The sequence below is a fragment of the Takifugu rubripes genome, chromosome 4 (genome assembly GCF_901000725.2).
Source record: "Takifugu rubripes chromosome 4, fTakRub1.2, whole genome shotgun sequence".
Classification (NCBI taxonomy): Eukaryota; Metazoa; Chordata; class Actinopteri; order Tetraodontiformes; family Tetraodontidae; genus Takifugu; species Takifugu rubripes.
In genome coordinates, this window is record NC_042288.1 from 13,041,656 (window position 1) to 13,176,515 (window position 134,860).

Sequence of the window (134,860 nt, forward strand, 5' to 3'; positions counted from 1 at the left end):
AGGAAGTAAATCTGGCCACTGGCATCATCTTTATATGCGCACGAACATGCGGTGTGTGTGAGGGGTGTCTGTGGCCGTCGCGGAGACCCCATCGGGAGCGACTTATTTACCCTGCAGTAAAACAAGAGAGGGAGTATACCCTACAGTAAAAGGGGAGAAGGGCTCCGCTGCTTTTGATTTAAGGCCACCTCGGAGAACCTTCCGCTCCGACTTTGTTGTTCGGCTTGAGTTACGTTCAGAGTCGAGGGGGGAGAACGCGCGCCATGTAAACAAGCTTCAGAATGGGATTTAATGAGAGCGAGAGGTATTACATTGTTCTCAGATATTGGTTACATACTGGTTTGTACAGTAATATCGATTCAGCATATAAGTGCAGGAGTCCAATTACTACATTAGACAAAGCTAGTGCATTACTGGAGGAGCTCGAACAGAACACAAACATGCACGTATGAGTTGTCTCTGGCTGGAAACCAAGCAACAGAGGCTCTGCAGCCATCCTCAGGACAACAGAGCAGCACTGCGTGGACCTAACTGGAGGGTGTGGTTTCAGTCCAGATTTTGATCAAAAGCTCAAACCTACACATGCATTAAGAGCACTGGTGTGTGTGTGTGTGTGTCTGATATAGCAGCTCATTAGGTACAGGTTACAAGCGCATAAATCCAAAAGTTGAAGTTCAACAGGTATATGCAGAGCATCATCCGGCTGGAGGTGCAGCGCTGCTTACATATTATGTACAGGTCATGTGGAAAAATGGAAAGTTTGTAAACCTCACAATATTTTTTTCTTTTCTTTTGTTTTTTCTTTTTTTGCATTTTCTGTAATAAAATAGGTGAAATACCGATAAAGGACGATGTCATGTATCAAAGTGTACTTACACAACTCGTTCGGTAAATGACATTTCATTTAGTTTTGTGCCCAGTTTACAAAAGATCTGTCTAATGACATTCAAATGACATTCAAATGTTAAATAGGGGGTTGAAGCTAGATGGTTTTATCCAAAAACAACTGATGGTTGAGGATTCTTTTCCTGTATGACTTCTGATCATGTGCGATCACTCACTTTGCTATAAAATGGAGCCACAAAACTAAAAGTGCAACCTTGCCGTCCTCAGCTACATTATTCTAACTACATGGGTTGAGCTGCTCTCCAGTGTGGACAGAATAAACATCTGGTCTAACCACTGTTGGGTGCTCTCAGATCACCGCCCTGCTCTTAAATCCTAACCACTTGTGAGAGCAAGTGGTGTGAGTTAATCCAAGGCACTTAATTCTTTTCATTTCCTTAATTAATGAGCAGAACGAAATAAATAAATCAATCAGGTTTCTTTTGCTAATGCCCCACTGTCCCACCGGGTACAAATGCACTTGATTAAACTTTACTCAAGATTCCAGCTACTCCCTTTGGTGGGATACTGTACACCTCTGCACTTGGATGATAATCAATAGAAAGTAGCCAAAATGAATGCAACGTCAAGTAAGATACAATTTAAACAGTGACGCAATTTTAAAAAACAACTAGAGCGAAAAGGCAGATCACACAAAACCCTCAGCGATCTGAATTAAAAGTCATAAAATCACAGCACCGGGAAACACAAACGAGAACAGAAACTGAAGTGACTGTAGCCAAAGTATCAAAATGAAAAAAAGCAGGAGATTTGTAGCGTGATTCCAGGACGAAAACAAAATTTATCAGCAGTCGGATCTGCGACGGCCAGGTTGGAGACGTTACGGCTACTTTGGGGTTTTGGGACTTTCCAGTTGCCATTGGTTGCCGTGAAGCTGTAAAATGCCCTGTAAAACCTCCAACCAGACTTTGTAGCAGAAGAGATACTGTTCCTGAAACCAGAGAGACAAAGGCCACATCAAGCTGTTGAGACCCGTGGTTGCTTTGACAGTGTGAACTTTGAACTCCGCCCCCCCTCCCCAGCTGGCACTGACCTTGGTCTGAATCATTCCATGACGTTGAAGCCTCATCTCTTTTACGATGTCGCTCACATTAATCTGCAGACAGAGAGTGCTATATTATCGCCGCCGCCCTAGTGGACAACCCCGGAACTGCAGCTTCTACTCACAGGCAGATCGCTGTCGATGAGGCCCAGGATGAGGTCGGTGCAGATGAGAACGCCCGCACGGCCGATTCCGGCGCTGCAGTGCACCGTGACGGGCCCTTTGCTGTGCACCACCCTCATGTAGCGGATGAAGCGGACCAGCTGGTCGGAGCTGTGAGGCACGCCGTGATCGGGCCAGTGTGTGAACTTCAGGTGATGGACCAAATGAGTCTCGCCTGACTGCGGTGAAGACGAGAGCTGAGGCTTCACGCAGACCAAAAAACACCCCGCAGACGCCGATCCTCCCGACCCCTCACCTGTTTCTCCACCATGCGGATGACTTTAATGTGGAAGTACTCCAGGAACTGTTGGTTCTCCAGGTGGAGCTGGTACCCGCCGGCGTCCTGAGACGTCCCCAGCCGCTCCGGCCAGTACTTGTGGCATTTGATCCTTCCTCGCTCCACTTCCTGAGTCATCATGGCCACAACGTCTGACTTGTTTTCCCAGATCATCTGCCAAAAGGCCGTTACGGTGGAGGGCAGAGGGCCCTGGCAGGAGATGTAGAAATACTCCTCGTCTCCCACTTGCATGCGGATGTAGCTGGCGTTGATGTAGTCCTGCTGGTCTCCAATGGCAACACGGGTTTTGTCGTCTTGAAAAATTAACAAACCGAGGAAGCAAAGCAGGCTAGTGAACGAAACTCAGATTTAAAAAAAACCAAAAAACAACACTGAACATGTCCACAAGCATCTTTCCATAAACGGAATGAAACCTGTATTTTTACGTTTGGCGAATCAATTCATCACGCGCCGCTGACTTTGTTGATTTACGCAAATCGGGGAACCGAAGTGCACCGTAAATACGGCCGAGTAAATAGCTCTGCGGTTTGGAACCGGGCTCAACAAATCAGCGCTGTGAAGACATCTATTGATGATGGGATGGGTGATAGACCAGAAGGTAATTAGGAAAGTTTTCACAGTCGGGCCTCCACCGCCACCGCCTCGTTCTCGCCAGAATCCAGACTGGTACTTTAAATAAAACCGTCCCAGGCCTCAGATCTGTTCATAACATGGCTGACATTTCTGGACCTTCAACACAGACAGCAACAGGCTGCGGGGCCATAAAATAAAATGGCTGGAGCAACAGCGGTGTCCCACCGGGACTGGGGGGGGGGGGGGGCGTAACTGTTTCATCACATTCATTTATCTCAACTCTGACGCTTAAGTGTGTTTTTGTCTGCATGTGTTTTCCCGCCTGGGTTAATCTTTGGATTATCCTGCCTGGATTAAACCAAGAACATTTCTGCAAAGAAATGTTTGAGGGATTTAACCTTCCCAACATACAGATGTCTTGCACATTCTTTTTTGTCATCAGTGTTGTTAACCAAAACTGAATCAAAGAGGAATGTGGTTTTCTTGGTTACAGGAAAGTGAATCACTCAAACTAAAAATGAGACGTTGCGCAATAGGTGTGATCTCCTCTACCTTAAATAAAGACCTTTTAGTTAAACTAAAGCAAGCACCAAAGTAAAAGGCCAACAGACATTCCTATAAATTCCAACTCTATGACTTTACAAGATGAGGTCGCCAATAAAATATTCGGACAGGTGAACATAAAATGAATTATTGGGGTTTGAACAAAAAAGGCTGCAAATTCAAAAAGGGGCAACGACAAAAGACTTCAGACTTACAAGGAAGGATGTCTCTGTAGCGGTTCTTATCTCTGTTCTCGGGGGCTTTTCCCACCAGACAGTTGTCAGATGGCTTCAAATGCTCCAGAGCCTCAAATGATCAACAAAACCACAGTGTTGCGGCTGATTTATTCAGGGCGTCCCCGACCTACATACACCTTCTTTTGTAGTTGCTTTAAATGATTGCGTTTATACATACCATGAACTCTTTGAGCAGATCCTGCTGGTCCAGTTGGTGCTGCAGAATCTGAATGAGAGCTTTGACCCTGGAGCCTGAATACTGGCTGCTCTTAGTGGGACTAACGAGAGCTAAGCTGGCTAGCTGTTCCTCTGTCACAATAGGCGGGCCTGGAGAGAGAAAATAGGATGATAGGGATGCAAATTGTATTGATAGAATTTGTACGTTACGGGAACACATTCAAGGGGATAAAGGTCACCTGTTTGGGCGGAGGCTGTTTCCTCTCCCCTGCTCTCAAACACATCATCATCATCACCATCATCATCATCATCATCACCATCATCATCATCTTCTTCTTCTTCTTCTTCTTCTTCTTCACTGCTCCAGAGGTCTGAAGGGTTCTTCTGGACGTTTTTGCAGGACTGGTCCAAGAGTATGGTCACAATTTCTTTCCTGGGGGAGTCAGGGAGGAGGGGTGAGACCACACCATACTCTTCGGTAGGATGGGATGAAATCATGCAAGGCTGAACTTCCTTTCCCTGCGACTTTTCCACCTAAAATACAGTATAAACAAGAAACTAAAATATCTCCATGCTATTCCTACACTCCGAGAGGCTAAAAGCACTAAAATTTCTCCGTTCTCTGCAGCAATGCTGTGATCTTTTATTGGCCACAGTTCGCCAGCCTGTGTTATGTATTGCTCTTTGCTACCCTCTTGCGGCTAATACGGGAACTACAGTTAAATTGAGCCAAAGAAAAGGCAGAGTGAAGGAAAGGGCACATTAGTACACAACTGTTAAACTTCCAGTTTTCCTCAAATTACAATTATAATTGTAATGTGTTTGTCTTAAATATCCTATATTAATTGTCTTTTCTGGTAAGTAAGCATTGCTATCTATTGGCAAACCCAAGGAAAAATAGTTTATAAAGCTTTTTAGGACTTAGAACAAATTGAAAACAGGCAGCACTGCTATGTTCATGATAATATTTAAGGTGTGGTTTTTAGATTTAGAATCAAACAGTGTTAATGTACATGAGGCAAGCAACTGGTTTAAATAAGGAACTAATCAATTTCACTAGAGTGGACAGGCAGGTCATCACAATGTAAAGAGGGACATTTGGGATGTTGCTACCTGTCAGAAGCTCCATGCAATATGTCAGTGACATTAAGGGATGGGCAGCAAGCTTGGTGAGAAGGGGTGCTCGTACAACTATCCTGTTTCACAAACAAGCAGGCAGGAGAAGCAGGATATTAGTCGTAGTTAGTTTAGCCCCGTAATCAGGGCTGAGGCGATGTGTAATTATCTCTGTATTTCACATTCTTCTGTCAAGTATGATAATCTGAATAATACCTGAATTACTTCAGCATCGTCCGTTGTTACAACCGTCAGTCGGCGGTGTGGTGGGGGTGGCGGTGCGGCAACACACACCTCAGTGTCAGTGACCAAAGGATACGATGTTTCCTCTGAAATAAAAACAAGAGAAATGACAATTCATAGTTTACTGCCTGGAAAGGCCAGATGAGCAGTAATATCTTAGCAAGTCATTTAGATGCTTCAGTAAAAGACAGTTGTACCAGGCGGATGTTCGGCTGGCTTATCCAGAAGGGTGTCGGGTGAGGGGCAGGTGTCTGGGCTGGACGCAGGAGCAGGCTGCTCTGCTAAAACCCTCTCAGTCTGGGCGGACATGTTGGGTGGGGCGGGCGACTCTGAGTAGGTGAGGGGCAGGATATCTCTGCAGATGGTGAGCTGCACGGTGCCCTCGGCTCTACGCAGGATGTCCACCACCTTACTGTGGCTCAGTCCAGACACAATCACACCGTTCACCTAAAATACACCCCCCAGTGAGGATCAACGTCAACACTAACGATGCAACCGCACAGAGTCGATCAGTCTGATCCAACCTCTAACAGAATATCCCCGACTCTGAGGCGACCGTCCTGTTCCGCGACCCCACCAGAGCAGATTTCCTTCACCCGGAGCATGCTGCCGTTGGTTCCCCCAACTAAAGCAAAGCCGAGACCCCCGCCCTCTGGTTTGGTGAACTCCACCTGCATGATGCAGCTCTGAACCAATCACAGGAGAAAAATATTGAATGGTGAAAAAGATGAAGAGATGCAGTTTCAGTTCGAGAACACTGACGCGTGCGCGGCACAGGGAACGCAGACTCACATTACAACTTGAGAATGAACCAGCACTTTAAAAGGTGTTGAGCTAAGATATCAGGGGGAACCCAGACAGACTGAGAATGATATGGTTGATATTCAGAAGCTTACATTGTGTTCCTGCGCATCGGAGAGATGTCTGACACTTTCAGCTGGCCTACACACAGTTTTGGCTGGGAAAAAAAAGAAAATAAAAGACAGCGGCTTCAGTTATTTGGGCTCAAAACGTAGGGCAGTAAAAGTGGAACAAAGAAGGAAAATACGAATTCGAAAAAAAGAGGACATTTTAAATTACATTTCAGCCATTTCCAATTTCGGTAACAAGCAGAGAGTGAAAGAGAGAGCAAGGAAAAAAAAAACACCGTGCGCACAAACCTCCCGCCACCGTGGTCATTTTGAGAGAGACGTGTTGACGGTTGCGTCTGGCCTATGACAGGTGAACAAGGTCGGTCCTTTCAGAGTGACCCTCTACACTGTCCCCTACTATTGCATGCACAGTCACCCGGCAACTGAGCTACCTGCTTGATAGACCACCGCGTAGCATTGTCTGTGCATGAGCATGTGCGCGCATGTGTACGGGTGTGTGTGCATGTGATAGCTATAGTGCTGCAGTCCAATACACCAGTGGAGGTCCAGAGGCTTGCTAATTATTAATCTTGCTGTGTGAGGCCAGCATCTGTCTGTCATCATTTAGATCACACACACATGCACACATGCACACACACACACACACACACACACACATGGAGCTACAATGAAAAGAGAACTAATGCAAATGTTTGCAGAAGAGAGGGGAACTTGCCATCATCCGTAGGCAAGTCTCTTTCTGGAGACATGGTCTCTTCAAAACGAGCAAAGAACTTCTTGTCTTTTTTCCAGTCAAACAGACCTAAAACAAATAAATCAGTAAATCAAAGGAGACCCACAAAAACATGTAAAATCCCCCCCCCCTCTGTTGTCACAGAGGTGAAAGAGGTGAAAACACCTCTGCTAATAATTGACCCAAACATATCTGGTTTCCAGGCATCACACCCACGCCTGTGGACCAGAAGGGTCCAGTTTATGTCCAGTTTATGAAAACCCTCACTTAAATCCTCACCGTTCCACTTGGCCTTAGGGGTCACTGGCTGGTCTTCTCTGTGACAGACAGCAACAGCAGGATTATTCGAAGCTCCGAAAAGCAAAACCACATCATCTCCTCATCATTTCAGGGCACGCACCTGAGGACCTTTAGTTTAACCTTACGAGGAGCAGCTTCGCAGGCTTTGACCGCATCTTCCAGGGTCATTCCCAGGGTGCACCTGCCACAGATGTAAAGAATTTTGTCGTTGGGCTGGACACTTCCCTCCTCACTGGCCGGGGAGCCTGGCACCACCTCCAGACAGTAGATGCCCTGCCATTTACTGCCAATGCCGCCTGTCAACTTTATACCTACAGGTGAAACGCACAGACGGTCAAATGTCACGGTGGAAAGGTGTGAAAATACACGCGTGCTTGTGTCTCACCCAGCTGTCCTGACGGGGTCTTGTGGAGAACTATGTCAGACAGGCTGTCACAGGAAGCCGGGGCCACGAGATTCGTGACCGCCCTCCCCAGTGTCATACTCAGCCGCCTCGGAGATGACCTGAGGATCGTCATGGCGACATCATCCGCCACGCTGGTAACATCGTGTCCATTTACCTGGGACAAGGGGACAGAAATGGTGGGTCTAACCAGCACATTTTCTAACCAGTCTTTTAAAAAAGGCGTCTGGTTCTGCGTACGGTGATGAGCCGGTCTCCCGCCCTCAGTCGTCCATCTGACTTGGCTGGGTTGTCAAGGATTTCCTGTATGTAGTAGCAGTTGTCCAGCTTGCTTCTGGTGATCGTGAACCCAAAACTTCCGCTCCTGGACTTGGTCAGAAGCACCGTGAGCTCAAATTCTTTCACCAAACCCTACCGGGTGACAAGCATCTGTTTTTAAGCGATGGCGAGCTGAGCTGAAATTTCTAACCAGCACAAACTTGCCTTCCTTCTGCTCTCTTCCTCCTCTTCGTCAAGATCATCTTCATCGTCGCGATCCCCGCAGTCCCTGTCTCTCTTTTCCACACCGTCCCTGGCACGTAAATGGCGGTGTGAAGGGGCGGCCAGTGCCGTGGGGGGCAGCGCCAGGGCACAGGGGGGCCTAGACGGGAAGACCTGGGTTGTGATAGGCATCAGTGGAGGAGGAGGCTTAGGTGGCGGCACCATAGGTTTGACTTCGTAGTGACCCGAGTGGAGACCCTGATGGACCAGGTGGTTCGTGGTTTTCGGCGGCTGGGTTGTGAGCGGCTGCGCCAGGGAGCAAGGGGTCGGCGTGTCAGGCGGGAGGCTGAGGGGGGAGACGGTAGCAGCGGGCAGGTAGGGACCCAGACCCGGATTGTGAGCGGTGAAACGAGGCACGCTGCCAGAGGGTTGAGAGTTAGGGGCCGTGAGGGCAGTCGTTGGATTGTGAGGAGGGTCCAGGGTGGAGCTAATGGTCAGATACTCTTCGTTCGCCACAATAGACAGTCCGTTTCCCACCAGGCAGTAAGTCACTCTGCCCTCGGCGTCTTCTCTGACTCCACTGTGGAGAAACACACCAAGTTGGATATTGTGGATGTTTTTAAGTACCGTACAGTCCTATAAGTTAAATAAGTATAAGTAAAATCCCATATTACCTGGCATATGCATAATTTGAGGTAGTCTTGGGACACACATCTGTCAGCATTACTGCTGAGCTGGCTGCTGCTACAACCTCCTCCTCCTCTTCTTCATTCTTCTTATTCTCCTGTGTGTCCATCTGCTGTCGCTCCTCCGGTGGAGCCTCTATCGGACCCGCTGGACACTCTGCACCAGCTAAGGTATCAGATGTGGGTGATGCCGGGGAGGCGGGCGAAACGGGGGACGGGGGTGACGTCGGTGAGGTGGGTGACGGTGGCGAGCGGGGAGGAGATGGGAAAGGCGGATTGACCTGCTCTTCGCTGTCCAGACCTTCTTTGGCCTCCACGAGCGCTACAGCCGCAGGAGGTTCTGAGCTCTTCTCCTCTGTGGCAGTCGGGTTTTCCTGGGGCAGGGACGCCACCTGAGCGGCTTTTTTGATATCAAAGTCAAATTTAAGGAGCTGGCTATAATCCTCCCCAAGTTTGATGTCCAGAGAGCGTGAGCGGACTTCACGGAAGTGTGCAGGACTCTACAGAATCCAACAGAAGGCACCTTATTCAACTGGATATATGAGATGTTATACTACAGTAAGGCGTGTATGCTTGTGTGCGCGAGCTCACAAGTGTGTTATCATCCACTTCATACACTATTCCAGGACCGGGTCGGCAGATGAGCAGGCAAACTTCAGGTGGAGCTCCACGTAACATGAATAAAACTCTCTGAAAGACAAAACCAAGCAGCAGAAAGTGATTTGACCCTCGCTTGTGCCCGTGGATTTCCAACCGTAAACATCAAACACTAATTCACTTTGCTAATTCTAAGTCGTTTGAGATTAAAGGCTTAGTCAAGCAGTGACGTGGTGCTGATCTTAGGGAGGAGCTGGGTCACACACACTCACTGGAGCAGCTCATTCACAAACAACCTTTGAACAGACTTCATCAATAAACAATAGAAGAGTCCAATCAGTGTGCGAAAAGGAGACATTTCTCAAAGAGACGCGTGATAACATCCATATCAAGAAAATAAATCATGAAGTAAGGAACATTTTACAATATAAACATAGAAAAGCGCTTGATATGACCTTCGAGCTTGTCGTAATTACCGAATTAACACCGTGAGGTCAAATGAACATAAATCCAAGAGGAAGGACTGAAAACGATTGTGGACACCCAGACCTGATAGGAGAGATCTTTCAGAGGCTCGCTGTTGACTGACAGGATGACGTCCCCCTCTCGCAGGAGGCCGCTCTCCATCGCTGGCTGTCCTGGGAAAAGACGTTTAATGCGAACAACGCTGCCATTATCCAACCCCGAGCGAAGATGGGAAATGTTGAAACTAAAGCCGAGCCCAGACAAACTCTTCCTCAGGACCACTTCGTGAGTATTTTCTAGGAAAGGAGAGACAAAGAAGACGGCGGTAATGTGATGTGTTCGTTGCCATCTGTCATCAGGTGTGTGATATCCATATGAATCTCCCCGCTTGTTTTTAATGAAGAGCAGGAAGCTTCACAAAGATGCGGGGGCCTGTTTGGTTAACTAAGCTCAAATGGCGGCTTCAAGGTTTCAAGCAGACGCAGTCTCGGGGGGACAGGGGGGAGCAGATCAGCGCTGGATGGCTCTGACAGGGACCACAATGTAGCTGTCAGATGACTCACAGTCACCTCTGGGCTCTGTGTGCAGCAATGTGTGTGTGTCGTGTTCAGCAATGTGGCACTTTGTGTCTGCCTTCTCACCATCAGTCACAAAGCTGTAGTCCTTGGCGCGACCACTCAAGGTCGTTTCTATGGAGATCTCAGTCCTAGGGGGCTGTGCATGTGACGAACTGTGGGCCAGAGGGGGGCAGGGTGAGTCGGGCCTGGGTTCCAGTGTTATTGTGGGCTCCCTTTCCAACAGCAGGGTCACCACCTACGGAAGAGCAGATGCAGATACACACTTTTTACAAGCAGCTGGGGGTAACGCAAATGCGTACACTGAACAAAGAGGACAGACGTGCATGTGCGCCGGCATGTGTGTGTGCTTTGCATACCTCTCCAGTCTTCTTGAGGCACTCAACAGCTTGTTGGTGAGTCACGCCCTTCAGGTTAATTCCATCAACCTCCAGCAGTCTGTCACCTGTCATATGGACAATCACAACTCTCATCATCATTAGCAACATCAATACATCATACACAGTATAAGAATGTGCGTGTGTGTGTGTGTGTGCGCGTGCGCGGGCGCGTGTGCAAGCGTGTGTGAAACATGCCAGCACGTGTTTCTGCTTAGTGGAGCAGAAACAGGGTAGAAACTGACACAACACTGTGGATTCAGAAGCACTAACGTATTGAAAAAACCAAACCAGTTGTGACAAAATGCCTGACGGCACAAATCCATTGAACATTTAGTTGTTTAATACCATTTGTTGACATTGTTTTTATGCCATGTGGAAGGAAGAATAATTAAATTTACCAATCTGAATACGTCCGTCCTGTTCCGCAGCACCTCCAGGTACCAGACTCTTGATGTAAATGCCCCCATATCGCACAGTTGTGTTTATTCCTCCCTTTGGACCAAAAAAAAAAAAAGTTTTTCATTATATATTCTTTCAGTTTATTGCTTTCATATACACTGAAAGCTTGGGAGAACTAAATGATTTACGTGGTTAAATATTTATTTTTAAAACTGCTTTATAGAACATTTGTATATTTTCATATATTTGTAGAAATGTGTGAGTTTCCTCTCACAGCAACACTGATGCCGAGGCTACCGCTGCTCTTCTTCAGCTCCAGAACAAACCGCTCTGCTGTTTTCAAACTTATGATGGATGGTGACCTTGAACACGCATCCTGAAAAGCAAAGTTGAAATGAGGAAAAATGACAGATAAGGCTTTTTTTCAAAGAGAACGACATTTATGATGTCCCTCAACTGTTTAATAAATAGTGCTGCCACATATGAACTATACCTGAGGCTTTAGGTGCTATGAAAAGAAGGCCATCTTCTGCTATTCTCACCTGTGCGTCATGTATCCGCACAACAGGAATGTGAAGTCTCTTGTTCTGTTTTGGAGTTGCCATGCTCGACAGCGTGATGGCCTCCTCCAGCTCCTCCACGACAGGACGGTAGTCGGCTCCGCTCAGCGTGGTCTGGGACCCGAAGCCCCTCTCCAGTGCCAAACCGAGAGTACTTTGACTCAAGGAGCTCCTGCTGTCCTTCAGGGACTCTAAAAGAGGACGATTCTAGGTTGAAGTGTATGAGCGCTGCATTCAGGATGACATGAAAGTTGACTCTTTCTAAAAGATCTCACGTTTGGGCTGGGAGACGATGAGCTCCACCTCGTCCGGGCTGCTTTGCAGGATTGCGGCAGCATCAGTGAACGTCACTCCTTCCAAGCTGATCTTGTTTAGAGAAATGAGACGTCCCCCTGCAAATTAAAATAAAAAACTCAAGCCCGTTTTTACCTTTTGCAATGATAAGCTGCATAAACACGAGCCCTTCTATAACAGATTTTTTGGAGCATTGTACCAGGTTTGATGCGTCCGTCTTTATCTGCAGGTCCATCGGGGACGACAGAGGCGATGAAAATCCCCAAGTCCAGTTTACCCGTATTGTCCTCGCCAACGATCACGAAGCCTGAAATGCGGACAGGAGCCTTTTCTTGAAGAAACCTTACACTCACCTGACTCGGGAAACCTGCCACGTCTCTCTTAATAACCTCACCAAAGCCCAGTTTCTGATCTTTCTTCAGGGTCACGCACACGATCTCTCTCTCTGGCGAACTCCGTGTTGGCGTATCAACTGCACATGTTGTTCAGACACGGAGGAAACTTTTGCTCAGGAAAGTTTCTTCTTCAGGTTCTCATGACTGTGAAGTCAAATCCCGGACATACTCACAGCGTGTGGAAGAGGCGTCGGAGTCCTGCTTCTGCAGCGACACGCTGGACATCATTCTGGGAATTATCCCTGGAGCGCTGCAACAGGAGCACAACTGCATTAGCAGCTGGATGCTGAATGCTCATAGATGGTAGGAATCATCGTCACGGTCATCAATAATTACCTCCAACACTGTCGCTCTTTTTGGTCTCGGAAGTCTCCTGGGTCATGGAGCTCCTTGTGGAGCTCTCTGCTCATCTCCCTCCTCATCTCCCTCTGCTGACGCAAGCGCTCCTCTAACTTGGCAGTCAGGTCATCGCATGACTTGGAGATGGAATCTGGTTGACCAGGCGTCAAGCCGATGTGATTCAGCATTCCCTCTGAGCACGACATCTGCTTCAGGTTCAAACTGGGATCCCGGTACACGGACATGTACTTCTCATCTGATGGAACAGAGGAGATTCCAGTGACCCGATGTGCAAACCGATCTCTCCTGCCAAGGGCCCAGTATTGAATGCGATTCGCGACCTGGTATCACGGTGTGGTTGAGCTGGCGCGACGTCATCTCGCTGTGAAACTTGTGCTGTGCCGAGCAGAGGTTCAGGAGGTACTGCGCTATTTTGGAGCTTTCTGTCACGAAACCGTGCTTTTTCCCGCTGGGTCCGCCGCATTCTATGATCAGCTTACGTCTCTGAAAGACACACAAATGTCTTCCATTAGGGACACGATCACAAATGAGCTGTGAAGCGTTTGATCTCACGTCCAAGTTTACCCCGGTGGAGATGGAGTCGGTCTCCCTCCAGAGGAAGCGTCTGGTCACCATCCGGATGTGGTTCTTCATCTCATACACAATGATTCCTTTAGCACAGACTCCCAAAACCAACTCTCCCACCACGGGCCTTTTCTCCCTCCCCACCCGATGGAACATCACCCCATACTCGGGCAACTGTTGGGCAATCTGAAGAACAGAGTTCAACACATTTGCCTTCCCTTTAAAGTTATTTACAGTACAAGCAATTGATTAAAAGAAAAAGTGTAAACACCTTTAGATACTCTGTTTCTGCCTCCTCGGGACTCATGTGGACATGGCTTGCATGCAATCTTGGCAACTCCTCTTTAATAGTGGGCAGGGCCAGTTTCTCCAGCATCCTCTTGGAAACATAATGTTCTGGCTGGTAATAATTCTTACCGTACAACTACAACCACACAAAGAACCCGATTAGACCAAGCTGGCGTTTCAAAGACACGCTTTAGATTTGAAGCCTTCTTACCTCTGGAATATAGTCCCCAAATTCAACCTGTAGCGCCAGCGCAACCAAATACAAGCCTGTCTCCTCGTTACAGTAAAGTCTGTCCTCCAAGATGTCCTTACGCAGCTGTAAGTAGTACTGATGGCGAGTCAGTTTGTGCCTGGAACATAGGCAGGAAAAGCACAAAAAAGTGAGAAATCTTTCCTCACTACATTCTGGCAAGAAGTAAAGAGCCGTGCGATGCTTACAAAACAAAGGAGATGTCATCGACAAAGTATTTGACTCGGAGGAAGACCAAAAAGGAGGACATCTGCCCTTTCTTCCAACTGTCAGGTGCAACTTTGGAAATTTTTGTTTCATGTTCCAAAAAGAAATACTCATCATCTGCAAAACAAGGAGAAAACTCCTGTGTCACTTTATTTAAAAATGCCTCCTATGGTACAATATGAACACATTGTTTTTGTTCAAATTCCCTCCCACAACTGGCTGTGCAGTCGGTATCAGGACACGCCGGGTCCGGTTTCTCCTTACCGTCAAGGAAGGCAAGACTGAAGTAGAAGTGTTCCACCAGATTTGCGTGAGCCACCACCATGTCAAACACATCTCTGGCCCTGGACTTAATGTCACAGCGAACCACCACATATTGTCCATTAGGAAGCACTACAGTCACTTCTCTCTGAGACGAACAAGAACGTCCTTTTCTGGACTGTGGTGGGTACACACAAACAAGCACACACACACGGACACAAAGAACACATTCACATGCAGGTACACAATACGAACAGTGTACGTGCAACATCACATTACATAAACATGTAGATGAAATAAACTATATCATGTGAAGTTAGTGACTGCATGAGAATGCACCTGCTTAAATATAAGTAATTCCAGGCAACTGGTGGCAATTTAAAGGGGTTAGAGTATAGAGACACATGGAGACAAACCACTTCAAGCAGCTCAGACACAAGGCTGAAAACTAGAGGATATATATTAAAAAGGAAAGATGAACACTGAACATCCTGGTTCAGCTGAATCCACGTATAAAATGGAAGGAATGTGTCACAGCAAGTCTTCATTCCCTAAGATCTTCTTACAGTGAGTAAGAAGGTCTTTACTCTGTTGAGCCATCAGGAAAGGCAGCATATTTGGGGGACACCGACCTCATGCACATCACCACATACACGGCACTGTGTCAGGGTCAGAGGTTAGAAAATGAATGTAACAAAATCTGCAGCTAAGATTTATTTTCCTGAAGCAAATAAAGGAAATGACACAGAAATGGTTGAAAGTCAACAAAGGAGTTAAAGTAAGTGAGCTGAAGGCCAGACTGTGGCTGGTGCCTGTGGAACCTGAGGGGGGAGTCAAATGATCATATCTAGCTGTCTTATTTTGAAAAGGTTTTTCTCCATTTTGAAATAGTAAATCCATATGTCAGAACATTGAATGGGAAACATTCAAGTTCATGGCTGGCTGTCCACCAGTGATTTCACCTCATTTAGAAACCGGAGATTAGAAATTTACCACAATTGATCCTGGAAGCTCCAAAAGTATTTGTGGTTCGTCAGACATTCGGATGAACTCCGGACCCAAAGCCTGACAAAAAAAAACAACAACAAAAAAGGTAACAGCAAGAAAGTAACTCACTTTTTAGACAATTCATCACCCTCATCGGGTCTAATTCCTCTCATTCTCAAGCTGAACGCTGCTTTTGAGAAAACATGCTGAACAATGGTGTTACCTTTGCTTTCCTCTGACTCAGGCTGAGTGAGGAGTCACTGAAGGTGATGGAAGGACTCTGAGACCTGCCTGGTGTCTTGGGGGACATGTCGTGATGGGGGCTCCTACCGAGCCAGCTGCAGTTGCTGTCCCTGTGACGAACCCCACGAGGGATTCTGGAGGGAGCCAGAGGTTTTTGGGGAAGGACAGGGTGTAATAGTTAGTACAGGCAGGAACAGTCAAAGTCAGAGACAATGTCAAGACTCAAAGTTATTACGGACAATAAATAAGCTCCAAATCATGGAGAAATGAGTTCCTGTTCAAGGGGAAACCATAGCTGAAGGATAATTGGGCAATAAATTATGCAGACATAGAGTACAAACCTGTCTAAAGAGGAGTGGTACAACGGTGTTGGAGAACTCCTCGGTCTTTGTTTCCAATGCCTCTGAGATAAACTCCCTACAACAGCAAACACAAACAGTTCATTTCCCCCAGATTTGCTTCATTTGACACACTCTTCTTCTTCTGTTTTGGCTTCATGTGAATACCTGACTTTGAGTCAGAGTCGGTGGAGTCTCTCCTCCCTTCAGGGCTCCCTTCCCCAAAGTCTGCAAATGGCTTCCTTTTACCTGTCAGGGAGGTAAGAGATAAAGAATGACAGCTAGGCCTGATTCCTGCAGTCTGTGCGCCACTGGGATGTGGAGATATTTGTACAGCAGTGAGGCCAGCAGGGTGTTTTACCCTGGAACACAACTCTCTGTATCTGATTATTGGCTCGCGACGGAATCTAATCCTGAGCTTGCTTTAGGATAAGATTTTAATCCTGTTGTACGCTGGCTCTCCTGTCATAAGAACTTCTTTCTGTAAATGAAGTCTTTAGGGGAAAGGATTTGTGATGTTAAAAGACATAGATACGTACCATGAAGCCTCTCTCTTATCATCTGGCTTCTGCCACTCAAAGGAACATTACTGTCTTGGTGAGACTCTTGATCCACCTGGAAGAAGAAAAAAAGTGATGCGCTCACATACGACAACAGAAGCAGTTACGATGGAACTCTATACTCACCGGTTCACGGAAAACGTCCTCCACCAGCCGTTTGATGACCTTGGTGGGCGAGGGCAGAATGGAGGCCTTGTGCTGAGACTCGCAGGCTTCCAGGATGGAGTTGAGATTGACTCTCCGGTGGGCCATGTCCTCACACATGCTGAGGAGGAGGCTGTTGAGGTGGTCACTCAGCTGGACTGGCTGAGAGCAAAAAAGAAAAAGAGAAATACCATCATAACTGTGTGATATAGCTCTGATTTTAGATTTAAATATAAAAACACAGAGTTACCACCTGATTTTGAGGTAGTTGAAAATCAACTGCCCAGTAGAGAGTCATACCCAGTGAATAGACCAGCATCTAGGCAACAAAGTGAGTTGTTTAATATATTTTTTAAAGAACGAAATAGTGCTGTGACACATGGCAAAATGACTAAAATGAGCATTGTATACTCAGAGAGAAAAACGTCTGTATTCTATGGAGGGCTACTCCAAATTTATAATTATGTTGCTGTTACGATCCCAGTTGTTTTGTTTAGTTGGCTTTTACTGTGCGCTAATATAAATATATTTCAGCTAAATTTCTTTTAAAAAATATTTTGAAACAACATAGTCAGGCTCTCCAATAAATACTTTCTTTTGAATGCCAATAACTCAATATTCAAATACTGAATTAAAAGCGTTACGTCTACTCGGCCACTAGGTGGCGTAGTTACACCTTGGAATTTCTTACCAACCAACTTCTGACAATTTTACACGAATGGAAAAGCTGTGATTAAAAATCAAAAGCATGGGTAAAGTGCGTGTGTGCGTGTGACCATTAAGTGGACAGATCAGCTTTGAAGATTGATGCACAGACCCTCTCTGTGGCAGGTCTGCTTGAGCTTGCGCGGCCCTGCAGCATCTCAGGGGCGGTGAAAGTGGATACTTCATCCGATAGGCCACAGTTCTTAAAAGCTAAGGTGCCAGTGGCTGACAGCAGCAAGGAGGCGGGGCTTATGATATTAGACATATTATTCACACCTGGGAAAAAAAGAGGTGATATTTGTACTGTATTCCAGTCAGTGACAGTTGTAATAATCACAGTTACATTGATTAACATAAAGGAAAAAAGAAGTTGCCCACAGCTTATTACCCTTGTAGGAGACATCCACCAAAGCCTCTGCAGAGCCCAGCAGCAGGGACCAGACCTCCTCCTCCTGCAGGGGTCCTCCTCGAGCCTCCAACACTTCAGCCAGAGTCACAAATGTGCTGCTCATCCTGCACTCATTCCAAGCATGCGCCTGAGGATGAGCAGCACAGGCAGCACAATCACATGCACACAGCTGCACCGGCACACTTTTTCTCATGATCATTCCAAGAAATTGTTTTCGCACCGGACCCAGATTAGATTAGGTTCATGAGTCACACTGCTTCTCATCGCCTCTGCTTTCATAACGGGCTTACGTCTGACCTGAAGACAGTTCTGGGTTCACCAAAGAATCTGTGTCAGAGCTCAGCTTTGTTTATTTAATGTACACAGAGGGCAGCAATTAGCGTCACAGTCCACAGAGGTGATGCTATACACAGAAAGACAGTACTCAGAACATTATTCATTTAAATTCCTAATCAAGTTGGCATCTATAACACACAATAATGTGTTCTGTATATTTGACATGTATTTACTTAGTTTCCATTGATTTAAGAAAGGTGCAATAATTAAAATAGTTCAGTATAAACAGGTAAATCCCACAGCATTTGTTGTCTCTACACCTTGAAGTTTCTATCTTCTGAGTTATAAATCATTAAACTTGGACCATGACCAGTTAAACCAGACAAAACTACCACCAAATCACTGCATGATTAGCATTTGAGATTTAAACCTTTTAATTGCATTTCTAAGATGTGTATTGGTGCTATTTGACCCCATGATGTCGAATTCCGGTTTTTAAATGTCACTATCACTTCTGCCCTGAGTAAATCTTCTAATAAAACTGTTTTTTCCGATCGTGTGCCAGCCTAACCAGACAACACACAACATTAAGAGTAAAGTGACAAAAAATAAATAAATAAAACCCAGGCTAAATTCAGGCCCCTGAATCCTTGAATAAGTGCATTCTGCATTATGATTCCTTAGATTGTCCAGCATGTTTGGACTGAAGCAGCGCATGCATGACTCCAAAGATCCGGTCAAAAGCCCCTCTTATTATCCTGACAAACACCCTTCTTGACCCACTAAGCAGATAACCTAATGATGTACAAACAGCTAGAGGAGAGGCTGTTTTCCAGGGAATTAGGCACAAATTGCTGCTTCAGGATCTGCCTCTCTCGCACCTTTCTTACTTCAGTCCAAAATGCCAAAGCATCACTGCAGTCTTGAGGAAGCAATAATGATAGTATGGAAATGAAGCCACCGTCGTGTAGTTTAAAGACACAGCAATAGCATCCTGTCAGTTTCCACACACTGGCTGACACTGAACATGAGGACTGGACAGGACCTTTAAAGGGAATCTCAACAAGGTCCCATTGCGCCTTAAATTAAACGATCAATGAAGAGAATATAAACGTTCGCGCCGGATAAGGGAACGAATTCATCAATCTGTACATAAACCAGTCAGTAAAGGAACGAGCCTGAAAACGGTACCTGGCACCACACGTAACCGATCCTGCGTCTTTTGTCAGCGCTCCCACCACGGATCCGGATCAGTCCTTGTGATCATCGCAATGCTGCGTTTCCCCGTCCTGTCACCAAACGCTGCTCCGCTCCTGCGCCCCATTCATCTGCTCGCTCATCAGCAGCACAGCTCTGAAACTTTTTACTGTAATTGGCACTATTCTTAGCTTCTCGCCTGTAAACGCCTAATTGGATTGGGCTTTAGACCGCGACAGGTCAGAACCACCAATAGCGTGGTGGCGTGAGATCAGATAAGTGAGACCGATTTAACTAATCCGTCTGACGCCCGAAGGTGCAGCGGATCCCAGCAGCATAGGTGCGCTACAAAGAAGCCGGTGAAGGACGAACGAGCGAGGCCGGACGTGCACACCGAGGCTTGCTGTTGTCGAGCTGCTCGCCTGCAATGATCATCACACTGCGGTCTCTCTTCGAACAAGGGGTAAGAAACCGCGTTAGTCGGATCTGCTCACTACGGGCGTCGATGCTGGGTCGCGGATCCATGCTGGGGTGTAGCGCGAAGGTTCTCTGCAGGGGCCGGGTTGTGCGCAGGGACAAGGAGGAATAAGACCCAGGGCAGTCAGGTGGGTGCAGGGAAAATTTGAACTACTCAGCAGCAAGTTAACATCATTTACTTAATGGTATTAGACCGCGACTTCCTGTTACCTTCCTCTAAACGATGAATAAAGTCCAAAAGGAACGATTTTGAGTTATGTGCCTCAAAATGGACACTTTAGCCTGTTTAAGGAACCTGCCTGTAACAAACATCGCCAATTAAATGAAAAATTGGGAAAAAAAAAATCTCTCACAATACAGCATTAATAACATAACAGTCATTTTAATCCGGGTGGTATCCTACTCCCACGGGGACCGAATTCATTCTGCTCACATTTAGAAATATGCAAACTTTGTCCTTAATCTAAAAAATAAAAATAGGCAAAAATAGAATGCTTTTTCCATTTTTGCACCGAGCAAATAGATATAGATATAGATAGATAGATAGATAGATAGATAGATAGATAGATAGATAGATAGATAGATAGATAGATAGATAGATAGATAGATAGATTATGTGGGTGTGTCTCCGTGGGGGAGTGACGCGCAGCTCTTGCGCATGCCCAGTGCGCACTGCGCGCCCCGGCCTGTCAGTAGCAGCCAGATGGAGACGTAGGCAAGTCAGCCCCGTGAGGTCATGTATTTTTAAGCCACAAAGCGGACGAAATTCGGCTTCACCGGCTGCAAAGACTGTTACTTCGCAACTGCGGGACCTCTCAGCACCGATCGGAGGGCGGAGGATCGACTTTTGTGCGTGAACAGCAGCGGTAAGGTGGATATTCGCACCTCTGCTTCTGTGACGTGCTTATTGTTTGGCCGTGGGGGGAGGGTCGTAGGACCCTCCGTGCACGTTGCTGGTTGATAGAGGTGTTACGCTTGAGCTTCACTGTCCACCATAGTTGTCTTTTCGTGCGCATGCCGCGCTATACGTGCCTTTTCTTTCGGAGCCAGGCGGCAGCTGGTGTCTCCGCGCACCGGCGCGCAGCGCTTCGACAACAGGCCCGCTTCTTCCACGAACTGGGTCTCTGTGCCATTTGGTTCGCTGCATTGTGGCGTGCCACACGCATTGATTCACATACTGCGAAGACGGAGGTCGTGTGTCCAAGGTGATCACGCTGACACGGAGCGAAAAACGATAACGGATCGCTGTCGATTGCACCCTGTCCCCCCTCCCGCCCTGCCGGGCGAACGCAGCGAGCTCTGACCGCAATTGTGGTGACTTTCTCGCCTTGCTGACACTTTGCACGTGTGGACTGGTGATCAGCTCCATAGGCGCGCCTGTGAATAAATGAGACTCTTGCTCCGTAAATATGCGCACGGCTGCCAATTTTCCTCTTCCCATTAGAATTTTGGTCCTCTCTGCTAATAATCTTAAACAGCTGACGAGTGCAGTATGTTTTTGTCGATAGCAAACACGTGTCCTTTGCATTCCTGCAACAGTAATGTTTGTTGGTGCCTGTGAAGTCAAAAAACTCAATTTCAGCTTGTCTTTTCAGGAATATTGATCAAATTGGCTCAGCTAATCTAGAGAAAGCATGAGAAGGGGGAATAAGAAGAACTATCTGTGCTGTTTAAATAGTTACACGTCACTCTTCATTAGATTCTAGTTAAATGAACACTTATTCCAACTGATGATTTCAGTATGATTGTTATTAAAACTGTAATGCTTTATTAGATGGATCCCAGAGATGTTTTATACAAACAGATGCTCCCACGAACCAGTACACACACCAGTCATTCATCATCATCATCATTCTGAGTGTGATAGTTCCTTTCAGTCAAAGTTACTTCCTGTGAAGAAAAAAAAAGTGACGGCATGTCTATTTTCATGATGCGAGGGTGGCGGACGCCGGCGTGCGTCTTTGTGACGCTGGAGAAACAGAAGGAGACGTGACTCATTTTATTCTGGCTGTTCCAGCCCTCACATGGACCGCGTCGGGGAGAGTGGGAGAACAGAGAGGGCCGATCACACAGCTTACATAAGAACCGCAGAATCAGAGCGTTCTCTCCGGTTTTACAATATTAGCTGAGTGTTATTTCCTGTCAGAACAAACCCTTCCCCTGGAGAACCAGACTCTCCGTGCTGTGGGTGACCGGTGTTCGCCAGCTAAAGGTGCAACCTGACCTGTTTAACAGCGGCCTGTGGAAGTCCTGCTTGTAGGTCTGGCAGGAATCTTTGGCACGGGCCCAACTCTGCGGGAATTATCGCCAGGCTCGCTTTTGCAGTGTGAGAAAGTCACTCGGGGAGTTGTGTTTCATTGATGGAGCAGACCTCCCAGCGGCCTGCTGTGCTGCTGCGGCTGCTGATCGGATCCGTCCCGCCATGTGTTTGGCCTGTCTCTGAGATAAGGAACAGCAGCGCTCGCCCGCAGTGAAATTCAACATCGCCTTTTTAACTGAATCCTGATAGTTTCTCCGGTCCAGGATTTAGCCTCGGCCTACTCAGCAGTTATCGTGCGGGGTGCAGTTTAGCCCCTCTGGCAGGACTAAACGTTTGTGTCTGTCTTTGTGCGCGCAGAGGACATTTTTGGATGCTCAGAGAGCAGCCTTGGAAGATTGCGCCATGAATAAGAACAAGAGAGAGAGAGAATTCTACAGCCTAGATGTCGGGGATTCGACATTCACAGTACTAAAGCGATACCAGAACCTAAGACCTATTGGCTCGGGAGCTCAAGGAATCGTGTGGTGAGTGTTGGGACCTCAGATAAATTAAGTAAACACCTGCTTGGCGAAATATCACCTTTCTAACATCTAACAAGCCGTTTTAATTTGACACATTAGGAAAGTACAACATGGATCGATTTGTTAATGCTGTAGCGCTCCAGTAGCGTCCGATGCTTTGACCACATTTGGTTTGTTTTCCAGCTCTGCTTATGATCAAATCCTCGAACGAAATGTTGCCATCAAAAAGCTGAGTCGGCCGTTTCAAAATCAAACCCACGCCAAGAGGGCGTACCGAGAGCTAGTGCTCATGAAATGTGTCAATCATAAAAATGTAAGTGTGCAGATATATTGAAGCATTTAGCCTCCCAGCAAGGCACTAACAGCATTTGTGTGTTGAAACCTCATGTGTGTCATTTTATATCCACAGATAATTGGCCTTTTAAGTGTTTTTACCCCTCAAAAATCCTTTGAAGAATTCCAAGACGTGTAAGTAACTAGATTTATGTCTGTAGTTGTCAGGTTCTTTACCTCTTCCTGTTTTTCCAGTGTTTTAAATGCTTCTGTTGGGTCTTTGCCAGATATTTGGTGATGGAGCTGATGGACGCCAACCTGTGTCAGGTCATACAAATGGAGCTGGATCATGAGCGGCTGTCTTATCTCCTGTACCAAATGTTGTGCGGCATTAAACACCTCCACGCCGCTGGAATCATTCACAGGGTGAGCTTCGGCCAGCTATCGTAACTGGGGTCGTGTCATTTAATCGTGTCGCATTTAAAATAATTGTTAAGATTTGCTGTGCCTTCTGCTCCAGGACCTCAAACCGAGCAACATAGTTGTCAAGTCAGACTGCACGCTGAAGATTTTGGACTTTGGCTTGGCTCGGACAGCTGCCACAGGCCTTCTCATGACACCCTATGTGGTTACACGTTATTACAGAGCACCGGAGGTTATCCTGGGCATGCCCTACCGGGCTAATGGTTAGTGATTACCACTCTGCCGTATCCATCAGCTTGTTTATTTTTATAAAAAGTAATGCTGATATGACCACATTAACCCCATGTTGACGATATCTAGTGGAGATTCTTCAAATGGCTAACTAACGAGCTACCTGCTAACAACTAACGCTACTCTTGTGCATTCTCTTGTGTGTTATGCTGGTCCACTTCACTAGTGGACATATGGTCTGTGGGCTGCATACTAGCAGAAATGGTGCGACATAAAATCCTCTTCCCGGGAAGGGACTGTATCCTTGGAGCTGCTGCCGGTTCCTCCGAATGATCCCCGTAAAACGTTTGCGCTTCATGCTGTGCACTCTTGAGTTTCATCTCCAGACCCCACCATTCCGCTGCTGTTTGCACTCTCATCAGTTTGGTTTTTCTTGGTCTCACCCTTTTGTTTGCATGCCCACCTCCCCCGTCATTTCATCTCCCACCTCCAGTGGATGTGTGGTCAGTTGGCTGCATAGTGGCTGAGATGATCAGGGGAAGTGTGCTGTTCCCTGGCACTGATCGTATCCTTCCCCGTCATTGGTCAATCACCGTGTCATCACGCCATTCTTTGTGAAGGTTATCCACATCATTGCTCATGTTCTGGGAAACGTCTCGCGTTGCTCTGCGTGCAGACTACACACTCACCCACACCCGGTGTGTCCGTTGGCTGTTCCTTTAACATTTACACTTCAGACATCGACCAGTGGAACAAGGTTATCGAGCAGTTGGGCACTCCATCTCAGGACTTTCTCATGAAGCTGAACCAGTCGGTCAGGACGTATGTTGAAAACCGGCCACGCTATGCTGGCTACAGCTTTGAGAAGCTCTTCCCTGATGTGCTCTTCCCTGCCGACTCCGATCACAGCAAGCTGAAAGGTAAAGCTCTTCATTCTTTTCATGCAACTTGAACATATTTCTAAGAATGTATAACTGTATCGTGGTTGTCCTCAGCGAGCCAAGCCCGGGACCTCCTGTCCAAGATGCTGGTGATTGACGCCTCAAAGCGCATCTCTGTGGACGAGGCCCTGCAGCACCCCTACATTAATGTTTGGTTCGATCCAGCCGAAGTGGAAGCAGTAAGTGGATTTCATGTTCCTTTAATGAAGAAAATGAGATCTAAAGCGCATCACTTGGGGCAGAAAGTAAGCTTCCCTCTCTCATTACTGCCATCCTGAGCACTTTTCTCTTTTCAGCCACCTCCGAAGATCCTGGACAAACTGCTGGATGAGCGGGAGCACACCGTAGAGGAGTGGAAAGGTCAGATGGAGTAACGAAGCGCTCTCCCGGCTTTTGCTATCTACCACAAACTAGTGCCGATTATCATTAAAGACACCGGAACATTAACCAGCGGGATAAGGGGGGAAACAATTCATCCACATCTAAATAGCTTCAGCTTAGCTGCTCGAATGATGGTGTTTATGTGCAGTTCTAAGCTGAACTGAACACAATTTCTCGTAAAGCTATCTAGAATTCATCCAGCTCGGGCAAATCTAATGATTACGGCCTCGTTAGTGCTCTTTTCTATTCATAGAAAGCACGAGAATAAACCACACTAGCAGAAATCAACCGGGACGGCCAGTGAAAGTGTAAACGCAGTCATTTGGTTGCACACGCAGTCTTTCCCGAGGAGGTCTCTGTCTCCACTGGAGCTGCCAGGGGCTGTGTCGGGTGACCTGAACCCCCCTTTTTAAAACCTCTTGGTGAATGTTTTCCACTGTGGAGAACTTGACTCTGCAGAGCATGTGAGGGCTGGAGAATCAGAGTAAATACCACTTCGAGCAACACGATGAGGTCATTCTAATCTCTGGCCAGGTGATAAAGACCTCCTTACCTTTTTTTGTGACCAACACGAGCAGCGTTGGTCAAAATTAGAAACATGATGCTGCCGGGAGCGCGTGGTATGCACAGCACCGTGGCTGAAAGACGTCCGTCACATTCTTCTCACGCGTGAACCTTAAATAATGCCACCCTAGTTTGAATATTCCTGAATTATGAATAACGTCCGTGCCTATTTTTGACCTCTGGGATTTTGCTGTTCTTTTATTCAAAGTGCTAATTTATAAGGAAGTGAGCGAATGGGAGGAGTGGACAAAAAATGGTGTGATAAGAGGCCAGCCGTCGCCTTTAGGTGAGTCATCGTTGTAACTATTACCTGAGTTATAATAAGAAAAGATGAAATACTGTAGCGATGAAAGCCTAAACCATTCTCTGGGTTTAAAGGTCAAACTTTTAGTCTTTCATCCGGAATTTTTACAGCATTTCTGAGAAAGCACACATGGTTTTGAGTTAAATTATTTAAAGGACACAAACATTTTTTCTTAATAAATCTTAATAAAAGTAGTTTTGCGGGGGAAAAATCAAACATTTGCATTCAAGAAACAAAAGCCAGCCGCAGAACGTTTTTAACGTGCCCACCTGACCTGCTGTTACTGCCACGCGCGTGTGTTTCGCTGAGATCTATCCAGCAACGTGTGTTTCTCGCAGCACAGGTGCCGCAGTGATCGACAGCCCCCCTCAGGCCTCCTCCTCCGCCTCCTCTTCGGCCAACGACGTCTCGTCCATGTCCACGGAGACCACCGACCCGAGCAGCGACCCCACCGTCACGTCTGAGACGGACAGCAGCCTGGACAGCCACACCTCTCTGGGGGCGCTGGCCTGCTGCAGATAACACTTGCAAACCTTTACTCATCACCCGGGGGACGCTTCATTCGACAGAACCCGGCGTGTTAGTTTGTAGAGCTGCGCTTTTAATGTACAGTATGTTTTTAATTCCCCTCTCCTCTGCTGTGAATGATTGTGGTTTGAATGTGCATCATTCTAACTGTATTTTTGCTGCGAAGAAATGTGTTGCTGTGAACCCGCGGCGTATGTTTACAAAGAGAGGGGCTTGAGTGGACTTGACATAGCTGTTTTGTAGCCATGGCTAAAGTTGGATACCTTAATGTAAACACTGCAATATGATTTCAGTATATTTTTGAACGGTTTGGGAATTTTGTATTTTTGGGAGGTTTTGAATGAATTTACACCAGTTCTCTCGATACCGGTACATTTCGGCAGATGTCATGGTTGATCCAGTTGCAAATGATTTTATTTTGATACTGTTCCTCATCTTTCTTGTAGAAAGCGCCGCTGGGTTTATCCAAGTTTTTGGTAGTATTATGTCCAAGGGTCCGTTACCCTACAGTATATCTATTTTATTCCCCCCCGCCTAAAAACCTCACTGTTAAATAGGTGTATTTTAACATTCATTTTGATGTAAATTCTGTGTAACAGTCTGTGAGATGAGGAAGAACAGGGTGAATGTAGGTGAACAGAAATGTGGCGTAAGGAGGAGACTGTTGGTGCTGTAACATGTTAATAATTCCCCTCACTTGCGACAGCAGGGGCTGTATCTGGGAGTCGGCACCAGTCTGAGCAGGATTATTCTCAGCCGTCTGATATTTATATTTATTTTAAGTGGCCTTATTAATTTGAGTGATTTTTCAGCCCTGGGCAGCTGGTGCCCTCCGCTAGTTCCTTTGTGTGTGTTTTTGGGTTCTACCTCACACATGAGAACATGCTGGTGAAGATTTGTCACGGCACCCCATAATCTGAATGAAACACATCGAAATCCCCTTTTTCTATATTGTTTAATTTATATATTTATTTCAAGCTAGGAAGCGTCTATTTTATGATATGTACATTTCAGTCCGAAGTACTGTATGCAGTTGGGTTTTTTTTTCATTCTGTGCAATATATTTCATAGATTAGTAAACTTCAGTGTGGATGTACAGTATATACATTTCTGAGAATCGAGGGGGGGGGTAAAAGCCAATTTCCATGTTAAGTTTGGACGCTATTGATGGCTCAAATTCCCAGGCGTCACTTCCTCCCGTTTGTTGCTGTTTTCTCCAGGCGGTAATCCCTCACATCAGCCCACAAAATACACTTATGGGATTATGCACCACATCGTCACTGACTGTTGCGGCTCGCTCCCGGTTAATGAACGTGGTTTACCTCTCCTCTGTCTGGCTCCTCAAAACCAGGAAGGATAGAATACAGTTGTTATCTCTGGCTTTAGTGCAGGTAGATGTAGAAGAAAAGAGAAAAGCCTTTCGGGCAGTCACTCCCCATGGAGAGGCGTGTAAGGCTAGTAACAGAATAATCCGCAACATCGGAAATGGGAACTGTTTACCTTCAACTCCAGCAAATAAACGAGTTGAATTCTAAAACCTGGCACTGTGGTTTCTTTCACGTTCGGAGCTAAAAATGAACCCTCGTGTTCCGAGGGAAATAAGATGCGTTTGCGCGGGAAGACTGAGCCTAAATAAGTCGCTACATGATTAAATAATTACAGTCGGAAGGTTGTGGGTTGGTTACAACAGAGCTGCTTGGTCTGGAAGAGCACGTTTGGCACCGGCACTGATCAGTAGAGGCACAAGAGGGCTGTACTAAAGAGGGCACAGTGGCTAGTTGTACTGCACTAGAGGTATTTGGTCTTCAAAAAGCTTTGCGGCTGGATTTGTTTCCCAAAAATCCGGTTGCTCCTCCTCTGACAGACCAGATGAAACAGACCGGTTCCGTCTAGTTGGTCTGCGTGGCTCCCGTGGTCAGATCTCCAAGGGTTTTGAAGAACTCCTCCATCTCCTGCTGAAGAAGAACGTTCCTCGTCTCCGCGTCTTTGTGAGCCCTCTCTGAGTTCCTGAGCCGGATCTCTAGCATGTGAAACCTCTTCTTTTCCTGGTCCAGTTCCTCCTCAAGGCGGTTCATTTGTGAACGGTACTGTGAGCAAGATTCGTCTAACCTCAAAGAAGCAAAGCAGAAAGAAATGTGAAATAATTTACAGCCATTTCAGTCGGTTTGATTGGCAGGAAATGACAAGTGGCTCACTCATACTTGCGTATGCAGCTTTCGTAGCTCGACCTCTGCTTCTTCAGCTCCTGTTTGAGCTCTGTCAGCATTGTGGCGAGATCTTCATTCGCTAGTACGTGATTATCCTCGCCGCCGCCGTGATCCAGACCACCTTTGTTCTCCATCAGCTCTGGGGTTTTCTCTTGTTTCACGGCCTTATTGCTTCCTTGCGGCTCCGCCAATGAGATCTCATAGGAGGTCCAGATGGTGGAGGAGTCAGCAGGGAGGCTCAGGGTGGAGGGGCCAACGTTGTCATAGGCAGACAGGCGGTGCTGCAGAGCTTTGTGGGACAGGGACATTTTGGGGGAGTCTTCATCAGAGTCTCTCTGCATGTCCTTCAGACAGGCCTCTTTCAGGGAGAGGGTGGAGTCCTTCAGGGATGCAGTGGAGTCTTTAAGTCTTTCACCCGAGGAGGTGGTGCGCCTGTGAGCTCGGAGGGACGATAGGCCATTCATCAGCCAGTTGCTCCCACCCGCTGCTGACACATCTCCCGCTGACCCCCCAATTTTGGCCCTCGGTCCTCCAGATGCTGCGCCACTCATGAAGGAGGTTTTCCAGGAGGGCTGGGCCTTTGTCTGCTTACTGGGACTAACCTCCACCCCTCCTTCAGTTTTACTTTCTGCTTTACCCTCCAGACTCTCCTCTTTCTTTCGTTTGTCTTTTCCTCCACTTTGTCCTTCCTCACCCTTATCCAACACTGTGGCTGAATCAGTCCGTGTACTTTCAGCAAGGGTAGATGATTCTGGTTTGTCATCTGGGGTTTTGGAGCCAGCAGAGAGGGACAGGGGATGAGGGACTTCTTGCGGGAGCCATTCCACTTTGCACCGTTGGCCATTACTTTGCTGCCGGACAAGCTGAGTATCCGGTTGAGACTCCTCGTCTTGGTAAAGGCCGTTATGTTCACTGATCAGCACAGTCATGAGGTGCTGCACCTGTGAACTTCCTGTTTATGACGACAGACACAGAAATGTACTGTATCATGCCTCTGTAACCTTCAATATAAAATATTGTGACGTTATTACTGACCCTCCATCATGGTTACTGGGTCTTCCACTCTGGGTCGAAGGATATTGGGTCCAAACACAGTGGCTAGGTTCTGAACACTCATTTTATTGTCATCGGAATGAGACTGGACCTCATCCAGAAACCTGAGCCCACAGCAACAAAAGCAAGACAGAACCTACTGTAAAATCATAACAACAAATGTAATATATGGCAAGATAGTGTTTACTCACTTGCAGATGTATTTAAGGAGGTTGTAGTTGACCTGAGGAAGAGATTTCACCTGTTTGCTCAGCTCTATTGTGCCCTTGAATAAATAGGGACATGTTTATTGCTGGGGTCAACTTTTAATGCATCGTACAAGCCATTTGTTAAACAAAATAAAGTTACCATTTCTGTGTCCTTGGGAAGAATCTGAGCACAGGACAGAAACTGAGTGTACTTGGAGAATGGGACGATTGGCTCCGGGAGTTCCCGTATGTACAGCTTCAGCAGTGACGCCACCGTGTGGACATCTGTGGAACTGCAAGAGCGGGAACATGAGTCATTTCAGCACGGACTAGTGTCCAGTCAAGCTGCTATGAAGATCCCCTCCTCATGGTGCATCACCTGTCAAACACTAGCTTCTCACCACGGTCAAATGCACCCTGCAGCTCGCGGACATGGTTGTTCTGGCCAGGGGCCCTGAAGAGACCCTCCTCTTTGAGCCCATGTTCACGTATGAAACAGACACACTTCTCCACAAGCGCAGGGACCAGACGCTGAGAGCCACACTGGGCCTCGTACAACATGGTCTCCTCCAGGTGCTGCCCAAAAATGGCTGCAGCCACACAGCAAAGACATGAAGAGGCGATTAACAATTTTGCATGTGTTTCTTTGTCATTCAAAATGACTATAATAAAAAAAAAGAACAGGAAAAGTATAAGATTTGCCAAATGGTAAATCAGAGTCATAATATCTGTGTGTATAAAGGAGTGACTGTGCGGTGGCTGTGGTGAAGGCTTACCTCCTCCAAGAGGGGCCCAGATGGCTCTGCGAATGGCTCTGATCCACTCCTCCATGTCAGTCTGAGAGTTAGCCATCAGCAGAAAGGATTCATGACTCGTACCTGTTCGATCCTTTTCTAGAAACACACATGTCCCCACATCTGAGGCAAACTGGACCAGTTGAACATAAAAGTTAAACCACTGTTAACTCCTCAGATCTAGCCAGCACAATCGCAGTCTGAGGCAATAGAGCTTATGCAAATGGTTTACGAATACCATAAATTCAGTCAAGGTGTGCTAACTAGAAATGACTCCTTTCCAGATGACCTTCAGCAGGCCCAGCGTGCAGAAACATTCATGAAGCTTTGACTCTCCATCTTCTGACAACACAGCCTGACAGCAGCCAGATTGACATTTCATTTTGACATTTAGCTGTAATTTATCCCCCTTCAATCTAGGACAGATTTAAAAACACTAAACAGGAAGCTGTAACTTTACATTTCAGCAGAGACATTGCCTTAACTTGCAGGGTTATGACCAAGACTAGCACAGCGACGCAGAGTGACCACAAAAGACCAGTGTAAAGTAGTTGTTTTACATTATTTGGGGCCTTTAATATGTGATGCTCAGGGAGCACTATTGATGATGTGGGTTTTGGTACTCTGTCCTAAACAGATTATTCGGCTTTTGTTGAACAAGATGCACTTACACAACAGCTTTGTCGCCAAGCCAACTCACCTGGAACCATTTCAAAAAGGTGACGTCCAGGCTCGTCCTGATTGGCAGACAGCTCATTGACCCGACTGCCCTGGAGAGGAATACAACCCTGTTTAAGAAAGATAAAGAAAGGGACAGAGTGACAGACCGGCATGAGGAAAACACTCGTACCAGAGGCATCCATAGACCAAACAGCAAATCGATTAGTGGTTCTGGACCTGGATGTGGAGCTCATGCTAACACTGATGCTGTCTGAGCACGCTCAGTTCTGGGCTGCCATCCAGCAGAGGGAGGTATTAATAACGGAGGAAGCAGTGACTCAGGGAAATGTCCTTTATTCCTGAGAAGCTTCCTGCCTACATTCTTAATCCTTCCAGCACAAAAGTCAAAGGTCACACGCTGCTAGTTACCAATTGGGCAGCGACTGCAGTTACCACATCGTCAGCATCACAACAACAGGAAGCTTGTTAACTCGAAAACACACAACAGATGGCGTCATCCAGCACGTATCAGGCATGCTTGTGCGACAGATTGTATTTGATGGTTACCTGTGCCTTGGTTTCATCCTGGTCCTTGTAGAAATAAAGAGCATCCGCTCTCAGGACAAACCAGCGCAGCTGCCAGTTTTTCATGATACTCCGCTGCCTCTTCAACCAGCCCTCCTTCAGAGGCTTCTCCTGATCCAGAGGAGAGCAGGGCCTGGAGAGCCGAGACAGCTCGCCCAGCACCATGCTCTTGGACCGTGCTAACACACAAACACAAACACACAAACTTAGCTTTCAGCATTGTGAATCAAGGATGTTTTGAGATTTATTTTCTCACGTTATTCCCTAGAAACAACCATCACTTTTTTACTTCTCAATTTTTACTTCCTATTACATTAATCCAGCCACCCCTCGATATTGTTTCCTGGGCGGAGGATCGCAAATTTGATTTCAGTCCATTGGTGAAGTCATGACTTCCATTTTGAATCAGCGGGTTTAATATAAAATCTTCTTTTTGTTATTTGGCCAAATTGGTGTTGATTCAAACCAGGTTGCAGCTTAACTGCTACAACTTGCTAGCAGGCATATATTATGCATTAGCCTACATGCACCAATGTGTAGAGTGAGAACAGGGACTATAGATCGCTCCTTGGGGAGAGAAAAAAGGGGAAGAGATGAACAGGAGAGAGAGAGAGAGAGGAGAGGGGAATCAATGGCATCTTCTTTCCCTGTTAATTGCATCTTGCTTTCTGCTGAGGACAGCAGGGAAGGTATCTGCACCGGGCCGAGGCGGAAATCTCTCCCCTATTTCCGCCGCCCAGCTTATCATCTCTGTCTGGACTCTGATTTTATCTCTTCCTCCCTTTTCTTTGCCTGCAGTTCTGATTGAAGCGAATTATTTGAAATGATGGGAGGCAGAAGAGGATCTCAAGATATGGCACACTGTGTCGCGTGTTCTTGAACGATACAGAAATGTTTCAAATAAAATAACTTGGTGCTCTAAACTTCCACTTTAAAAACAGTGGAGGAATAAGGCAACCCAGTGTTCCACATTCCATTGTCCTCTCACGTACGGTTTTCCAGCTCCTTGACTATTTTTCACGGATGAGGATGAGGACACCAGCCATCTCAGCAGGTGTATCATCATTTGCTGCCATTCCTGCCACAGAATTTCCCATTTACATACTTTACTCTGTGTGCCCTGTGTGACTTTACACCTGGACAGACATGTCGTTGAATCACTGCCAGTTCCACAGTATATCCAGCATCTTTTCTGTTTTTCTTATTTTATTAAGACTATTTAACATTTTCACAGGTATAGCGGTGATACATATAGAGGTTAATTTCGCATACAGTATTAAAAATATTCTTATTACCCCAGAAGTCAAATAAATTGATGAAGATGCACTACAGAAATGTGCAATTTGCTGTTCTGGGTTAATAAAATACAGGATTTTAAACTGATCTTAAGCTTTAATGTTAGAGTGCTTATTTTGTTTTTTAAGAATTGAAAAAAAGAAAAAAAAACATAAAACCCACATAGATAGCAGCCATTACTGATTCTTTGTATTGTAGGAGTGTAACATAACCTAGGAATAAACCAGTCACAAATGGTGTGTTCCAAGGATGATGGGTGGGAGACCTAAAAGGACCAGTGGCTGGTTCGGTTGTCTTCTTACAGCTCCCCTCCCATGTTGCATGAAATTGCCCAGAACGATGATACATTAAAGGTTTAGAGAGAGTTGAGCTGGAATCTAATCAAAGGAGAATACCATTACAGCAAATGAGAGATGGCAAAGGCGGGCAAGATGGCAGGAATTCCTCCTTCACTGCATCTGTTATGCTGTGTAGATTCCTGAGACAAATAATATTAAAGCTGCAAGCAAATGTTAGATTTGTTGGGGGGGACCAAAAAGGCAACCTGAAAGAGTGTGTGGACCATCTATCACAAGCACCTGCTCCAGAGAGTCTCTTCAGCGTACTGGGATGAAGCGGACGCCAGGGAGATTCATCACCCACATTTTATCTCGTGCCCGAGGATTCATTCTCCGATCTAGGAAATCTAACTCAAATCAGCACTAAACCGATACAGATGTGCTCAGGTGTGACCAGGCGGGAGATCGTTGTTGGAGGGAGCGTAGTGCCTCCAGCAGCCATAGTAACAGATTTTCTAGGAACAGAAGGGATTACATCATCTCTGGGACCCTCAATGAGCGTCAAGCACATAATATGAACGGCCCGACACTTCAGAGGATGAGAAAACTCAGGCTATTGCTAACAGCATCTACTTACTGAATGGGTGCTGCACAGATTTGATGCTAGCACGCTGCTGTTACACCCCTTTTTATGTCTCAAGGAAAGCATGACAGCAATATTGATGGTGTTATTACAAATTAGAGACACAGGACAGAAGCAGCTCTGCAGCGGAAGAAAGATAATGAAAGAAAGGAGGGGACAGGACTGCAGAACAGACAGACAGACAGACAGACAGACAGACAGACAGACAGACAGACAGACAGACAGCTAGCTAGCTAAATGAAAAGAAGAGAACTGGGATGATGAAAGAGTAGGAGGGACTGTGCTTACCCCGGCGTGCCTGTTTTATCTTGGGGCTCAGCATGGTTACGGTTGCTGTGCGGCTCCCTCTCACAGAGACATGACTGCATCCCTCTGCTCACACACACCGCTCCTCAGACGTACACACACACACGCACAGGCTCGCTGCCTCTCCCTGCTGCCTCGCCCCGTCACTCTGAGCACCTCTCTCCCTCGCCTCCCCCTCCTCCCCACAGCTCTGGCCACACACACACACACACACACACACACACACACACACACACACACACACACACACACACACTCCCTGGCTTCCATCTCTCCCTGCTCATGAGTGCATTGCTCATATATTACAATTCCTGCTCTCTCTCTCTCTCTCTCTCTCTGTCTCTCTCTCTGACTCTCTGTCTCTCTCTGTCTCTGTCTCTCTCTCTGTCTCTGTCTCTGTCTCTCTCTCTGTCTGTCTCTCTGTCTCTCTCTCTCCTAGATCTAGGTCTGTCTGCCTTCTCCAGCACTGTTCCACTACCTATAAGAACCTTCACCCCCTATTTCTCAGGATTGATTTGGTCAAAACAGATAAACAAATGGCCGCTGGACTTTGGCTACAACCCACTGAACGCAGTTCAAACTTTCTAAAATCCACCTCTCAGACATATTTCGTAACCTGACTCATCCAGTCTGTGATTTATAGCCAGTAAGGAATTGCCACACTCAGTCACACAGCACTTTAAATGGTGAAATAAATGCCTTCTTCCTTTTCTGAATGTGATAAAGCACAAAAGTGCTGTGAGCCTGGAGGACAGAGTCTACAGCTAAATATATAAGGCCACATGTATCAGTTGAAGGTGAAACACTCTGCTTTGATCCACATCAACACACACACATTACCAAGCAGCTCGTACGACAGCAAATGGAGACGTCAGCTTAAAGGAGCACCGTTAAAAAATGAAAGGGAGGTTTTTACCTGTTAGTACACTTTCTTTGGTGCTGGTCAGAAGAGTCCTGGATAGCTTCATGGCTCTGAAAATGCCCTGTGTATTCTCCACAACTGTGGCCATTCCTACAGCACACACACACACACACACACACAGGCTTATTGTTCTGGCTGATAAACCCAAATCAAATGACATTCTGATACACCCAAACAGAATGGTAGCTTCTCTATCTACCAACCTCGACACACAGACATGTGGCTTAAGAATGTTGCTGTGAACAGGCTGGAAAGGACGAGACAAAAGCAGCCGCATTATTTTTACTTGCCATATCATGTAGGACCGGCCAGGCAGACGCTGCGCTGGTCCAGAGAGCATCGCAGTGTGGGACACAAACCTGCTCTCCTCTTTCTCTGCCCGTGCCTCACTAACGGAACTGAAAGGCCTTCGTGCAGAAGTGAAAACTGCTGATGTCTTCTGTCTGTATTCCTACTGTATTTCGGAGTTACTGGTGACGAATATGCAAATCAGAAGAGAGACATAAGCTTCCATCTTCACTTTGTGTTCATTGTGAAAAGAGAAGAGAAGCCTGTTTTGGATAAATGGCAGCTTTAATTGTGCGCTTAACATATGTTTCACAACAGAAAAATCAACTAATGTCTTTCATGACGATGGCGATGACAATAACGGCAATAAAATCCAACATTTAAAGTATTGGTAGGAAACAAAAACCTTCCAGTTCAAAACAGTAACATTGATCCAGTGATAGAAACAGTAAAATCACTCACAGTGGTGTACATATACTTTAAGAACAGAAGTGTCCATGACAGGTAATACTGTGGACATGAATGTCACTATCCACGATCAAAAACACACATAAGAAATGAGCATTTTGCAGAAAATTTGGCTTTAAAAAAATGAGGCAGGTCCATTAAGAGATGGAAGAGGCGTAATAAAAGTAAAACAAATGCAGTATTCAATCAAAACATATCCAAGAATTAAAAAGCTGTATGAAATATGCTGGTGGCCACTGAAGCTGCTGATGAGTCCTTTCTATAGTCAGGTGAGTCTCAAAATAGAATATAGTGCATTTAAGAAAAGGGTGGTATGGCGTTATAGCGTTGCTAAATCCGAAGGAGACGTTCTTAAAAAGTTAAGTGCACCTTAAAACTGTAAACTGAGAATGTACATTTGCAAACGGCTGCTTTGTTTCTTTTAAATATCTGTGGGAGTTTTGCCTTCTCCCGTCTGCCCGCCGCTTACTCGTCTTCCACCTTCCAACAGAAACATTATCACCGTGACCCAGCGCTGCCTGAGTGACCTCTGGTGTGCCGAGTTTCCCCCCAGCCTGAAGTAGGTGGTCGTCCCGGTAGCCACAGCATCACACTGCTCCCTCAGCAACCACACCTCCCACAGCAGCGTCAACGCGTTCAAGCTCATCAGGACCGCGACCCAGAACTCCCCACCCAGCAGCGCGAGCCACCGCGACAGGCTGCGGCCACCCGGGGGGATCTTGTCGAGCAGGTAGGCTATTGCCGTGGCAACAAAAAGAAGGTGGGCAATCACCATTGACAGGATGAAGATGAGGAAGAGGCGGTGATTTCCCTGGCCGATGCAGCGGTTGAGGAAGAGGCAGTGGTGGTCGTAGTCCCTGATGCACAGGTCACACAGTTTACAGTGTTTAGTGAAGTCAGGAAGAAACAGCTGGAAGTAAAAGGAAGGAATTTAGAGTGACACCAAAGACGAATCATCACTGTGCATATTTATCCAGAACATGATAGGACACACTGGAAAATACGCAAATAGCAATGGAAGCAATGTCAGTGACGTACTTCACAGTAGGGACAGAACCTTTGAGGGCTCTGGTTCTGCACCACCAGGTCGGCAATGCAGGAGAACCGCGGATCTGCGTCTGCTCTCTCCAGCTTTCCTGGGTTATGAATCAGAACCTTGCAGAACAAGCCAAAGACCAGCAAGAAGTGGACCACGGACACCTGGATCAGAGGACTGGTTGGCCACAAACATTCAAAGGCTAAGGACAAGTGCACTGGAAGTGGTTCTGGTATTTTAAATCACAGATTAATCAGATGATTTAACATAGCCTATTAATTCTAACAACCAAAAAGATGAGCAGTAGATGAATACATGATGTTGTTTCACCATATTAATTCAAATCAAGAAATACATGAGTACACTTGGAGAATGACACATGCATGGCGTAAAAAGTCCCGTATGCAAGTCCACATGGTCTTACCACAAGCAACAGTTGCTAAGGATATTGGGAACTATTTGTTCATAGAAGCAGAGCAGAGAATGAAACAAACCAGCTATGAGGGTTCCCAAATAGATCGGGTTTGGTAACCTGGCAGGAAGGTAAAAGACAGTTCATCAAATCTGGTGACTTTCCATAACAGAAAAATATTGTTTTTGAAAACCTTTGGTATGTGGTGATGCGGTGGTACTGTGAGAAGATGCTTCTGGCCAGCCAGGGGAAAAGCAAACAGCAAACGATTCCTCCATAGCTTCCCAACATGGACGCTATCAACAGGATGGCAGCGCCACCCAGGGTTGGGAAGAACAGTGTCCAGTAATAGAGAACTGAATAAAAAAAACCCAAAATAAAACACCAATAAAAGCACAAGTATCCGTTTTTCATCTAATCGTTAAATTAACATTTGGAGAAATTCTCACTGTTCGAATCTCTGGGTTTGTGGTCTCTTGGTTCATTAATGTATCGATTCAGTAACATGGTGAGTTGCTGATGTCTATAAAGGAAAACATTACATAGCAATGAATCAATCAGCATGATGGTCTCAAGAGAAAAAAGTACACACATACTAGTTTAACTATTTATCTACAAAAAACAAGAGGTATTATCCTGCACACTTCTCTGCTATTCAGTGTTTTAAACAGAATTCTTGGGAGAGGAGATTCACCTAAATGTTTTCCCCTGTCCGCTGAGGTCCAGTGGTGTGAGGCCGCTGTGGTTCCTCTCATGGAGCATCCTGCACCCTGTTCTCTGCAGCAGAATCCAGCAAACCTCAACACTGCCCCTCTCAGCTGCAACATGGAGCGATGTCGCCCCCTGCTGGTCGACTGCCTCCACAGCGCATCTCTGGCATAAGAGGAATTTGATTTAAATTTCCAAGTATTGATATATGCTTTAAATAGAAGAATAGAATGGGGTGCACCTCACTAAATACAACATTCGAGTAGCTTTTTTGACAATAACATAATATTTGCTGGTTTCAGCATACATTGGACCCAGATGGCTGGGATTTAATACAAACTGAATGTCAAATACAATGCAAAAGTTACATTTTGTTACAATCTAAAATGTAAAAACCTGCACAAAATAAAAGGCATGAAAATAAATTTGATTAGACCTTTGGACCATTTGATTTGGAATAATGGTAGAGACTGGATGAAAAATACATTTTGTTTAGCCAGAAAGATGGATCATTACACTTCTTGCTGTTCAATATGACGAAAACCACGCTTAAATAACAAGAAGATTGATTTGCAGTGCATATATTTTTATTTACAATTACTTTTATATAGTTAGATCAGTAAGAGGGAAGACTATACCTGTTCTCTGAGCAAGTACCGAACCATCTCCGTGTTGCCTGTGGATGCTGCGAGGTGAAGTGGCGTCACACGGTACATGTCTGTGTCTGAGAACCGAAACATTCCTGTCTCCCACAAATAATGAACTGCGACACTGGGGGAGATGAACAAATTAGGATGCACGTGCTTAGAATGTTGTAGTCAGAACACCACATGTCAGACATCTGTTCTATTGTATTGTATTGTTCCTTCACTCACATGTTTCCGCCCATCACTGCATGATGCATTGCAGTTTTTCCCTGAAGATCAGTGATGTGTAAATCAGCTCCATGCTGCATCATCTGGTGTATAACGTTGATGTTTCCTTGCCTAAAATGAGTCAGTGGTACAAAACAAAACTTAATGGAGGGGAATCAAGTGTGTAACAAGATAGATGCTGTTGATAATGTTTTTGGTTTAACATGAGAGGCGAAAACTTCAGACACACCTGCAACCAAAGTGAAAGGCGGTCTGGCCCGCATCACACGCTAGGTTTGGGTCTGCTCCATTACTGAGGAAGAGGTTGACTAGCGCACGGTTACCGTGAAGGGCAGCATAGTGAAGTGGGGTAAAACCACCCCACCCTGGATAAAAAACAATAAATCAGGTTTAACATGCAGACCTTGACAGTGCTGTTAAAATATATTTACTGTGAATACTGTAAACCAAAGGCCTGTCTGCCTGGAGATCTTTAATCTCTGAAGCCCAAGTAATAGTTCGTTTTTGGACAAACTTTGTGACTTTGTGAGCATCTGATCAGATCAATCTGATCAGCAGGTTTAGGTTTCCTGTTGACACTGTAACAAAAATGTACATGATGAAAATATTTTTTGTAAAATAAGGTATCTAAAAATAAATTAACATGATTTAGAGCTAATATTCTTCCGTAGGCATTTTAGATAATACAGAGTTGTTCTGTGTCCGTTAATGAACAATCTGGCTTTATATTAAGCGGATGAAAATAATGCATTGACAGAAATAGTTTTTAGTCATATTGTTGGATACTGATGGAATAGTAAGACTGGGATAAATAGAAAATCCTGTGCTACCATACCTTTTAGCTTGAGGATAGATCGATCATTTTGGATGACCTGCAGACACTGCTCAATATTTCCCCTTTGAATGCTGTCAAATATGTCCACGCCGCTGTCTGAGCACACGGGCAACAGATGCATGATGACGAGTGCACGGAGGCGGTCTGCTCGAGCTGACAAGAACAGCGATGATGCTCTACATCTTGATGTAAAATGATAAGATAGATGGAGATTAACTGAGAGAAACCCGAAAGGTTTTTAATTTAAGGCAACAAGCGAAACAGAATGAGGCAGGCCACGCCCTCCAGGCACCTGATTGGGTCCGTTGGTCACGTGATGACAGGCGACGTCATCACGTCATGAGAAACATGACTGGAACTAATCAGCTAAAGTGCTTTTGTAGAGTCCAGCTCAGTCGACGAAGGTTAAAACAACGCCAATTCTGATTTGTTGTACAAAGCAGATGTGTTTCTGTACATAGAGTGGAAACTACAAGGTTTATGAGTTAGAAAAAGAATAAGAAACACAAAAAACAATCTTAAGCTTATTCCAAGATCCTGCACTACGTTAGCCTTGTGTGGAAGCTGATTAGGTGCCACGGATGTTTTATACTGGCCATTTTCTACTGTGGTTTGGAGTTAACGTGCAGATAAAAGTTAACTATTTAAATATCAGTTGAGGGTTAAAAACAGCAGGCGGCGCCATTTTAAAATTAAACTTCTGCATGATGTTTGGGTGTTCACATTAGTCAAAGCAGGAGTTGACATCCACAAGTTGACAGGTAAACCCGCACATTTTAAATCTGTGGTTGGAAATAACTTCATTAACCGTAGAGTTTAGGAGTGTCTCGCCATTTCCCCACTCCTACACCGCAGTAAACAACACGATGGCGCTGTTTAGCTGTTGGATTTTTTTAAGTAGGCCTCTGATTTGTGTTAAGTTTCACAATCTCTGCAGGTATTCTGCACAGACATTCAAACCACACACACACACACACACACACACACACACACACACACACACACACACACACACACACACACACACACACACACACACACACCTACACCTACACCTATTTTTTTTAATTAAACACTCATTCATTCCCAAATGTTGAGAGAAAGCTATCATATTTGCACAAAAAGTCCATTGATTGTCATTAAATGTCATCATGTGTTGCATTTATGTGCTTCTTCAGTGACTAATGGTCTTTGTCAGTGTGATTCATGTCTTGGCCAGCCTTTACACTCTATTAAAAGAAAAGGAATTTTTTTTTGAGAGCAATGGTGGGAGGTTCCCCCTAACCAGCTAAACAACCGTATTGTGTTTTTTTTCACTTCTGCTTCTCTGAGGAAGTAAGAAAGCACATGACACGGCCCGGCTGAGTCGCTGTGCTTGTTTCAAAGTTCAGAGCACAGATTAGCAAGAAGTGGGCGGTTTTACAGGAGGGTCAGTACTGTAGACTCCAGTCATGTCTTAGCAGGTCTCCACTTGTCTTTCCTTCTGACATGGAAGCAGAAAACGACCGCGCAGAATAACACAACACGGATGAAAGCATCTTCATATGGCTCATAAACAAGAACAGGTAAGAATATGGACTAAAATCATATACAGACAAAGTAATGTTTGACTCTGACTTTCTGAAAATTCTGTCTGTCGTCACACTAATTTATGATCTTTAACCAGAAATTAACCAAAGTACTGTATTAATAAACTCTTTTCTTCAGTCAAGCTTCATTAATGTTTGTCTCGTGTCTGCCTGAACTTCCCATCTACACTTGGTGTGTCAAAAATCTAGATAAGGATATTTAAATATTGCTATTATGGGTATTCTAAGAAAGGAGTGTTCTGAATGTGGAAACTGCTGGACAGTCACATTTGTTGGTAAGATGAGATAGAATTTGAAGAAGAACGAGGACATGCATCACTAATTGACATTTTATGCTATCAATTACTGAAATTTGGGCACCAGATATACACCATGTGAATGAAACCAGCACATGACTGCCAGCGGTCAGGCTAGTGGTTTTACAGCATGCTTGTGGGTGTAGAGAGAGGAGTTTGTTTTGGGATGAACAGTGGTAATCACATTGGAAGTTTCCGCTTAACTTTAAGGTTTATTCCTTTTATTTTGCAATCCAGAGCACTAAGGGGGAAAGAATCAACAAGGAAACGGGAGAGCTTACCGCTTCAGGAGAGTTATTGATCTCTGAACCGAAGGCAGGCAAAGAGGAGAGCTCCTGTAAGAGCTGTCAACTCCCACAAGGGCTCAGCGAACAACTTAAGGAGTTGGGAATTCACGCATGCTCAAGTCCTAAACAAACACGTGACCATGTTCCTTTAGAGCAGAGAGAAGAGCTTCTGGACAAAGTTCTGCCTCTCTACATACAGGTAAGGTGAAGGTGCACCTTTTCAATTAGAAACAAATTGTTCTCCAGGTAGAATACAACAAACTCTCCCGATCACCCCCTAATCAGCAATAAAAGAATCGGGAAGGAATGAAGCCTGTCTACTCTTTAAATAAAAACAACCATTAAAATCTCTTTTAGTGCGGATGGATTTGAAATCGGGGTCTCGGCTCTAATTGTTAGCTGAATACCTTCACTCCGCTAGGGCAAAACTATGAAGACGGTTTGAATGGAAATTAAAACGGCATGTGTCAGCAGTCATATGTTTGGCCTCAGCTGATGCATCGCTGTACCTTGAACGAGTGTGCACGCAGTCTTCAACTCAATCAATACAAATCACCCAGCTGTCACATGAATTCCCCAAAAATGTGTGGGATCCAGAACGCCAGGCGTCGCTTTAATGCGTTATACATTACAGTAGTGGCTGTGACCACACACAAATGCCAACACACTTCTCTACTTGTGTTGGACCCAATGATCGGCTTTTGCAGATGTAAATGCTCTTTACTTTCTCTGTGTGTGTGTGTGTGTGTGTGTGTGTGTGTGTGTGTGTGTGTCTTAAATAAGGCTAGAGCCTTTGACTATGGCCTCATTTATGAACTGTGAACTCACTGAAGTGTGATATCCTCTTATGGAAAAGAGCAGAGGGCGTCACTTTCGTTTTCTGTGCTGTATTTTGTCAGAGTAATTGAAATACAAGTAATAGGCTCTCTCTATTTGCACCATTTTGCAGACATTCAGACCTCATTTGGTGCTATTCAGGGCCTGGAGAAATGTTATTTACCGCTAAGTCCTTTTGTTCCTGATCCCAGGTCTGCGAGGATGGTAAAAAACTTGATGTGAACATAAAGGGGCTCGCAGCTCTCAGTGCCGATACCATCATCTCTAAGATCCACAGCAAAGTGGCAGAAAGGCCTGCAGGTATGACCTTACTGGACTGTTATTCCAGGTAGAGGAGGGACTTTCTACAGTTTCTTTCTACTTCTGCTTTTTTCGTGCCGCTGCGTTTAACACAATGAAAGAAATACTTAATCTTACTGAACATGAGATGCTGGTGAACATTTACTGCGTTGATATTCTCCCTATGTTGTTGTCTGGTCTTTACCCCATGTCCCGCATTTACTGCTTTTTATATGTTTTTATTATTTGGAGTTCTGGAAGAGATGAAAAACATTTCAGGTATTTTTTTTGTAACCCTAACTGTGCCAAACTGTACATACCCAGGTAACAGAAAAACAAATTAGCTTCATAAATACAGAAGTGAAATATAAAAAGGCTTCTCCATTAGTCACTGATAGTAAATAGTCTATTTGAATTCCGGTAACTGCATCTTTAGTATGTGTTCACTTCTGCGCACACCTGCCTGCACCCTTGGTGACTTTAGTTTGTTTTGGATTGTTTTTGGAATTCATGTTTTCAGAGGGTGCTCGTGATGGGGTGGTGCACTTCCTCCAGAGGCGAGATGTGAAGCAGGCCAACAGTGAGGGAAGAGACAATCAAGGATGGCTGCTGTTAAAGTCTCTAGTGTTGTTAACAGCAGACAGCTCAGTGAGTCGTGTGCTTTAATTACACCTCAATCCCTTGCTTGGAATTGATTGTTGGACAGGATTATGTCATGTTCTTTCCTAATATTAACTTTAGAGTGGACTTTGTAATAACCTCTTTCATGTTTAGATCCCATCAAATTTTCTCCAAACACGACTTAAGATTGTTAAGTTTACAAATAATGAAAGTGTGGATAAACTAGAAATTGAGACTATTTGAGGTTAAAGTCCTTCTCTTTTGTGTCAATATCACTTTTTGAGTGAAAGTGAAATTCCAAATATTCCTCTTTGTAGGATGTACTGTTGTGTATAAACCCGGGGCTTCCTGCTGCTTTGGTGAAATGCCTTTACCTGCTGGTGTGCCTTCCAGCCAAAAAGGAGAACAATGCCATGGAAGAAACCTTTCAAGAGCCTTTAACTAGGGTAGGCGTTGCCCCATTTTCCTACTGATCACACACATTCTCATTGCACCTCTTACAGGCTGCATCCTCTGCGCCTCTTCTTCTTCCTGTCTTTCAGGTTCTGCTTCAGCTCTGTAGGCAGCCTGCCAATGTGGAGAGACTGGTGGAAACTCAGGAACTGCAGTGTCTCATCATCGGTCTCACATCTCTGTGGGACCAGACCAGTCCGGCGTGGAGACACCAGGCCTCTCGTGTCCTCAAGGCTGTCTCTGCTGTGGCAACAAGCAACACTGTCCCATGTCTCCTAGGTTAGATAATATCATTTCCCTCCTCTGACTGCCAATAAAGTGAATAATTAGATTTCAGCAGGAATGTATTCATGCTGACAATGTTCCTCTCATGAGTAGATTATGGACTCATGACCAAATATTTCAGCAGAGACAAGTCTGCTGCTGGTCTTTTGATAAATGCGTCCGCACAGATATTAATAGAAGTTCAAATGTTAGGATGCATCTAAATCAAATTTACACAACTCATATGTAATATGAATAGTCAGTATAGACCAAACTTGCATCATTATTATTGAAAACACGAGAACACACACTGGTTTTTATATGTCTAACCAATTACCTTTTTTTAGAGAAGAACTGTGTGCGTATCTGCATCCAGAACCTGTTGCACATCAGGACAGATGTGTCAGGAGAGCTGCTAGCTGAAGTGGCTGTTGCGGTTTTCAGCTTCATTCGAGACACCTATGCCCTCAGTCCAGCGCTCTTCACCCAGTTTGATGGCAACGATGGCTACAGAGCCCTCGAGAACATCCTGAAATGGTGACTTGAAGTAATGGCGGTTTGAAATCCATTAAGAGCAACATGTCTAATACCTTTAAACCTTCTTTTCCAACACCACGAGCTGTGAGAAAGGTGTTTCTGTGGATCACTTCCAGCCTGTGGAGGAGTTACTGGCTCTTATCGCATCCTTCACCATGCTGGGAAAAGCTGAGCTAAAAGTAGCTCTTTGTGTCACAAATCCACAACCTCCTGGTTTTAGGTTTGACCCACCTCTCACTAAAGGTATAACAACAATTCACAATAGACAGTAGAATGTAACATACTGATAACATCTAAAATATTCACAGTTCACACTGTCTGATTATTAAACAATTTCTAATATATGTTTAAATGCAAATATGAGCTCAGAAAAAACATTACTGTAATATTTTTTTTATCTTTTGCACATTTGCCCTCCTTTAATAAGACATTCCTCTGTCCGTCCTGATTTCCCACTCATCCCAGCCCCCCCACCGCTACTCCACTGAAACACGCACCCCCTCAGGTTAACAGGAACTTGAAATGATTATGTCTGCGATGATGAAGTGGAGGCGTCCCATCTAACTCTGTTAGGATGCCCCACATCCATTTGCCACTGGCCTACAGCAACCAGCCATCTATCATAGATGCATACACACATGCGCGCCTCCATCCAGCACTCTGAAGCCAAGTGTCCGTAACAAACACACACACCCATCCAGATGTACACACGGATGCGCAGTCCCTGTATCCATCCATCACAACAAGGAGTAGATGTGACTCCAGCGGCGGGGCTAGAAACGCTTTTCTGCTAATGTTATTTGGGCTTTATTCAGTTTCGTCTAAGCGTGAAAATGTATGCTATAACTAACCAGGTGCTGTATACATTTATCCACAATGGACAGAAGTGTTCTTTAATTCAATTAAAGAACTCTGATTTTGGAGAGTGCAGCAAACAATCTCAAGTCTGATTGCGGTGCTCTTATTTTATTTTAGATGAATGTTAGTTATTTGTTGGAATCTATCAGTGTATACCCAATCTGCCTGGTGCACTATATTCAGCATGTGATCTTTGAAGGATCTTGAATTTTTGGCAGTTATTGGATTTCTTTTGCATGTCGTACTGTATATGATATTTTCCCCGCAGGTTCTACGGTAAAGAACCTCTCAGCCTTCCACCTGCTGCAGTCCTCCTTGATGCGATCCCACGATTCGCTGCTGTGCTGCCAACTTCTTCGAACCCTGCAGACAATATGGGAGAAGGATCCGACTAATTTCTTTCTCTTGGAGTGGACCGTCCAGACGATGAGGCAGCTATCTGCTTGTGTGCGACAGAAACCTGCATCAGTACAAAAGCTTTTTTTTTCACTGCTGGAGATGGTATGACTTTTAATGTTACTTTTATGTGTAACACATCATACAAGGCCTGCTCAAACCCTTGCTATCTAAATCCTTCAGATTGTGTTTAAACTGAACTATATCCCACACGAGACCTTGTGTGCACTGCTTGGTGTGCTGAAGCAAAGCTGGACTGGGACACTGGCTAGGGGAGTGACGGGAATAGAGTTTGAAGTGGGGGCTCTGGAGTGTTTTGACAGGTGAACATTGTCAAGTGAATTGAAAGAGCTTAATGTTAAATGTTCGATTGCAACAATTGGCCAGTTTGTTCCATAAAACTAATGTTTGGACTGAAAAAATATCCACCTTTTCCATCTGCAGAATGATAGTGCACAGTGGTTTGCTCGCCGAGGTGCTGAGTGACTTGGGTCTTCTGGAACTGCTACTTGGTGAACTTCGCAAACGAGCCAAGATCATCAGAAAAGCTGGAGTTGTGACTTCTGCCCATTCAGATCTCCAACAACTGCCGTGTGTGGAGGACAGTGAGAGACTCCTCACTGTCAGCATGCTTCAAGTCGTGTCTAATCTGACACTGCGTTCGATCAAAAACACAGGTATGTGATGTTAATAATAGAGATCCTTGCTTCCCTATATGTTGGTATACAATTTTAAACTTAATCTTTGCATCCAAACTGCAGTGTCAGTACGAGACCTTGGCATGGTTCCCTATATAAAGATATTTCTGGATGAGGATCAGTATCGAGGCCCCGCTCTGAGCATACTGGAGCAGATAGCTGAGATTAACCCTGAAGAGTTCATGCGCACTGCTGTCGGAGCCCTCTGCTCCTCTACGCAGCAGGAGGTTGGGCTGAAGCGGGACCTTTTGCTGGTACAAATTACTCTCCAGTTACAGTCACCTTCAGCAGTGCACACATCCAGAAATAGTCGGATATACATTGATTTCTGCTGAACTGTGCATGAAGCCTCCACTCTACATCAAATTGTAATGTGCTTAAAACACTATAAATACTGAATTTATTTCCTGTGCATGTGGGACCCCTGATTACATTATTGACAAATTTAGATTGATTTTGGTAAAGCAGGTTTAGCTTTTAACTCCGGGCTGATATGATTAGGCTAGCAGCCCTGTGCTGTGGCACTGTGAAGATTACCTGCACTATCAGATCAGTGAATAGGACAGAAATCTTATTAGGCCTAACTATGTTACACACCCACAGAATGTGTCCCTCTTTATAGATGGCAGTGTGAACAGCGCTAAAACTGTGTGCACATGTGTGCACACATGTGCACACTTATGCATGTATGCAGGATCTGTGTGTGTGTCAGACTGGTGCTAACATATTTAAAGCATAGTGCAATCAGATTGGGAATGACCTGGGTGTGCAAGTGTTAAGCGCCATTTTGATTACTCCAGTTTGAGTTAATCATATTTCTCTCTCCCTTCAGCCTCACACATTACCTACCTGACAGATTAGCTCTCTAAATCAAATAAAGCTAATATGATTTTATTCCCCTAAAATAGTTGCTAGAAATGATTTATGTTGCAGCTATTATGACAATTTTTAATTGACCATTGACATGGTTCTAATTGGCAAGTCGTTGATCTAGAATTGTGTCTATTCAAAAGCAGATTTTTAAATGTCATGTAAGATTAATTATTGTGATGTATTACAGTCTGTGCTGAAGGTGCTGGAGACTCCAAACAGTTTGGATGCATTCAGGAGAGCTGGAGGCTTCACAGGACTGCTCTCTCTTGTGGTGGATATGGAAGGAGCCCTGTCTGACCCTCCCCAGGGAGAAGTGTGGAAGTTGCTGGGTTATCAACAACTGCTGGACCTCCTCCTGCTCTGTCTCCACATACTGAACTTGGCTGTGCATCTTCACACAGTAAATGCTCATCACTTTGAGACTGGCGGCTTTTATGATAAGCTAGGGGAAGCTCTTCTGCAACTGGGTTGTTTCCACACTGAGAACCCCCACAAAGACACAAACACTGAAGAGTGGGGTGCCTATTTTAAGACTTCTGAGGACAACCATGCTCCCCTTAAGAGTTTCCACCAGTTTGTTGAATTATCAGAGACCCCTGGACCTTCTTCCTCCTCCTCCTCCTCCTGCTGCACATCACAACTAAAACTCCCCCCAAATCTCCAGACATGTGTAAGGCTGCTGTCCTATCTTCTTCAGTTCGCTACAGGAACCTATTCTCCACTGGAGTTACTAGAAGTTGAGAGTGCCTGTAATGAAGGCTTATATTCAAGATCTTCCAGTGTCCATTTGAGATCTGGTCCACAGTCTGTAGAGGATGTAAACAGGAGGTGCAGAGACACATCACCCAGTATATCCACAGAAACTCAAGACAGGTAAATATTTGTGGGAAATAAAAATACAAAATGATTTTCCTTTTTGATTTCATTATTTTCCCAAAATGTAGTACTAAACATGTATTTGCTTTGTGCTTTTTACCATGTAGGTTTACCCTTGATCATGCTATTCTTCATCCAGGGGCTGTCAGGGTGATTATGACTCTTCTTCCATCAGTGTTTTCTCCAGAGGACCCACAGGTACACAGGTGGAAACACCCCTTCAATTCTTTATACGATATATTATCTAATATGTAGCATTTCTTTCTTTTTTCTCAGCTTTCTGTGGAGGTCCAGTTCTCTTTGGCGCACCATATCCAGGCTATGGTAAAAACGGAGCGAAACCGGCAGGTATTGTGCAACGGGGGGCTCATTTCCACACTCCTGAACCACTGTCATAGTATGCTGCTGGAACCAGATCACATGTTGCATCTACCAGTGACACGGATTTTGGAAAAACTCACCTCTCAGGCCATCAGTCATACAGACTTGAGGTAAATTGGCATGTAATTTTATTTATTTATATATTTTTCCGTCTACAGCAACTGAAATGTGTTTAACTTTCATTCTCAGAAAGTTCTTGTGCTTAGGACACCCTCTGATGTGCTTGGGAGAGAAAATATCCAAAAAGTCGAAAAAGGACACTGACCAGCCTGACAAGGATTCTTTTTCAGATGGTGCGTTTTTTAAAATGATACTCATATCTTGTTTTTAGTGTAAAGTTCCTTCTCGTTGTTTCAGATAATCGTTAAAATACAAATATGATCCAGCAACTCATGGAGTTTTGTGTCTTTGAATGAATTAGGTCTGAATTCACAGGCAGATGCCCCAGCATCAGCAACACACACACTAAAGCGCGCCTTCAGTTTGTTAGAGTCTGCAACTCAAGAGGAATCTTCTGTTGGTTCTGCAATCCCAATCCACCAGATTATCAGTTTGGTGTCCATGACATCTCCACGCACCTTCAGACCTCACAAAGTCTCCACCTCTCCTGCTTTTGTAGAGTTCAACACAAGTGAGAGTGGATATGGGTGAGTCCCTCTAGAACAGTGTTCTACTGTGAAAGGTGGAACAAAATGATCTCCTGGTCAAGAGATTTTGAAATGAAATGTTAATAAGAATTGCTGCATCATGTGTTGACATGCTTTAATCTCTCTGTGTCATAAGGTATAGTCTGGTTCATCCTCAATATTAATATGAGCATGATCTAGCTCTCGAGCAGCTAAAATTCTTTCAGACATTCTTGTCATACCACACGAACAAGCCTGAGAGAACAGAATGAACTCAACCTCTGGCACTGAACTCTATAAAATGTCCTCATTTCTTTCTGTCCGCAGCTGTCTTTTACTGCCATCTTTGGCCACAATAAAAGGAGTGTCTGCTGATTCAATCTCAACAGGTGGTATTGGGGCAGGTAAGTGATCAGGCACATTAATGAACGAAGCTGAAAGGAACAGGCTGATCATCTGTTTCCTCTTAGACTGCCGGGGTTTTCCCCCAGCTGCAGGGCTCTCGTTTTCCTGCTGGTTTCAGATCAACAGGTTCACCTCAGCCTGTGATTCCCATCCCATCCGGTTGCTGTCGGTGGTTCGCCACATGTCCCGGACGGAGCTGCAATACATCTGTCTATCGATCTCATTCTCAGCTTGTGATGGCTGTCTGGTTCTCTCCACAGAGGAGGAGGCTTTTACCTACCTGGGTAAGAGTGACATGGCCTCTGCAAATGGAAAAACTACTGTAGTTTAACTTTCGAGCATTCCTCATATCTTTAAAGCAGTTTTTAAATCAAGGTAGTTAAAAGTCAGACTGGTGGATATCGATTCAGGCTGCAGAGCTTTGATTGCATCATATGCTACATGTGGGATAGATATAATGGAGCCAGAGGTTTCCACTCCTACATCACTCCCTACGTCATTGAGATTTCGATGCTCCAACATGCTGGTCCCAGGTCAGTGGCACCATCTGGCTGTAGTCATGTCCAAAGATGTAAAGAAGAGCTGTGTGACCTCAGTCTATTTCAACGGCAAGGCATTTGGATCCAGAAAGGTATGAACTAAGATCATCGGAAGAGCTGTTTACTACACTTCAAATGTCTGGCACTCATCACAGCTCTTTCCATTATGTGTCAGATGAGGTATATCCAGCCGTTCCCTGGCCAGTATGTCTCCATGGACCCCACGGCTGTGATCGATGTGTATGGAATAATAGGAACACCAGCTTTATGGAAGGAATACGCTGCTCTTGTGTGGCGAGTCGGTCCTACTTACTTGTTGGAAGAGGCTTTGAGCCCTGAAGTGGTGGCTGTCCTATACAGACAAGGCACCACCTACATTGGCAATTTCCTTGCAATGTGCAACACATGTGAGTCTAAAAATGTTGTGTAAGGTTTAAACCAGTTCAGCTCTTAACCTCCAGAAAGTATGTAGACCTGTTTTGCAATATTCTTAGGCATATAAGGCATATTTCTTCTTTTAAATTGACATCATTTTTATGATGCATTTTATTTGCTAACATCTTTGGGCTGCCTTTGTTGCATCCCTTTTCACTTTGATCTAGACACAGAGATGTTTCCTCACAGGCTGGTTCCTGAGGAAAGAATCTCTTTTGGCATCAACCCAGCAATTTCCACATTAACCAACGTCATGAAGATCAGGGAGGATTACAACGAGGTGGACTGCAGGCTGATCGCTAAAGAGGTGAGGTGAGTTCATACTGAAATCACGTGTTTTTTGCAAGAGACAGGTTGACGCTTTTTTCATTTTGTAGATGGGGATAACATCTCGAGATCAGACTACGCCTGTGCTCCTGCTTCGAAACATCAGCCAACACCTGAGTGGCACAGCTCGCACAATAGGGGCAGCCCTAGTTGGACGTTATGGTACCTTATGTCTTACTTAGTATACTGTAACTACGCTGTTTCTAGCTGGAATAAATATGAATTGTCTTCTTTTTATTTTAGGTATTCGTACATTTATCCCAAATAATGCATCCACTGGTTTCCTGTATGTGGGCGGGCCTGCAGTCGTTCTCAGTTTAGTTGCAATGGCACCAGATGATGGTTATTTGTACGCAGCACTTAAAGTCCTCCTTTTTGTGCTGGAAACAAATTCTACCATGGAGAAGGAAATGAATCGCATCGGAGGATACCAGGTCTGTTACGTCACTGGAGTGGATCTGTGCCATTCTGTTTGGGTCCTGAGTGTAACGTCCTCTCCATGTAGCTACTAGCCTTCCTGCTGAAGATGAAGAGCAGCCTGATCAGCAACAGACCCTTTCAACTGGTTCTGCAGCTCTCAACTTCTGCGGACCTGATCTCCGGTTCTGGTTACCTGCAGAACACAGCTGCATTCCAGGCCTTGCTTTGTAACCTAGAGGTAAACAGCCACATTTTTATAATTCTCAGCAGATACTGGGAATAGTATTTATAGGTTCTAAACTGGTTTAAATTAATGTGTGTGGGTTTTCTTTGTTGCTTTCTCATACCACATTGTCAGGTCTGGCAGAAAACAGCAGATAATCTGGAGCTTTCAGTTCTGAACCACTTTGCTGATATCCTGAAATCCTCAAGGTAATGTCCACATATTCTCAGTGTGTGACTACACAGAAACCTAATTTACTATTAACCCAGAGGCCTTGATTGCTAAACTGCATTAACTCTACTGTAAATATTGATCTGTTTTTCAGCTGTGTTCGCTGTTCTGTAGCCCACAGCAGGCCACAATTAATTCTGTGAAAGAGAACAGTGGGAATATCTCCATTTATTTTGTTCTGAGTGTTGATTGTGATGGATATTACTCAACTGTCTGCTGCTCTTTTTTGTCTCTTTAACTAGCGACGGCAGGAATGCGGTGGTTTTGCACACTATTGGACTGTTACCAAAACTGATTTTCAGACTGTCTGACCCTGGAATAACTGTCCAAACTGTTAAGATCATTTCTGAGGTCATCACTTTCCTCCTAAAAGCTCTAATCACTCCTCGGGACATCAGCAGGTATGTTCTCAGAATACACCACCAAAGACCACGGTAAACAAATAGCTCTGTACTAAACTTGTCTTTTTTATGTGGTCAGACTTGGGCTCTTCTTGGTGTACACACTCCCTCCTCTTAGTTGTAGAAAGACTGGTGACGGTACATGTGAAAGTGACCTTATACAAGAAACCTCAGGTATATGCACACGTCTCACAAATAAACACAGAAGGTGCTACTAGTTACTGACACATGTTCTTCTTTTCTCCAGCTCAGGGTGTTGATCCAGTCAGCGTTGTTTGGATCCGCAACCAAATGCTACTCCTGCTTCTTGAAATCCTCAACTCGGACGGCCTTAATGTGAACGAGTACGTACTCTGTATTCCTGTCGTAACTGAAATGTCATTCAAACAGTCTTTAGTGGTGTCTGCTATGAACAAACGTCAATTATACTTGAACTTAATCAGTCCCTCGTGTTCTTGTCCTTCACTAGTCAACAAGAGGCCATATTCAGTGTCCTGGGTCGTGACTGGTTCCTGCTCTTCCTGCAGCCCCACCTTCACCCATCCACCGTGAAGCTTGCTCTCATCTTCCTCACACACTTCCTATCAAGCCCCAGCCAGAAGAGCAGCTTCAGGGAGGGGGTGATTCCTGCAACATTCATAGACTGCATGGAGGATCCTCTTGCTGTCATTGGTACACGTTTTCATTTTTTTTAAATGAATTTCTGACTATGATGCTCATAGATGACATAATAAAATAGTATAATCTGTATAATTCAATTCAATTTTTTTAAAATTATTTTATCACAAAAGATACATTTGATAGTATTTGGAAGTAAAAGCATCTCAGAATAATAAACATCATAACATTAGTTAAAAAGAATTTGCTTAAGAAAAATAACATTTATAACTTGTCAATTAAAAATAAAATTGAATTCGAACTCTAAAAAAACAACTGACTTTTCTTGTCAGACAACCTCCGGGCCCATGCCTGGTCTCAAGAGTGCTCCAGCACCAAGTGTCCAGGCTATGATGTTCTGCAGTCGTTGCTGATCAGACATTCTCACCTGCCTGAGGTGTACGAAGCCCTGGCTGCTTTACTGTTGGGGCAGAAGACCAGTCTAAGAGCAAAGGAAAATGTGAGACATTCGTCATCTCGTCAATGGCCTGTTTCATCATTCCTGGCTTGTTACTACCGTGACTACATGGTTTCCATCTTAGGTGCCGTTGGATGATGTCCTGCAGTCACTGATTGACAGCCCTGAAGATGCGCCTGCACAGCAGCTCTGCGTGGAAACGGCAACGATCCTGCTGGAATTAGTCAAAGCCATCATCACTAAGGTGATTAACGAAAATATCCAAATGTAACTGCAGTTCTATTAATCCCAGGGGTCAAAGGTGACATCACTGGTATAAATACTCGAAGTATGCATGCAGGAATGGAAATATTCAGTGCTTAAAGCGTCCCCTCTGGTGGTCAGCAGTGGTAAAATAGAGTGCAAATTCCAGTATTTTTTCTATGTTTTTAACAATTTTTAAAACAAAATTCTTTTTCTTAACAGCCACTTTCTTCAGTGTCAGACACAGATGCACCATGGGAGATTCAGCTCCCTGCAAGTGTGATGCAATTCCTTTGTCTACTCCACAACCTCCAGCCTAGAGATCCCCTGTGGACATCAACAAAGTTCCTTCATGCACTTGCTGGAGTAATTTACCCTTCAGACACTTCAGAGGTTTGTTTGCTACTCTTGATTGAGAAGTCCAGCCAACAGTACTTTATTTTAAACGCAGTAATATTTGATCAGATGAATATCTTGACTCTCCTCAGACGTTTAAAGCAGCTTTCAAAGGCCAGACGAGTCAGAAACCAGTTTGGGATTTTATCCAAATTCTCCTGATGGACTGTCTCCTAAATGTGCCTGCCAATGGCAACACACATCCATTTATCCTGATGATAGAGGTGGAAAATACACACACACACACACGTTTGTATACATCTATACATGCATAGAATTATTAAAGAAATTCTTCTTATAATACTGTAAAACCACAATTTCTCCAGGAGGTGTCATTCTTTGCCTAGTAACTAACTAGGATCGCGTTAGAGAGTGGCTAATACAATCGTTGACCGCTAGGAGGGCGTAAACTCCAATAGACCTGGAATATGGGATAGAAATATAGATTTCCATCAAGATCAATTTAGTGACATGAGTTCAGCCTATACTGACACTTGCCAACAACTGTGCTGAGGACATTTGGTGATCTCACTATCAAGGATATTACAGTACATGAAATACCAGGCAAATGTATGTCTCAAGTGTGCAGGTATTAATATCTTGCTAATATTTTGCAGTTTTCCCCCGACGATGCAACACTGGAACAAAGACAGCATTTCCAGACTGAGCTGCTGGAGTTCATCATGAACATCATTTGCATGTTTAACAATGATCTGGAGAACAGCACCCATCTGAAGCCACATGGTAGAATTATGCTTTCATCACAGCTATAACAGGCCATAACATGTTAATGCATGAAGGGAAACCAAAAACTCATTTTGACGCATCTCGCAGACAGCCAGAGTGAGCAACCTGCCAGCCAGATGGGCATATTTATGAGGAACATTGTGCTCTTTAGTTCGTCCCTGCTGCGAATACTTTACAGCGGAATATTCTTGGGAGATGCTGAAAATTTGCTCAGTTTCCTTGCAGATCAGATTGTGATGGTGAGACAATACTCGCAAAGAAATGTATACATACATTTTTTTCCTCATAATTGATACATAATTACTTTAACTTATATCCAACCTGAGTTATATTTCTATTATCCAGGCTCTGGAGAAAGGCCAAACTTACAAAGAGAAGACAGTGTTGGCCCTCTACTCATGTACCAATAAAATCCTGCTTTATTTGCTGTCTCTACCGCGACCCTCCCAAGAAGAAAAAGAAGAGGTCCTCAGGGTGTTACAGACCTTAATGGTCCGATGGGACATTATAATGGCAACATACAATTCCAACGTGAACTTCATTACTTGCCTTCTTCACTGTTTGTTACTGATGCGATCTGGCAGGTAAAGGCAGATAAATGTGATAGCAAATGGTTAAATGCTCATTTTAAAAATGACACCGGTATTTTTTTTGTAGCCACCCAAAAGGTTTTGGATGTGCAGCTCAAAAAGAGCACGAAAGAAAAGCTTTGTCTTGCGTGTTTGCCACTGAAACCAGAGAGTCTGTACACAGCAACAGGACAGACACTACCTCAGGTATGAGTCCAAGTGGCACAAGCTTATTTATTTATTTATTTACACTCCAGCCTGGAGTCGACAGGCATTCACTCAGAAGTTAAAATATGTGAAAATTGTTTCAGTTGACAGAGACCTGTCGTCCCTCGTGGAGGCCTGCTGGTCAAAGGTCATAACAGAGAGGCAACAGATGCTTGAAGAAGCCTATAAGATGGAAATGTCTGCAAGCCACAGAGCTCAGACAGGACCCGTCAGTATGAGTGACATCAGCCCACTGTGGGAGGAAATGGCACACAAAGCCTGGCTGTTGCACATAGGTTGGATCTGTAGATAATCAAGTGCATGTCATGGTTTAATTCTGTTGATTTGAACATGTTCTGTCTACTCTGCACTCAGAGTCTCAGAAGAAGTTGCTATCCAGCAACTTTCGCCGGAAGTCTGATATAAACAGTTCTAGCGCTGCTCCATCAGACTTGGGCAGACAAGACAAAGAGTCAGTAGAAGCACAGGTAAATACACACTCACCTTTTCTCCACCCAGAGGCTCCAAATGAGACATTTGTGTGACTGCTGTCCTCTTTGAGGTGTCCCTGCATCCCAGAGCACAAATACCGATCCCATAGTGGATGCTGTGTTTGCGCTGTGGGCCGTCCAGCCCTGTGGGGGTGTTTGATTATTTCTTTAAATGCATTTGGACGCTCACAGCTGATTACCCCTGAGTGGGCAGAGTAATTGATATCTGTTAGGCCTATCCATGAGAACCCTCCAGAACACACTGTTAGCTGCTGAAGGTTAAAGATGCGTTTATTGTTGTTTTTCCCCTCCTAAACACGTGGCTCACATCATTAGTTCCCCCACAAGGCTTAAGACGTTGAGCCATCTGGAGCAGGGAGTGGAGACATATTACTCAGGCACACAGGCATGAAATTACCGAGTCTGTGTGTCTGTCTCGTCCCTACAAAGTGTGCGTTCTTGTTTGTGCACGCGTCACGCCGACAGAAATCGGGTTTGCAATTATAGTGGTACGAATCTGATGAAAACATTATTCATTTGATGTTATGCTTTATCATATCAGTGTTTGACAGGCTATCATAGAGGGTGATGAATCGTTTTTCCATCTGAGAGGCACAGAGGAACTGGGAGGGATGCTCGCCTTCTGTTGCAGCATGTTGCCGGTGCTTCTAAAGCCAATTTTCAAATGATCACTAGTGGTCAGTTGTTGAGCTTATTCAACATTCATCCTCACCAAGAGTCATTAATTAATTTCTGGATCATCAATTTATGACCTTTTAGCTGGTGGGTCACGAGCTTGGGAGGAGTCATTTTTCTGTCATAATAAATCCAGAGCTAAGTTTCCAAGTCCTCAACAGGAAAAGAACCAAGAGTTTTAAAGGTATTGGATGAGAATAGAGAGCCTGATAGACAGGCTGTGTCCTCAGTCAAGCTTTAGTGCAATCCTTCTAGAGATTTATTTCATCAGCAAATGCAGTTCCCATAATCATATCTGTGTCCTCATATTAGAAAGATAATTAACAGCACTAATGATCACGTTAAGTTCATTACACATTCACTGCCAGCCCAGAATGAAGTTGACATAATGTTGCCTTATCATCAAAGGTGGCGTATTGTTGGGAAGTCATTAAAATGGAAATGAGTGTGATGTTATGATGTTAATTGCAGAGGGAAGCGATGAGTTATGTATTTAATGCTGCATTTAAAAAGCCAATGAGGTTCCTATCTGCTAAATAGGGTAATTAATGCTATATATTACTTATGTTTGTCCAAATGAAGGAATGAAATTAGGAAATGATGACGGCTTCGTGCTATCTGTCGCAACACGGCTCTGGTTTGCAAACTTCATTATTACTCTTTTTGTGTCTGTAATATTTGTATAATCTCCCCTCAAATTACTCCTTTATTTCTTTCGCTGCGCAACTTCTCATTTGGAAAGACAGTCAGTCAGTTTCCATCGCCCGGCGCGCTCGTCAAAGTTCGCAGTCAACTTTTTCCATGTTGATTTCCACGCTGTAGTTTTGCATCTTGCCAGAAGTGATGTCGTTCTAGCACCGCTCGGAATCCATTTTAGCATTCATAGCAACCAACCACAGAATTAGCATCGGTAAATAAGACTGTATAGAGAATTACTGCATGTTCATTCACTCAATTAAATGGCTTTCTTGGGTCAGCAGTGAGGATGGACACATGTTGTTTCACTAGTCTCTCAGCGAGCACTGCTGTGATGATGGGCTTAATGAAGCAGTTAACAGTCAGAATATGATCCCAGCATGTCTGATAAACTTGTGCATCCTGCAGTGTTTCTACAGCATGGTTTTTGGTTTTCCTTTTTTTTCTGTTTTCTTTTTTCCTTAATTGACATATACACACATTCATCCCCATAAACACAAACACACACACACACACTTGCCTTGCCCTTCACCGTGGCATTGCTTGGTGATATTAATGTTTATGTTAATTAGATCATGCCGAAGAAATTATTACATTTCCAGTCAGGGTTATTGTAAGATTGTAGCCACTAGCTTAACCTGCACACTGAATGCCATTTATAACAGATTGAATTCTCTAAATGCATTGTAATTGCATGAAGAAGCAGCAATACTGTTATGAATATACAACCTCTGTGTGCTGTGTGTTATTTGTGTACACGATTAGCTGGAGGACTCTGAGTGACTTTGCTCCCTGCTCATTTTTTTTGTTTCTTTTTACACCCATCGGGTTTTGCTTATTTCTTTGTAGAAATTTCTGATCCACATGGAGGCACATCGGCAGAGAGGCCACAGCATATTTGAAAATATGAGGACAAATTACTTGCAGGTTTGACATAAATATTTTCCCAAAGCAGTAATATCAAGGCTATAAAAAGACGCGCTTGTAATTGTAATAATGTGTTTCACATATTCCCACTGTTCCGGGACTGCTTCTGTGCCTCAGTTACAAACCACTGAGTGGGAAATTCTGAGTGCCAAGTGGATGAAGCTGGAAGCTGACCTGTTAAGAGAGAGAGCTATCTTTGGACCTGGCCCCGGTGTGATGCTGACCCAAGACTGGGTACAAGATGCTGCTGAAGGGCCCAACCGGACAAGAGCACGCATCCGCAGAAAGGTTCTGACAAGATCCAAACAGGTACATTCGTGTGGTTTTGAGCAGGAGCTAATTAGCATGATTGTAATTTAGTATTTAATGTCACACCGTTGTCTATTGTACCTTATAACAGCTACAGAGGTTACATTGTTTGAGAACTGGCATGTCTGAGGAAGACAAAAATAAAACAGAAGGTGACACAGGTAGGAAAATGGGTTGCCCAAAGAAATCTTTTTTTAAAAAAAGCCTGCAAATATGTTTTGAATATAAACTCACTTGGCGGTTGTGTTTTATTTACAGAGCCAAAGATCTTGTGTGAAGTTGGAGCAGAAGCTAAAGAGGATGAAGCTGTGGGAGGACAAGACTGTGACCATCTGACTTTCTTCCCCGAACTGAGTGACACTCCCCCTGTTACCGAAGATCAACACAGTCCCCTCACGCCTACATCCTGCTCCAATGCACCAGACTGCCCTGAAATACGCATCATCCTGCAGGAGCTGCACCCCCAAGAGGAGGTACTGTTCAGCAGCGCAGAAGGATGTGTTAGTGTGTCCAGACAAAAATCATCAGGCACGGATGCACAACTGGTAATCTACACCATCATAATTATCTGATGTAGACTAAGGGATTCCACTAACCCAGCTCGGCTATCTGAATTTCATTTTTCCTCATTAGTGTAATGCTTTAATGTCAGTGCCCAGCTCAGCTCTCCCTGTTCTTTCGGTGGATTTCGAAATCTGAAGAACATGTTGACAGGGACTCTCCTCACTCCAGTAGCCAGCCATGGCTTTTAATGTTTCTGACAGAAGTATTAATAAAAACAGTAGGAGGTGATGCAAGCTGCCTTGTACCCGCTTAGCAAGTGTGTGATGTATTCAAGTGTGTCCTGTTGTCTTGCCCTAGTTCAGCATGTGCGTCCTGCTGTGCTTCCTGTCAAATGAACAGTCATTAGTTCTGAAAAAGAGAGAGGGAGGAAGAGAGAGCACGAGAGAGAGAGAACACACAAAGGGGGACCCTCTCATAATTAGCTTGCCTGCACCAATAGTGTGATTATGACAGTAATGTGTATGGGGAGAAATCAATGGGCTGACATTAGCCTCTCAGTCAATAAAAGTCTTCCTTTTCTCTCTCCTCCTTCCCATCATCAGCTAAATCACTCCCAGACAGATAACTCATATCTGTCCACAGCACAGTCAGGAGATAAGGAAACAAGTTTATTGTTTTATTCTTTATCTTTGATAACAATAAATTTAAACTTTTATCCCCCCCCAAAAAAAAAAATTACTAATTGTGAGGAACATTAGACTTGATACTATTTTGAGGAACCCGTTGGCAGTGAAAACAGACTAGCATGGGCCATTAAAAAGAGCTATACGCTGTGTATTAGCCTAAAATAAAACATGGCATAAGTGAGTCTAGGATTTCTCTTCTAAGAGTCTGTCCTCCTACATGTCAAATATTATTCATCAGTGAATATCTGTACGTGTGAATTTAGACGTGAGGCTGTGATCACTTAGCAGGTTTCCTATTGTGTGCGTGGCAGTGATTAATTCTCCTAATAATGGTGAGGCAGGGCCTTCCCTGCACCAAGCATGTGACTCCGTGTCTGGAGGGAAGGGAGGCTGATTTGATTAGTATAAATTGTGAGTGGCCTGCGGGTAAGTTGGGGCCCCATATGGTTTTTTGGTGCCTTATCCCAGAGGACCTACAAAGCGGCCAGTGCGGAGACGGCCAGGTGCACACGATTGCTGTGAAATGAGGGGAGACCACAGAATTAGCCACGCACTATCACAATACAGTTAGCATTAGCTACAGCAGCACTGAAAGGGGACGGCGGAGCTACCTTGGAGCTGAGTGAAACATGCTGGAAAGGAGGTTGGCCCATCCCCTCCCCATCAATCAGGCCTGATAATGAAGTATTCGACTGTGTCGTTTTAATAATGATTAAGATATGTGATTAAAATGATCAATCAACTAAAGCCTGGAGTGTCTGTATTGCTGCCATGTCACGTCCCGAGAGAATCCTGCCAGCATGTCTCCCTCTGAAGCTCTCTCTCGTATTTTTGTAGGTGAAGGCCAGGATGTGCGTCGTGATGGTGAGCGGCCTCAGAGTAACGGAGGGCATTCTGCTGTTTGGGAAGGAGAGCCTGCTGTTGTGCGAGGGCTTCACTCTCAGTCCCACAGGAGACGTGTGTTGCAGAAAACACCACCCCAGCAGGTACACTTGCACTGGAAACCGTCACGGGTGACTTTTCCATGTTTTCAATCATTTGTCGGTGTCTGTTCCCCTCCGCCAGTGTGAGGGATGCCTTTATTTCCACGATGCTGGCTAAAGGGCCAGCAGGCAAATGCAGACGATGGCTCTACGATGATATCAAGGAGGCCCGTTTCATGCGTTTCCTTTTGGAGGTAATCATACAAGTACAAACCACAATCTAGATAAAAAGTGATTCTTTATTGCCGACATGTCATTAATTTACTGCGCCTCTTTGTATCAGGACAATGCCATCGAAGTCTTCATGAAAAACGGCCATTCGGCCTTCCTGGTGTTCCTGAACAGAGATCATGTCTCTGCATATAAAAGGTACAGAAGCATTCACACAGATTGCATGTCAAAACTTCAGCTGGCTTCTGTATTCTGCTGACATCTATCTTCTCTCTGCCTGCAGGCTGTGCGCTGTAGTACCAGCATTAAAAGGCAGATGCGTCACCGAGGTCATCGCAAACGCCAGGCAAGCGACCACAATCAGTTACTGTCTGCTAACAGCTATACAGTTACATGTGATGAATTATTTAAGCAATTACAACAAAAACGTTACTCATAAACAGATGATGCATACTGTAATGTGGGTTTGTAAGGCAGCAGTACAAGTTCTCACACATGAATTTAGTTTAAATTGTTAGTCCTTATTCTCCATTGGTCCTGATTGCGTATGGCCACTGAGTTTGGCACCATCAGTCCCGGGTAGGTCTCGATCTTTCTTCCCTCTAGTGTTTCACCTTCTCCATCTCTCCTTGTTTTGACACACCTTGTAATGCATGTATCACACAGACTGCTCTCGTGGACCAGGTAAACCTCCTCTGCTGGTGCAGACTTCTCTGTTGTCTTCTCACTGTCTTCCTGAGCACAGAGTAGATGATTTCCTTTGAGGTTCACCTTAGTGAGATTGCGCAAGTCTTTCAAAAAATCCGGCAGGATGACGAGTTGGTTATCAAAGAGTCCTAACTCTTCGAGGCCGTCTAGAGCCACTAAAACTGGAGGCAGGCTATCCAGCTGGTTCAGCCCCAGATTGAGACTCTTCAGGTTGGTAAGAAAACCCACGCTGGAGGGAAAGCTTGCTGAAGTTAGGCAGTTGTTGCACAGGTTAAGATGGGTCAATCTCACCAAACTGCCGATGGATTCAGGCAAAGATTCTAGTTTGTTGCTGTGAAGATCCAGCCGTCTTAGCGACAAGAAGCTCCCAATGTTATCGGGGAGTTTCTTCAGCTGATTGCAACTGAGGTCCAGCTCAGTCACACTGGTCAGTTTGAAGAGCCAGCTGGGGAAGTTGGTTATCCCCATATTCCTTAGATCCAGTCTGCATCTCCCATCTGGCATTATCCGTATTGCCTTTTTCGCTGTTTTCAGAGATACATTTTTCCTTCTGGGCATAGCACTGCAAGACAGAGTTGTTGAAGAGTTTAGATTTGAGATCCAGCTTAAACCAACCTTCATGTCACTACCATACTCGATAGCCAATAAATGCCTTGTGTGGAGCTGTGTGTGTGTGTGTGTGTGTATGACGATGATGTAATTTAGTCAGATCTGAGGGCTTATGTATGGCCTCAAGCAGTAGAAGCAGCCCGCTCTCTGAGGTATGAGAACTTGAGCAGTGTGAGTGTCTGTGTCTCAGTCCATGTGGATGTCACAGTGTTCTCTGTCTGCACCATAGCGTGCTTACCCACCGTTGCCCATGGGGATGTTTAAGAGCACAACTCTCTAATTAAGGCTAATGCTGGGGAAAGAGGAGAGGCAACAATGGGTAATACAGCAAAAACAAATAACGCCTGCTGTTCTCTTACCATTCGAATTATCGAGCTATTCTTATGTCAGGACTGTAGGTTTGTAATGTGTTGACAGATGTGGAGTTTTTAACACCACTGTATTCCCGTACAGAGTCAAATCAGGACTTTGATAAATGATAGTTAAAGATTGTTGGGAGGATGATGAGGATCTTGCTCTTCTCCCCTCCCTGTCGAAGAGAACAATGTGTGTGTCTGTTTGGGTCTGTGTTACACCCCAAGGCCCTCTTTCGCCTCATTCATCATCCTCAAGATGAGAGAGGTTATCTACCGGTGCTTGTTCTTATTATAACCTCCTATAGAATCCTATTGCATGAAATTATTGCCTGCAATTAGATAACACATACTGGGACAAATGCAATGATTGATTTAGTGTAGTTTTACAAAATAATTGGTCAAGAGTTATTGAAGAAGGACAGTAGAGACTGGTTTAACTTTAAACAGCCCTTTCCTCTATATAACTGTATTCTGTGCCTGCTCACCTGACTCAGATGTTTTCATGCTGTATTGCTGTTTAAAGTCTGTGTTTACAGATTTATGTTTTGTCATCTTTTTACAAATAAAATCCCCAAAGCACTCACTATAGCTTAAAAAATAGATTCAATTTATCCAACAGAGAACTAACAATGTTTGGCCCTGGATTATCCTGATTATGGCAAAGATAAAATCTCAACAGCTCTGGTTTCACACGTTCGGAGCTCTGATGAGTCAGGCGAGCTAAATGAAAGAGTTTTATTTTTTTCTTTAGTTTGCTGCTGCCCATTTTAGTTCAGCCTTTCTGCTTCCACGTGCAAGCCTAGCTGCAGAGGGTTCGTCTCAGTTACATCTGGTGGACCTACTGCCTGCAACGCTGCAAAGGTGTTCCAGCTCTACGTGGTACAGACAAAGGCGTAAGTGAGCTCTCATCATCCTTCAGACTTCCTCCTGGCGAGGGAAGTTGAACCGGATGGTGGTGGCTCGCAAATGGAACCGGTTTGGTGAAGTGGAACTGATTTCTATTGTCTTCCATAACAAACCAGAGCACAGAGCTTTATGTGGAGGCAGCGGTGCGTCCACGGTTCAATCTGCTCCAACATACATTCCCTCTATTATTGCCAGTCACCCAAGGCTTGATGTGATTCCCGTGTTGAACACTCATTTGTGTATTTGTCGCACAGCTATTATGAGTGAAAGCTGTGTGTTCCCATCAAGAATGTGACGTTGGCTTCTGTGGGGAGGGGAGCTGTGGAAGTGGCTGCTTTCTCACCAGGGGCGGGGCTACAAGAGCGCATTGAAACAGAACCAGTTTTCTTTCATTTTACACGGTGCTGAAAAAGGTCACGTGAAAACATGGTAGCAGTTTGAATTTGTTCTGTTCAACTAGCAAACTGAGATCAAAGGAACACAAACTTAGAGTGAAGACTCCCTTTCATTACTTGTGTTACCTAGCAACTGGTCTGCTGACTTTATGGGGGGGTGACTTTATTTCTGTTACTGGCCACAGAGGAGACAACACTTTAAATCTGTTTTAAAAATAGATGATGAAGACATGAGCAAAAGAAGTTATTAGATGTCCAGCAACATTGTCGTTCATAGAACTTCATTTATCCAAAATTAGTTTTTTTTTTCTTTCACAATCCCAGAGTTAAAGGACAGTTACACTCAACATTACAAACGTTGGTTTGATTTGAAGCAAATGGTATTTTTCGCTCCCTTAAAACACAGGTGCAAGGCGCAGTAAAAGTCTATTCTATTTGAAAATGTTGCAGTGTTCTCACTGTGCTAATGCTGTTTACCAACCAAAGTACTTTATATTCGACGCGTTCTCTGCATCCGTCCTCACTCTCCATCTAATATTTCCTAAAATCGGATTATTTTCCCCCAGATTATGTCCAAGTTCTTTTTTAGAAACACTCACCTGCACCTCCTCCGCTGCTCTTCTGCCCCTTTGTTACTATTCCAGAAGTGGTTACCAGGCAACAGGCACCACAAAAAAGTGTAGGTTGACCCTGCTCCGTGAGCAGCCTCTGACATGTGCTCGTTTTCCTCCTTGTGCTTTAGGAAGACTTCAGTAGTTGAAAAGGCAGTTATTCTTAAATGGCAGGTAAAAAACTTTTATTATTTGTTTGCACGACGACATTTATACTATTATAACATATAATATAGAATCTTATGTATTTTTTCTTTTACGTATAAATATAATTTTCTTTTGTTTTCTTCCAGAAAGGGGAAATAAGTAACTTTGAGTATTTGATGCACCTGAACACAGTCGCTGGGCGAACGTACAATGATCTGATGCAGTATCCAGTCTTCCCCTGGGTCCTTGCTGACTACCAGGCAGAAGTGAGACCACTCACACTTCTGTCTTTCTCTCGGACTTTTAGGTTTTGCTTTGCATTTGATTGATTCATCTCGTTCCATGATAGACCCTCGATCTCTCAAATCCTGCGACCTTTCGTGACCTGTCGAAGCCAATGGGGGCGCAGACGGAGAAAAGGAGACAGATGTTCATGGAGAGATATGCAGAGGTGGAGAAAAGTGAGGGCGAAGGTATTTATCCAATTTCTTTAGCTTTATCCTGCAATTGTGCGGCTGTTTATTTGAAGGAACACATGTTAATCTGCAGGAGACCTGTCAGAACGCTGTCACTACTGCACCCACTACTCGTCGGCCATCATCGTCGCCTCCTTCCTCGTCAGGATGGAGCCCTTTTCACACACCTTCCAGACTCTGCAGGTGAGGCAACCAAGACGCGAATGAGCTGACGACAACAGGAGTGACACTGAAGGCGAACACGGCTTTAAAAACAAGCTGGAGTGAAGGTCTTCTGAAGTTCACAGTCGTTTCTTCAACATGTCTTCAGCTGTGTTTTAAACATGAGATTTGTCACTTGAAGTCATGATCAGGCAGAATTGTCAGCACTTAGTTTGATCTCTGATCTTACAGAAATTTTGCGGTACCATTTCTAATACAAGCAGACACTCAACAAAATTACTAAAACATGTACTTCTTTCTTATTTTTCTGCGCCCAGTTTTACCAAATCAATAACAGAGTTATTTTCAACATCCTATATCCTCTTTCAACACTATTTTGGGTTGTAAAGCAGACTGTGGAGGATTCAATATATATGCAAATAATTACAGAAAGCTTCCAAAAGAAGCTAATGCAAATAGCCAATATAACCAATTTACAATCCAGCATCCAGCTGATTGTAATGAAAAGGCATGCATATTTGATAGTCAGAATAAAACAATAAAGATGTTAGTCTGGTGAATTACAACGCCTTTTTTGTCTTCCGAAGCAGATAATGGGTGTGCAGTAATATCTATAACTGGATTTATGTCTCTAACAGAATTTACCATTGTACATGTATTATTTTCATTCATTGAGGTAATTATTTTAGTTTAAATTACATTGTCTCTCAAGAGATTTCCATTGCAGATTATGGAATTTTATCAAAAGATGAAAAGCTCCCTTCAAATGGCAGCAAATACATTTTCTGGGTACATAAGGCAATAGAATTATATTCAGATGACTACAGTAAGCCGGGTACAATATGTTTATTATTAATAAGTCGGTTGCAAAGTTTGGAACGTCTGTGCACTGAAGGTGTGATGCATTGGCTCTCGTCTCTGCACAGGGAGGCTTCGACATTGCAGAGCGGATGTTTTATAACGTAGGGAAGGAGTGGGAGTCGGCCTCCAGGGACAACATGGGTGATGTCAGAGAGCTGATCCCAGAGTTCTTCTACCTGCCCGACTTCCTCGTCAACTCCAATAACATCCACCTGGGTCAGACTTAAAAATACCCTCTGTATCTTACTGTAGAGACAGAGTCTATGCTAAAACATTGAACACTGAAGATAATTACTGTCCCAGCCATTATTCTCTGCTCACCATCATCATCATCTTCTTTCTATTTGTTGTTGCCCACTGTTGTATTGTCATATACTGATATCTCTGTAGGTTGTATGGAGGATGGCACTGCTCTGGGAGATGTGCAGCTTCCTCCATGGGCAAAAGGTGACCCCCAGGAGTTCATTAGACTCCACCGTGAGGTCAGTGACCCATAAGCTCTGCAGACCAGTCTGCCTTGGCCATTCTGGACCTTTGCATGCAGAGTTTTTTTCCCTTAAGGGTTCGTAATAGTCGCTACGACACACTTGTGTGTTTACAGAAAATGCACTGTGTGTATTTTAAACAGTAGCAACCCTAAAGAATCAGTTACTGTCAGTCTGATTTCTTTAGGAGATGGATCTGATTCAAAACAGACAGAGTCTCATTCATTCTAGACTCTAAAAGCCTTTCGTCACGTTGAATTTTCTCCCGTCTTTTGGTACTGACTGTTTTCACAGTTGTTTTTTCTCATCCGTGTAAAAGGACCAGTATCAGAAGTTTAGATGCCAGATATTGAAAAACAACAAGCCTATTTAAGACTATCCAGGGCACTCTCAAGTCGGTTGATAATGCATTTATTTCTACTGTGTAATGGATGAATATTCTCTATTTTTGTGCTGTTCATTTTCCCTCTATGTGGGGTTATTGTATATTTCTGCTCCCTTCTTCTCTGTTGGGCTCATTTCAGTGTGACCCTCCTGTTTCTTTCTCCTGGGGCAGTTAGGATGGTTATAACTCTATAATCTACTGAACTACTCATATTGCCTACCATTGTCATAAAATTAGTGACTTTGGAAGATTTTTTTCCCCCTTCCAAAGACAAACTAACTCACAATAATACATCACTGTTATTGTGTCCTCTGATATTCCAGGATGGGTTTATTAAGCTTTTTTTAGGGGGGAAACACTCGCACAGTAGCAGGATAACAGAATTGGTTGTGTAACTTGTGAAGTTTTTACATCCTCAACTCTTGTATTAACAGTGTGACTGATGGTGATGTTCCCACTGTATGAACGGCACCATTTTTGGGTTTTAGATTGTCCATGGAGAGTTCTTTATCATGTTACTGTAAGCTTGGTTTATTTTGTCTCCTGCGTCTCTTCCCTCAGGCTTTGGAAAGTGACTATGTGAGTTCCCATCTCCACCTGTGGATCGAGTTGATTTTTGGGCACAAGCAGAAAGGACCCGCTGCAGTAGAGAGCATGAACACCTTCCATCCTTACTTCTATGCTCAGAGAGGCCGGCAGAATCCCACAGACCCCGTCATCAAGAATGTAATTCTAGGATACGTCAGCAACTTTGGCCAGATCCCCAAACAGGTAAAAAGGAAAAAGTGACGCGACAGTTGACACAGGGTTGGGAAACAGAATCTGTCAGTCATGAGGGTCTCGTTCTCAGCTTTTTACCAAACCTCATCCCCCCCGGAGTGGCTCTAAGAAAGAGGCGCCGCCAGTGTCTCATCCCACCCCGTTTTTCTTCAAACTGGACAAACTGAAGACCACTGCACAACCTTTTAAAGGTAAATTATATTAATATGAGCATTTAGCTCACTATGTTTGTCACAATTTACAAATCTAACCATGGCCATCCTTTGAGGAGTGTTGTTAGTCTTCGGATTGTGCACTTAAATGTCCGCATACCGTGTTAATTACTGGTGATGGAAGTTTGATATACTGGGACAAGCTGATCAGCTGCAGAAGGGTTCGTCCATTTAGGCAAAACCTCTGTCACAACATGATACTCTAAGATTATTTTAAAAGGAATTGCATTATGTGCTGGGCAAATTCCATTCATTTCCTCTTTTTTGTCACACCTTTTGTCAATTATTATCATTACAAAATGTGTCCGAGTCTCAAGGGAATCATTGGAGAGGAGTGCGAGCTTCTATACATTAATTTACACTATGGAAGGCTGGAAGCAGCTCTCTGTTAGAGCCACAATATGGAGATGACTCTTTCACTGAGCCCTATTTAATAATCTGAATATCCCACAGGCCCACTGAGGGAGATGAGATGAAACTGCGAAAGCTCAGGGAGAGATTCCTGCAAATTACATTTCATATTAAATCTTACAGCGTCTGATCTGATCAATAAGGAGATAGAGATGAATAGAAGGAAGGGCATTAAGACTAATGCTCAGGCAACTTCTACATAGCAGAAAGGGCTATAGGATGTAACGATTTGTGGCCGTTCTGTGAATAGGTCAATTACAGGCACAATTACAGTCTCCTCTCTCTCACTGCTGCACCTTCATACACAGACACATAACCAGTGTCATCCAGGATACAGGTGCCCCCACAGGACAACTCAGTTGGTTGTAACCTTGGAATAACTGTTTTAATTGCCCAGAAATCTGGCTAGTTTAAAGAAAGTCTTTATAATGAGACTGAACATCCACAAAAGCTGCGTCCTCTTCAAGGTGATGTTTTGAAGAGATGTTTCCCATATCTGACTAGGCAAATTTATTCATCTGGACAAGACAGAGTTTATTTTTAATATATATAAAATAATATATATGATAATGAGATTTATTGTTGATTGTGCCCTCTATGCAACCCGACAGAGCTGCGCCGAGGCCCCATCGGGCAGATAGTGTGTCTGGAAAAAGAGGTGGTGGTTCTGGAGAGAAACTGCCTCCTGCTGTCGCCTCTGTTGAGCTGCTCCTTCAGCTGGGGCTTCCCTGACAACAGCTGTGTGTTTGGAAACCACGCCACAGGAAAGGTATGCTGGTCAGCCACAGTATCCCCACTGTAATATTGAGCTCCATCCATACAGAAAAAAGGATTGCAAATGCTGCCTGGGCCCCCAGTGTCTCTGCATCAAGTATATCTTCGTATGAATCAGGCAGTCTGCTGCGTTTAAGAAGATAAACTTTAAATCTTGTGCGGTTAATCTTTCATATGTAAAGAAACATTGGTGGTCAATTGTATTTATTCAAATTTAGCAGACAAATTAGAACTAGATTTCACAGATGTCCTCAGTCCTGTGCCACTAAACAACGTCCTCATAATGATCTCATGGTCCTCATCCGTCCACAGACCTTTGCTGTGTTTGAGGGCTTGAGCGACTGGGGGGAGACGCTGTGTGCCGCCTCGCCAAATCCGACCACCGTCGTCACGGCAGGAACCAGCACTGTGGTGTGTGTCTGGGACGTAACGGTCGACAAAGACAAGCTTAACGGCATGAAGCTCCGACAGGTCGGTTTATAGGGGAACGATAACCCAGCTTGTGTTTGTGAGCCACAAACATTTGCTGATCCGGGTTTTCTTCGCAGCCGTTATACGGCCACACGGACTCGGTGACGTGCCTGGCCGTGTCCGACGTCCACAACGTGCTTGTGAGCGGATCCCACGACCTCACCTGTATCCTGTGGGATATGGAGGAACTAAGCTACATCACTCAGCTAACAGGACACACAGCTAGCATCTCCTCCCTGGCCATCAATGACCTCACCGTGAGTTTACCACACGCTCTGCCACTGTTGCCATGGTGCCATAGACTGTCACTGTTGACAGCTTGCACATCATCGTACCATAGTTACTCTGCTGTTGCTCTTCTCTCTGTGCATCTCTGTAACCCCTGATGTTTGTGTGAAAGGGGGAGATTGCGTCATGCGCGGGCCCACACCTCTACCTGTGGAACATGAAGGGTCAGCTGCTGTCACACAGCCATTCTTCCTGCGGGCCTCTTCCAGACGTGCTGTCCATTGCCTTCACACAACGCCACGAGTGGGATCCCAGGAACGTGATCATCACCGGCGGTGCAGATGGCATCATACGGGTGAGGTTTCACGGTTACTTCGAGGAGCCTAACTGACTCTCAGGCTGTGTGTTTTTGGGCGCTCTCTTACAGGGAGAGATTTTTATACATTTTCAAATGCAGCTCTCATTACTTTGGCATTAGCGTGGCAGCCGCTGGGATGTCCATCAAGGAAATAATAACCACATGTTCATTGTGTGTGTGTGTGTTTGATTGCACATTCTGCTCCCTTTCTACTATCAAAACTGAACTGTAAATTGGGCTTTACTCAGGAGTGGGCACCTATACCGCATGTACACCTCACACACACCTACAAATGATATTATTGCTGTATTATTACCTCGTGTTATGGGATGTGCGTGTGCGTCGTTGCATATGCGAGTGCGCTTGTTATTATGTTGAATTACATCTGATTTTTCCACTCGTTATGTGTCTCTCACACAGATATGGAAGACAGAGTACACCAGAACACAATTACCTGGCCCTCCAGAAGAGCCCGTATCCCCAGGGCAAGACCGAACAGAGAGAGACGGTAATGGCACAAGCGGTAAGATGGGAATATTCATATAGGTTTTGTGTTTATAACAGCACGGAGGGAGTCGGCGGTCGTGAAACCGGGACGAGAATGTGTGGAAAGGAATGCTTTGTGCTGGAAAAGGGAATCCATTGCCATCTAATTAGATGAATCCTTAAGTGTGAGGTGATTATTTTTAACCGCTCGTCTCCCAGCTAGAACGCGTGGTTTGCAGATGAGAGCGCGTAATGCTTACCCCATCCCTCACTAGCATTAGGGCTAGCAGGAATTATATTGTTATAAAGTTATTAAACATTGAGGCAGTAAACACTGATGAGTAATTCTGCTGACGTGCGTGTGCTTGTATAATTTAGAAAGCAATAATACCCAGATCCAATTTGGCATACGTTGGTTACAGCCTCGTGTCACCTCATGCAGTGGGGGGATTGTGCTCTAAATTATATAGACGTGTGTTTTCATGTGACGCTAAAGTGTTTTAAAAAAAAAAAAAAAAAAAAATCAACCAAAACGAGGGGGCGAACAAAAAAAATTAATAAAAAGCGCGTTAAATTAAATTCATTTGGTTTTTTTTTGGTGGGGAGATGTGGGTCAGGGTTCCAGCGCAGCCTGGACACCTGCTGTGCGAGTCAATAACCGATGGGGCTTGGTGAATTCTCTAAATGCATCCACAGCGAGCGAGCCGAGGCAGCCGGAAGGATGGGAGAGACACCTAGTGTTATGTAAAGAGCTGAACCGGAGGCAGAGCCCGTCGCACCGCCACTACAAGAACAACCCTGGCGTCACGGCTTTGGCCATTTCCAGGTAGGGTCAAGGGGGGGGGGCAGGCCCGTTTGGTCCGTTCACAACAGGAAATCAACTCTTTGGGCTAAGACGAGTATTTTATGTTATTGAACAAATACGGCAGAACTAATGGTCATCGTGTTTGTGACAGGAGTCACGCCACGCTGGTGGCGGGCGATGCCTGGGGCCGAGTTTTCACCTGGACCTGTGAGTGAGCGCTCGGAGCGCCATCGAACCTATGAGCAAACACAGAATATCTGCTTTGTCCTGCCAGAAAGACTCTTAACACACAAACTTGATCGGTGTCTCAGGACTGACGGCAACTATCCACTGAGTTCGGATGGATTTCAGGTTTTTGTAATTCAGGGAAAAACTATGTTAAATGTGTGACACCTTTATATTTGACCTAAGACAATATTTCCCCGTGTAGATATTTAATTCCACATGTTTGTCTAATTTAATTTCTATACAAGGTAATAAAAATGTACGACAGACGGTTGTCTTGTTTTGGTTAAACTGAGATTCGGCACTAAACTTTCGGTCTTTTTGTTTCATTTTCTTTTATTTATACTGTATTTTAATGTGGGCTTTTTTTTGTTGAAACAATTTGGAACCTCTTCATCCATCTTTTGCCAGAGGAACATGATGAAAATGATGCCTGTTTTCACACAAAGTAACAAACTGATTGGTACTAAACACACGAGGACACACAAACACACAAGTGTAATAAACACTTCCAGAAACTGGATGATTAACTTGTGTTTCGGCAGCTCATCAAACATCCATTAAACAGTCTGACGCGCTCATGCCAGGGTTTTACCCAGCCACTGTCACAGTCGATTCCTTTAAACGTTGGTGGGTTGAGCCAGACAGGATGTTTACTTAGTTGGGAATTCTTTCCTGAACTTTGTTGGTTTGTAGAACAGATTTCTAATCTGTTCTGTGGTGGTTCACGAGTCTGGGAGTGATTTTTCCAATTTAGTGGATAAATGATGCAAAAACGCCTTGTTGAGGTTTCCCGTCTGCCTGTTTTTTTACCCTCACTCCTGACTAAATTTCGACGCTGTACTCCTCTGAACCACTGCAATCTCAACACACTGATATTCCGATTAAGGCCGTGGTAAATTATGGGGGCTCTTCTGTCTATTTGCCTTCTCTCTCATGCACATGTGCCACTCCTGGCTGCTATAAAGAGGTCTCTCTCTTTAACCTTTGTGTGTGTGGCTAATTGTGCTAAGTGGAGTAGCTTAATAGAGTGGAAAATAGTCCTCATAATTTTCCCATGGAGCGAGCAATGACCTTCTCTAAAGACAACAGCCATCTCCATTCTCTCTACACGGCTGGTTTTATGATATGAAATGTCAAACCGTTGGGTTCCTCAGAATAATTAAATCAAATAAATTATTGCACCTCGGCAGAACCATCTTGTAGTCTAACCCAATTATAATGCACTGTAAAGCTAATTATTAACCATGATTACAATTAGTCTAATTTAAATAAATGTAGTCATTAGCCGGTTCATCGTAGTCATTGAGTCTGAGCTGTGGGGGGAGGACGGCTGCTCTCTCTCTATTATTCTCTCGCTCTCTCTCTCTCTCTGAGATTTTGTAGATGTCCATTATGTTCTTTCTTAGTCTTTTCTCCCTCACTCACTCACACACACACACACACACACACACACACACATATTCCATTTTGCTCATGATGACCTTCAGAAAATGGCCTTCACCTTCCACCTTTCATTGATTATAATGGCTGCTGCTCTCAAGGTGCATGAGTTGCCAGGCTCACACTTTAAAATGAGACGCAGGAGCCTCGACAGGCTGCAGAAGGAAATCTAAATCTGGGTGCACAATAACGCCACTGTTTTTATTTTCAATCTCTAACTTTAGATTTTGCAGTGGGAAATAAATACGATCTATTCACGTGCCTCCAATTGTTTCCTTATCAGAGACCAGTACGATACTTGGTACTGTACCACTCTTCAGCTCTGGGTTTTTTTTTGGAAGTGACCGAGCTGCTGACAGTACTTTTGCCCCGCTAAAACAACCGTCTGTTGCTGATTTTTGGGGAAATTTCCCGCCAACTAGAGCCAAAAGGAGCACATTCCAAACAGGAGTCAAAATATTTTGGAGCTCATTTACTGAAACAAAATTTGAGAAATAGTTTTGCTTTCTGCTGCTAAATGTGTCTAAAATTTCACAATTTCAAAAGAAACATACAATCATTTTATTTATTTTTTTCAAATATATCCACATGAGTGCTACTTTATTAAAACTGTTAAAAACATTAATGATAAACATCAAGTTTAATTAATTACATTTCCTGACAATAAATATACTTAAAAATTAAAAGCAGAAACAGAAGAATAACATTATTATAAAATGTATTGGAGGCTCATGTTTTCTTTTTTTCCTCTTGAATTGCCATTGCCAATTAAAATAAATTCAATCGATCTGCTGGAACAAAATTATTAATTAAATATAATGTCAAAAGCAGGAAATCTGCCTCCAAATACTGTGAAAAAAGGAAATTCACTCAAGTGAAGGAAAAACACTTAAAATGCAAGTACCTGAACAATGTGCTAAATTACAATACCTGAATAATTGTTCTCCGATCCACACTTACGTCATTTACAACATCATTCATAGCAATCAAGAAAAGGCATCCTTTATTTTCAGACCCAGGCTTATGTGTTTATCCTTGGGGGGTTGGACCTGTAATTCTAAATGCAGTAAGAGTATTAGATTGCCTCGTGGCACTGCGGCAGGAGAGCCTCGACGACCGTTTCTTGGTCTCCTGAGTTTCTACAGGAAAGTTAACAGTGAAAGCATTCTTACAAACATCTGGCCGGCAGGCCGATGATGCCAACAAACAAAACAACAGAATTATAAAAACCAAAACTGCTGCGCTGGAATGGAACTGTGCCGAAGAAGCACAGAAACCTCATTAGACACACGTACGGCCATGCAAGTGCCAAATACAGTCCTCCGGATGGCGCTCTGGCAGCTCTGCCCTCACCGGGAGGTAGCTGCCACATCCACAGGCTTCCACATTTACAGCTGTTTTTCCTGGAAGAGGATCTGAGCGTAGACGGTGTCGGGGCTGCAGGGTGTGGGGTCAGTTCTGGAGGAGGCCGGGGGCTCTGGCCTGGGTCTGACCAGCTCCAGTTCTGCATATGTCAGGCTCTCCTCCTGCGACGCCCGAGGCTGGAGAAGGAAGACGTGGTTATGGCGTTTGAAATAACAGCCAATGACTAATTAGATCAGCAAATGAAACAATGATTCTTCTTAGATTCTTCTAATTTTTCTACGGTCTTCCGAGACATTTTTATTATGGATATAAAAACAATAAAGCGCTCTTAAAAGTAATTTGCTGTCTCCATCTGAGAGCCTGCAAAAAAGTTAATGAATATAGTAAAACAGATGTTTAGCGAATAATTTTACGCAGGAAGTGAATGAAGGTCTTTTGGGGAGACTCACAGGGGCGGAAGTCCTGGGATTCTTTAACCTTCTGGGTTTCTGGGGTCTTTTTGCAGCAACTGGGACTGAAAAAAAATGAAAGGGAAGATGTCCTGATGGACTTAAAGAACACAACAGGCTGAGCTTCCAAAACATTTTGGTGTGCATGTGTGCATGCGTGGGCGCGTTCTTGCTACACAAGTACCAACATCTGCATTTTACTATAGAAAAGTTAGGACTTTTTGGGAAGCGAGGACATTTTGGCTGGTCCTCAAAGCTTCAAAGGACAATTTGAGGGCTAACATGTGGTTTTAAGGTTGAGGCAAGAGTTGGGTTTAGGTCAGGGTCAGGGTCAGGGGCAGGGTCAGGATCAGGGGCAGCGTCAGGGTTGGGGGTTGGTTGGGATGGCTAAGGCATTATGTTTATGAAAGTCCTCACAATGATAGAAGTACAAGGCTATCTGTGTGTGTGTGTGTGTGTCAGGGGAAAGAAATAATTCAATATTTAACAAAAATAAATAGAATCTGAAGTTTGACTGATGTGTTGTACAAATTAAAAGAGCCTTTTTCCTTTTATCCTCTCTCTGACTCCCCCACCTGCCTGCTGAGGCTCTAATGCTTCCAGGGTGTTCTGAAGTGCGACTGATACCTGTTATCAGAGCTGAACCGGATCGCTCCTCTGACCACTTTTGATCCACACTGTTTTTTTTAAACATCTGGTTTCAGAGTTTTAGCATCAGAAATCAATTAAACTTTCCAAATACCCTTGCTTTGTTTTTCCCCCTCTTCTTGTGCTCTAATAAGTCATGTCTACTGATGGGGGCCCTGTGATGAGGAGGGGAAGGGGGACGGGGGGACAGAAATTTTCAAAAGAATTTAACAAGGGTTACAGCCTGCCCTCATAATATCACTTTACCTTTGACTGGTATGTGCGGTGGGGGCTCCTCCGGGGGCTCAGGTGGTTTTACAGCGGGTCTCCTGTCAGTTTTCCTACTTGTGTCTCTCCTTTGGGCTCTTGGGGAGGAGTTGGAGGAGCTGCTGGAGCTGGTTACCGTCTCTCCAGAGCTGCATGCAACAAGAGACGATTGCTCGCTACAGCTGCCGCTAACCCGACTTAAAACCATCATATGTATGAATATATTTTATATTTAAAAAAAAAAAGATTTCTATCACCCATGAAGCTGTCAATTGGACTACTGTACCTGCTTTCTGGACATTTGACCAGAAGGTAACTGGCTGTACATGAAAGAAAAAGAAAAATGGTATGAAAGTGGGTCCAGATCTTCAAATGTGAATCTGAAAGAACTCAACGCTTCTACCTTTGAGCCGGTGTCTTCTGTGTAAATACTGGCAGGCGAGGATGAGCGTGAAGAGGAAGATGGACAACAAGCCCAGAGAGCAAATCAGCACGGCGCACAGATACACATCTGCAACGTAAACACACCGCACGCCATCAGGGAGCAGGGTTTATTCCAAAATAAAGCAGGAGATGGGCCGCGGATTTAAACTGTACCTGCAAACAGGCGCCACACCCCGACGCCGGCCCCGTCCTCAAGAGTTCTGTGGACTGGAGGAGGAATTGATGGAAAAGTCAACACAGACACTATTGATGGGAGCAAACCGCAGGAAGCGGCGCCCAGACAAAGTATTTCTGTAAATTGCTGTTGTCCGAGGGTAGTGACCCAGTACAACAAACAGTCTCAGTGGTTTCCAGAAATATAATAACTGCTGTCATGGAGGGAGACTTGCGCGCACGCTCGCACATGCGGGCGCGCCTGGCTCCGGCGTTTGCACCATTCCCACAGCTCTCCGTCGCTCTCTCCCCCTTTTCCTTCTCTGGGTTGTTTCAGGACTGTTTTGTGATGCAGAGGTTTGTGTTTTTGGATTCGAAGGTCGGCAGCGTTTCCCCGTGAATGATGGGTTGTGTGTAGGTCAGGGGTATTTAGCAAGAGGTGGAGGAGAGTGAACACAGGCTGCGTGTTCATAAATTACTTAGCCTCCGTTGCAGTAATGCGTTTTTAATATCTTTTAAACACAGTTTGATAAACATATTAATAAGAAATGATAAGATATTTACACCTAATTGACTTTTAGCCCGTTCCTAAACTGCTGCACCTGCCTGCAAAATTGTCAAAAGTGCTTATTAATTAATCATGAGGATGAAACTTGGCAGCAGAAATTTCCCAAATGATGAAGAAGATGGATGAATTTTTAAATGTGCTTCTGCCTGAGCATTACCAGGATATTAAATTCAGATAGTTTCCCCCAGAAGTGCATTCTTTTGAACTCTATTAATAACCAATATCACGTTTCTGATCTGATCAAATCATTTCTCTTTACAGATTCCGGGTTATTGGCCTGGATTCCTTGACCTTTGAGCCACAATCTAAAGTCTCCACCAGATTTTGGGGTATTTTTCTCTATAACAGAGATAATCCACGAACCACAGTACGTATTACATAAGATAATGTTCCAACTCAAGGTAATTCAGGACTAAAATCATCCCAGACACAGTGGGGGGGTTGGGGTATCCCTGCATTCATTTTTTATCTTAGTGTTTTCTTTGCTTACTGTTTTAATATCAGCTTTCCTGCTCCTGGTTCTTTGGTCAGTGGGACTGGGAGATGCCTGCGGTTGTGTGGCTTCCTCTCTGGGGCTCCGGCCTGAATATGGGAGGCAGGGCGTTGTCTGACGTCTCTGTTTGACTCCGAGGTATTTACGCCAGGTCAGATGTAGTCGCACCTACAGCTGCGTCTTCAAACATTAACCAGCTAACTCAACAGGACAGCTAATATCTTCTATGGAATTCCACTGATGTTTTATTATATTAATGAGCTCATTGCAATTTGGATGTTTTAATAATAAGAGATAATTGCACGGACTGGACTGGACTTCCCCTGCAAAATCATTCTCCTCTAAATTTTCTCCTGAGCCTTGCAGAAACGTAGACCCAGAGTGCTGATGTCATGCGTTTTGGACTCTTTTTTTAAACGGAGCCGGCTCAGCAACACTCTACCTTTTTATTGCCAGCACTCGCACACACGGAGATATTGTCGAGTGTGGTTTGACCGTGTGAGCTCATTGTTTGGACATGGAAATGCCAGAGGACTGGGGTCACCCTTAAACACGCGACACAAATCTACAGCAAATGGTGAGTTCCAAAAATACAGGCAACACTTTCGAACGTGCCCTTTTGTCCTTTCGACGCTTCTCTCCCCTTTGAACAGCTCTGCTTCCAAATAGCAGCGTATCTCCAAGGAATGTAAGATAAGTCCATGGAGAGAAGTCCCACCTCACATTTTAACTGACAATATAAGTTGATGAATGAGGCTCCTGCTCTGCTTCAAATAAATGAATTTTGCACTTTAAAATAGAAAATAGATAGATATACGGAGCTGCTAACCAATGAGCTGACGTAGTCATCAGTGGGCTTCAGTTAGGCCTACCTGTCAGCTGCATGGTGCTGCTGCCGTTAGACGACGCTCTCCACGTATTCCTGTGCTTGCGAATCTCCTGAACTCTGCAGCTGTAGAAGCCCTGGTCCACCCTGGTCACGTTGAGAATCCACAGCCGATACGCTTCCCCCTCCGTCTCCTCAAACAGACGAAATTTCGGCTGGGGGAACCGCCGGGTGTAGTTCCCATACAGCTTCAGTTTCTTGATGCCCAACTTTGCGATGAGAAACTGGGAGGGCTGCTGCGGAGCGGGCGTGGGGGAGGTGGGGGGTGGGAGAGTGGGACCAGCGTGAGGGGTGAAGAACCAACGGAGGATGAGGACGCTGCCGCTCCTCTTCCTCTGAGATACCAGGCAGGAGAGGGTCAAGTTGTCCTTCTCAGGAACCATCACGCTAGGCCCCGGGGTCACCGTCACGTTTAGGGTGTGACATACCTCTGCTGGCAAAATACACAATCAACATCAACTAAACTATTCGGATAATACTCAGTTTAGCAGGATGAGTCCCACATTCACCCCCCCCCCGTCCCGGTGATATTTATACTTCTTAGTCATGTTTTACGTCTCCCTCGGGACTGGCTTTATATTTTGCTGCCAGATAGGTCACATCTGTGTAGAAGGGACACAAAATCTGGATGCAACATGTACGGAGCAGGAAAACCTACAGGTGGGAAAAGTTCAACCCCAGTATGGAATAAATGCGAACAGGCAAAAAGAAGCATAACAGACACCATCTGGGCTTTTGGTTGTCCTTTTAGTTGCTGTTTACATTCGGGTATCACCCCAAGGGTCCCTCCTACACTGAAGCCACAACAAAAGCAGCGAGACTCTAATATCAGAACCTACAAAGAAATCAAAAACACACAGTTTCCTCTATTCGATGGGATGGCTTGCAGTGTTAAGTGTTCTAACAGAAGTAATTGAAACAACTTGGCCTAAAAGCAACTGCAGAATGCATTTGCTCTGCTGCAGTGTCAGATATTTTGGTGCAGTTAAAACTTGTCGCTGTGAAAACCATGCCAAGAGCTGCCCTGTCTCCGGTATTTTCCACATTATTTTCCACACCAAAGTTCCACAGTACACTCAGAATGCATGGCTTCCGAGCGAGCGCGCGGATGACCGCTCACTTTCTTGTCTAACTGTGCGTTTTGTGCTGGTTTCTATTGCTGTAATCAAGGTAAGCTTACCTGCCACCAGAGCCTTAGTCAGGACAAGGACCACTACAGAGAAGAACATTTTCCCCGGTCAGCGAATCCATAAACCCAGACAACTGCACAGCACTTACACAAGCAACTGCACTGGAAACAGAGCCCGGCTGCACAGCCCACCAGAGCCCTTACACACATTAACTCCTCTCCTCTTTCTCCTCTTTTCCCTGTAATATGAAACAGTAAATGCTCTGTTCCCACTTAGAAACTCCCACTCACTCTCCCTGCACTCTCTCACTCTGTCTTTCTCTCTCCATCCCTCACTCTCTCTCTCTCCTTCTGTCCTAAAAACCTAGGAAATGTCATTTCCTGTGTTTCTGTGAGGCGCCTTGGCTCGTGGCCCGAAAGTCCAGACCTCTAAAGCGATGGTCAGGTCTTGTGGTTCTCTGGCGTGCGTGTGCCTGACACACTGTCATTTTAAGAAGCATATGGGAACCAAGTGCTGAGTGTGCATTTCCAGCACAAAACAGCATCATAAACATCGATGTGAAAAAAATCTCATATCATATCATATTAAAAGTCAAGCAAATATCAATGCTGACAGCTTTGAGCTGCATGTGAGCGTGTTTGCTTGCGTGTTTGCTTGCGTGTTTGCTGGGACCTCTCCCTGTCTGCTGGGCACAGTGGCATGGGCTTGTCTCTGGCTGTGGTTGTCAGACTGCCCCAGAGGTATGAAGCCTGCTGCTTTATTGGGCAGGATAAACTGCTGAGGCAGGCCTTCTGCTGGCGCTACGACTTCTGCCAAAGCCAAATGGAATTACACAACACATTCACCCTTCAGGTCTTATGTAGGTTCCCTTCAAAGGCTCTGGAGCAGCGAATCGTGCACAGTGAAGCTGTTTTCAGTTGTTTTTCAAAGTTAGATTAAAAAAAATGTTGTTTTTTGGGGGAGGGGGTGGTAGAGGGTGCATTTAAATTCTCATCTAAATGTCAAACTTTCCAGAATCTGTTGGGTTTTTGGTCAAGTGTCAGGTTCAAGTCTCACACGCCTCTGCCCTGCAGCGGTGGCACCATGCAAGTGCTTCTCCAGCAAATCCAATCCACACAATTTCCAACGTGCCTCACAAATATTTAAATAAAAAGCACATGAAACACCATCTAAAAACCTCAAATAGGGGCCATTTCAACATGGGTTGTTTGGGGACCACAGCTGCAAAGGTGTGGGCTGGCGTTTGGTCTCGTTTTAGGTATCTCCAGTGTGGAGGTTGACACTTATAGATCATTCAGTCAGAGTTTATGAAGCAAGGCAAATCACAATGCAGGCATTTAACTAGTGCAATCTCTGTAATTTGATGCCAGTAGGAGATATGAATTTATGTCACCCGATCTCTTTATTTTTGTCCCGCAGGAGTTTTCGCTGTGCATTCAGTTGTAATTTGTTTGGAAAGATTGTTTTCATTTCGAGTAATTTACGCCAAGGGTACATTTTATGAATCGAAAAGATGGCGATGAAAAGAAATGTGTAAAATGAAATGAACCTGCAGCCACACTGTTTTGTATTGCCACTGTTGTTTATTTACTTAACATCGGCAAAGGGACTTTGAGTGACACTGAGGTGGGAAACGATCTGCTTGAATGAAGTGTGCGTTCATCGTCCATGTCAAACTGTTCCATTCTCACCGCAACACAGATACATTATCACAAATCTCCAGCTTTAGAGATGGACTAGAATAAACTTTAAAACAGCAATAATCCAGTTGTCGGTTTCACCATTAGTATTAAGCTGCGCGTAAAACTCATGCATCACAAAGAATGAGAAACGTCGGATTTCTCCAGCAAAGCAACGATAATAACATCTAAAGTGCAACTGCCAGTGTTGCCAACTGTTGTTGTTCTATTACATCTGATAGCATCATTTCTGCTGAAGTGACCAAGCAATAGTCAAACACAAAGGAAAAAGCTTCTAACATTCAAAGTCAAATGGAATGGTGAACTTTTCTGTGACAAAAAGTTTTAAGTTACAGCAGCAACTTTACAGCACAACACAGCTTCTACCTTGAAAAGGTCCTTTACAATGTATTTTCAATCTTTTATTGAACTAGATTTACATTAATTGTAACAACCCTCTCACCAGTCAGATAGCTCCATAAAATCCTCCAGTTCACTCATGGTTATTATGTCACGGGACCCACACTGAGAGTGGGCTGAGTTATCGTTTTTGGAAACCAAGCTTCCTGCTCTTTGGCTGTTTGCATCAGACTCTGGGAACCGCTCTAATGTGTTGTAATTCCTGTCTAAGTCATTAACGGTGTCCATGTATGGCGTCTTCTCTGATCTGTAGTAATGCTCTTCGGGGTCCTGTCTCATTTCGCCGGCAGCAGGCGCGCAGCTGGTGTTGTCCCTGATAGGCTGTTGGTCCTGGTAGAGGGTTCCTGGTACTGAGGACCTACTGTGTGGCACGGTGCTGATATCTGCTGGTTGATAGCCTTGTGGGTACCGATGGTACCCTTGATGAAAAACACCGGTCTCCACAGTGGGAGGGTCCTGATGGTGCAGTTTGACAGAGTGAGGTTGGGGTTGAGGCGGGTTATATGGTTGCTGGAGCTGGGATTGGGAAGGCCTCCTGGCAGACTCACGGACCTTGAGCTGAACATACCTTCCCGTCTCTGGGTCGAAAAACGTCTTGGTTCTCACTTGAACGGGCATGTCCACCATGAAATACTGACCTGACCCGACATCTTGTAACACCTTCCGCTGGGTGAGCGGGTAGGAGTTGGGGTAGCTGGACTCAAACTGATACTTGGCCACTGGAGCTTGGTGGCTAGTATGATGGAGAGTGGGAGAAGATGGAACATTAGCAATTGTCTTTGGAGCATTAGCATGAGTCACAGTTCCAATAGCATGAGGCGAAGCAGCAGGGAGGGAAACAGAGGTAGCCACATGGGATGAGGCAGCCGGCACAGAGATGGGACCAGTGGCATAGGCTGTAGCAGGGAGGGAAGACTGGGGCTCTGTGTGGGAGGAAGGCAAGCTAGATCCCTGCTTTGGAGCATAAGCGAGGGAGACAGGTGGGGAAGAGTGAGGGGTAGCTACAGCAGTCCTGCTGGAGGACTGTACCTCAGTGGAGGAAGCAGAGGGCATCACAGAGCCTTCAAGAGGATTTTCCACTACAACTTTGGACAACTCCTTCTTGATCCTCCGAGTAGTCAACCTTTTCGCCCTGCGTAGTGCTTTCTCGCTCTTTGGAGGGACGACTGGAGGCTTCCCCAGAGAACGAGACATATCACTGCTGAAGCTGCAGGAGGATTCCGGTCTCTCATATTCATATAGCGTTCTGACATCAGCCAGGTCTGTAGCGCTGGTGGCAAAACTCTCCACATCCTCTGACATGATGCTGACGACAGAGCGAGAGTCATCTTCGTCCAGGGCAACGCTCCTCCTGCTGTAAGGTCTGTAATGTTGGAGAGCGCCTGAAGAACCCTGTGAAGAATATGCTGATGGGAACGAGTCTTTTATTGCTGCGAGTCTGTTTGACCCGGTGTCAAGATGGAGAGGAGTTACTGTGCGGCTTCTCAATGCATCCTGCTCCTCCTCCAATTTCTCTGAACCAATGGGGGAGACACCTCTGAAATCATCTCCAAAGCTCTTATGGAAACGAGGCTTTACCGACTTGACGAATGAGGACCCTCTAAGAGTGTTATCCTTTACCCTAAACATTGACGGCTTGTTTCCTAGAGCAGGAGAGGAAGTGTTTGACCGAGGTAGCGATGGAGCAGGAGAGGACGGGGCCTGCTGTCTATAAAGCTTAACATGATGGTCCCCAGTTGATTCAAGAGCTGATAAATGGTTTCTGCGTTGGGGAGGTCCAGGGGAACACGAGCGCCTCTCTCTGGCTTTCCTTTCTGATGCTGCTGAGGCGATGGTGTAGTACTGGAGGGCATCTATCAGCTGTGAAGCTCTTTTCTGCTGCTCCATTTGAGCAGCTCTCTCTTTTTCTATATAAGCTGCTAACATTTCTCTCTCCCCGTCAGTCTCTTTCACAGTGATCTCATGATTTCTTTGATCTGACATCTGCTCTTGTTCTACTCTCTTCTCGTCTGTCACTGCTGAGTGCCTCTCTCCAAGCATGTTGCTGCTGTCCACTTTGGCTTCCGCTGCTTCTCTTTCTTTAATTATTGTTTTCTCTTTATGAGCAACCCTCCGTTTGTCCTCTTCCTGTGCTCGCAGCCATACTTCTCTATTTGGTCTATCATCTGTCTTCCCTTCAATTTGGTGCTCCAATTCATTCTGAATCTGTTTTGTTTTCTTCTCTGATGTTTGAGCACCTCTTCCCTCCTCTCTCCCTTTTGTTTGATTTTTCTCACCAACAGATATATTTGGTTCATCCTGCCTTTGTTGCTTGGGAAAAGCAGTTCTTTGCTGTTCCTCTTGTGCAGATCTTTGCAGTTTCTCCATCTCAGCAGCTCTCCGTAGCTGTTCTTCTATCACAGCTTTTCTTTGTTGCTCCCCATCAGCTTTTTTACTGTGCTGCTTCTCAGGTGGAGCACTATCTAGCTGCTCTTCGATTACAGCTCTTCTGTGCAGTTCATCCAGATGTGCTGTTTTCATCGGATGCTCTTCTTTTACAGCTGTCTTTTGCTTCTGCTTCTCCTCTACAGCTCTTCTTTGCTGCTCTTCTAATTCTGCCATTCTCCTCTGATGCTCTTCATTTGCAGCTCTCTTTTGTTGTTCCTCTTCAGCAGATCTCATTCTTTGCTCCAGTTGTGCAGCTCTCCGCTGCCGTTCCTCGGTAACAGCTCTTCTTTGCTGTTCCTTAAACTCAGCAGCTCTCCTTTGCTGTTCTTCTTGAGCAACTCTCCTTTGCCGAGCCTCAGCTTCAGCAGTCCTTTTCTGCTGGTCTTCCACAGCCCTCTCTTGTTTCTCTTTATCTACTGCAGCTTTGTTTCGGTGTTCCTTTTGAACATCTTGTCTTTGCTGCTCCTCTGACTGTTGCTTTTGTGTTGCAGCTCTTCGCTGTTGTTCCTCATAGGCAGCTCTCCTCCTGCGCTCCTCTTGAACTGTTCGTCTCTGAAGCTCTTCCAGATGCGCAGCTCTCCTCTGCTGCTCTTCTTGAACAGCTCTTCTTTGATGCTCCTGTTCTGTAGCCTTTCTTTGTTGCTCCTCTTGAGCTGTTCTCCTTTGATGCTCTTCTAACTGTGATTTTCTTAACTGCTCCTCTTGAGCAGCTCTCCTGTGTTGCTCCTGTTCTTCAGCTCTCCTTTTCTGCTCCTCCTGAGCAGCTCTCCTCTGCTGCTCCTGTTCTTCAGCTCTCCTTTTCTGCTCCTCCTGAGCAGCTCTCCTCTGCTGCTCCTGTTCTTCAGCTCTCCTTTTCTGCTCCTCCTGAACAGCTCTCCTCTGCTGCTCCTGTTCTTCAGCTCTCCTTTTCTGCTCCTCCTGAACAGCTCTCCTCTGCTGCTCCTGTTCTTGAGCTCTCCTTTTCTGCTCCTCCTGAACAGCTCTCCTCTGCTGCTCCTGTTCTTCAGCTCTTCTTTTCTGCTCCTCCTGAGCAGCTCTTCTCTGCTGCTCCTGTTCTTCAGCTCTCCTTTTCTGCTCCTCCTGAGCAGCTCTTCTCTGCTGCTCCTGTTCTTCAGCTCTTCTTTTCTGCTCCTCCTGAGCAGCTCTTCTCTGCTGCTCCTGTTCTTCAGCTCTCCTTTGTTCCTCTACTTCAATAAAACTTTGGTGCTTCTCTAATAGTGTGTCTTGTGCTGCATGAGCAGCTCTACCCTCCTCATGCTTTTTCAGCCTGCTCCACTCCTCGTTCTTAATTTTTTGCTGTTCCTCCTCTTGTAATTTAGCTCTTCTTTTGGCTTCCTCCAGTGACCTAACTGCTTCTTGTTGTCTTATTCTCCTCCTCTCTTCCTCCATCTGCTTTGCTCGTCCCTCTTCTTCAGCTCTTCTCTCTGCTTCCCTCTGTTCCTCCCACCTCTGTTTGATCAGAATAGCTGTGGCCTCCCGCTCTCGTGCTCTTCTCTCCTCTTCTCTCTGAGCAGCTCTTCTTCCTTCTTCCTCTAGAGAAGTTCTGCTTTCCACTATCGTTTGCTTAATTTTTATCTCTTCAGTTTTATCCTCCACATTTTTTCGAGGAGCTTGCACTTCCTTTGGGTGATTTGCTCCTTTCTGCTTGGTAGTAGTTTCTTTCTCTTCACCCCTACATGTTTCCTGGCTTTCTTCTTCACTCTTAGACAGATGACTTCCATTCATCTTGTCATCGTTGTCCATTTGTTTCTCATTTGGTTGTGGGTGAAGATGTTGGTTTAATTTTGGTGGTGGTTCAGTTTTTGACTCACAGTCATCAAGATTCCGAGTTTTATCAATGTGGTTTTCTTTTGTCACAACTGTGTTTTTCTCTTGTTTTTCTTTGTCTCCCAGTTTAAACATGCCGGTCCTTTGGTGTTCTTTTTCCGTGATGGGAAACACCAAAGGTTTCGACTCTTTCTTCACTTTTGTTCTGATCTCTGTCTTACTTGGCAAAGTTCTCTCCTTCGCAGCAGGCATCTGTGGCTCAGCTGTGAACACTGGACGTCTGCTATGGCGAGACTGTATTAGAGGAAAGAATCCTTCTTTTTTGTGGGGTGGGAATTCCTGGATAGTGTTTTCCCGTTCTTCTGAAACAATGACTTTTAACCTGGCGTAATCAGCGATGGCTGATATCTCAGGGATTGTGGAAGTTCTCTCTTTTGTTTTAGGTCTGACTTCTTGCTTTTCTTTAACATTTTCACTTGCGAATTGACTTTGCGAACTCTGTCTTTCCTTTTCTGATGAGCTGGGTCGGTGTTGGGCTGAGATGGGAGCAGACTTGCCCACATCTGCCCTAGTATTTCTGACGCGCTGCATCTCCGAGGGACTGCCACCCTGCTTTAATGGCACGGTGTAACTTGTTTCCCTCATTTTTGTTTCCATGTTTTCATCTTCTACGTTTTCTGAACTAGATTCCACTGTTTTCATTTTAGCGTGTTCCAATGCAAACGCTTCATGTTTTCCTTCAGTGCTGACAGCTGCTTTCTTTAATCCAGGAAGATCCCGTTCACATACCTCTTTGGGATTTTGGCTACTCTGTGGTTTGACATTTGTTTCTGTGACCCTTTCTATTTGAAAATAACCCCCCTCCATCGGTTGGATCTTTGATTCACTCACTATTTTCTCACTTCTTCCAGCGTTTTGATCAGTGAAGCTTTTCAGTAAGTCGGGCATGTTCTTCACACTGGATGATATGTTCCCTGATTCTTGACTGTCCTTGATCTCCTCACTGCTTGTGGGAGTTCCATCGTTTGTTTTGTCTTCAGTTTTTAAACCGTTCCCCTTTTCTGCGTAGCCACGATCAGGATCATCCTTGGCTTCTGCTGGCACCACTCTTATGGCGATGCTGCCTATATGCACCTTCTCTTCTAGCTTATTTTCTTTCATGGACACCTCTGGACATTTGTGTTTGTTCACTGTCCCTAATAACTGATTAGGACCACTTTCCTTGAATGATGTCACTGTTGCTACGTCGTGTCTCTGTTCGGCCAGTAGGGGTGATATCTGGCCCAAGATGTGGAGGCTCTCAGATGGATTTACGACCATTTCTTCCTTCCGAAACAATTGGGAGTCAAATTGTTTTTGAGTTTCAGCACGACAGTTATCATTTTCATGGGCTTTTTGAGGGAGATTTTTCTCATCGTGCTTTAATTCATCTCCCCCCTTGGTTTCTCTTTCTTTGGTGTCCTGCTTGTAAAGGTGGGATTCATTTACATCTATAACTTTAGTTTTAGTCAGTAGAGAGCAGGACGGCCCTTCCTCAGTTAGCAGCTCTTGCAATTCTGTTTCCATTTGGGGTCCTACAGAATTCCTCTGCTGCAGGTTAGTGCATTTCTCCTGGACATTTTCAGACACAGTGCCTGATGTATCTTTCACAGTTTCAGGACGATCATTCGTACCAGATCTGGTTTGGTCTGCTTTCATCCTAGAATGGGCGTCCAGTGTGTCGTCACTTTGTACACTTTCATTCACTTCTCCTCCAATGCTGGGACGGTCGGGACCTGTCTCTGCTGAACCGGGCTCAGTTTCAGTGTTATTCTTCCCCTGCTTGTTGCTCATAGGCGGCGATGTTCTTTCTCTCACCGTCACCATTATTCCCATAATCTGCAAACTGTCGTCAGTCGCTGGTGTCTCATCCTGTCCCTGGACAAATTTAAGCGAAGGTCTTGAGTCCTCCTCAGCTGTTTCTCTTGGCTCAGATTTGGAGTTTTCAGCTTCATTTGTCTTTAATTGATCCACATTCTGTTGATTGGCTGCTGAAGGAGAATTTTGCACAAGGGCCTTTTTCTCTTCTCCAGGTATAGCTCCATGAGTTCCTTCCTTGATTTCATCCTTGTTTTGCTGCATGTGCGCTTCACATTTTACTGGTGAATCGATATTAGGCTTGTTCTTTTGGAGTTGATTTCCATCAAAGCCTTCTTTGGTGTGAATGAAGTCACTGTGCTTTGTCAGGATTGGTGTTTCAGACAATTTTATGTTGCTGGTTTTGGCTTCTTTGGGGACCTCTGAAGGACTGATGAACTCACTGATGGGTGCTGCAGACTGAACTGGAACTGGAGCAGAGCTGGTCGATGAAAGAGACCTGAGCGGTTTCTTCTGTGCTCCTGAAGCCTCCATCTGTTGCATCCTAACTGTATTACTGTCATGTTTGTTAGACATTTCTTGTGATGGGGACCTCTTTGCCTCCGGGTTTTGACTAACTCCCGTTGACTTGGAAAAGGCTATGGATAGAAACCCATCTGGCTTGGCTAAGCTTTCTTTAATGGCTGAAATCTCTTTTTCAGCATAAGCTTTTATCCTGGAAGTCAGAATCTCCTGCTTGGTTTGGGCTCTCTCTTTATGGGACAGAGATCTGGAGGGGGTAAGATGTGGGTCATTAGCTGGACCTGAACTGTGTTCAGCAGATTTATTTTTTCTATCTAGAGGCACTTTAGCCAAATCAGAACCTCCCTGCTTTGAAATGTGTTTTGGAGAGTTGCATTTTTCCAGTATTTGAACACTGCCATCATTCACTTTGTCGACTAATAAATCATAATCATTAGACAATTTGAATTCTTTGGATGACTCACTGTAAACATAGGGAGTTTCTGTCCCATCACTGGGTTTTAAGCTGTCTGCTTGCCTTTTATTCTCTGTTTTAACTGATGCAAATCTGGTTTTAGGACTGTCTTTATCTTTTGAGTCATCATCTTTCCTCCTCTCAAATTCATTAGGAGATAAAGATCGGGTTTCGCTGTTATCAGTGGGCAATACATTTTCTGCAGCAGACATTTTATTTTTGTTCATTGAAGCTGTATTTGTAAAGCCGTATTTCTGTCTAAGTCGCTCATAATCATCAGGCCCAGAATCAGCTTGATTTTCCCTGCTGACAACAGCCAAGTCTTGGCTCCGTTGATGATTTTGTGCTGCCCCTTCCTGATGTTTCTGCTCTTCCTTTTTATCAAGATTCGCCTTCGACGGATTTTCCCCATCATCCTTTGTAGGAGCTGTGTTTCTGGCTTTCTCCTTTTTCTCTTCTCTCATTTTCTCCTTTATTTTAGCCAGCTCTGCTTTAGCTTTAGCCAGCTCCGTCTTAACTTGCTCAACTTTATCCGGCTCACTTTTCAACTGGGGTGTTATTTTCAGTTTTACTGCAGGTTTAGTGCACATTTCCAACATGTTCTCTCTGTTTACTAGCAATGCTTTAGCCAGCTCCAATTTTTTATGCTCCAACCTTGGACTCTCAGCCTTTTTCGCCACTCGGTAGCCTTTCTGTGTCCTAGGTTGTTTTACTCGACCCTCAGGAATGAACTCGCCCTCATCTGCTTTGGTCTTCTCATGTTCTCTAGTCCCTGAAGTGTGTTCTATTTTTCTGCTCTCTGCTGCAGCTTGTCCTGCTTGAACATTTTCCAGTCGAATTAGTTCCACCTCTCCTTGCTCTCTTTCCTGTTTCTCAATGACTTGCTCTGCTTTTAGAGTTTCTCTGCAGGAGTGCTCAGTTTGAACTTGTTTAGCTCTTGTCCCTTCAGTCATCAGACGCTCCTCTTTCAGCCTCTCTGCTGCAGGATGTTCTGGGTTGACCGTTTCACCCTGCAGCTCTCTTCTGTGTTTGGCTCCTGTTTCCCCAGTAACATGTTTTGGCTCCTCTCTTGTCTGTTCTGCCTTAGTCTGTTGCTCTCTGGAACTTTCTGACTGGTTCTCTTTCATTTTCTCGTCTAGAGCGTGTTCTGTGATATCTCGTTGTACTCTCTTGTGTTCCTTCAGTTCCCCCTTTGTCTGTCCTGCTTTGACTTTGTCTGAACTGGCCTGCTCTGCTAAAATTATCTGATCCTTCTCTGCTCCGCGCTGCACCTCTTGAGCCGTGTTCTGAGCCTCTGCCAGCTCTGCTTGGGCGTGTTGTGCTTTTCTGTGTTCTGCTGTGGCCTGTCCGGCCTGACTGTGCTCTGGCTGGTTTGCAGTTGCGGGGGCAGATGCATTGTCCGGGTTAGATAGAGGCTTTTTCAGCGTTTCCTGTTTAAACTGTGGTCTACTTACTGTAGCCTGGAGACTCTGCATTTCATTGCCCCGTCTCTCATCTCCCCCGTGCACGAACATGCACTCGTATTTGCTTAAGTCAAAGTTTTGTTGGTCTCCACGGTCTTGATAATTCTTCATCCAATCTTTACTCTCATTTTCATGTGGGGTGTATTGAAGTGCCTGCTTGTCCTCAAAGATTTCATATTGCTGCTGCCTGTATGGACGTATGATATTTAGAGTATTTTTCGCTCCATTCTCCCGCAGCTCTTTTTTCTCCATTTCGTGATTTCTGCTTTGCTGATTTTCCCCACTCCCTCTGTCTTTCTGTACTTTTAATTCTTCCTTCATCACGGCTGCTCTTTGAGACTCTTGTGCGTGTTTGTCTTTTTCCATTAAAGAAGTTATCTCTTGTTTCCATGGAGAGATGGCTGTTTTCAGGCTGATATTTTCTGCATCCTGGTTGTTTGCCTGCCTCCACCTATTCTGCGAGGACGCATTACTGTAATTATGCTTCACCTTGGTGGATTCTCTTCCCACTGTTTCATTAAAATGTTGCTCAGGATTTGCTTTACTTATTAAGTATTCTCCAGTTTGATTGTTGTGAGAATTTGCCCTTGGTGTTTCTGCGGACGTATAAGAAGCTCTGAGTCTGTATCGGTCTCCTCCCTGAGCTTCTGCATTGTTCCTCATTGCTTGTTTACAGGGAGTAAAAGATGAGAAGTCTTCATAGAGATTCTGTCCATTAGGCAGCTGGCTGCTGGTGCAATTTTCCACCGTGAAGCCAGTAAACCCAGGGTGATGAAGCAACTCGCCTTGTGTCTGATAATCACCTGTATTTTGCAAAAATTGACCTCTGGGTTCTTTGGCAGCCTGGGAATTGAATGGTGTACCAGAAAACCCAGTGTTTTGACCCTGCTTTACATACTGCTGTAATACAATATTTGCCCCGCTGAAGTGTTCTGCTGAAGACTGCAGGACGTGTGGTGGATCATCTGGGATGTCGATCACAGCGTCTCTGGGCTCGTAGATCACCTGCTGTCTGTTTTTCTCCAGTGTCTCCGAGGCCTTAAATTTGTTTGGGCTGTAAGTGCTTTTCACTCTCTTCCTGTTGTCTTTGAGGTTGAAGAGAAGACTCGTGGCTCTGGATTTGTAGCTGGACATTCTGACATCAGGAGTGGCTCCCCTGCTTTCCGCTCGCACTGGGGGGTGTTCCACGGGCTGCGGAGAAGCTGGGTGCTGCGTTACCGCGGATGTCACCACTTCTTGGTGTCCGGAAATAAAAGGTGTGTCCAGCTGATTAATCCTGAAGGGAGTCGTGCTGGTGTGGCCGCTGACAACTGTCGGCACCTCTGTTTGTACGTCGTTGCCATAAATTAAACTATTATGGCTGATGAATCCATCGAGATGGTTTGTCTGCATCCCGGCTGCGATGCTTTGCTCTGTCATCATTTTGAGTTTTTGCTGGAAAGCTTTGACGGAGCTGATGGTGTCCTGGACGCGCCGGGACATCTCCGTGGCAGGTGAGGCCGTTGATGGACGTTGTGGCGGGAGCCTGTTCCAATGAGGAGGGTGACCTGCCAGCTCAGATTCACAACGTTTCTCCACAGACACAGATTTCGGCGGCATGGCGGTGTGGAAAGCAGTGGGAGGAACCATTGGTGGGAAGTTATTCCTCAGATATCCGATATCTCTCTCCTGAAAGTGATAGCGCCCTTGAGGTCGGGATTCCATCGAAAGATTTCTGTACATGGGCGTCTCGTACCACTGAGAGAACTCTGAACAGTTCAAAAACCCAGAGACGTCTCCGTGTTGGAGGGGAAAGTGGTTACGATCCTTCCAGACTCTGAACGGACTGAACTCACTGTGAATAAAGACATTAGAATTACAGTTGACCTGTGTGGACACGCTGTGTTTGCTGTGGGGGGATCTGGTAAAAGGGGAGTCAGCATTCCCGCGAGCCACGGCTGCCATTCCAGACGAGTAAAGGGTTGGATCTTTGAATGAAAACGGGCCCGTTGAGGGGAGCTGACCACTATGAAAGGTTTGCTGGTGCGACGTTGACAACTGGGCGAGATCAGTTTGGATGCCGATCAAAGCTGACCTGTCCCAGACACCCTGGTCATTCCACTCTCTGTATTTACCATCGCTTCCTGCCCCGTCCATGTATCCTTCAGTGTTGAAAGCCTGGATGAGAGAGGAAACCCGAGACCGGCTCCTCCTTTGCTGTACACTGAACTCTGTCGCTCCATTGCTGAGGGATGACGGTTCCATGTTCCTCGGGAGTGCTTCCTGTTGTGAGGGGTTCACAAAGGAGTGCTGGAATGTGGCAGAAAGCGGTTCACTTTCCCCATAGAGGCCGCACTGTGGATCTCTGTGGACCTGAGCCTCGTACATTCCTCCCCGCATCCAGTTCTGTTCATACTGCTGCATCCTGAGACTGAAGCTCTCCCGTGCGGCTCTTTTAATCTCCTCCCTCTCTCCGTCTGGGCCGCCCTGACTGAAGGCCCTCTGCCTTTCGCTCTGAAAGCAGGGCGAAGACAAATTGAGGTCGGAGTCATTGTAAACAGCCTCGTCTCCGATGCAGAGACTTCTGAATGCTCGATCTGTCAAATTGCTGACTTCGCGGTCGGTTTCATCTGGAAAAGAACCAGTGCTCGAAGCATCACTGAGGGCTCCGTTGCTGTGTTTTCTGCGTCCGCGGCTCTTCCGGCTCGAGCGCCGCTTCTCCACTGAGGTCATGATAAATTGCGAACGACGACCTCAGTCCTCAGCCGCTCAGTCATTCATAAAAAACAGATGTCAAAATTATACAGTATGCTTGGTGGCGATTGGCCCAGAGTTTCGGGCAACAGTCAGAAAACTGTAAAGATTCCTAAGTGGTACTGCGTTCACTTTGACCTTCTTCCAAAAAATCCTGGAATTTTCTGCTTTCCTACGTGGAGAAAAAGACAAGAATCAGCCCAGGCCTCAAAGGTAATCACATAACTGACAAGTAAACATGTTTCTTTTAACTGTTTATCTATCATCAGATCATTTGTTGTGGGGCTTAGCTTAAAATTGTTGTCTTAAGCAGCAATGTTCTGTATGTGGTTCTGAAAACAGTCCTGCAAATCCTCCTTCTCCTCCTCCTCCTCCTCCACACTGACCTTCACACACATGTTGTGCATAAAACTACTGGGTACAGCAATGATAGACTAACGGGAATTCTTTTGGGAATAACACACACACACAGACACACACACACACACACACCAGCGCATGCACACAAAGTGTGCAAATATATTCATTGTGCATATTCCATGTAAAAATCTTTCCATCAAAATCAACAATAACAGGCTCATTTTTGCTTGTTTCTCATTTATCAACACTTGACGAATAACATAAAATGACTTGTAAATCTGACGCCACCAACAAGTGTTGTGTGTTGACAGCGCTCCGTTTTCCAGCGCTACCAGTCACACTCATCACTCGCGGTAACTAGACTCCATCTGCGGAGGCCCTGCTGAGGTGCACTGGTCATCCAATGCATCTAAATACACACTGCTGGATATAAAGCATCACCAAAATATAAGCTTATAAATAAAATATTGCTCACCATCTCTGTGATAATCTTTCTTCCAGTAAAGGGAGAGTGGCCCTCTAATTGACTGCACTCCCTCTGCCGCTTTTTAAATAAATCATTTGTATGTTTAGAGACGATAAAGTAACGTCATGGCTGAGATGGCTCATCACCTTTCTCAGGATATCCAGTAGTTCAATAACAGCTTCTGGAGCACGCTTCTTGTCCTTAAAATGATTCATTTATACAATATATATTCTGCAAATATTAACTTCAGGAGCTACAGAATACGCAGATCTCGGTATATGGAAAGAGCCGTATTCTGGTGTCAGACTCTCGGTGTGATTTCTGAGTCTTGTTGCGTGTTTATTTTTGTCCAGTGACTGGCGCAGGACTCTAACACCTGACACCAAGAGAGGCCTCACTTTTTAAGGGGTCCTGTAGTTTGAAATGAAGGGTGAGCAGCACCAAATCCTTCACTTGTCACAAATCAGGCCAACAGAGAGGATACGGTTAAATACAAGCGACCGCCACTTTGATTAAATGGAATTACGTCAGTTGTCTCTTGCAGGATTGATAAAAATGTGTATGTGCACCTTCTAACCATGATAGCTGCATATAAAAGATTTTTCTGGAGCTCCCACTATATCATAATAATAAAATAAAAGTGGGTCCTTACCTTCCAGGTTTGCTATCCATAATTGAAAACTCAGAGAACTTCCTCTCTCCTCAAAATCTCTGCTGATCTGCCCCTTTCCGCTCACCTCATGGAAGCCTTCTTTGGCAGCTCTGCCTCTTTTTATTGACATCAGTCCAAGGCAGGAGCATCTACGTAGTCCACTGTCAAGATTTTGAGCATCTGACCACTGGCAGGCGGCAGGACACGGGGCAGGGGACCAGACAGAAATAGAGGCGTCGTCCCAGGGAGAGCGTCCACCATGCTGGACAGAATGAGGTCTTCAGCTAGCATGTAGATCTGTGGAGATCCTTTGGTGTCGAGTGTCAGGCGGATGAAACAAACAGCCTCTCAACTATTTATAAATCTGGACAGCAAACTCGTGGCTCTCGGTGTGTCACACTGGGAAGGTTTTAGAGCCAGCAGAGGAGGTGGATGGGGTCTCAACCAGGACGGATGGTTGGGCACCGAGGAGTTGTAGTTTGAGTGGGCATAAATAATGACACTCTCAGCACCAACAAGTGGCTCCTGGTCACCTCCCATAAGTTCTGATCCCCACACAATGGCAGGCAGCTTTTTGTTGGCTGCAGAACTTTGTAACCTTCACCTCAGTCTGCCTGGTGCTTTTCAGCATGGCTGTTGCACTCATGCATTAGGGCAGCACGTCTAATCTCCCTGGCTACAGGCCGACTGAACCCCCAACAGAAAAGGCCATAAGGCAGAGAAAGGGGAGGTGCCCATTTCAGCCCCCCATCCCCCCTTACACCCCCCCCCCCCCCCCCCAGCCTGCTGCTATAATAGGAGATTGCTGCAGCAGATAGTTTCCTGGGAATCTCAGTGGGTGCAGGGCAGGGAGTGATGGACACACACACATGGGCCTTAATAGAGACACATGTGCCCACACAAACAGACCCACAAATACACTCAGATGGTTTTTTGTGTACGGCTTGCTAAACTATGGGAAAGGCTGAGGTAATCCCTTTCTAACTAATCTCTTTCCTCTTCTCTAAACCTCCAACCACACTCCCAACTATTTTTTTCCAATTTCTCCCCCCAACTGGACTCTTCTCCACTGCTCACATCCATCGCTTGTTTCAGATCTCAGACCCTTAGCACTCAGTGCTTATTAAAAATGTTTTTTATTAATGAAATTTAATTTGCACAAGCCTCCCTCAGCAAAAATAACTCAGTGTGCGTTTCTCCGGAACACTCAATTTTCCCCGTGAAGTTTGAATCCAGCTGTGGACAGTCTGATTCATGTTCGCTTGGTCCCTCTAGTGGACGTTTAAGGAACTGACTTTAAACAAACGATTGGATTCACTTTTGACAGTTTTGTTTTGACTCAAATTCTATGATCATAATTGTATTGTGAAACTAGTATGGATTGTCACATTGATCACACTGAGCAGGCTCTTCTGAGTGCTGAGTAAGGAGGAGAAGAGCTGTGGTAATGTGGTGGACATCAGCTGCATTAAGAGATGCTCCTCTGTGTTGTCTCCTTTTAAAGATTTTCCTCATTGATTTTAACTGATTGAGCTATTGGTCAGCTCTTACAGAAGCGAAGCTGCATGTCACAGCCCCTCATTGGACAGGCACTTCCTGTTTGACTTTAGGTCTTTAAAAAGTAAAAATATATATATATAAAAAATTAAGCATTGCCCCCAAAGTCAAGCAAAAGAATTGTGTTTAAGTCTCCCCCCTCCACATACTGGCTCTTTCTATGTGCCTCATATTGTCTGTGGATGAGTGTATGTGCACTTCCTCCTGTTTCAGGACATATTTCCCCACATCCCTGCAAAATATTTCATTACTGCAACAAAAGAAGCCCATTAACTGCAGTGTAAGAACAGAGTTCAACTGTTGTCCCCTCATATTCACCGTGTTTGTCTGCTTTTCTGGCTGCTCTCCAGCTAATTTGATATAACAATGCTCCACAAAACCGCCTCAGGACTTTTTTTAGGTGACAGAAATTTATCAATGATGCCACATGCACAGCTGAATGTCAACACCAACTTGACTTGTTTATCAAATATTAAAGCAGCGAATTATGGGCACCATGCAGAACTTAATGATGATCGGAGTCATTATAACTTCAGCTTCCTTTGTTTTGGCTAATGATTAAATTCCACAGCTACTGTATTCAATTTTGGAGGGAATGAATGTGGGGTTTTTTCCAGGGCTTTTGTTTGAGTTGGCTGGATTCCCCATGACAAAATTGGCACTTTTTGGGAAAAGGGGCCGATTTGTATAAGGATATTGTGTTATCACTGGTGAACTTGTGTGGGGGGGTTAACATCTTTATGCTCTCCTGTTTGCTTGAAACAGAAAAATTCATCATTTTAGGGGATTAGAATTTTGATAATATTACGTAAGGTATGTACCTGTTCTTCAAATTCATTAAAAAGGAGCCATAATTGCTCCATTTGGTACATTTTGTCTCTATTTTATGCCATGAACGATGTGTGTTTTATGAAGAAATTTGATCTCATAGCACAGCAGGTACTGAAAGCATCACTTTATTGGAATATTTGTACAGTACGCATAACATGCACACAAATTGGTGTAGAAAATAAGAGCAAGCTGTACCCACGTACAACCTGGCACGACTTCTGACATTATCTCTCTCTCCTGTGTCACCGGGGTGTCGCCTCATCAATTATTGAGCCAGTACTTCTTGGTAATACATAATTTCTTATCAATTATTCACGATAATGTGTGTAGTTTACTTAATTGTGTTACTGACTATCCAAAGTAATTTCCTGAAAATCCTCAAGGACACAAATTGAATCAGCCCAACTACTGGTTGTGTGCTCGGCAGTAATGCTTCTCAATCTGATCCGCTGATTCCCACCGATCGGGGATCCGTTGATACACGTAGTACACGCCGTAATAAACCAGCATGGGAGGAATCCAGAGGTGATGAGGTCATTTTGAAAATGGAAATTCACTCATAATACACGTAAATTGAAGGGTTTATTAAATATCCTTGAAAGGAGGAAGAGGAGTCAAAAAAGTAAATAAATAATAAGATTCGTGGCTGCTGCCCCTCTCCTGGCTTTAAGGGAAGTGATCAATAATGTATCAGAACAGATGGGTGCAGCATGAGTCAACATTTAATTGTTTTAAAGAACATGTGACAACAGGGCCGGTGTGTTCCCTGTCTCTCCATGCTACACATGTGCTAACAGAGGGAAGAGGGCGACCGCCGTCGCCGCCACCTCACCAGATCCGCTTCAGCCTGGACATAAACCCAGTATTCTGTACACATTTACACTCAAAATGGCTGATTCACATTAAAGTGCACTTTCACTTTAGAACAGAAGTCAATGGAGGAGTGAGCGAACGATAGAAACGTTACGTTCCCCTGAATCCTCGCAGTCGTCCTTTACGGAATGCATGCATTCATGTTGTCTTCTTTTATGAAAACTAAACCTCGGGTTATTTTAATTCACATTTTTAAGCAAGTCCAGAGACTCAAAAAAACACACTTGTGCTTCTACAGGAATATGAAGCCCCAGATGTTCAGCCAGGATCATAAATAATAATTTACTGTTGCATCCATACAGGCAGAAATTAGAAGAGTCCTTCCCAGGCTGGTCTGGGGTCAGTCTGTAGTTGTGCTTGGTTGCTCAGGGGTTGTAAAGCAGGAAGAACAGGCCCGACCACACAGATTTAGCGTCCGTCCAGGTTTCTGTGCACGGCTTCATTTTTTCTCCAGTGTGTCCTTGGAGCAGTGAGGGTGTTTGTCAGGAATGCTGCCCAGGACTTGGACCTTGGCCGGACTTGGACTGGAGCTGTCCACCGCTCTTCCGACAGCTCCGGGCAGCTCGATGGGAGGACCCAGCGCTGGCCTCCCCACGGTGGCTGCACTCACGCCTACTCCAGACAGGACTCCGACCCCGGCGCCGGGCCCAGTCGCCGCGCTCAGCAGGTTGGCGGACTGCAGAACCGCCTCGGAGTGCTCGCGAGCCTTCATGCGCAGGGCGGCCACGCTGGCGGTGCGGTTGCCCTGACAGCCGTAGGGGGGCAGGAAGGACAGACCCATGGGGTCAGAGACACAGCAGGAGCACAAACCATTACCTGGAGATGAACAAAGATGGGTGTTTGGTGAAGGAAGTGAAATTAGCTTAAAGCTTTTGTCATTATCATCCTCCTTACTGCTCTATGAATACACACCTTTGAGAGTGGCGACTTGCGACAGGGCCTGAGCGTACGTGGCAGAGTTGAGGAGGGTTCCTGGTATGCAGGAAGGGAAGAACGGACCACTCGGACCCACCGTCCTGTTGATGCTGTGGACCGCAGACACACTTCATTCAGTTATTAAATCAAAACGCCAATCCTGCGATCGTACCAGCGCTCTCAAAAATGCCTGCGTCTGCTGTGTGACAGCGTTTGTGCACCGAACAGTCGTTTCCCGGCTCCCTTCAGGAGGAAGACGAGCGCGATCCACAGAGCCGTTGGCATCGTGGCTTCCCAGCATTTCCTCTCTGTTTGCCTCCTGTCCTCCGCTCACCTCTGCTGCATCTCCAGCGGCTCTTTCTGCTTCCTGCCGTGGTCCACGGGAGACTGAGAGTTGATGCTCCGGGACGGAGGAGTGCCCTCGCTCATCGGCTCCTTGCCTCCCTCTGCGTCTGTGCTCCCCCTCTCCGTCTTCCTCCACTTTGCTCTGCGGTTCTGAAACCAAACCTGCGTTCAAAGACAATTGATTTGACCAAACGGGACACATTTGCACCTCTAATCTGTTTATTGGATGAAAGCAATTAAACTTCTTTTGCCGTTTAAAGGCATCACTTATTTACAGCCGTCCCAAAAAGTTCACCGCTCGCACAGCTGAGGATACGGAACCGAGTTCCAGCGTCTTAATCGAATGAAGGTCACCGCTTATAACAACATTTAATTGAGCTATTTTTCATTATCATATTTTAATGACTTCCCACTGACAGTTGTGCTGCCCGAGAGAGAGGCAGCCATGATGAAGTCGTTTATTTCCCTATTTAGTGATTGTTTGACAACATCAGATTCGATTAGGACTGGGTTCTCGCAGGCATTAATCATGGTGTGTGAATAGAGGTTAGACTCTGCATGTGCTCCACATCCTCTTCTATTGTAGCGGAGGTAGAAATGATGTCAACAGCCAAACAAAACACGTGCATTCATTCGGCATAAAAAGGACAACATGTCGGTGGCTGGACAACAATGCAGCCAATGGACTTATCTCACCCCTGCACCTTCCAGCTAGAAGTCGCGCCCCCCCATACACACAAGCCTCTCTGAATGGGCTATAATTGCTCCATTAATCTCAATTTGCTACGTGCTCTTAATGCGGGGGAGGCCCATTGACACTTTACAAAAAAGAAAAAAAGAGGGGAAAAGAGGGAAGGGGGGGCGACAACACTACAACAGGAAGGAAATTTATTTTCTAATAATAATGTAAGTTTAATATCCCTGCATACTGCCGTGGATTCATGTTCAGATTTAATAATAGGAATGTGGTAATCGGATTAGGAGGAGAATAATTTGTTTACAATCCCTAATTTACAGCGCAGAATTCCATTATCAGCCCCGCCATTGGGTTTAAGCGATAGTAAGATGACCCTGGGGAACAAAAGGCAAACTATTATATTTCCCACAATTAGATCTGCGCACACAACAAAACCCAAAAGCGAATCTGGAATGCAGGAAATTACATACAGGACACATAACTTAATTACATCTGGCCAAGTTTATAACGGCGCATATGTGCGGGGCAGGAGCGGAATATAAATTGGCAAATTTAAGGTGTTTTCTTTTCCTGCTTTTGTTAGAGGGGGGATGACAGAGAGAGCTGGCCTGCAGAGTTTTGCCCTCTTTTGGTCAAAAGCTGCTTCGAGCATCGCGGAGATCCGCCTGGATGATGTATTCTCGCTTCCTACCTCTGAGACGCGGACAAATTAGTGCAGAACATTATCGCTGGTTAATTATGAATGACCGATTAATCAAGCTAATCTAATATTCACCATTACGCTGATGTTATTAAAGTGCATCGCCCGGATGACAGAGTGGCTTCATTTACCCTCTCTCCTGTGGTCAAACGTGCCCGGGACGCGTTTTTGTGCGGCCGCCTACCTGCACTCTGGCCTCGGTCAGGTTGATCTTCATGGCCAGCTCCTCCCGGGTGAACACGTCCGGGTAGTGGGTCTGCGCGAAGACGGCCTCCAAAGCCTCCAGCTGCACCACACACACGCCAGAATTAACCTCTCTTTCTCTCTTTGAAACGTTTGAAACGTCTAAATAAATTATTTACAAGCACAACAATATCCGAATGATCTTCAACCTGACATTTAGTTTATACATAAAACTTAATATCATTTTACCTTCGTGAGATCGTATCTGATTGTCTTTTATTTTCAAAGATGTATTTTAAAAAAAATAATCTGCTATTTAAATGGAAAGCACGCACACATCTGTCCAGGCTTTTTTTCATTTCCAAACTCTGTTTTGTTGGACATGGTTTGATTTCCTCACGCGTGTCTGCGTTATTTGTGTGTTTTGAGCGTCTTACCTGTTGCAAAGTGAACGTTGTTCTGTTTCTGCGTTGTTTCCTGCGCAGAAATCCGTCATCAAAGTCCGCCGGGGCGTGGCTGCCAAAGCCGCTGGAATTCACTGGAAGAAGTTGGTTCCAGAGAAATTAGGCCACAAACAAGACCATGTTTGAATCAAAAGAAATATACATAAAATCCCGCTTATAGACTTTAAAAACTTGTCATATACATGTAAATTCTAAAAAAAAAAAAGTAATAAAAATAGCGCATTGGGCGCGTTATCAAGCGAACATTAAAGAGTTGCACGTTTGTGTGTTTTTGCTTTAGTTGCATGAAACATTTTGTCCGGTTGTCTGAGTGGAACCAGGACGCACAGAGAGACGTGACATGTGTGCCTGGGATGGAGCGCGTAAAAGCCCCGGAGCCAGACCCCCATGCGCCTTTCACCACTCTGACAGGCAGGACCAGGAGGCAACACATCCAAATCTTTAGAGTAATTTCAGACAAGGTGAAAATATCAACGTCACTAATGCAAATATTTCCGTTGAGCCTTCAGCGCGCAGAGTTTACGCTTTTATAAAATCGGAAATGTTCTTCTGGTATAATAAAATCATTTAATAACTCGGATTCGAAATTTCCCTTTCTAGAAACATATTTGGCAATTAGTCTGCATCACTCCTGTTTTATTATCTAGAATTTAAAGGGGAAAATGTCTCTTCGGGCCTTTCCTCCGACGTGAGCGCTCAGTTCACAGCGGCAAAATGGAGGAACTTTTACACCACTGAATGAGTTTAAAATAACCGCCAGATGTAACGCGAAAAGCTGCTTCTTGAAATGCAGAAAAGAAGACTTACACGTGTTCGAGCGGCAGCACTCCCCGTCGAGCTGGGGCGGACAGTGAAAGTAGAACATCCCGGCGCGTCTCTGCAAATCCGAACCTGCAACACACACAAAAGTTTCAGTCCGACGCCTCAGATCGAGTGATCGAGTGTAGAATCACCATCAAGATACGCGGAAATACACACTGAGAGAACTTCTCCTGCCGCAGGACTCAAAGTTGTGAGACGGAGGGCGAGAGACGGAGAGAGAGACATAGGTATAGAGAGAGAGAGAGGAGAGAGAGAGGAGAGAGGGAGGAGAGAGGAGAGGAGAGGAGAGGGAGAGGAGAGAGCATCCGTACCTGCAGTAAAGGGTGCTGATGTGAGAGAAGAGGCTGCTGCACACTTCCTCTGTCTGGGAGTGTCCACATCTCTCTCCTCCTCCTCCTCCTCCTTCTCACACACACACACACACACACACACACACACACACACACACACACACACACACACACACACTGGGGTTGGGGGGTGACAGAGACAAAACCATGATAATCCGATTAGGACCAATTACGCATGAGATTCTGCCACATCATTTGAAAGCCTTAACACTCCGCAGACAGTTATACAGTTAAGAGACATATGGACATTCCCGAAGAGGCAGAAGGGTGTGTGTGTGTGTGTGTGTGTGTGTGTGTGTGTGTGTGTGTGTGTGCCCATGGTGGCAAAGGCAGCGCTTCTCTAGTAAAAAAAAAAAAAATCATCACAAAGTGATTGTTATTCCAGAGTCAGACATATTCCCCAACCATAAACACGCGCACATCGCCGCTGCACTTTTTATTTGGTTCTTTCATATATTAAAAAAAAGGAGGATGACTACTTTTGGGTTTTAGATTGACTGTCGGGCGGGTTAATTGCTCGTCAGGGTGTGTTAGGGGATCCACTTTACAAGGGCTTGCGCATGTTGAACACTCACTAGGCCAAATTTTTGATTTTGTTCACAGCAAGGGGTCCCGCGATTTATTTCGCTTCCTCAGATAAATGATCTGCTGCGGGACCCTTTCAATTAGTTTTAAAGCGCATCAGGGACGTCAGAGCGCAGACGCCATGCGTCTCTGAGGTGTAGGCAAAATGAGGCTTCGAGAAGCAACTGAAATTTAGAAGAGGAGTGCGGGATTGGACTAAACCACATAAAGTGCAGAAAATCCCTTCTAATGGCGCGTAATTGGTTCTGTAATATCATTACAGGCGGATAATGGCCAGTTACAGGGCCCCGCGCTATTAAGGGTTTCCCTGGCGTGCAGCGTTTATGTTATTAAAGGGGGAATATAATGATATTTTAGTTATTAAATGCGCGTAATTAATTTATGCACCGCTGAAAATAAAGTTGTTATTATGATCTCGGCGAGGTGCGTGGAGAAAATTGAAATCAAATAAGGGTTGCTAACTTTATTCCAATATTTGGTCTGGACACGTCGGTGACAGGAGCGCGGGCCTGCAGAGCGCTTCGCGTCCGCGCCTCCCTCTTCTGATGGCTGCTCAAAACCCCAAATGGAAGCGCACCCTCGTCTCCCTTAGTGAGAAACACTTTAAGAAGACCAGAGCGTCTCAGATTTGATCCGGTGTTTGGATTTCTGCAGGGATCCACACCTGAAATTAGAACGCTGGACTGAGGCATCCTTTTGTTTAATTCATTAAAGACAGCACATCTTCCTATTTATGTTTATTCACCAATTGGATGGGACTACATTTCAAATATGACATCAGCTCTTTTAATTTATACAACATATAAAAACACTTAATGACGAGGTAGACAATATAAAAAACCATTTGAAGAGAAATTGCACCTTAAAACAAACCAAAACAAAAAACGGACTTAGAAAATGGTAACGATGTTGTGGTATTTATCTTTAGAAGCACCTGCATGTGGTATTAAATTAGAACACTTCAAGTAAATATGGAGTACAAGAAAACAGGACATATTCGAACTGAAATATTATATAAGTGATTTCAATTCAAACGGTTTTAAGATCTTTGAGATGCAACGGAAAATCAGAACGACGGCCTCTTGATCCTTAAACAGTAAACTGATGACGTGAAATAATCAGTTGGACGACTGATTAAATGGTCAGTATTAATTCTGCTAAACACATCGTAGAAATCAAGTATACGGACACGCGGAGAGAGATTAACGGAAGTGCTCCTTCAGCCTCCAGATGCCCTCCTGCCCCGAGGTCCTGCGGAAGTCGCAGATGCTCCTCAGCAGCTCTCTGAAGACGGGCGCCTGCTGTTGGCTCAGTCTTGGTTTGAAATACTCCAGCACTTCCTGGGTGGTGGCCTGACCGTCCACACCGGCCTGGAAGGCTACGAAGTTGCGTAAATCGGCCAAAAGTTCATCGTGGTCGGTGTGGGGAGCCGGGGGGGAGCCGCTCCTCACGGCTGAAGAGCGCTCCTCCTCTTCCTCTGCTTCATCTCTTTGGCTGGGGGGCAGGCTGAGGTAATTGCGGGCTCTCATCTTGGCCAGCAGGGTGGAGGAGGAGATCTCAGCAACCTCTGACTCCCCCTCCAGCCCCTCCCCGCTGAAATGACCTCTTGAACCAGGCTTTGTTGACAAGGATTTCTTTACCACTGCAGAATCCTGAAGAAAGCATAAAGCTGTACCACCTGGCATCATCAAAGAAGCAGAACACACATGTGACCCAGACATTACCTTGCATTTGCTTGACATGGCCGCACTCCGAACCGAAGGCGCAGCCAGGAGAGTGTTCTTCTTTTGCCCGAACCGTTTTCTGAGACGAAACAATCCAAAGTTTAGATCTGAATCAGCGAAGCGGTGCTGGACGGAGAGAGGCGGTGTGTGTACCTGGCAGGTGGAGGAGAGGTCCTGGCACTGGGCAGCCTGCACTGCCGGCGGGATATTTTAAGAGCTTTCAAGGCGTCGTTAGCGACCCTGTTGGCTTCAGCCTCCACAAGAACAAAGTCGGGGTTGGACGACTCCATGATGGTGTCGTGCTGCATCACACTGTGGATACCTGAACACCACGACGCACAAGTTTCTTAAGAAAACGGCAACATCGGACTTGCTAAACCAGCCTGTGCAAACCAAACCTACCGGATTTCTTGAAGAGTTTCGCCAAGACGTAATCGTCTGATTTCTTTGGACCCTCTGCCTCAGGATCTTCTTTCTTATGGGTCCGTTTCTTCACCAAGTGCGGGATGCGCTGGCCCTCGAAACGGGCATCGTGGCTGCGTTTGCGTTTCTTGTGTTTGTTGGAGTCAGTTTTGTCGCAGTGCTTTCGTTTTTCCCTGCGTTTCTGCGGGCTCGTCAGCGCAGAGCTTGAGGTTTTAAAGTAATTTTGTGCCATTTGCAGCTTATCGGCGGCATTTTGGTCCACGCCCCAACTGTGGGTCAGGACGTCTGTGCTGGCCTGAGAGGTCTCGTGGAGATCGGAGATGTTTCCATGTCTTACTGCAGGTGTATTTGTTGAGGAGTGTCCGCTGTCTCTTCCAGTTTCATGAGGGTTTAAGGAGTGCTTGTGTTGCTGGTTGCTGAGGTTGGCGGCCTGCGATGACCTAGGCCTCTCTGCTTTCTTGGGTAACCTGACATCGGAGCCCGTGCCTGTGTCGAAACCAAATGTCAAAAACTGCGAGCGGATTTATCGAACGAATTCATCAAACTCCTCAGACACCTGCGAATATGGCGCTGGTCTCTGTTCCCTGAGCCCCATCAGGGGCAGACAAGGTGAACAATTCATAGATGTCATTAGACTTAAAGAAGCGTCGCTGTTTGGGATCCTTCAGAACGCGGTTGGTCAGGAACTGTTTGAAGATTTGCCTGATAGGTGACATATAAAACACAATTAAAGACATGACACAGTGCCAACAACAAGAACGGGTAATTTAGCAGAAGAATGAGAAAATGAGTTGCAGAGACTAAAAATAGACTCCCAGCCGTTCTTTCGATGGTTTTTACAGCACTTTACAGAGCCAAACGGAACAGAGCGATAGTTTGGCAGTCCTAAATTGGCCATTTAATAATGCAGGAAAGCTTTTCAATTACTGGGAACTAGGATAGCGTAGTAGTTATTACTGCAATTATTTGAGCAATTATTCATGTCGTTACTAACATTCATGAACACGCAGAGTCAGAAAAGTAACACATGCATGACATAAAGCACAAGCCTGTTCACGTTTAATAGAACTCTGGTCTATTCTCTCAGGATCACATGCACGGACCACTGGGGGTCACGACCTGACCTGTGGTAGATTTTCTCCTCAATGGTCCCAGCAGTCAGTAATCTGTAGATGGTCACTTGCTGTTTCTGACCGATCCTCCACGCGCGCTCTCGTGCCTGGAAACAGACGCAAAAGAATAAATTGTGTCGCATAAATAACGGCGGTTGTGGCATCTGTCTAACCTGTGTGTCGGTGCTGGGGTTCCAGTCGGGGTCGTAGATTATTACTCTGTTGGCTCCAGTCAGATTAACGCCAAGACCCCCGACTTTAGTGGTCAACAGGAAGATAAAAATGGATTTGTCCTATAAAAAATGAACAGATGTTACTCAATAATGAGAATTGGTTCAGTCTACCCCTCCACATCATCATCATGTCTGGTATGATTCCCACAATACTTCTGAGAACCCTTAACTAAATTTAATATGATATCAATTATGTAGAGGAATAAATGTAGTTTTCCATCTATTTAATTTCCCTTAACTGAAGATAATCAAACACTTTGGTCTAAATGGTGCAGGAGAAAAGTAGTTCTTTCAAACTGCCATAAAAAAATCTAAATTGGAACACATTACTTATGAGAAATTAACACTTTAATCTCGCATTTAAGGTCGCAAGATCTGGTTAATTTATTCGTTTTTATGTCACGCAATCTGACAGAGACAATATGGTCCCACCAGTAGGAACAACAGATTGTGTCCAATTAGTGTTCCCACCTCGGGGTTAGTGAGGTACACTGAAATATTTGCTCCCCCAGGACAGGATTTTCCAGGGAAACACTCAGAGCCATTAGGGATGGTTAATCCTTACCTCGTTGTAGCAGGCTATGAGCGGCTGTCGGGAGGAAATTGGAGTAGTGCCGTCCATTTTCACGTACGAGTACTTATTTTCTCTTACAAAAACCTCCAAGATGTTCAACATCTGCACAGATTTTTAAAAAAGCGGAGACTGTGAGAGAAGCAAGACAGTGAATGCAACAGAGGAAGAGAAAGTCTGAGGTTTGGATTATTGCTAAAAGGATTAGAGCAGATTAATATTACATGGACAGAGATACCAACAAGGAGGGTCTTAGGTTTCCTCTGAGGTATAATCTCATTGGTATTGACTGCAACAGCTGGGGCCTCACACACACACACACACACACACAGCATAACAACGCTGCGCGACAACATTTTCAAACAAAAACACATCACTGCAAAAACAAAGACGGATCAGAGGGAAGGACGGGTTGCAGACCTGTCTAGACTGAGTGAAGAGCAGAACTCGCTGGCCCTGTCTGAACCACAGCCGCAGCAGAGACTCCACCACTATCAGCTTTCCCGAGCGTTTCCAAAACCCAAAGTGTTCCTCTTCGGTGAGCTGGTCCTCTGGGATTCCTCTCAGTAACCGCGGGCCACCTGAAAAAAGGTCCGGGTGGTTGCAGATCTTGCGCAGGGCTATCAAACCTGAGAAAACCTGAGCAAGCGGGAGAAACAACCGTGACCATACACCTCAGCGGGTGGCAAAACTAGAATGTGAAGTTGGGACGTTTTTACAGTGTTGCACCTTTAAACAAATAAACGCATTTACTTTAGTCTACAGGAATTAGTTACATAATTTATTTACGGACATTAAAGGCTGTGGTGATGAAGGCCCAATGGTCTCTGCATTAGTAATGGTGTTTAATGGACTGAGAGTGACCACTGTGTGTGTGTGTGTGTGTGTGTGTGTGTGCACGCGTTGTGGCCTCCAAACGCGTCCATTTGGTCAGTGGTAATAAATGGTCGAGTCTCTACAGGATCTGGCTAATATGAGAAAACCAACTGGGCGGCTTCTTTAAAGGAGGCTTCTTAAAGGATAAAATCAGGTTTAACAAATTTATACTGCAAACGTGAAACCAAGCGATGCAACGTCAAGGTTGAAGTTGCATCAATTTTCTTTATGCTGCACAAGAAGATATAAACGCCTGTAAGCATAAGAGATTAACCGATATGAACAACTTAGCAAGTTAAATAATGTATAGGGAACATTTGTTCCTGGAAGTCTTAACCCTGTTTGTCCTCACAAGGATAGGTAAATGTAAAAGCCCAACTTTAGAGATACACACATGGCACTTTATAGCAGCTAAAATTAGACCTACCTGCATATCTCCATTTAGAATCTGGTACACCTCTTTGGAATCTAAGAAGCTCTGATACACCTGCCGTTGTTCTTCTGTTAATTTGCAAAAGAGAACCTACAAACACACAAACATTGTAAAAGGGAGTAATGAGCACGGTTTGAAGCCCTTTGATGACGTGCACCAATGTGAGAGGAGAAATTAGTGGTAAAACTGTGTTTTTGGAGCCACTGCTGTCCTGGGGGACTGATTTAATGAGCGGAAGAGGACGGAGGAGTCAACCAGCATCAGCTGTGAGGACAGACCAGGGAACGGCCACTGTAATGAATACCTGCCCCTTTTACTTTACCAGGACTTTATTAGCTGGCTTCACCTGACACAGGCCACGCACATTCATCAAAAGTCCTTAGACGTGGCACATGCAGTCACACCCAATCAGATAAACACGTCCCCAGTTAAGAAACGGTGGGGGGAGAGACGGTTCGATACGCAGCAGGAACAGGGTCAAATGTTGAATACCTGTTCATTTTTGTCAGGTAAGGAGAGGTTAGCCTTCACATCTGCCTTCATTCTTCTGAGCAGGTAAGGGTTTATGGTGTCCCTCAGCACACACGCACACTTAAACGCCGTCTGGACCTGGAAAATGACAAAACGCCCCTTTAAACATGCTAAATTCGGTTCAGGGTCTCCAACAACCATATCAACCCTCACACCTATTAGTCTGGACGTTTCCTGAGGCCACATTATTGTTAAGCTCATCTTATGTCCTGTCTCCCTGAGACTGTCCCTTGGAGCGCTCCAGGCCATTAAACATTGATCGTTGCTCGTCTCGAGAGACAAAGCTCCACTCTTTCATCTACCACTTTATACTGGCCAGCTCCACTGGAAACACTCTGGCCCTCCCCGCTGCAAATGTGATGCTACATCTTGTCCAGCGCCAGCGCTAAACGCCCGTTAGCTTTTTAAACATCAACTCAGCGGGGGTTCACTGAAAGATCAAAGACACACTCCACAAAGCTGGAGGGGGTAATAAAATGTTGGGATTATGGGGGACAATAGTTGCAGAGAGGGGGGAAATGGACAGACCAATGCACTTTGTAGATTATGATGACAGATCTGGCAATCCTCACCTCACCTGTATATGTTTTAAGGTATGTCTGCATATCCAAGTGACCCTCAGCTGAGGGCTTGTGGTGCTACTCTGACAATGTCTAAAGGAGGATAAGGCAGCAGAGCTTAGTCCTCTCTGACCATTTAATAACATTAATAATTAGTAAAGGTTTTTATTATCGACAGCGGAAGGAGCATCGATAGAAAGCTTAAATAATTAAATCCATACAGTCAGTGGGTTATTAACGACAGAACGCTAATGACAGAGGGCTACAATTTAGCTCACTGACTCTCCACTTTAGCCTCTCCCTCTTCCTCACACACAAGGGATTCTCTGAAGTTCCTTTGCATAGACCCACATTATCTTAATGGTTCTGTTGCTCCGGTAGTCCTGCTTCTGTCTTGTTCCATTTATCTTTTTGAAACTCTGTGAACATGTCTGACTGTGACTCTCGCTGACAATATAATAACACCCTCCACCCCATATACTACTGTTAACTACAGGGTTTTTATATTAACTTTGGAGTTATTCATTTACACTTTATTCTTTTCTTGTCTTTAATTTTTAATCTTGTCTTGTCTTTTATTATTAACCAATATCTGAGAGTAAATATATAGAGAATGTGACTAACTGATCCACTTTTGATTGAGTATTTGCGCATTTACCTGTACAGGTGAAGCATTGCTGTATCCTCCCATGGTGATTGGCACAGAAAACTGCTCCATGAAAACAGGCAGAGTCCCTAACTTGCCGGGAAATACGAAGTCAAAAAGAGACCACAGCTCTTTCAAGTTGTTCTGCATGGGCGATCCGGAGAGGATGAACCGGTGGGGAGTGCGAAACTAAAGAGGAAAAACATTTTAAAGTTCTGAATGACCATTTTTGGTTTAACTTGTTCTCACATAACTGCTATAAGTGAAAGGATGCGATCCTACCTGCTTACAGGCTGTTGTGACTCTAGCATTAGGATTCCTAATCTTGTGACCCTCATCCAGTATTACGTAATGCCAATCCCAGCCTTGCAAGGTGTCCTGCATGATCCTCACGGCTGAGTAGGAAGTTATTAGAATACCATGACAGGATGCAATCTCTGGAATCAGCTTTTTCTGCAACGGAGACACAGAACCACATACGTACGTCGATCTAATGCCCTTTTTAACATTGCAGTTCTAATTAGCACCTAGGGTTAGCATCACAATAGAGCATCTTCTATGGCGTGAACGATGGGTGGAGAGGTTAAGACAAAAAGCTGCATAAACAGACCTCTAGTGCCCCCCACAGGAAAAAGCCCCCGGTGAGACGGTTACCTTATTACTGGTGAATGAACCAGTTTCATGCAGGACAGCCACTCTGAAGGGCGGCCACCAGGTGTGAAACTCCTTGACCCACTGGTGCATGACTGTAGCCGGGCACACGATGATCGTCGGGCCTAAACCGGCGTACCTGCAAAGGGAGACGCGTAAACTTCAAACTGCTAATAAAACAGCAACGCAGCCAAAAGACGGGGTGGGATGTGTGAGCCAAAACATAGTTCCTTCCCTCAGTTTGCACCTTAGAAAAAAAAAAATACAAAACACAAACACATGGTTACATCCTCAACGCTTCTATGAGGAGTTGGACAGACGCGCTACAGAGTGGATTGGCAAAAAACGTTAGCTATTGATACTCAGCCCTAATTGAGTTTGCAAACAATCAATTTGTGGGCATCTATAGCAGACAGAGTATTGACCATCAGAGAGAAGCGTTTCCTCCTAAATGCACCGCCACAGCATCCTATTTCCCTCGGCTGCGCACTCGTCCCACACCTGCTCTGTGCCAAGATTTTGACACCAAAATTTAGTCACCATGACAATAATATAGCTAAGACACAGACACACACACTCAATTATACACCCAGAGTGCCAATGTGTTCTCTGATGTCTGCACTAAAAAAGTGAAGAGCCTGATAATTGAAACATGTTTAATAATTCAGAAGAACACTCTCAAGCAGAAATCCCCCTAATCAAATATTCATACCATACAGACACACAGTCTCTGGCCACAGTTTGTTGTGTGTGTGTGTGTGTACCTGTAGTTGGATCCCCTTGTTCTCAGTTTGCTGTAGCTCAGTCCAGCCAGAAAGCTGATGACCTGAATGGTTTTTCCCAGTCCCATTTCATCTCCCAGGATGCCACCTGCCTGCTGACAGTGGAGTTCCCACAACCAGCGCACACCTGTCTGCTGGTACCTGACCACAGGGGGACAAATGTGCAGAAGTTTTAAATATCTCCATGAATAAATACGGGCGGCTGAATTCCCATGAGAGGGTCCCGAGCAAAGGACGTGCTTAAGAATGAACTTACTTAAAGAGCTTTTTCCAGAGGAACCCAGGGACTTTAAACCCTTCATCAAATTCTTCATCGCTGTCATCTGTTAGCTCCTCCCCTCTTTCTCGCTTCTCCTCCCTTTCTCGAAGACGTTGTCGCTTCCATCGCCTAGTCAGAGGATCGGAACAAACGTGTTCAGATGTAATTATGTTTTAATTAGGTTAGAAACAATTATTACATTTTTTTTGGAAAAACTGTTACATCTGGATAGAAATGATGAGTAAACACTGTAACAAATGTCAGACAGATGTCAGATATCTGTTGCTGGACAAGAACTACCTCACAGAGCTACAACAGCCTCTGAACTTCATCACTTCTCTTTTGAGGATGCGTTTAAATGCTGCTATGGGAACGTGGCGCAGCAGCTGTTAGGTGACGTAACGATGCATCTTCATCACTACAAGTTTGGCCAAATGTTTTCAAGCCCAACGAGGTTTGCAACTGCACAGACAGAGCGGTTTACACACATTTTTGCATTTCATTTGCATCCCAGGTATGAATAACCCATGTTGTCTTGCTGCGAGTTTCCCTCGAGAGGTGCAAAAAAAAAAAAAAAAAAAAAAATTAAAGCAAAAAGTGAAAAGTGAAATGTAAAGGAGAAGAGCTTTAATGGTGCTGGTGCAGGAGAGAGGGCAGTTAGAGGCACAGTCGTCGCGCAGCAAATGAAGATTGATACAGACAATTAGTAGTGTGAGTTCCCCAGAAAGGTGTGAGGTGGAGAGGATAAGAATCCATCTTCATTTGGGCCTGGTCCTGTCACCCTGCCACGAAACCGGTCCTTTAGCCCGGCCTGGGAGACCACACTCTCTAATTAAGTCAAGACTAAGCATTGGTTCAGTTAATTACACTTTTCTGCACCCCCCCCCCCAACCCCACCCAACTACAAATACCGCCTGCCTAATAGCATCATCGCTAATGCTAGCCTCACCAACCACCTATGCTGTTGATTTGACATTCAATCACGGCAGTTTAGAAAAAGGACACGTGCCAACACAATTTATTTGGCAGCTATAAATATGAAATCTCATTAGGGCTGCTCTTCCATTAATTTGAGCATTAGAGTGCATGAGTGTGTAAAACCATGTGCGAGAGGACAATTAGGCCAGTGAGAGAGCAAAGAGAGGGAGAGAAAAGGAGCAGGGAGCGAATTTGCTTAGTCAAGAAACAGCTGCCAATCTCATCTGGGATTAGCTCTCCTGCACTATGGAGCCAGCAGAAACTGAATGCTTTTTTTAACTAAAGGGAATAACAATGGCGCATTTGCACCACTGCCGCTGCAAATGTGATGCAAGGTTAAAAGATTCTTCTGGTTTTTTCACAACACATCATTTGCTGGCATGGATGTAAGGATTCGGAAAGTTTTTTCTTCGCTTCGCCTCCAATAACAAAAACTGAAAATAAGTCGGTTTTAAGTAATAACAGTAGTCGTGCATGGTCAGCGTACCTTATCCGCCGTTTGTAGTATTCCACATCTCCGTCATCTTTGTATTTTTTCAGTTTTCCCTTGTCGTCGTCCTGGTCCTCCTCTTCATCCGAACTCTCAGGAGTGTATTCTTCCTCACTTTCCTCTTTTTTCTTAACTTTCTTCCTTGCTTTCACGTCAGTCTTTGTCTTGTATGGCTTCAGTTTGTATTCTCCATCATCATCATCCAGCCCAAAGCCCTCCTCTATGGCTTCCTGAGCCTCTTGATCGGGATCTACACCTTCATCGCTAGGCAGATACTCTGATCCCTCGCTCTCTGTCTCCTCTCCTTCACAGTGTTTCTTCCTTGGCTTGAATTGCTGTGGCTCAGTCTTTGGACGAGCCTTAGGGTGGGCCTTCAGAGCCGTTATCTGGAGTTTTTGCATACGCTTCCTCATTTTTTTGTCTTTGTGAGAGGACTGAGGTCTTCTGTTCTTCCCAGTGGAGTCCTTGTCCATCAGTCCAGAGCGCTTCCTCTTTGGAAAGGGGACTCGCTTCCTCTCAGTGGCCAATTTTGCTTGGTCGGCCAAGTACTGGTCGAAGGCTGAGTTTTCAGCAAGCATCACTTTTCGAGGCTCCTTCTTTACCTCCTTCTGTGGGATCCGTGTTCCAAAGGGAGTCATCTGCCCCAGCCTAATGAGCTTCTCCCATTCTGTTTCTTGAGAGGGCATCAGCATGCTACCCAGCGTGGAAGGCCCTGGTTCTGCAACAATACGTCCAATTCAGGAGAGATTTAGATATGCTAACTGTAAAATATGACTTCCAGAAAAATAATTTCTATTTGTTTAACACAAAATCAAATGTAATATCAATTTTTGATTTCTGTCTATATATTGTTACAACAAAGGAACACAAGTTTCATTTAAATAAATAACAATAGTTATCATTAAGCTTTATATACGGGTCTACAGTTAAAATGACCATAAATATATTAACCGTAAGGGTCTGTGAATAACAAGCTGTGACTTCCTCACCATCCTCATCCTCTGCTAAGAGTTCAGCTTCCACTCTCTGGATGTCCTCTCCTCCCAGAATAGCCTGTAACCGCTTCTGTTTGGCTCTTACTTTTTTCAGTTGTTTCTCCTGAATATGACACGCGTTTGTAATGGCAATCAACATCCAGTTAAATGTTCAGCTGTTGCGTTTGTGATTTTTACCTTATTTTCTTTCTGTCGTTTGACAGACTCAATCTTCCTACTGATATCTTTACTGGAGGCGGCAAACGGTGTCATCTGCTCAATGATCTTATTGATATGTTTCAGAGATGTTGTCACAGACCTGTAGAAATACAATAATCACAAACATATAAGGAAACTCTGTACAGTAAATCTACCTTTGTCATGTGGCATTAATGGCCCTTTTACCTTATGTCATCAAGAACTGAGTGATATTCCTTCTCGGCCTCAGCTTTAGCAGCGGCCTCATTGGCCTCATGGATCGCCTCGTCCACTTGCTGCATGACTCCTTGTTCCAGGACATCCTGGTCATATACAGCCACGCCAAGACCCTGAAGTTCCTCGGCACCCGAGCTGGCAGATGCTGCCTGGATACGTTGTCGGTTGATCTGCACCATGGCTCCGCACTTCTTACCACCTGTGCCACAAGATCATAATTGGTGATTCGTTTTCAGGATTTCAGTAATTCCTTGTCTGTCTTTTGTAGTAACTTTATTTCAAAGCTCACCACTAGTTCCCTCCTCAGGTCCAGCATTGCCAGGATAGACTGCTGTAGCCTCGAAGCTCTGACAGTCTTTGGAGAAAGAACTATTTGCTGAGCCGCCTGTGGCTCCATCCTCATCGAACCCTCCCGGTGTCAGGGCAGCACTGGCAGGACTGGAGAGAGAGGGGGATCCCTGGTCCTCTGACCTTTCCACAGGCATCGTGATGTAACTGCAGCTGCAAAGTTAGTTAAAAGAGAATCGTATTTATATGACGGTGACAAGTAATGCGATAAGGTTCAATTGTCCAGTAATAAAGACCAGTGTATTTAAAGGTAACATCATTTATGTAAACGAAAACAATGTAAAAGAGAAAAATGTGTACATCTGTTATAAACAACTGAGGGCAATAAATCATCACCACCCATTGAAATACACACAAAGATAGTAGATTAATTCAATCCATTCTCATGCCGCATGCATTGTTTACGTGGCTAGGGTAGTCAGCTAAGCTAATATTAGGCAAATATTAGTTGCAGCGAAAACCTTTTGATCACAAATACCGATTTGTACATCAGGTTTTAGAAAAAAATTGTAATGACTAATATAATTGAGGAATGTAGGTAGAGTGAAAGAAAGTACTCACAAGACGTGTAGTCGGTAGCCTGTTATGTCATTTTACGACCGTTCTTATGTTTGGACTTCCGGTGCCGGGTCAGTGATTAACTTGCCAGACAGCGCCCCCTGCTGGTACAGTGTCACCACACCTTTTGCCCTCTAGATGGCGACATGAAACCACTTTATAACATTAAGATCTTTCACTATGGAGTTAAACTCAGCAAGCCAAATTAATTGGCCGGATATTGTCGTATAAGTCAAATGTTTGGGTATACAAATTCCTTTATGATATTGTATTGTTTTTAATGCTTGCAGTAATTTGAAAAGTAAACGTTTTCATAGCCCGCTGTTCATTGATGTAAAAATTGAGAGCAGTGCCAAAGACTAGCATTTTATATAAGTTTATTTTAACTGGCTTGCAACAATAAATGAAAGCCTTAATTAAAATATCAGCTTATCCACTCTGTATAGTGCCTGAGCAAAGGCTACCAATCTTTCTAAGCAGTGTTATTTGTGTAAGCAAACATATCTATATGGGGATAGATATTGGTGTCATGCTGAGCTCAAAAAGTGAAGGAAGCTGGAGACACTTGTCTGTTTTATTGAATTTATTTATAAATGTAGGTTCATTTTCGTTGGAGCCTTTCCAGAGATGAACTGAAATGGATTTATTTTAAAGAAAAAACAAAAACTGTGACAGTGAGACGAAAGCCTTTATATTTCTATTACATTTGCCATTGCTTTTTTTTTCTTTCATTTTTGCATGGGTAAATGTGAAGCATACATCAAGTTATGCCAAACAAAGCATAGAACTGCTGATAAATTGGCTGTGGAGGAGAAAAGAATGCCACACACAAATGTTGTGACTGTAAGGTTCAGTTGGAAAGAAGAATGTCATCCCTGTTCCACATCGTCCTCCAACTCTAGTTTATTTTAATAGTAGAAAAGTTTATCACACAGAGGAGTAGAAATTGTTGATGGAGTGTATGACCAGAATTATTTTAAACATAAAGCTGCAGGATTTAAGAGAGATTTGATGAAATGCAAACGGTCCGTCCTGACCTTATGTATAGGCTTCGCTGAGTGAACGGCATGAACCCTGTCTCTTAACTTGCAAGGAGTAACAAGATTTATAGCATAATGGAGGGTAAAGTGCAAATCTCAGATGGTATGGGGGATAACATTGTTGCCCTGTGCCGCTTTGTATTTTGACAGAAGGCAGAAGTTTAATGATGTGTTTAGAATGATGTGTGTTTGCACGTGTGATGCTCCTGATGAACATCTGAAGGATAAAATATTTCTCACCAGAATTTGAGATTTAAAAATTCCTTTATGTTTATGTTCTATAGGTTCTCTGGTGCATTTATGAGTCATAGCTGTCATCTGTCACGGACCTGATAGTTTTCCTACCCTGAACGTGACAAAATTCCTCTTCTGAAGTTCATTTTGTGTCACCTTGCGTGTTTCACAAGTGAAAAGGCGCCGTTTTCGTTCTGAGGAAGACAAATCATATAGATAGTTATAAAAAAGTGCGACGTAAAACTGTGACTGAAGGAGAACAAGACAGAAAAAGCAATATTTTAAGGACACTCCAGCAAATCATATGATCAAATATATTCTTCAGCCAACATGAGTGAAGCGTCATCATGTCTTATCTGATTGCTCTTAAGCTAGACGTTTCTTATTTTGCATGTGTGTGGTCATATTGGGGTCGCTAATACCTCCCATGTGTTTGCCTGTCACAGGTCCTACACATCTGTGAGTGTGTGTCTGATAGTCATTAAAGTGGTGCTCCGGGTTCTGATTCTGCTGCATCAGAGGGCTGATACATGATCCATCCGCTTATGATTTCACTCAGCAGCAAGTGTGTGTTTATTGGAGAGCCTGAGCACATTCTAATGTCTGTTTACTTATGGTTGGAGGTTGCACATTACATCATATCTCAGTAACAAGTCACCAGAAACATTCAGATTCAGGCCTCTGCGTTAGAGTGACACGTTTAAAAGCAGTTAGTGTTTATTTTTGCCTGCTTGGCTACGATAAAAGTTGTGCTGTGGCTTAGAGGCTCCGACCGGTGATAAGTGTTGACCACAATGGTCCAAAAAACATGCTGACACAAGTAGGGAGAAGCAGAGCAACAGATGTGGCTACAATGATGACTTTACATCCTAAGTCGGGCTCGCGAGGCTCGTTTTCCAGTGTTGTTTCACAAACTGTTACTGCATCATTACATGCGCCGCTGCCAAGCTGCTGATGGATTTATTCTGGACGAGCGTCCTGTGTAAAAACCTCAGGCAGGGTCCAGAAGTCAACGTGACAGTGACCTTGGCTGTTATCCTCAAATAGGAACTGGAGCGCAAAGCAGAAATTAAATTAACTGGTTCCCAGTCTAAATAGTGCTAATGGCCAATCTGTTTGATTCTGAACGGTGAATTTGCACCTCTGCCAATACAAGCATTCAGATTCTTCACGTGTCTCTGTGCTAAAACCCTGGTGGAGCTAACTAGTCTTGATAGCTGCATATTTTACATCCACGGAGCGCTTTCAAACAGGTCTATGTTTGTTATGTTTGTTCTCTAATAGGAAACATGTGTGTCGCCAGCACTGAAGTGCTGAACACACACAACGGTAAACGGTGGACCCGGCACACTGGGGAGTTTGCCCACTAAGCAATTATCTACATAGGCATAATAAGAGTAAACCTCAGTGCTAATGCACTCAGCAACGGGATTCAGTAGAGGTGATGTGCTGAACCCACTTCCAGCACATAGAAGTCTCTCAGATAACATCGGGAGATATTAAAACAATCGCGTGAGATAAAGCGCTATTTAAAACAGATTGGTTTGGACGCATTTCCCGACAGCGGCTGATTTGATTGTGATTAATTCTCCGTACCTCTCAAAGGTTGGAACACAATGGTCAAAGTCAAAAGCATTAGAAGGTCAGGCAGAGCTGGGTGCCAAAGGTTAACTCAAGCTCCAAGTTCAAAACACACTTCCTGTTAGTGTGTCGAGAAATCCTCTCGATGCTCTGGGAAAGGGACGTAACCCAACACTGCAGCATTTAATCATTTTTCAAAGGGTTTCTTGAGATCAAATCTCATCAACTACTCTCCACCTAAAGAAGACACTGATCTATCTAATAGCAGATGTGTTTTTTAAAATGCGTCCATATGTTTAGCAATAAATTGCCGTATATTAGCAGGAGATGCACCTGCATCTGGACAGGAAAATCAATCCACTGTGCTTCATCAGAAAACAGCATCTGTCTGGAAATGTCTTTTATGGACTGTCCATGAAGAAAAGACAGGCTCACCAGCAAGTTTTGGACTGAAAGAATGCCTGGTGTCATGCTCACTTAGGTTTAAAGGAATTATTCTTTTACTATGGTGATGTAGCAGTTAGCGTAGCCAGCTCAGAGTTTGCATGTTCTACCCGTGTCCGCGGAGGTTTCCTCTTGGTGCTCTGGTTTTCCCTCTGCACCCAGGCTGACAGTCTTAGAGGTGAGGGAACCACTACTAGGACAATCTCCAGCCTCCTGTGACTCTGATTAGGAATAAGTGTATTTTAAAGTAAATGGATGTTTAGCTAATAATAGAATTTTCAGATGAAAGTCCTCAGTCCTCACTGTGTTATAACTTTCCTCCAGGGGTGTGGAAGGTGCTTAGACTGCTGGCAGCGGGGGCAGATCCTGCTTGTTTGGGAATGATCACCACACATTGAGAACAGGCATGTTGCCCATTCATGGCCCCCTTCTTGGACCAGACCTTCATCAGCCCTGGAAGTCATAAATTAGCCAACAGCTTTATTAGCTTTGCTGGTCAGCCACTCTTACTCTGTGTTTGGAGTGGCTCCTGTCCTCCCTCGGCGTGATGGTTAGCGCCACGTAGCAGTGGACAATAACAACGAGGCCTGACTGGTTCCAGTGGTGGATTACTATTTCAGTTGTCCGCTCAAGCTACGGTGCAGCGAACATTTCAAGCGAACCCTTTCAGACACCCTCGGTTGCAAAATCCATTGGAACAAACCTACCAGGAATCTGCAGAAAAACAGAAATGATGAATGAGTTCATCAGATCTATTCAATGGATAGAGAGAGTTTAATGCTGCACACATATCATGTAAAACAATCCGATGCATTGGGAGAAATATATGAAGTGCCTCAGCAAATCCCTTCTTTCTGCATCAAATCCCTGTTGAGTTATTTGAGTAGATAATGAGCATTCTGGACGTCATCGTGTTTTTTTTTTAGATCGACTCTTTGGCAGCATGTTCTGCTATCCAGCCAGTCTAGTCTTGGTTTACATCCCATCCATAACTAATGAACACACATTAGGTCAGTCAGGTTATGAGGAAATGAGGGTTTGACCATCATGTGACTCTTACTGATAGAATTTGAGGCCGCTCATCTACTGCCAGAGCTCAGCATATTTATGCGTGTATGATATATTCAAGAAAGAGCATTTTGAAAGAGAGAACAGGCTTGGAAGAGACCAAAATGCCCCACATGAGAGCCAAGATTCTATTAGGTGCTGTGCAACCCAATCTGATGTCATTTGTGAGCCAAAGAATCAGCAGAAGAGTCGTATCTGTGTGGATAAATGAATGTTTTCTGTGCATTACAGGTCATCGGGGGACGTTTGGAGCAGGAAAGGGAATAAACCATCATCATAAATGTCGTTTTTCTTCTCCATCTCATTGTGTCTATGTGCAAACAGTTTCTTCCCAAGGCATCCTGTGCCGCTCCAGCTCAAGTACAAACACAGGATCCTTGCATGGAAAGTACTGTTCCCTGCTGCCAATGATGTTCCCCTTCCTCCCATTGCCCACAACTGTCCTTCCTTCCTGACTCCACCACACTTAGAGCCATTAATTAAAGAAGGAGAATGTGTAGCTTAGTCGGCTTTTCCTGCCAGTTGAAACTACTTTTATCTTTATGGCTGTTTGACATTGAGGATGTTCAGCTCTAAGTCTGCCTGGCAGTGATGATTTCAGTCCACGGGTGGGTCACAAGACACACACACACACACACACACACACCAGCGCTACAGCAGGGCAGTCGTGCCCTCCTCTTCATTGTCCACCTAAATGGTGAATTATTTGTCCCATTGATAATTGTATGTATACTGTGTACAGCAGTTTCATCTTGAAAAGAAACAGAGGCCAGCAGCTTCTTCTTCATCATCATCATCATCATCATCATCATCATCATCATCATCATCATCATCATCACATCATTATCACTGCCCCTCTTGAGGTTCTCAAATACTTTTCTCTCCCTCGGTTTGCTTTAATCCCATTTAATCGAGCACTGAACTTTCCAGTGTCAGGCATCCTGACTCTAAAACTATTTGAGTCTAAGTTTAGCGGCAAAGGTTCAACTTTGTGGCGTTTTTATTGTCACCTTTCAGCATAGGTTATTCAGTTTCCTGTGTCAGGACATTTTTATGGCCCAGAGAGTGTTTTGCCTTTCCCTGCGATACCCTGAGAGGGGTCACGATCTCAGCTAATGATGCAGTTCTTGTCATTTTGCCACATGGGTTCTGTTCAAAAAGGACTTTCCAAAGAACTCTAAGTTGAGGAAATTGACACACAGCGCAAAGATAAACAGGACAGATGAGAGCACAAGAAGGATGCTAGACGTTGTCCTGCAGCAGAAACAGAAATGGTGATTTTAGTGGGGCAATTGCTACAGTTCCAATAATGTGTGTTTTGGAAGTGGAATTGTTCCTGGCATCTTTATTTTGCAGCATTGACATATTTCTATAAAAACATTTGGATTATTTCCTGATTTCCCCAAAGGGAAAACTGAGGGTCCAAGTTCAAGAGCCAAACAAAGAGAGCTCGAGAGACAATTGCAACTGTATTTCTGTTACATCCTACAAAATTAGTACTTTTTGGTTTATAGGGATGAACATTAGAAATAGATTAAATGCATTAAAACACCACTAGTTATTAACCTGCTTGCAGGTTTAAATTGTTTACAGGTGTAATACAAGAAATCGTGCAGCCTGCAGCTATAAAATCCAAAGAATATTAATTCTTTCAACATATTCTTTTGGTTAAGGATCTAAAAAAAAGCTGCACTGATGTCAGAGGTTCTGCCAACAAAAATGAAGCATTGTGGTGAAGAAAAAGAGAACTCAATTCATCTCCTTTCTTTTCTGGGACTAATTTAAAAGCAGTCACAAAATTTAGAAATCTCTCTTTAGAGTCTCTCTCTGCAGAAGGAAACAGAAAGTTCCTCCACAGGAAAATCAGGAATCTTTCTTCTTCTCTGCCTGTTGGACCGTGACTGTGTGAGGTCTCATCTGCTCATCATTCCTTCACATGGAACTGTGTTTGACTGACAATTACCGGCAAAAAGAGAAGAAAAAAACAGCTGCTTTAACATCACTAACATCTGTTGTTTGGCTGCAGAAGCTTCTAGCGAAGCCGACACCTTTTTGGCTCCCTATGAAATGAAACGCAGATGCACATATTTCGTGTTTGTGTTCAGTGTGATCGAACTACGCTCGCCTCGTCCTGTTTGTCAGATAACGAGGGAAAACTGTAGTAGTTTGCAATGATAGATGGGGCAGTTGTGTGTCGTTGTGTCTCAAGCTGGTTGCAGCCAAAGCTTCCTCCATCAAAGAGAAACACTGAGCAGCTTGATGGAATTTAGAAAAAAAAAAAAAAAGATCCTGAAAGGAAAAAGAAGCCCAGACATGTCCAATGTTCCGATATTCCTGTGGCAGATGAAGAAAACATTTAGTTTTTTTAAAGGTAGAATGAAAAGTTACATGTTTGAGCGCCAAAAGGGTCAACAAAATCATGCTAACTCCAAACCAAGAGCCCAAATGTTTGCTTTCCAATTAACAGCAATTAAGTAATTTGGGGCAGTTATTCTCATTTTTGTTTTAAATCTGTCAAAATGTCCTTTTGTTTACTGAAAAGGCACCTCCAGTTGGAACCGTTCATTCATTAAAAGCGCAATAGTCATTCTAAAACATGATTGCTTCACCTAAATATGGCTTCTCTGGCACATCCCTGGATCCCCCCCCCCCCCTCCCCACCGCATTTCTGTGAAACCAGATAAGGATGATGTACGAAGGACTTTTGGTTTTGTTTTTCCCATGAATACATCTCCCTCTGGATCGCTGCGAGTCCCCATTAACAGTGTAATAAACACCACAATAATCAACATTTTTCTGTAACCACAAGGTATTTTAACACTTGTGGAAAAAAAACAAGCCCCTCTTGAATCCAGGTAGTCCAATTTCCCGTGGCTGTTGTTGACGCAGCTGGGCTCAGTCAAGTGCTGCTGTTAGAAAGGATCTCTCATTTGTCCTGCTGTTATCCACCAGCAGCTTTTAAAACCTCTTAAGCCTTTCTTTATTATCTTTCACGCCTCCTGAAGACCACACTCTGCCTTCCTGTGTTCTTCTCCCTCTTCCCCTCCACTGCGTCGCCTTCCCCTCATCACTTCTTCTTTCTTTAAACTTTATGGCTCATCTTTTCCCCCCCTTTTTTTAAGGACAAATTCTTGAGTGTCCATGTTTTGAGAGCCCCTCTGAGAGGTCAAGGGTCAAGGAAATTTTCAGGGTCCCGCATGGCAATTTCTCCCCGCAGGGTTTGTGGTTCCTCAGACTAAACATGCAAACATCCTCTAATGCCAACAAGCAGTTTGCAACAGCCTCCAGCTCCAAGATGTTTCCACAGAGCTCCTTAAACATGACATCCTACTAGCTATAAAATGTCATCGGTATTATACACCTTTGTTTCTGCGTGGTGAGATGATCAAATGGTCTTTTAACAGATTAAGCTTTTAACACCTTTAATCCAGTTGTCTTGTTGTAACAGGGAGACCAACGATCATTTGCAGGTGATGTTTTATTGGATTACGATCACTGGCGGAAGGCTGCAGGCGATTCCTCCAGGTCTCAAAAATCGAGTGACTGATAACAGCCTGTGTCACCAGGAAAGACAAATAAACATCCACACCAGCACCCCCGCATGCGCATCTGAAAACAGATCCTCTCTCCCTCCTGGAGGTACAATAACAAACTCAATATCTGTTATAACACATACCGAGCTTCCCCAGAGAGGCCGTCTCTCTGAGCGGCGATGAAGCCCAGACTCCAGCGCTGGATGCAAACATCATCCAGGAGCAGTTTGCATTAACATAAGCTCATGTGTATCTATATGCTGCTGTGTGCTATACCTTGAAAGTATCACAGCAGCACAAGTCAGAACTTTGTCTGTGATGTTGCATTGACTGGTTATTGTTTGCAGTCGATCATGTTTAATGTAGCACAATTTCCCCCCACCGATGATCGATAAAGACATAAAGCACCCGAGAGAAAAGATAAAATCCCATCGATATTATTAGAAACCACAAAAAATGTCTCTCTTTTCAAGAAGGCCTGGCATGCAGCTGCTTACTGCTTATCTATTTGTCCGTGAGATTAGAGATTATTATACTATATAAATCAATTTCTCTGTTCCAGCAAAGATGAGCTAATGTTGCTGGCGGCAGCTCACTGTTTGTGAAATACAGCATTAGCCTTGGACCGGGAGCTGCTGCTGTAGCGTCTAAGTGATCGAGAGGTGCAGCGAAAGCATCTCGCACACATCACGCATAACATCCATTCTATGACCTCAGATGAAGTGGTTTTGTTCCAAAACTGGAGCGAAAGGCTTTGAATCCGCGTTTGGCCTTGACCAACAGATCACACCATTGTGCAACCGTCACAGACGTTTGATTCACACAACAGGAAGTTGGATGGTAAGAAGCTGGAACGCTTACAGAGAAAAGAAACACAAAATAACTGGGATCAGACTTCAAGAGCTCAGAAAAAATGGGTTTGGTGAGAATAGATTCAGGAGAGAAGGGGAAAAACGGGACACAAATTGAGGCCAAATGAGGCCAAAACATCTGTAACTGTTGAGTCGTTTTAGCGACCGCTGATTTAGAGCTAATTAGAAAGCAGTAGTTCAAGTATTACATACTCTGTTCCATTAATATGCTAGTCATTGTGCTTTTTATCACGACAACAACAACAACAACAAGCGCTTTAAAGCAGCTCCAGCCTGAGAAATCTGATGGCTTTCTCTAAACTTGGTGGGAAGTGCAACGCCTTACTGGAGACAAAATGCTGGGAAAATACCCATAATTGTCCTGATGGTCTAGGAATGGCGATGGCGTTCACATAAATGTCCCTGAATTCTATTTTTACCCAAAATCAAAAGTGTCCACGACAAAGAAGAATCCCATGAAAGTCTATTTTTAATGCAGGGATCAGCAGCTTTGACCCTTCTGAACCCTGATGATTGGTAAAACGCTCTTGTCTGTTCCTGCTGTCTCTACATCCCCAATTAGATTTGGTTCCATTTTTATGTAGACTGAGAGTCAAAGTTAAGGGGGGGGGGGTCATAAGAAACAGAACCGCAAGCAATTTTCATGTCTATCCCAGGGGCCGTTGAGGCAGGATAACATGGATGTATCCTGCAGTATAATTACCAAAAGGGGGAAAAGGGGTTGCAATAAACTGCCTTGATCTCTGGGGTAAAATTAACAAGCCTGAGAAAGTGTGAGATGCTCCTTCACCCCTGTGGAAATTAAACACAATGCAGCCACTCATCTCTATCTCATACACGCAGACACCTTTGGAAGCGGGAGAAAAAAAAAAGTTGTCTCTATTGTGTCGTTTAATCTTGCATAAAATCTCTCTCCATTCATCTCTGACCCGCAGTGTGTTGAACAGGAGGGACGGCTGACAGCTTCTGTCATATCTCCGTCTTTATTTGTGCTGGGTTCTTTTCTCAGAAACCACATGTTTCCCATCATCCCTTTGCCTCCAAAGGATCAGAAAATTTAAAACAAATTTTAACCGCATCTTTTGTACCCGTGGCGTGTTGAGTTCTGTGCTTGTGAAGTCATCGGCTACGTGCATGCATGTCAGCGTTGGCGTGTTTTTGCCCACATTCTTGGGAAGCAAAGAAATGATGAGCTGTTGGTTGGTTGTTTGACAGAAATGCAAACTTTTCAAGCAGGAGCGCTGCTTCAGTCCAGCACATAAAAGGGAAAAAGTCACCTCTGTTAAGCGTGTGTCTGCTATTTCTATTGAAATTGGTTTTTTTCCCAAACCTTTTATCACTTTTTTTGATCGTTTGCAGAAAAATGGAAAAGAGCCGCTTGATGTGTCCCCCAACAATGACTTGTTATAGTTTCCGTGATGTTTCGGTAGATTTTCATTGTTAGTTTGCTGTTTCTTGGCCCTCAAAATCAGACCAGAACTGCAGAGTTTTGTGCACCGACACTCATCCCTTGAGGCTTCCCGCCATAGTTTGTGAAGGAGGGGAGGAGAAGGGCAAATATAAGGACCTCCGTAGCTCATTTTAGCTAGTTGGACAAACTGATTTTGAGAATAAACAGCGACACATGACAGCCTCGTGGAGTTTAGGAAAGCCACTGTGAGTTAATGTAGCAACAGTAACGCTGCAGGGGTCAACGTGAGGTATAAATCCATGCATAAACATTTGTGCCTATTAAGCTGTGAGGATTGTTGTAGCTCCTGCAGCAAACCTGCACCAGCAAGATGTTATGGATTCCTAAGACTCATCCCACAGCTTGTTTATTTCCTTTGGTCTTTTTTCCCTTTGCCAACACACACAACCCTGATACCTGAATAAAAGAAAGAAAATATTGATTTCTCTATGGTGTGCGTCTATAGTTCAGTCGGTCCCCCCGAGTGAGTCAAAAACTGCACGCTGATCAGCGTCCTCCCACTAGACCGAAGGAAGAAACACACCAGGCTAGAGCCGCGCCAGATGTGCGGCTTTTATCCGACCTGCGCTGGGGTACAGTAATCATTTTAAACTTCGTCGCTCACATTCATCACTCAGCTTCGTGAGTCATATATTGAACACTCGGCCTGGTCAGGATAACCCCGCTGCACTTTATTCTCAGGCTCGGACTCATGATTTGCATTGTTGCGCAACACTTTTATGCTTTCAATATTTATTCTACTATTTGTGTGTACTGGTGCACACAATTGCAGTTTACGTGCATTTTCAGCCTGGCTATAACAGCAAGTGTGATGTCTTTTATGTAAACTACAGCGGTGCCTGAGACTTCCAGTAAACCTTGGCTTTGCCTGAAAAATGAAAGCAAACTGGAGCATTTAGGGTGGGAAGTTACTCTTGTTTCACATTGAGTGGATGGATTTCCTTTGTAGGAACAGTCTTCCAAGAAGATTGCGAAATATCTGAAGGAGTTGGAATCTGTGTGATGTGAAATCAGTTTCAGATTCCTCCTCGGGGCTTCAGCCTTTGTGCTTTTTTGGCTCAGCTCTGGCTCAGGACTGGGAAAGCTCTATAAATAAGAGTGGGAAACCTTAGTTATTGTTGTGCATGGCCTCTGTGTGCAGGGATGTCTGATTTAATCCTGCCCAGAAATAAACATATCCTTTCCTGTTGATTAGATCCAGATTTGATTGATTTTCTGCCTTGATTGCAACTACATATAAAAAAAAAAAAATTTATCCGATGGTCTTAAATGATGAGTCTGCAACCAGGCCAGCAGCTCTGGGAGCTGGTTTGAAGCGCAGCGTGCATCTAAATGATCAATAGCTGCAACTGTTCTGGTCAGATTCATGGTAGGCTAAACACTGGCAACAGTTACAGCTGAAAATGTTCTTTCTCATACATACATACATACATATATATATATATATATATATATATATATGTTTTACATTAGATCACATTTAAAACTGTAGAATGACGGCTAAGGAGCCATAACAGGAAAATAGGAGGGAAATGGGGAACCAGGGTGTGATGTCTGTTATTTCTGCGTCTCTGGGCCCCGTAAAACCGAGACCTCCTACTGTCGCCTGAGTGCGTGACGCCTTTGTATCTCATCCATACCGAACAATCACAGCATTTCTCCTTGGCTGGAAAACAGAATCACAGTGAAGCATTCTGGGACATATGTGGGGCTTTTGTATGAGAAGGGGTGGCCCCATGTCCATGCAAACATCTGTATGAAGATAGATAGTGTTGGGACTCATAACCTTAGCAATATTAGCACATGAAAGGTAGAGCGACTGCAGGAGGGCCATTTGAACTGCTCGCAGGGGCCCCTGTTAGGCTCCCATTCATGCTCACACAGACACACACATGACGCTATCAGACTTTTTAAGGCCTTCACAGTACCTATTCACATTCAGCTGAGTAATTTTGCCATAATTGTGATTAATGTTATGGAGGGTCACTGCCAGTGTCAGGGTAATTAACGGCACCCGGGGCCCCCACCCTGCGCAAACTCCTTTTTTCACAATCAACAAGTCATTTGCAAATCATTCCTGGTCAGCTATGACTCCGCTGTTGTTCCCCTCGGGAAGTGTGAGTTTGGTGCACACAATGCCCAAAGGCTGTGGTCTGGTCCGGGACAGAGGGGGTTATTACCACATGGGGGAAGCGGGAGGTCCCGGAAAGAGGGCAGGGGGAACACACACACACACACACACACACCCTCACAACATCCTCCAAAGAATGTAGGGATTTTCGGGGCGCTTTAAAGGCAGTTATTTAATGCTGAAATGCACATAAATATCTTCTGACAGCCTTAGATAGTGAAAGTCTAGATAAGTAGATGTCACGTCTTTCATGTCTGCAGTTTTTGGGAGTCGTGCGTCAACTAATGAAAGATTACGCGATAATCTAGCGGCGGTATGAAGCCAAGTGTGTTTATTTAAAAGGAGCTTAGACATAAATCCGCAGCTTTTCTCATGCTATAGTTGATATGAACTTTTGTTTGAGTCAAACTCTGACTACAGAAGTGTCAGCCTTCAGGAAAAAGCAGATTAATGCCACATGAGAGTTGAGAGTCTGCCCTGCAGTAGCTGACCCAGGGCTCTGAGATAATCAACTGCAAGTTTGCGTGCAGGGGGGGTTACAAATGTCACAAGACAGAAACAACGAAATGACGAGATCAGCAGGAAATAAACACATCTGCTTATGAGCTGACTCTGATCTTGAGGTGACTTCAGGGGCATCTAAGGCCTTCTGTTGCACAGCAACACATATCTGATGGTGACAACAGACAGAAACATGAACTTATACACACATTTGTCATGCTCAGCGTTCATGATGAACAACCAGTAAATGTCCGTCCACTGGCTGCACATCTGGGAGCCCTTACTGATAAAAAGTAAGAAGTGAGGTTAAATGATGCATTATACAGCACATTCCCTCCACTCCTTCCTTACATCTGTATCATTCCGTGCATTTCACTCCACAAATCTGGATAGTGTGTCAAGGTGTCCGTTTCTCCTTTTGAAACAGTTTTTGAATTCCAGCCCCCAACTGTTTTCATTTTCATATGTCTTCACTTGTCATGTAGCCTTTGAATAAATCACCGCTGTTCTGACCGTACAGTCCATGCCGGGGTCTCGACAAGACCTTTGGCTTTTATGGAAATGACTCAAAATGCTCCTCGCTGACGCCGCAGGTGGACAGATGAAAAGGTGTTAAATTATTATAGAACTATTGATTTGAAAGAGTAACACCGTCTGTGAGAGTATCTATCTGTCCTGTTCACACTGAGGAGGCCATGAGATGTGCGCAGACGTACCAACATCCTAATAAATCTGCTGCGTGTTGAACATATATGATGTATAACGCTCTTCCATCAGAACGTTAGTGTTAAGCTGCTTCTCACACTAGTAGTACGTTACTGTGAAGCCTTTCCCCATGCCTTCCATTAATTTTCCATTTAAAAGTAAATAAAATGTGCATGTCAGGTATTTTATATCCTACTTTAATGGCGTTGCAGACTCCGTGGCTCTAGTCACGCCACATCCACCGTTTAACTGCTGACGCCAGCTGTAAAAGACAATTAGCTAACTATTATGTCCTTTTCTATGAAAATAGATGTAGTTGTTACAGGGCTCATATATCTCATGTTGACCAGTCAGAGATGGGACATAGGACTTGTAATCTTTAACTATAAAGTTTAATTGAACTGATCTCAACATTATCAAGCTCCACCAGTGAGGGGAAAATGGTGGTTTCCACGTGCACAGTTTCATTTAACACATCAGTTAATCTGCACAGGAGGACATCAGGAAGACATCAGTGTCTTAATCAGTCGGGGTGGCTGCAAACTCTGCATCCTGTGGTTATCTGACTTACAGTAAGCAGACTGCAGTAGGATGGAGACCGCCACTCGGTCACTTAGTGCCCTCTGATGTTCCAACCAGGGCCACTTTCATCCTCGCACTACCGTGCACCGCCTCGCATAAAATCAGAGGAAAGCTAAGGGTTCATTCCAATTAGCTCTAATGTTTTCCTAATGACGGCTTGTTGAGTTAATGGTTAAATAACAGGCGGGCTCATTGTGCTCTGATTCGAAGTAAAGCTAAACATGTGTTTTCACATCAAAGTGATCAGATTGAGCTTTTTACCCTCATGGACAGAGATAAGTTTGCCCCAGCCGTGTGTCAATGCAGAGTACAAGAGTTATCCAAATGTCCGGAGATTAGGGAGGCATAAAGGCAAAAATGAAATACACACAGCTGTATTCATGACAGTTTAATCTGTGAACAATCTCCTGTGGATAATAATGACTGTGTTTGATGATGGATTTACAAGAGTTTCAGCCATGGTGGAACTTATGAAATCCAAACACGGGCCCTTGAGGTGACGGTAGCTACATCACAGCACACCTTCCATTGACCGTATGCATCCTAAGGCCTTTATGCTGGAAACCCTCTCATATGAATAGAAAAAAATACATTTAAATGGTAATATTAGTCCATTTTTTACTGCCCAACTGTATACATGTTCAAATGTTAGCTAGATGATTGATTATGAGAGTACAGCATCCTTTAAATGATTAGTTTTAATATATAAATGCACAAGAGTACAAAAATAAAACATTTTATAATATTAATTTTACATATGACAAGAGGGTTGAAATGAAGAGGTGGATAACAATCTAACAAGTAAATGCAGTTACACATTCAGGGATCCAGAACTTCAGGATTAACATACAACAAGAAAAGAGACAGAATTCACACTTTGAGTAATGCTTACTTTTGTTGTTAAAACATGAATACACCAGATATAAAGTGCACTTCTCTCTCTGAGTGATGCTTGTAGGTACTTGGTCATTGTTAGTGTTACGGTTTAGCATCTATAACATTCACTACTACGCTGCTATAGTTAGTGTTGAAGCTACTGATGTGACGACAGCTGCCTAACATCCTTTTTTGACAATGGATGTTTGTGTTTATCAATTAATAAACTGACAATTAGAATTAATTTTGCATGTTTTTTTTAAACTAATTTCTAAGTATAGTGTCATTTGTTACAATGATATTTAGATTTTCTCACAGTATTAAAAAGGAACATCCCAGAAATTATTCAGTCTTGCTTGGCATCCTAAATTCAGCCACAATTCATTAGAGTCATGCCACATTCACACTGAATTTAAACAAATAAGTCCACCATAAAAAACAAGCTTCAAACATCAAATACAGCTTGGCAAAACTGTACAGCGCTGCTAATTCTTTTGCTTTCTGCTCTAGTTTGGACCATTTAAAATCACAGTTGTATTGATACTTCTAGCGTTAGCTTCTTTGGAAGCAACAGTCCATGAGAATGACAGAGGTTCAGTGGCGGAAGCACTTCTGCAGGTCTACATACATTAAGCATCAATTTAAATGATTTAAATGATCTTGCCATTTATGTCAATGAGCCAAATAAGTATATACATTTTTAAAAGGGTGGGGGGACATGCTCAGGGATAAAATTGCACTTTATAGTAAAACAAGAGGGGAGGAAGATGAAGATGGCGGCGAGGTTCCCAGTGAAGAGGTGGTTTCCATGCAAGCGGCTGTGGTGGAGCCGTCGGGTTAAGTGCTGTAACATATCAGAAGATCTCTTTTCATGTTATATAGCTGTGATGGCTCGGGTCGGGGGGAAGGGGGGGGGGGGGCGCTGCAGGAGCAATCAGTTGCCGTGTTTCAGCTTCTTCATTCTGGATGAGAAAAGTGAAATTGATGTGAGATTTATGAACAAGGGATAGATTTGATGACAGAATTTCACAGTTGTGTTTGACGATCTGGTAGCACCCTTTCGATACAGCTGGCCCGTCATTGAGAATTTGCAGTGTACTGGATCTTCTTTACACACTTAGACATGTAACTGTATCCCAAAAGCATATAAAGACTGAATCAATGTTTGTACAGTCACCACTGGATACTAGGAAAACAATCCACTTCAAATTTGCCAAAGTTGTTTAAAAAAATTCAAACACATGTAAACACCGAGACAGGGAAAATTGGATGAGTACAAAATAACCCCCAAAACGCCTGGACACAAGACAGACAAGACCAGAAATGGGGTGAAGAAAAACAGAAACACTCACGCAAAGTCTCGTAAAAATGTTACCAGAGCTGAGGAGCTGTGGTGGAGATGATGGATAACTGGGGGAACTGAGAGGAGATTAATCAAGACACCTCTGACTGACAGGGGCAGGAAGGAGGCAGAGCTGGAAAACCATCAGGCTGATGTCTGAGAACAAGTAACAACTGCTGCTGCAGCTGAGGAGAATAAAGATTCGGTGAAAGATTCAGCCAGGAGGCCTTCAAAGACTGAAAGACAGGTGGCAGCCAGTGGGCCACAGGGGCTGACTCAGCACGTTGAGAAGGACGATTGATCGGGCAGCCTGCAGGAGTCAGGCAGGTGTCTCGGGAGAAAGAGCTTTCTTTCATCAGCAGGCCAGAAAACCCCTCGGTCACTGGCTCTGGCAGATGGTCGCACTGAAAACTGAAGAGGCCCTGGAGGCTGGAGGGGCTCGGGACCTTCAGGTGGCAGCAGCTACAATAAGGTGCTGATGGAAAGGGAATGGCGGCATTTCTGGAAGCTGTAGCATGAAGATCAGCGCAGCATCTAAAGGTGACCGATTCATCGGGTTACAGCAGGCTCTGCTGATCGTCTTAGCCAGGCTACTGAATAAGACTGCGGCAGAAAGGACTCTGGAAGTGGCTGTAACAAAGGCGCTCCAGATGGCTGCCAGACCAGGAATCAGTCCAAGGTTTAAACAAAGGCACAGGCAGAATTCCAAAGGTGAGTTTTAGAAAACAGCGAAAACTAAATGAGACCCCCACCGACCACCCCCCCAAAAAAGGTGCACAGCGTATCACAGTGGCCAAGCTAAGACAGAGGGAGGCATTGAGACCGAAGTCTGCGGAGGAAGGATCGTTAAACACGGCATTAGGGCAGCTAATCGGAGAAGGCAGAGCATCATCTTTGTGAGAAGGAATACAGACAGCAGGAGACACATATGGCATAAACAAACAAGTGGATATATATATATCTATATATATCTATATATATCTATATATAGATATATATAGAGAGAGAGAGAGATAGAGAGATAGATAGATAGATAGATATGTATTTTACGTTACACATATGATCGCGTGCACAGGTTATAAACACGTTTGTTCCTCCTCCCCCTTTCTGCCAGTATGTGTAAGTGGGAACACATTAGGTCTGATCCATTGGGAATGGGGACTGTCTACTGACTGAATGGAATGTTTTGTTATGCTGAGGAGCGCTCACACCTCAGTCAAGGGCTTGTAATCATCCTTGAGACAGACCGTCTGACTGTGGGATTGTTGGGCGTCACCCGGCGGGTAGTACACATCAGCACTATCAACGAGCTCCTTTTGGTGATTGCAGATCCGCATTTTTTTCACCCTTCATATTTTCCTGGCATATTGCAGAGTTCAGGAAGGCCAGTTCAGGAAGGCCAGTGGAAGCCTGGCGTGTATTATTATCCTGGCGCCTATTCATAAAATCAACCTTTGGGGCTCAAAAAAAGGGCACCTGACTAATTCCAACTTGTCAAAATGAAATTAAGAAACACTTTGAGTGTAATTTGTTAGTGGCTATCTTCACACATAATTTAGTTGTATCGGACTCGGGTCACTTTGGGTCATGTCCCAGCATGTCAGATGTTTCAAACGGACCAATTAAGACATTGCTTTAACAAAGATCCAGCGATAAGCGTGCGCATCTGTGGGTTCACACTCCCCATTTTACATGTCTATAGGGATAGAGTATGGAGGCACTGTGGTGTGGAGGGAGCTTTCAGTAATGACTCTCCCTTTTAACGGTACTCACTTGTTGATGGCGTTCTTCAGGTACTGCTGCAGCCATCGGATCTCTGGGTTCACACACACCTCTTTGTTTGTCTTCAGCTTGGCACTGAGCAGATGGGGGGGGGGGGGAGAAAAGGTATCAGCCTGCACCATGCTTTATCTGAAGATGAAAAGACTTATGCAAAACCAGAGTAATCAGGCATCTTGACACTGCCCTGTCACGTTGACAGAGAACTTTTCAAAGTAGCGACATTAACATTTTTACCTAACATGTGCCAGCACCTCATCTGAAATTCTCAGAGCTTTCTCTAAAATGAATGTATCTTACATTTGCAATTCCATTCTTCATTAAATTATCGTATAGTTGTGCATTATGGTTGAGTATTGGGACCTAGAGAAGGGGGAAATTTTAGCTTGTGGCTAAAGGCTACACCCCAGCATACGCTGGAGTTATTTACAGAGAAGGTCAAGGCTGGATCATATGACGGTGTGTCTATTGGTAAACATCCTATCTGGTATTTTTCGATCAACAACTGTGTTTTTCTACTGCTCCAGTCAATATTGCTGCAAATTAAATGCTGAGCACTTGAATCGGATCGTTAAAACAGCACGACTGAACCCAATTTCAAAAACCCGGAGTTCCTCTTTCACACGCTACCGATTCACTTCCTGGAAGTGCTACTTTTGGTCAGGAAAAGAAAAAACTACTTTCTCTCCTGAGCATGTGTGTGAAAGTGACAGAGGGGCGTGCGTGTGCACACAACTCTTTTCTCTGGGCTGCCATCTCGTGGAGATTGATGGTGAGAAATGTCCATTAGAGAGGAAACCTGTCCGATGGTTGAGTGGAAACATGCGAGTCTATGCGGCTATCGCCCACTGAAGTCGAGTGTAACACTCACATCACTTGGAAGGGGCAGTTTGGAGTGTGGATGAACCTCAGCTCTCGGATGTAACTCCGTGGGAGGTTACTGACTGTCGAACGACAGTAGCATCTTTCCACCAGGCTGATGGGTTTTGCTAAAAAAGACAAGCACAGATTGGTTTTAGGGTCACTCCACATTGTATTTTACAGTTTATGATTCTCTTTTAACAGCAATTAAATCAGCAGAAAATA

General features: G+C 44.6%; 10 protein-coding genes across 35 annotated transcripts in view; 2 read left to right on the forward strand and 8 right to left on the reverse strand.

The window, feature by feature from the left end:
• Positions 1 to 273: 273 nt before the first annotated feature.
• Positions 274 to 20,034, reverse strand: ptpn20 (protein tyrosine phosphatase non-receptor type 20). Of its 7 annotated transcripts, none has more exons than XM_029834885.1 (46): positions 19,719 to 20,034; positions 17,731 to 17,878; positions 17,455 to 17,618; positions 16,891 to 16,956; positions 16,620 to 16,799; positions 16,473 to 16,548; positions 16,102 to 16,182; positions 15,937 to 16,012; positions 15,576 to 15,729; positions 15,359 to 15,430; positions 14,369 to 14,543; positions 14,086 to 14,221; positions 13,859 to 13,997; positions 13,631 to 13,783; positions 13,360 to 13,545; positions 13,116 to 13,278; positions 12,772 to 13,030; positions 12,609 to 12,685; positions 12,435 to 12,512; positions 12,240 to 12,347; positions 12,022 to 12,138; positions 11,729 to 11,937; positions 11,461 to 11,562; positions 11,186 to 11,279; positions 10,767 to 10,852; positions 10,474 to 10,645; positions 9,917 to 10,128; positions 9,362 to 9,460; positions 8,759 to 9,270; positions 8,088 to 8,664; positions 7,845 to 8,015; positions 7,587 to 7,761; positions 7,302 to 7,512; positions 7,181 to 7,218; positions 6,884 to 6,970; positions 6,193 to 6,254; positions 5,821 to 5,982; positions 5,494 to 5,743; positions 5,270 to 5,382; positions 4,177 to 4,471; positions 3,939 to 4,087; positions 3,740 to 3,830; positions 2,367 to 2,701; positions 2,074 to 2,289; positions 1,940 to 2,002; positions 274 to 1,837 (listed from the first exon to the last, which is right to left on the reverse strand). In XM_029834885.1, exons 2-46 carry the CDS (start codon positions 17,852 to 17,854, stop codon positions 1,733 to 1,735), a joined length of 7,170 nt encoding a protein of 2,389 aa, XP_029690745.1. In that variant the 5' UTR covers positions 17,855 to 17,878; positions 19,719 to 20,034; the 3' UTR covers positions 274 to 1,732. The 7 variants fall into 7 exon arrangements, 6 of the variants coding, with proteins under 6 accessions (XP_029690745.1, XP_029690744.1, XP_029690743.1 ...); XM_029834884.1 differs by lacking the exon at positions 19,719 to 20,034 and adding an exon at positions 19,219 to 19,345; XM_029834883.1 differs by lacking the exon at positions 19,719 to 20,034 and adding an exon at positions 5,051 to 5,133 and having other exon boundaries at positions 4,177 to 4,370; positions 17,731 to 18,145.
• Positions 19,553 to 27,659, forward strand: mapk8a (mitogen-activated protein kinase 8a). 5 transcript variants are annotated; one of them, XM_029834928.1, is made up of 12 exons: positions 19,553 to 19,687; positions 22,319 to 22,485; positions 22,666 to 22,795; positions 22,892 to 22,950; positions 23,043 to 23,181; positions 23,276 to 23,441; positions 23,636 to 23,707; positions 24,147 to 24,329; positions 24,405 to 24,529; positions 24,647 to 24,710; positions 25,504 to 25,581; positions 25,943 to 27,659. In XM_029834928.1, exons 1-12 carry the CDS (start codon positions 19,652 to 19,654, stop codon positions 26,119 to 26,121), a joined length of 1,398 nt encoding a protein of 465 aa, XP_029690788.1. In that variant the 5' UTR covers positions 19,553 to 19,651; the 3' UTR covers positions 26,122 to 27,659. The 5 variants fall into 5 exon arrangements, with proteins under 5 accessions (XP_029690788.1, XP_029690789.1, XP_029690791.1 ...); XM_029834929.1 differs by lacking the exon at positions 23,636 to 23,707 and adding an exon at positions 23,903 to 23,974; XM_029834931.1 differs by having other exon boundaries at positions 25,938 to 26,106.
• arhgap22a (Rho GTPase activating protein 22a) lies at positions 27,176 to 35,471 on the reverse strand. Of its 7 annotated transcripts, none has more exons than XM_029834916.1 (11): positions 35,350 to 35,471; positions 35,054 to 35,149; positions 31,597 to 31,793; positions 31,070 to 31,139; positions 30,352 to 30,468; positions 29,955 to 30,165; positions 29,736 to 29,868; positions 29,579 to 29,652; positions 29,370 to 29,491; positions 28,329 to 29,286; positions 27,176 to 28,236 (listed from the first exon to the last, which is right to left on the reverse strand). In XM_029834916.1, the coding sequence occupies exons 2-11, from the start codon at positions 35,145 to 35,147 to the stop codon at positions 28,017 to 28,019; spliced, it is 2,196 nt and encodes a 731-aa protein (XP_029690776.1). In that variant the 5' UTR covers positions 35,148 to 35,149; positions 35,350 to 35,471; the 3' UTR covers positions 27,176 to 28,016. The 7 variants fall into 7 exon arrangements, with proteins under 7 accessions (XP_029690776.1, XP_011601675.2, XP_029690777.1 ...); XM_011603373.2 differs by having other exon boundaries at positions 31,070 to 31,157; XM_029834920.1 differs by having other exon boundaries at positions 28,055 to 28,231; positions 31,070 to 31,157.
• A 142-nt stretch (positions 35,472 to 35,613) lies between these two features.
• On the reverse strand, positions 35,614 to 39,976 carry LOC105416369 (probable protein S-acyltransferase 23). 4 transcript variants are annotated; one of them, XM_029834925.1, is made up of 11 exons: positions 39,682 to 39,823; positions 39,361 to 39,424; positions 39,076 to 39,211; positions 38,847 to 38,957; positions 38,610 to 38,742; positions 37,958 to 38,136; positions 37,713 to 37,786; positions 37,457 to 37,619; positions 37,276 to 37,383; positions 36,854 to 37,028; positions 35,614 to 36,725 (listed from the first exon to the last, which is right to left on the reverse strand). In XM_029834925.1, the coding sequence occupies exons 2-11, from the start codon at positions 39,377 to 39,379 to the stop codon at positions 36,237 to 36,239; spliced, it is 1,587 nt and encodes a 528-aa protein (XP_029690785.1). In that variant the 5' UTR covers positions 39,380 to 39,424; positions 39,682 to 39,823; the 3' UTR covers positions 35,614 to 36,236. The 4 variants fall into 4 exon arrangements, with proteins under 4 accessions (XP_029690785.1, XP_029690786.1, XP_011601678.2 ...); XM_029834926.1 differs by having other exon boundaries at positions 39,278 to 39,424; positions 39,682 to 39,766; XM_011603376.2 differs by lacking the exon at positions 39,361 to 39,424 and having other exon boundaries at positions 36,854 to 37,044; positions 37,301 to 37,383; positions 39,682 to 39,976.
• A 1,058-nt stretch (positions 39,977 to 41,034) lies between these two features.
• On the forward strand, positions 41,035 to 72,354 carry wdfy4 (WDFY family member 4). 3 transcript variants are annotated; one of them, XM_029834881.1, is made up of 63 exons: positions 41,035 to 41,246; positions 41,804 to 42,052; positions 42,882 to 42,990; positions 43,490 to 43,617; positions 43,908 to 44,036; positions 44,133 to 44,322; positions 44,655 to 44,844; positions 44,927 to 45,087; positions 45,971 to 46,203; positions 46,282 to 46,421; positions 46,543 to 46,775; positions 46,860 to 47,050; positions 47,857 to 48,542; positions 48,653 to 48,743; positions 48,822 to 49,036; positions 49,116 to 49,219; positions 49,348 to 49,573; positions 49,880 to 49,956; positions 50,023 to 50,241; positions 50,410 to 50,588; positions 50,672 to 50,903; positions 51,099 to 51,238; positions 51,309 to 51,420; positions 51,502 to 51,692; positions 51,764 to 51,916; positions 52,037 to 52,110; positions 52,375 to 52,533; positions 52,613 to 52,707; positions 52,781 to 52,877; positions 53,003 to 53,205; positions 53,484 to 53,650; positions 53,733 to 53,852; positions 54,074 to 54,244; positions 54,340 to 54,471; positions 54,865 to 54,991; positions 55,082 to 55,233; positions 55,340 to 55,578; positions 55,652 to 55,770; positions 55,875 to 56,066; positions 56,146 to 56,258; positions 58,503 to 58,580; positions 58,698 to 58,889; positions 58,981 to 59,050; positions 59,148 to 59,362; positions 60,917 to 61,065; positions 61,145 to 61,256; positions 61,346 to 61,431; positions 61,517 to 61,579; positions 64,950 to 64,992; positions 65,112 to 65,231; positions 65,315 to 65,438; positions 65,515 to 65,624; positions 66,530 to 66,680; positions 66,855 to 66,946; positions 67,896 to 68,105; positions 68,185 to 68,305; positions 69,349 to 69,506; positions 69,824 to 69,982; positions 70,060 to 70,239; positions 70,383 to 70,565; positions 70,989 to 71,091; positions 71,661 to 71,880; positions 72,011 to 72,354. In XM_029834881.1, the coding sequence occupies exons 1-63, from the start codon at positions 41,226 to 41,228 to the stop codon at positions 72,072 to 72,074; spliced, it is 9,762 nt and encodes a 3,253-aa protein (XP_029690741.1). In that variant the 5' UTR covers positions 41,035 to 41,225; the 3' UTR covers positions 72,075 to 72,354. The 3 variants fall into 3 exon arrangements, with proteins under 3 accessions (XP_029690741.1, XP_011601684.2, XP_011601683.2); XM_011603382.2 differs by having other exon boundaries at positions 70,989 to 71,076; positions 71,751 to 71,880; XM_011603381.2 differs by having other exon boundaries at positions 41,036 to 41,246; positions 71,751 to 71,880.
• Positions 72,355 to 74,071: 1,717 nt separating this feature from the next.
• vstm4a (V-set and transmembrane domain containing 4a) lies at positions 74,072 to 80,157 on the reverse strand. 3 transcript variants are annotated; one of them, XM_011603384.2, is made up of 8 exons: positions 79,960 to 80,157; positions 78,766 to 79,209; positions 76,833 to 76,886; positions 76,639 to 76,746; positions 76,522 to 76,555; positions 76,236 to 76,384; positions 75,342 to 75,406; positions 74,072 to 75,068 (listed from the first exon to the last, which is right to left on the reverse strand). In XM_011603384.2, the coding sequence occupies exons 1-8, from the start codon at positions 80,006 to 80,008 to the stop codon at positions 74,916 to 74,918; spliced, it is 1,056 nt and encodes a 351-aa protein (XP_011601686.1). In that variant the 5' UTR covers positions 80,009 to 80,157; the 3' UTR covers positions 74,072 to 74,915. The 3 variants fall into 3 exon arrangements, with proteins under 3 accessions (XP_011601686.1, XP_011601685.1, XP_011601687.2); XM_011603383.2 differs by having other exon boundaries at positions 78,766 to 79,212; XM_011603385.2 differs by having other exon boundaries at positions 78,766 to 79,212; positions 80,058 to 80,133.
• A 1,320-nt stretch (positions 80,158 to 81,477) lies between these two features.
• Positions 81,478 to 94,812, reverse strand: c4h10orf71 (chromosome 4 C10orf71 homolog). Of its 2 annotated transcripts, XM_029834880.1 has the most exons (3): positions 94,710 to 94,812; positions 83,038 to 93,403; positions 82,579 to 82,741 (listed from the first exon to the last, which is right to left on the reverse strand). In XM_029834880.1, the coding sequence occupies exons 2-3, from the start codon at positions 93,208 to 93,210 to the stop codon at positions 82,709 to 82,711; spliced, it is 10,206 nt and encodes a 3,401-aa protein (XP_029690740.1). In that variant the 5' UTR covers positions 93,211 to 93,403; positions 94,710 to 94,812; the 3' UTR covers positions 82,579 to 82,708. The 2 variants fall into 2 exon arrangements, with proteins under 2 accessions (XP_029690739.1, XP_029690740.1); XM_029834879.1 differs by having other exon boundaries at positions 81,478 to 93,403.
• Positions 94,813 to 97,208: 2,396 nt separating this feature from the next.
• On the reverse strand, positions 97,209 to 102,494 carry drgx (dorsal root ganglia homeobox). 2 transcript variants are annotated; one of them, XM_029834973.1, is made up of 7 exons: positions 102,408 to 102,494; positions 102,082 to 102,165; positions 101,248 to 101,348; positions 100,812 to 100,913; positions 99,220 to 99,392; positions 98,883 to 98,995; positions 97,209 to 98,786 (listed from the first exon to the last, which is right to left on the reverse strand). In XM_029834973.1, the coding sequence occupies exons 2-7, from the start codon at positions 102,137 to 102,139 to the stop codon at positions 98,410 to 98,412; spliced, it is 924 nt and encodes a 307-aa protein (XP_029690833.1). In that variant the 5' UTR covers positions 102,140 to 102,165; positions 102,408 to 102,494; the 3' UTR covers positions 97,209 to 98,409. The 2 variants fall into 2 exon arrangements, with proteins under 2 accessions (XP_029690833.1, XP_003964191.1); XM_003964142.2 differs by lacking the exon at positions 102,408 to 102,494 and adding an exon at positions 102,253 to 102,388.
• A 1,261-nt stretch (positions 102,495 to 103,755) lies between these two features.
• ercc6 (excision repair cross-complementation group 6) lies at positions 103,756 to 115,684 on the reverse strand. Its single transcript, XM_003964143.3, has 22 exons — positions 115,619 to 115,684; positions 114,999 to 115,210; positions 114,680 to 114,908; positions 114,473 to 114,593; positions 114,290 to 114,398; positions 113,298 to 114,018; positions 111,830 to 111,961; positions 111,556 to 111,714; positions 110,795 to 110,930; positions 110,423 to 110,593; positions 110,153 to 110,329; positions 108,896 to 109,012; positions 108,398 to 108,493; positions 107,515 to 107,733; positions 107,089 to 107,199; positions 106,464 to 106,583; positions 106,303 to 106,397; positions 105,735 to 105,880; positions 105,158 to 105,664; positions 104,909 to 105,077; positions 104,756 to 104,834; positions 103,756 to 104,683 (listed from the first exon to the last, which is right to left on the reverse strand). Exons 2-22 carry the CDS (start codon positions 115,192 to 115,194, stop codon positions 104,234 to 104,236), a joined length of 4,260 nt encoding a protein of 1,419 aa, XP_003964192.2. The 5' UTR covers positions 115,195 to 115,210; positions 115,619 to 115,684; the 3' UTR covers positions 103,756 to 104,233.
• Positions 115,685 to 130,150: 14,466 nt separating this feature from the next.
• cxcl12a (chemokine (C-X-C motif) ligand 12a (stromal cell-derived factor 1)) overlaps positions 130,151 to 134,860 on the reverse strand; it is a 5,825-nt gene continuing 1,115 nt past the window's right edge. Inside the window, exons 2-4 of the mRNA XM_011603387.2 lie at positions 134,646 to 134,763; positions 133,769 to 133,852; positions 130,151 to 131,615 (exon numbers count right to left, since the gene is read on the reverse strand). Of these exons, the coding sequence (XP_011601689.2) occupies positions 131,588 to 131,615; positions 133,769 to 133,852; positions 134,646 to 134,763 (230 nt within the window). The 3' untranslated portion in view covers positions 130,151 to 131,587. The remainder of the gene's footprint in view (positions 131,616 to 133,768; positions 133,853 to 134,645; positions 134,764 to 134,860) is intronic.

Coding starts and splice junctions, on each gene's coding strand:
- ptpn20 (XM_029834882.1), bottom strand. CDS start 17,950: ATGATCATGAGAAAAAGTGTGCCGGTGCAGCTGTGTGCATGTGATTGT. Junction 15,730..15,936: donor TACCACTCCTCTTTAGACAG/GTTTGTACTCTA, acceptor GGCTCCCTCCAG/AATCCCTCGTGGGGTTCGTC. Junction 13,784..13,858: donor TTGGGGACTATATTCCAGAG/GTAAGAAGGCTT, acceptor GTGTGGTTGTAG/TTGTACGGTAAGAATTATTA.
- mapk8a (XM_029834928.1), top strand. CDS start 19,652: ATGATCATCACACTGCGGTCTCTCTTCGAACAAGGG. Junction 23,442..23,635: donor CATGCCCTACCGGGCTAATG/GTTAGTGATTAC, acceptor CCACTTCACTAG/TGGACATATGGTCTGTGGGC. Junction 24,711..25,503: donor CACCGTAGAGGAGTGGAAAG/GTCAGATGGAGT, acceptor TTTTATTCAAAG/TGCTAATTTATAAGGAAGTG.
- arhgap22a (XM_011603373.2), bottom strand. CDS start 35,147: ATGGCCACAGTTGTGGAGAATACACAGGGCATTTTCAGAGCCATGAAG. Junction 31,794..35,053: donor CAAAGAAAGTGTACTAACAG/GTAAAAACCTCC, acceptor TTTGTGTGTTAG/CACGGTCCAAGAGCATGGTG. Junction 28,237..28,328: donor TACGAAAGCTGCATACGCAA/GTATGAGTGAGC, acceptor TGCTTCTTTGAG/GTTAGACGAATCTTGCTCAC.
- LOC105416369 (XM_029834924.1), bottom strand. CDS start 39,802: ATGCATCTGTTGCCCGTGTGCTCAGACAGCGGCGTGGACATATTTGAC. Junction 38,137..38,609: donor GGTACTTGCTCAGAGAACAG/GTATAGTCTTCC, acceptor CTCTTATGCCAG/AGATGCGCTGTGGAGGCAGT. Junction 37,384..37,456: donor CGCATCACCACATACCAAAG/GTTTTCAAAAAC, acceptor CCTTCCTGCCAG/GTTACCAAACCCGATCTATT.
- wdfy4 (XM_029834881.1), top strand. CDS start 41,226: ATGGCTCATAAACAAGAACAG. Junction 56,067..56,145: donor AGCCTGGCTGTTGCACATAG/GTTGGATCTGTA, acceptor CTCTGCACTCAG/AGTCTCAGAAGAAGTTGCTA. Junction 65,439..65,514: donor GGAGAAAAGTGAGGGCGAAG/GTATTTATCCAA, acceptor GTTAATCTGCAG/GAGACCTGTCAGAACGCTGT.
- vstm4a (XM_011603385.2), bottom strand. CDS start 80,118: ATGTGTGTAAGGGCTCTGGTGGGCTGTGCAGCCGGGCTCTGTTTCCAG. Junction 76,385..76,521: donor GTCAAATGTCCAGAAAGCAG/GTACAGTAGTCC, acceptor TGTTGCATGCAG/CTCTGGAGAGACGGTAACCA. Junction 75,407..76,235: donor ACCGCACATACCAGTCAAAG/GTAAAGTGATAT, acceptor ATTTTTTTTCAG/TCCCAGTTGCTGCAAAAAGA.
- c4h10orf71 (XM_029834879.1), bottom strand. CDS start 93,210: ATGACCTCAGTGGAGAAGCGGCGCTCGAGCCGGAAGAGCCGCGGACGC.
- drgx (XM_029834973.1), bottom strand. CDS start 102,139: ATGTTCTACTTTCACTGTCCGCCCCAGCTCGACGGGGAGTGCTGCCGC. Junction 100,914..101,247: donor CAACGTTCACTTTGCAACAG/GTAAGACGCTCA, acceptor TGTGTGGTGCAG/CTGGAGGCTTTGGAGGCCGT. Junction 98,787..98,882: donor GCAAGTCGCCACTCTCAAAG/GTGTGTATTCAT, acceptor GTTCATCTCCAG/GTAATGGTTTGTGCTCCTGC.
- ercc6 (XM_003964143.3), bottom strand. CDS start 115,194: ATGCCTGTGGAAAGGTCAGAGGACCAGGGATCCCCCTCTCTCTCCAGT. Junction 110,931..111,555: donor ACAAGGGGATCCAACTACAG/GTACACACACAC, acceptor CTCCCTTTGCAG/GTACGCCGGTTTAGGCCCGA. Junction 110,330..110,422: donor TCACAACAGCCTGTAAGCAG/GTAGGATCGCAT, acceptor TTTCCTCTTTAG/TTTCGCACTCCCCACCGGTT.